The 119,580-nt window shown below is 42.1% G+C and overlaps 7 protein-coding genes and 1 long non-coding RNA gene across 17 annotated transcripts; 6 read left to right on the forward strand and 2 right to left on the reverse strand.

Annotated features, from left to right (window-relative positions):
• Positions 1-4,222: 4,222 nt before the first annotated feature.
• Positions 4,223-5,283, forward strand: LOC111838729 (histone H1-like). The gene has a single exon (XM_023801987.2). It carries the CDS (start codon positions 4,380-4,382, stop codon positions 5,004-5,006), a length of 627 nt encoding a protein of 208 aa, XP_023657755.1. The 5' UTR covers positions 4,223-4,379; the 3' UTR covers positions 5,007-5,283.
• A 162-nt stretch (positions 5,284-5,445) lies between these two features.
• Positions 5,446-6,231, forward strand: LOC111838710 (histone H2A-like). The gene has a single exon (XM_023801946.2). It carries the CDS (start codon positions 5,781-5,783, stop codon positions 6,165-6,167), a length of 387 nt encoding a protein of 128 aa, XP_023657714.1. The 5' UTR covers positions 5,446-5,780; the 3' UTR covers positions 6,168-6,231.
• Positions 6,232-6,825: 594 nt separating this feature from the next.
• LOC111838709 (histone H3) lies at positions 6,826-7,552 on the forward strand. Its single transcript, XM_023801945.2, has one exon. It carries the CDS (start codon positions 6,889-6,891, stop codon positions 7,297-7,299), a length of 411 nt encoding a protein of 136 aa, XP_023657713.1. The 5' UTR covers positions 6,826-6,888; the 3' UTR covers positions 7,300-7,552.
• Positions 7,553-11,922: 4,370 nt separating this feature from the next.
• Positions 11,923-54,958, forward strand: ppfibp1b (PPFIA binding protein 1b). 9 transcript variants are annotated; one of them, XM_023801976.2, is made up of 29 exons: positions 11,923-12,158; positions 28,817-28,901; positions 31,348-31,553; positions 36,154-36,240; positions 36,374-36,487; positions 37,101-37,232; positions 38,239-38,331; positions 38,625-38,717; positions 39,346-39,457; positions 40,779-40,823; positions 42,132-42,193; positions 42,308-42,392; positions 42,533-42,666; positions 44,400-44,491; positions 44,801-44,851; positions 44,994-45,048; positions 46,368-46,530; positions 46,943-46,975; positions 48,670-48,811; positions 49,970-50,101; positions 50,237-50,387; positions 50,665-50,776; positions 51,144-51,232; positions 51,827-51,949; positions 52,072-52,197; positions 52,487-52,675; positions 53,126-53,284; positions 53,502-53,567; positions 53,770-54,958. In XM_023801976.2, the coding sequence occupies exons 2-29, from the start codon at positions 28,838-28,840 to the stop codon at positions 53,848-53,850; spliced, it is 2,991 nt and encodes a 996-aa protein (XP_023657744.1). In that variant the 5' UTR covers positions 11,923-12,158; positions 28,817-28,837; the 3' UTR covers positions 53,851-54,958. The 9 variants fall into 9 exon arrangements, with proteins under 9 accessions (XP_023657744.1, XP_023657748.1, XP_023657747.1 ...); XM_023801977.2 differs by lacking the exon at positions 11,923-12,158 and adding an exon at positions 12,187-13,982; XM_023801980.2 differs by lacking the exon at positions 40,779-40,823.
• Positions 29,538-30,986, reverse strand: LOC111838727 (uncharacterized). The gene is made up of 2 exons (XR_002836944.2): positions 30,572-30,986; positions 29,538-29,812 (listed from the first exon to the last, which is right to left on the reverse strand). It is a non-coding gene; the product is annotated as an uncharacterized lncRNA (long non-coding RNA).
• Positions 54,959-57,215: 2,257 nt separating the features above from the next.
• Positions 57,216-62,144, reverse strand: cyb5r3 (cytochrome b5 reductase 3). Its single transcript, XM_023801986.2, has 9 exons — positions 61,967-62,144; positions 61,164-61,289; positions 60,439-60,511; positions 60,086-60,192; positions 59,795-59,924; positions 59,308-59,391; positions 58,915-59,000; positions 58,528-58,627; positions 57,216-58,346 (listed from the first exon to the last, which is right to left on the reverse strand). The coding sequence occupies exons 1-9, from the start codon at positions 61,985-61,987 to the stop codon at positions 58,174-58,176; spliced, it is 900 nt and encodes a 299-aa protein (XP_023657754.1). The 5' UTR covers positions 61,988-62,144; the 3' UTR covers positions 57,216-58,173.
• Positions 62,145-62,179: 35 nt separating this feature from the next.
• On the forward strand, positions 62,180-67,954 carry LOC111838725 (uridylate-specific endoribonuclease C-like). Its single transcript, XM_023801985.2, has 8 exons — positions 62,180-62,329; positions 63,114-63,182; positions 63,682-63,781; positions 64,542-64,653; positions 65,380-65,501; positions 66,618-66,730; positions 66,871-67,021; positions 67,335-67,954. Exons 1-8 carry the CDS (start codon positions 62,319-62,321, stop codon positions 67,587-67,589), a joined length of 933 nt encoding a protein of 310 aa, XP_023657753.1. The 5' UTR covers positions 62,180-62,318; the 3' UTR covers positions 67,590-67,954.
• A 23,152-nt stretch (positions 67,955-91,106) lies between these two features.
• Positions 91,107-115,501, forward strand: rfx4 (regulatory factor X, 4). Of its 2 annotated transcripts, none has more exons than XM_023801963.2 (18): positions 91,107-91,323; positions 94,325-94,411; positions 95,026-95,086; positions 98,752-98,875; positions 101,409-101,470; positions 101,776-101,989; positions 102,521-102,598; positions 103,080-103,243; positions 104,079-104,179; positions 104,369-104,427; positions 105,109-105,253; positions 107,219-107,313; positions 107,936-108,053; positions 109,214-109,333; positions 110,130-110,288; positions 110,725-110,887; positions 111,155-111,293; positions 113,993-115,501. In XM_023801963.2, the coding sequence occupies exons 1-18, from the start codon at positions 91,281-91,283 to the stop codon at positions 114,263-114,265; spliced, it is 2,205 nt and encodes a 734-aa protein (XP_023657731.1). In that variant the 5' UTR covers positions 91,107-91,280; the 3' UTR covers positions 114,266-115,501. The 2 variants fall into 2 exon arrangements, with proteins under 2 accessions (XP_023657731.1, XP_023657732.1); XM_023801964.2 differs by having other exon boundaries at positions 110,764-110,887.
• Positions 115,502-119,580: the final 4,079 nt, after the last annotated feature.

Raw genomic sequence — 119,580 nt, forward strand, 5'->3', positions numbered from 1 at the left:
GACCTTAAAGTAAGAGACTAGTTATAAGAGATAGAAGAATAATAAAAAAAGAGATTAGTAATAGGAAATAAATATGAAAAAGAAAATAGAAAGTAAATTTGACTAAGAGAGAATAAAATATCTGTACAAATACATAAGAAATATATAAGAAAAATATTTTTTAAATCTTTGTTGGAATGAAGTGAATATAAATAGAACATAGAAATGTCTAGGGTGTGTGCAAATATGCCTGAAAGTGCAAGAAGCATATGTGTGGATGTGCAAAATGGATCAGTACTGTGTGGTGTACTGATTTAGAGACCGTATCGCCTGCGGGAAGAAGCTCCTCCTCAGTCTTTCTGTATTGGTCTTCAGGGAGCGGAATCGCTTTCCAGACCTCAACAGAGAGAACAGTCCATTGCTGGGGTGGCTGAGGTCCTTCACGATCTTCCTGGCCCTGGTCCAGCACCGCTTGCTGTAAATTGAGTGCAGGTCAGGGAGCTCGGTGCGGATGAGGCGCTCAGCTGATCGCACCACCGTCTGTAGAGCTCGTCTGTCCTGCATGGTGCTGTTTCCGAACCAGGTTGTGATGTTTCCGGTCAGGATGCTCTCTATGGTGCAGGAGTAGAAATTCCTGAGCACAGTCTGAAGTCTCTCAAACGTCTGAGGTGGAAGAGACGCTGCCGGGCCTTTTTCACCATGGTGCTGATGTGACAGGACCATGACAGATCCTGCGTGATGTGGACACCGAGGTATCTGAAGCTGTCCACTCTCTCCACTGGGCTCTTGTTGATGACGGGGGTTTGGTAGTTCCTCTCCTGCTTGGTACTAAAGTCCACTATCAATTCCTTTGTCTTGCTGACGTTTAGAAGGAGATTGTTCCTCTGGCACCAGTTCTCCAGATTTCCAATCTCCTCCAGATAGGCCGTCTCATCGTTGTCAGTGATCAGGCCCACCACGACGGTGTCGTCAGCAAACTTGATGATGGTGGTGGAGTTGGTAGAGGCTACGCAGTGTACAATGAGTGCAGCAGGGGGCTCAGAACACAACCCTGGGGGGCTCCAGTGCTGAGAGTGAGGGGGGCTGAGACATGTCCGCCCATCTTTACTGCCTGTGGTCTGCCAGTTAGGAAGTTGGAGATCCACTGACACATACTGTAGATGAGCTGAGTCCCAGGTGCTCCAACTTGGTGGTGAGTGTGGAGGGAATTTTGGTATTAAATGCTGAACTGTAGTCGATGAAAAGCATTTGAACATAATTCCCCCTTCTAGTGTCCAGGTGAGTGAGAGATGTATGGAGGAGATGAGAGATAGCGTCATCTGTAGAGCGGTTTGAACGGTACAGAATGGAACAGAGTCCAGCCCCTCTCCAGGAGTGGTTCCAGAGTCCGAGTCGTGCGTCGAGGTGAGCCTGTCTATATCTAGTCGGCATCTCTCTGCACCAGCTCAGGCTCCTTTCCCACCAGAGGTTACATTCCATGAGCCTAAAGCCAGTTTTAATAGCCAGTAATCGGTTCGCCGAGGCTGTCACCTTCGACTGCCACCCGATCTCCATTACACCCGACCCCCATGGCTCCCCCTGAAGGTGCTGGGCCCACAAGGGGGCAGACCCATGTTACTTCTTTGGGCTAATATTTGTTAATTCTTTCTAAACTAGAAGGCACTTTGGGCAAACTCCTGTTGTTTTTAAATGTGCTGTATAAATAAATGACTTAACTTGAAATAAACAGCTAGACCTGATGCTAGTTAGCTTTCATCCCCAAGAGAACTATAATTGCATATTAAATGCTACTACTTTAGTAGATGAGCAGGGGTTTATAGAATGAGGGGAGGAAAATGTAATAAACTGCTAAATATAAGGGGTGAAATTATGTGTTTCACAATGGAAAGGGAAGGACAACTGAATAATAATAAATTACATTAATTCCTGTTTTTCTATATAGTGACAATATTTTTTTATAATGTGGCTCATAAGTGTATATATAAGACTAAAGAGTAAAACGCAACAAACGTAAAAAATAGTAAAATTCTGCGGTCATTAGTCAGTTGCCAAACAATTCGACAACTGCGGTTATAATGTGGGATATTTCACACTCTGTATCCAGTCTTAACAGAAGAATACTCACAAATGTTACAGGTAGTACCTTTCACAAGCACCTGCAATAAACTTTATTCATGTCAGTACTATGGTTATAGGTAAACTGACAACAAAACCGAAGGGACTCGACCACCCGGCGAGAAAATGTACTTACGTTTGTATTTCGCCTCTTCCCAGGGCATAGCCCACATATACATGACTGTGCAGAAGCCTTATGCAGCCAAAGAATATTATGTTTAAATGAGCTTCGTGTTGGTTAAAAGCTATGACCGTGTGCCTGTCGATCAAAGTTTAGCCATTTCAACTAATAGAGTTGAACTAAAGTCAACCCATTTATTTGCAGCAACCTCCCGCACACCCATGTATTTTTTGACTCGATCACAGGAACTTTTTAAAACTAATAAAATTAATTAAGTGAGCTGCTGCTGAAATTTAATAAATACATGAAATGGCTGCGATGCCCCTGAGGAGAGGTTTGGGAACTGAAGCTGTCTTCTAGCCATCCAACTAGATATCAGTAACTTTTCGTAGAACAGAAGAAATTCGGTCTTACTATAGTTTTTAATGCGTTACTCTTAATTTGCACATGTTCTAATGCTGAATTGTGTTTTTTTTTCCGAGCAAAAGTGCGCTTACTATCCAGACAAATACCTTTAAGCATTTCTTTTGACTATTGCACAGTATTGTATAAATATAAATAATGATATTAATAATTATACATTTATTTCAGACCCAAGTAGCATGCATATATTTATGGAGGCCGTGCATGTTGTCATTGGGGCACTGCCCCTTCCCCTCAGTTCCGAACCTGGAATATTCCGATTATGAAAGGGCCGGAGGACTTTAACAGCGGTGATATTTCATAAACGTAATCTCCTTCCTATTTAAAACTGAAAATCCCAGCCGTTCTTAGTAAATTGAAATTACAAAGGACAGCTCCCGTGCATCTCTATCCCATGGAAACTCCAACGAAAAACGACAGTGAATCAATGTCAGAATAGAAAGTCAAATAACAAGGATATTCCGACAGGGGAAGCGGACATATTGCCGCTCAGACAGGGTACTGTATTTATCGGTGATTAATCTTAAAGTAGATCTCCCCAAACGACGTATTTTTTCAGAATGCAGTCCAAGAAGTAACCATTATATTCGAAACATCTGTGATTCTTTGTGGAATACGTTGTCTGTCACGTCGTATCTTTAAATTCACCTATTTGACATGCGCCGACATTTTGTTTGTCTGATCGTAAAGCGACAGTGATAACTAGAATGCCTATGAACTGTGTGATAATTTTGTAGAAATGCACGTACAGTACATCATTGAAAAATTCATTGATGTCCATAAATTCCACGTCAACTGAATAGGTTAGGAAGTGAAACTTGTGGCAAGATAAAGTTGTCATAAGGTAACTCTACCGTAACAAATTACACTAAGTTACAAGACATGTTAGTTCTACTGATTTTCTAATTCTATCCTGGTGCGTGAATACGGCATATGTTTTCGAGCGATTTAACCTTCTTCATTATTTCTTTTATAGGTGCTCGGTACACACATGGTCGCGTGTTCGGGTTAGTTGCTATAACGCGAGAGGGGTGTATATCGACCAGCTATAGCAAAATGTCCTATATGGAAATCAAGATTCACAGCAAACGTATACACGTTAAAGGGGTTCTTTTTCCTACGTTATACCAAATGGCAGAGACAATGATTATTTTAAACTAAGGTGGTGAATCGAACACGCGACGTCCTTTTAGATATCGGTGCCCCGGTTCGAGGTGTGTTTTACTGCACTCACAAAAGTTGAAATTTACGATTTCAGCTTTAAAAGTTTGGGATCAGAACAGTATTTTCCGATACACGTGGCCTTTCTGACAATGTCCATCAAGCAGTCACCAGCTAACTATGCTGTTTTATTTTTTAAATATGCGTAATATGGAGAGAGAAGCCCCGTGAGCGGTCTGATCTAACCACCGAAGGGAGCACTTTTGGACGAATCAGAAGAAAACTAAGCGGTGCCTCTCGAAACATATTGCTTGGTTTTTAAGAGGAGGGCCCTGGGCTTCTACTTCGTGGGTTGTTTGCGTCGAAGGCAGCTCCACGGGCGATTATTTTGCAGATTTGTGCGAGGAGAAAACACAAGAGAAAGCGCCTCGGTGAGCTCTGCAAGCGCCGTGCTGGCCGAGTTGAGTCTACACGGTTCTCATCGCGCGTTTAAGGACAACCCACCATGACGCGTCTGCTTCACACACAGCGGAGTTTTCCGACTTAGAGACTGTTTGTAGAGAAGCGTTCGAGCGAGAAAATGTCTGAAGCAGCACCTGCTCCCGCCGCGGCCGCTCCGGCCAAGGCCCCCAAGAAGAAAGCCGCCGCCAAACCCAAGAAAGCGGGTCCCAGCGTCGGAGAGCTGATCGTGAAGGCCGTGTCCGCTTCCAAGGAGAAGAACGGACTCTCTCTGGCTGCCTTGAAGAAAGCTCTGGCGGCGGGCGGCTACGATGTGGAGAAGAACAACTCCCGCGTTAAGTTGGCACTGAAAGGCTTGGTGACCAAAGGCACCCTGCTTCAGACCAAGGGCACCGGCGCCTCTGGCTCCTTCAAGCTGAACAAGAAGCAGGTGGAGGTTACCAAGAAGAAGCCCGTCAAGAAAGCGCCTGTTAAAGCCAAGAAGCCGGCGGCCAAGAAACCTGCCGCGGCTAAGAAGCCCAAGAAGCCAGCGGCCAAGAAACCCGCGGTCGCCAAGAAGTCACCCAAGAAGGCGAAGAAGCCAGCTGCGCCCAAGAAGGCGACTAAGAGCCCCAAGAAGCCTAAAAAGCCAGCGGCGACAGCAGCTAAGAAGGCAACCAAGAGCCCGAAGAAAGCAAAGGCGACTAAGCCCAAAGTTGCCAAGCCTAAGCCCACCAAGGCCAAGAGAGCCGCTCCCAAGAAGAAGTGAGCGTGCAAAGTGAATTTCACTCGACCACAAAGGCTCTTTTAAGAGCCACCCCACCAACATCATAAAGATTGCAAAATTCCTCCACTTTATCTATAGTGAAACAACGGGTGTGTGCGTTCTAATGTGTACTTGATTCGTCTTTTTTTTTATGTGTATGTGGATAGCCAAGTCCATACTTGATTATCAGGGGAAAATTGTAGCCCGTGTGCGGACACATGTTGCACTGACTTGGGTGGTGTGTGGCGCCGTGGCTGTGATGGGCAGGATCCCGATTCGGGTCCCGTGGCTGACAGCGAACACTGTCTCTGACCCGGTTCTCTACTTTACAAGCGTCTGCAATGTTTAATGACATTTAGCAGACGCTTCTGCCCAAGCGGCATACAATTGTAAAGACGTATATTGGAAGCAGTTGGCTTCAGTTCCCCCCCCACAACACAACATGAAAAGGCACATTATTTTTCCTAATGACATGTCTGTCAAGTGTATTGAAATAAGCCTGTATAAGGGGAAATGTGTTTGGTCGAGCTCAGTTAAGGAAAAGGCTGAGAACTTGCTAGAAAATCACACAATGCCTTTTATATTTCCATCGTTATCACTTGCTAAACTAGCAGTTTCGTGACCTATTATTCGTCAACGTTGGGTCGGACTTGTTCTCTGCTTTGATTGGATAGCGTCGCCTCTCTGCACAAGCCAATGAATGCGCTCCGTGCTTCTACAAGAAGGTAGCCTTGGCGCTAGTAGCTCACTCGCGATTTTTCATACGACAAAGATACAATGAGTGGAAGAGGCAAAACCGGCGGAAAGGCTAGAGCCAAGGCAAAGACCCGTTCTTCTAGGGCCGGTCTTCAGTTTCCCGTTGGCCGTGTGCATAGGCTGCTACGCAAGGGTAACTATGCTGAGCGAGTCGGTGCTGGCGCTCCGGTTTACTTGGCTGCTGTGCTCGAGTATCTGACGGCTGAAATTTTGGAGCTGGCTGGTAACGCTGCTCGGGACAACAAGAAGACTCGCATCATCCCGCGACACCTGCAGCTGGCTGTGCGCAACGATGAAGAGTTGAACAAACTGCTCGGTGGCGTTACCATCGCCCAAGGTGGTGTCCTGCCTAACATCCAAGCTGTGCTTCTGCCCAAGAAGACCGAGAAACCAGCTAAGGGCAAATAAGTGTGTGACCCAGGCTGAAATCATCCCAAAGGCTCTTTTAAGAGCCACCTATATTGTTATAAAAGGCACTGTACTCCAAACAGATATTAACGACCACCATTCTTAGTGAGTAACTAAAATATGCTTCACTAACAAGAGGCGATACAAGGAAATATCAGTTTGACTTATGAATACCGAAGAGTCTTCCTATATATTCCTATAATTATAGGCATGTAGTTATGCTTATACATTCGGTTTCTTTTAATTCCGTCTGTAATGTGTGTGTACATTTAGGTGACCATTTAATTCTACCAGCGGATAGCCAGTCACGTTACTAAAATATAAAATCCTCTATCGTTCACAAGCGAAAGCAGGGCAACAAAGTATTTAAGCTATGGGGCAAATAGTATTTGAACTGCTGTGCCATTCATAGATTAGGGAAAATAGATAAATGGTTCATTTTATTTCCAATCATTAAAAGTACAAACATTAATTTTAGTAACATGGGTGGAATACAATGAGGAAACATGGAGAGCAAAAGATCCGCGCCTTAATTTGAATCGCATGCGCCGCCCAAACGATCCAATAAGGAGCAGTGATACGGTACCGTTATTTTGAACGCGCCAATGAGGGCTCGACAAGACTTTCGTCCAATCAGCGCCTTGCCGGTATGCTTTAAAAGTGGGCGCTGAAACGCAGTGGAGCATTACTCTCTTCGCTTAGTTGTAAGTGTTTTGTTAAAATGGCAAGAACCAAGCAGACTGCTCGTAAATCTACTGGTGGCAAAGCCCCCCGGAAGCAGCTGGCTACTAAGGCTGCACGTAAAAGTGCTCCGGCTACCGGTGGCGTGAAGAAGCCTCACCGCTACAGGCCAGGGACTGTGGCTCTGAGAGAAATCCGTCGTTATCAGAAGTCTACCGAGTTGCTGATCCGCAAGCTACCTTTCCAGCGGCTGGTGCGAGAAATCGCTCAGGACTTCAAAACGGATCTGCGCTTCCAGAGCTCTGCCGTTATGGCGCTACAGGAAGCGAGCGAGGCGTATCTGGTTGGGTTGTTCGAGGACACCAATCTGTGCGCCATTCACGCCAAGAGGGTGACCATCATGCCCAAGGACATCCAGCTGGCGCGTCGCATCCGCGGAGAGCGCGCTTAAAGTTGAGCAGGCGGCTATCAAGCTTCGGAAACCCAAAGGCTCTTTTAAGAGCCACTTCATAAGTCCTAGAAAAGCGAAATCTCTAGGTGGTGGTTCATCAGTATATACACGATTATTATTGCGGGTGAGGGGTCTAGCCAAGCTTCCGTAACTGCATGTTTTCCCCTCATGGTTCATATTTCGCAATTATGCGTATGTTCTGTGTGTTCGTATAGCACTCTAAAAACCTGTGGTTGCAAGCGTTACACGTGACGTTGTTCTTGGATGGTTTTGTGCTTTTGTTGCTGTCTGCGTTTGTGAATGTGTTGTATGAGGGAATGCCTGTAACTAGTAGCCGTTAGTTTTAGGGGTGAGTACTGGGACGACGAAGGCAGGGCGGTATACCGGTAAACTTCTTTGGTTTGGGCGTCCAGGGAATGGGAACGAACAGAAGTAATTAATGGGGGACCAAATCTACCACGCTCTGTAAACCGCTCTTTTTTCCCTCAGTTGCAGAGCCGCCTTGTCTTTTTATATATGAAAGAGTATTAAAGGAAAAGGAGGATTTTCCTCCTTATGGCCTAATTGCCCGTCGTGCAGCTGCCGTTTAACTTTAACTGTTTTTGGCCGCCTTGTTTTCCACTAGATGGCGGTGGTTGCACATCTATTGCGTCAGGAGTGAGTAGTTGCAACCGTTCCCTTCAACTTGGTGGCAGGTTTACTATGAAAGTTGTTTTCCAAGTTGGTTTCATCCGAATGTTGCAATCTACCACTTATCGTTGCAATTGGAATGAGTTGAAATTTATGGCCATGTATTCAAAACTCTGCCATATAATAAATGTAGTTTTTCTGGAGAGAGAGATGTAAAATATCCTTGTAGTGGAAAAGGTTAGGACACCCAGAAGCAGTGCTGTACTGTTTTGATTCCAATTGGATGCAGTGTGATATATTGAAGAAATCAGTTCAGCAAAACAGTTTAATGTCCTTCAATTGAATCTGATTGTAGTCTGTTAAGATGCCCTGCTGCATATACTATTCTTCCCATAAATACCTACCCTGATATAAGGGAGAACCTTTTTGTTCTGTAAACCATGCTATTGCATGAAAAAGATTGGTAAGGAGAAAAATTACATGAGTTATGAAGATCTCTAATGTATGGAAGCTGTGATTAGACTGCTGCTTGGTTAGCATATTCAATAAATGCTGACATCAAATGGAATGCTGTATGCAATTTGATTGACAATACATGGTAATTATTCTCAGCCCCACTCATTCCTCCAGTGATCAAAGATTGACCTATATTCAGAAGTAAGACACTTGCTGTTATCCTAATATAGGCTCACTGTCATCTGTCTTAATTTCCAATGAATTAAACATTAACTGTGATGCTAAGAACAGAGACAGAGGAACAGTTATAGCAGTTTTAGCAGTGGAACTTCTCCCATCCCTCTCTCCAGACGGGTGGTAACCTTACAGCCCCTGCTGAGGATATTTATAGTAAAAGAAAAAGCAGGCAGTTACTGAGTCACCCCTGTAGCCTAAATTGGAACCAGTGCCAGCCTGAATCCTTGAATGTCTAGGATGTAATGGTGTGTAGTGGGTGTTATCCATACCCACAGACCTTTATGAAGGCTGTTAACTTAAGTTTTAGGCAGGGTGAAGAAATTTCAAAGACGCCTACTGGGGGCCCCATGCGTCCTTAAAAAGCTGCATGTTTGAGTCCATGAGACATCTGACACTGTGGAAAGGTTTAGAATTCTTAAAACATATTATACAGTATAGAAAAAGTAGCCAATCACTTTAAGACACAATAGTTTTGAAAGTGTCATAAAGTGAGCCACCGATTGATCCATTGACTGGCAATTTTAGCACGGAGACAGAGTGCAGATGGACAGTTAATTGTAAAAATTAAATCAATTAAAAACAGTTATAACTGGAGCATAGGAGACACTGTTATGCCCTTGTAAAAGAAAGCAGATATGTCAGTTCCATGATCGGCATTTGTAATTGCCTAAAAATAACGGAAGCAGATGGGCGATGGCCAAACCGAAGCGGATCTCTGCACTTAATTAATATAAATGAGTCACTCAGATACTCAAATGGAAAAATACACATTTTAACCGTCTATGTAGAAAAACCAATAACATTTATAGTTGTATTAAACAAAAAGATCTGTCTAAAACACAGAAGACATGGCCTATTTCTGCACAGAAAGCATATGATATCTAATGGAATTAGAACACAGAGTTACTTGTATGTCATAGAACAGCGATGGCCTCAAAACCTTTTGTGGTTCTTATTTTCAGGACTCTCAAAGTAGTTTAGAGAGTATGAAAGCGTGAAGGCGAGCACATTTTTTTCATTGAGTAACATTATTGCATGGGACTGTATGTCACTATGCAATCATAGTGTGTAGGGATTAGGGTGACCACCCAATCCATGTCATGACGGACACTATGAGCTATGACAGGATTTGCAAACTACCATTCTAACCATTTCAATTAAAAGTACCTGGAATTAATTTAAGCACCGAGTTCTTGCTGTGTGCTGATTGGTCAGTCTCCAATAATCATGCATGTGTCACTAATGTTAAAGTGAAACAGCTGGATGAGTCTTTCAGTCAAGGAAACAAACAATTTAGCCGAGTAAGGGAGCCTTTCATTAAAGTAGTTTGCCAAACCTGAATTAGCTCATAGTGTCCCTCCTGACATGGATTAGGTGGTGACCCTATTAGGGATACATGCCATGAGCAATCTATGTGACTGTGGGAGCCTGAAGGCTTTTTGTTTATCCTGACATTTTTTTTTCTTACAATAAGAAGGTCTCTCCGTGTTGTGCTCTAGAGCTTTGGTTCTGCTATCTTGATGCCTGCTTTCAAAATGCCCATCAAGCTCTTTTTAGACAGAACACTACAAATGCATGGCCAGCAAGGACATTGATGACAACTACGCACCTGCCTGGGCCTCGAGCGCAGCCGCGTTAAAGCTGACATCCCTCCATGCTGTTTAGCGTTGCTTCTCTCAAAAGTCTGTTTCCAAGTAGGTCTGTATCAATGGCTTTAGCCAAAGGATTATTACTTTATGAATCACAAGTACCTAAATTTCACAAATTAAGTTTCTTTTGTTTTATTAATTTTGCTATGTAATTAAAAAATTTATGCTAGTGTCAGGATTGACTAAATGTTGTTGGAATGTTTATAAACTGGTTTTGCATTATTCTCAATAAGAACATAAAAATGTAGGAAATTTACAAACGAGAGGAAACCATTCAGTCCGTCAAGCTTCAACTAATTAGAGTTCAACTAATAGCTTAAAGTTGTTTAAATGTGAGCTAGATGAGATTTTAAGAACCCCAAGGTTTTAGCTTGCACTACACTAACAGGAAGACTTTTCCATACTCTAACTACACGCTGTGTAAAGAAGTGCTTCTTCAAGTCCAGTTTAAAGTGTTCTTTGGCTAAATTCAACCTATGGCCATGACTTCTTGTATTTGCACTAATACTGAAGTAATTATTTGGTTGAACAACATCCAGACCTGTTAGAATCCTATTTACCTGGATCATGTCTCCCCTTAATCTTCTCTGCTCAAGGCTAAACAGATTCAGCTCAACTAACTTCTCCTCATAAAACATTCCTCTAAGACCAGGAATCATTCTTATAGCTCTGTGCTGAACCCGTTCTAAAGCAGTCCTAAAAATGTCCTTTTTGAGGTAAGGTGACCAAACCTGCACACAATATTCTAGTTGGGGTCTTACCAAGGAATTGAATAATCTTAACATCACCATACCTTATATAGAGCATTAATATATAGAGATTTTATATTTGACGTATTTAGATATTGCAAAAAAGTATGCACAGTACAGTTTAAAAAAACACTTTAAACACGTCTAACAATAACAAAATAAACTATTACCTACGAAAAAAATGGCCCAAACCTATATATTCACCAAGTAAAGAGCATGCCGTATTAAAGGCCGTATTTGCATTTATAACCACGTTAGATATTGCACCAGAAATGTACATGTTAGAGGGAGAGGTGATCCTGTAAGTGTCCTACCACAAGAGGGCACCAACAAGTCTGCCCCACACACGAAAAATGCTAATTGGGAATGAATATTTCTCTAATCTAGTAGTTAATGAAAATATTACCTGCATATTATGGGACAACTTTTAGTTTGAGCCCCTTGAATATCGGATTGTAAATCTGTATAAAATATTCCACAAATACAAAAAGTAATGAAAGATTTCGAAAAATTATTCCACGTGGCAAACTATAAACTGACATCATTGAAAGGCCTGATAATAAGTCTCTAGTAGCTGCGCAATTACAAAACAACGAGACATAGAGAATAATACGATTTTGCATAATATACATATATATTGTATCTAACATATATACATTTATTTCTGAATTAATTTTGTATTTCGATACGTGTGCCTTCCATCAACGAATGTGTAATTAAGATAATAACATTCTGTGGAATATTCCATTAACTTGTGAATATTAGTTTTATACCTATTAAAGTAATATTAGAGCCTTGAGTCATAATACGATACGTAAGGTTGCCGGAAAGTTAAATGTATGAAGATGTATCTACTCCTTCTTTTCGGTCTCTCAGACGAACAGCAGTCCAGAGGAGATTGCCTTCGGCAAGTTAGGAAGCGGGGGCGGGGAGTGTGTCCCTGGTGACGTAGCTGCCTGTGGGGGCCCACTTTCGACATGGCGTAAAGGTGGAAGGACTGGTGACCGCTGGGCTGCTGTCGGAGTTATTCGGGGAAAAGAAACAAAATAGTTAAAAGAGTAATATAAAACAAAGGCGTGACGCGTGGCTGTTGAGGATTAACGCGTCAGAAGTACTTTGAAGTTTCAGCACAGTGTTGGTGAGCGGATACTTTGTAGCTCTGCAGACTTTCAATTCGTATTAACTGTTGCTCCTATCGATTTAAGACTTATAATAAGTTGTCGGTGCTCTTTTTTGCTTTGAAGCAGTATTATGTTATTTTTTTAAATGCCTGGTGGATAACGCTTTTAAGTAAATCTCTGCTGGGTGGGGCCTCTTTCCTTGAAGAATTTGTTATAAATCACAGCGAACGGAGGAAAGGAAAAACGGCGTTTTCTGTCACTGCGTCCTTTTCTCCACACGTTTGTGCTTGTCCTCCTTGATCGGTAGCTTTTAAAACTGTTTAAAATCATAGTTTAAAACGTGTTGTGTTGCATTGGCTTCTTGGTTTAGTTTTAAGTTTTTAAACGGAATTTAAATTACGAATCATTATAACTTTTGATTAATTACGACAGCACCCAAGGTGGGACACCGTTAATCCCGGTGTAATACACTATATTCCATGTATTCCATGGTCAAGATATTCCCCAATATGAAATACTTTTAACTTGCTTAACTGAACTTATGTGGCAGGATGTTTCCGAAATGACAAATGTATAACACTGAGAATTAATGTCTGATAGGTGATTCGTTTTTCTTTGCCAGTTTGATCTTTTTAGCAGCGTAATGCTTTACTTTGTGGATGGGGATGTGCAGGGTGAGCTGGTCTGGTTTAGCAGCAGTCCGCACTTCCCACGTAGCAGATGCTGGTTTGCCTGGGAGCGACGTGACGGGATGGAGCCGCTTTTTCTGAAACCAGTGTTAACCTACGGGAAAGCCTCGTCTTTTGTGGTTTACCTCTAAAAAACAAGACTTGACTTTATGCATCGCACCTGGTGGGTTCCCGCCAGCACAAATTTTATTGTGGTAAATACGTATTGAACATTGTTTTTTCTATATACGGGAAAATGCGGTGTTTTAACTAAAACGGCACACTGCTGTCTTAACTGTACGTGATCGATGACGACTAGGTTTTTTTGTCAAAAAAGGAAGGAAAAGAGGAGATAAAAATACAAATCCATATAAAGGCATGGTTTGACTTTAGCTGTATGTCTGCGAACGTTAGTTTCACTAGTCTAACCTAGCTGTTGGCTCTGCTTTAGAAGATGGAACAAGTTGTGACATTTGAGAGGGTAAATCGGTGTTCAGAAGCACCAGATGCTTTCCAGGCTATTGGCCATAGGCAGTCGGTCATATCTCCTGAGCTGTAACTAAAACAAAGCACCGTGCAACTTGTCCTTCCCTGTGTAAAACATTTTTAGCCACATGAAAATGCAAATTGCATCAGGTTATGACATTGGGCGCGTCGAAATGACGTTGGGTAGTTTGTTTTCCAGTGGAAAAGATTTTTCCTGCTGACTGACCTGCTTTGATTACTGTGTGTGTGTGCGCGCGCCTTTTGCACTCATACATTGCTGCAGCTCCCTCCTCTGTGCCACACAGAGATGTGGATGTGGAGATGTGCTTGATGGTCTGGCAATAATTGTAAGGATGTTGTGCAACCCGCCCCATACGTAAAACTGGGAGTGAGACCCAGATTACATCTCCAGAAAATGAGCAGCCGTACTCCTACTGTGAAATAGTACTGAGGAGCAAAGACTCTTTCAGCTGCATTAAACTCACCCACCCGGCTTTCTGTGGGGGATAGTCATATCTGTATATTTATTTTCCACTGGAAACTTTTCAGCTGCATCAGAAAGTTCCCTATGCATGTTCCGAGGCTTTGTTTAAACAAAGATGTTCAAGACAAGGCTTTTGAGAAGTTCTGTTTTATCTGGTTGGATGTACCCCACTTTCCCCCCTCTATCCTGCTGGAATTTGGAAGGTCAGTCTGAGGGTGTTTTAAATCTGAAAGTCAGTTTGGATTAAATGTTTACATGATTGGGGACCAGTATGTTTCATCGGTGCATTTATTTTATGCATTAACAGTTTACACCAATGTTTAAAAATAGACCCTATTGGAATATAATTGTTAATTGTACTTGTCATTTGTAATTAGACTAAGGAAAAAATCTTGTTACCCATAACCCTTAGTTTTAATAAACCAGACAAATGCTGTAAGTCTGTTTTTCTCTACATCATGTGAACAGATAGAACATATATTCATGTAGCACTAATAACACTGAATGACATCAACAGCACTCTCAATGCAGATATATTGTAATTGTGCCCTGTTTTAATAATCTGTTATGAGTTTTTTTTCTGTGTGGAACATCTTAAATGGCTCAGTCCAGTGATGATGAAAAAGGCACTTAATTTCCAAGTCTACTACTCTTGTTCTTCATTTTTGCTGTGGTGTAATATTTCTCTGTCAGACTTATTAATTCAATGCATGGATCTGATTAAGCATCTTGAGATCTCATTTTCATAATGGTGAATGCAAAGTCAATAAATGCGCTACTTGCTGTAAAGGCTTAAATGTGTTTTGCTCAAAACTACTAACAACGCTAAGTAATCATGCAGTCATTTCATTTGAATGATGTTTTAATGTATTCCCATTTGAAAATAAAGGCACCCTATTGAATTGCATTAGGAAGCTTACATCAGTTGATGAATGCCTTTGAGATATTTATAAATTATTACCTAATTTCCATATCTTATAATTGCACACTTACCTATTTAATAATATGTAAAAATTGAAGGAGTTTGTTTCCACAGTGAGAACGGAGTCTGATATGTGGGATTTATAGTTTTATTGTTTGGCAAGTATAGACTGAAGTGTGTTAAAATGGCAGCTGTTTGTGGAATTGGTTTTGATTGGAAACTTGTTGAGCTTCATCAACCCCCATGTCAGAGCTGCTGTGTCCTACACATTTCAAGCATTCTGTTACAAATGTCCTTCAGTTCATGTTTTTGCTGTGTTACATACATGGATAAATTGGCCTAAGAATGTAGGTGTTTATCAGACGTTTGGGGTGTGGGAGTCCTGATCATCTCACACAGATGCTACCCGAAGAGGCTCTTGTGACCGAGGTTTGCTTTTTCAAGCCCTATCGCCATCAGAAATAGCTGGGGAGGCGAAAGTAGCTGGCTGTTTAGAAGCCCGTCACTGGCTGTCACTGGGTGTGTGTGTGTGTGTGTGTGCGCGCGGTGGGGGGTGGGGGCTGACATCCTGACTCAGACACAACAGCGTGGGACCGGAAAGAACAGCTGAGCGCAGACGCAATACTACGCTGCACCGGGAATGAAGGCCAGATTTTTACTCCAGTGAGAAATTTAAAAATAAATCGAACGTTATAAATCCTTAAACTTCTGTAGTTTTTATGCTGTTGATCAGCTTATTATATGTACTTTACTAAATTAGATGCATTGGTGAACTACGGGATGAACTGTATGAATGCAAACGTTACTCATAGTTTGACGTCAGTGGGTTAATCAACCACCTACTAACTTGCTGGCTCTCAGACTTGCCAACTTCAAGCCCCTTCCTATCATCTATGGCAAGGTTTTATTTTACGGTCATACAAAACACTTAAGAGGAGTTTGTAGTCTGGTTTCAGTTTAAATTTCTTAACATCTCCCTGAAGCCTGTGATTTCTCTTTTGAGACGTGGTGTTTAACCTCACTCTGCCCCCTTGCTAAATTATTTGTGGAATTTGTCGTTGGCCCCTCTAGCATGTGTGTGTGTGTGTGTGTGTGTGTGTGTGTGTGTGCGCGCGCAAGAGAGAGAGTCTGTCTTATTTTTTACACCTCCCTGCTCTGCCAAGGGTATGTTGAGGGTAAGATTCCATGGTGAATTAAGGACGTTGGGTACTTTAATAGCGATGGTTTAGGTAAATATTACGGAGTAACTCTTGATTTCCAAATTCATTTCCGAAGGGGATAAAACGTGATGTTTAAATAAAATGCTTAGGGGTTTCCTACAAAATATTTGGCTGGGGTACAACGCTGACTGTATATTTATGTATAAATAGACTTAAAATGTAACTAGAAACGGCTTTCAGGTGCGTGACATCCAGCGGGGGTAGCCCGCGCCGTAGCTCTGAGCTGGCAGTGTAATTAGCATTCCAGAGTTCCTGAGTGAGTAAAGAAACATGGCCGCCAAGCAGCCTTCCCCTAACTACTGACCCAAAGGCAGACATTCCTTCGGCACGTGCCAGGAAATACTTTGTTGGGGCAGGAGATTGTTGCTGTTTGAATTCTCTCTCGCTTGCTGTCTCGCTCCTCGCTTCAGTGTCGTATTGCGTGGCACTGAGGAGCTCAAGATTTTCCACAATCCACCCCCCCCCCCCCCCAAACTTCCTGATGCGTGACGTTTGTTCTGTGTTTAAATTGGAGAGTCGTTGCCAGAGGGGCAGGTGGGCCAGATGGGAGATCGTACGGATCTCTGAAACACACCCCTGAGCTTTGAGTGCATTTTTGTATTCTCTACCTTTGGGGGGGAGGGGGTACTGTTTTAGGGACAGGCTGACGAGAACGCATTGCTGTCCCGGTCGTTTTGCGGAGGGTAATCCTGCTGCCATAGCTAACGTCAGACACACGCCATATTCACTAAGGGCACATCCGCAGGAATCTGCGGGCCCGCACCTGTGCAGGCTGCATCATGAGCACGATGTTGATGGCGTCATGGGTCATTGCTAAATGGTCACCATGGAAATTATTTATTTGTAGGAAAGGCTGTGTGGGGTTGATCGACGGGTGTGTGTGTTTGTAGCGTTGCTGGGTACCTGCTCTGACGTTAGTGGGAGGTTTCGTCCCCTCAAGGACTCTGGCTGCAGGTCTGGATGAATGTGACTCGTATTCATCTTGGAACGCCCTCTGTGATGTTTCCTGTCAAGACGTGCATTTCTCAATGTAAAATCGACTCGGACCTTTACTGCGTTTTATGATGTTTGTCCATATCAGACTTTTGGTGTAGTCTAAAGTTATACTCCTTCAGAGTAAAATGAAATGGCTTTTTTTTCCCATGGTTGTGTTTTGAATTGGATATGTATTTGGGTGTGTGTCCGGGCAAAATAATGATCAGCAATTATGTTTTGGGACAAGTTCCATTTCATGAACTTTTCTGTTAAAAAGTAATGGGTTAGGGTAGCTCTCATGGTTGTTTTGGTTTTGAAACCCTTTGATTCTATTATTATTGTTGTTGTTTTATTATTATAATAATAATAATAATAATAATAATAATAATAATATAAATAATAATAATTATTATTATTATTATCCATCCATTATCTCCCGCTGAATCCAAGGTCGGGTCGCGGGGGCAGCAGTCTCAGCAGGGAAACCCAGACTTCCCTCTCCCGGGCCACTTCATCCAGCTTCTCTGGGGGAATCCCGAGGCGTTCCCAGGCCAGCCGAGAGGCATAGTCCCTCCAGCGTGTCCTGGGTCTTCCCCGGGGTTTTCTCCCAGTGGGACATGCCCGGAACACCTCACCAGGGAGGCGTCCAGGAGGCATCCTGACCAGATGCCTGAGCCACCTCATCTGGCTCCTCTCGATGCGGAGGAGCAGCAGCTCTACTCTGAGACCCTCCCGAATGACTGAGCTCCTCACCCTATCTCTAAGGGAGAGCCCAGCCACCCTGCAAAGGAATCTCATTTCGGCCGCTTGCACTCGCGATCTCGTTCTTTCGGTCACTACCCACAGCTCGTGACCATAGGTGAGGGTAGGAACGTAGATCGACTGGTAAATCGAGAACTTTGCCTTTTGGCTCAGCTTCTTCTTCACCATGACAGACTGATGCAGCGCACTGAGGACGACACAGAACTGTCCCAGTGAGAGCTGAAGATCAGGGTCCGATGAAGCCAACAGAACCACAACAATCTGCAAAAAGCAGAGACCTAATCCTGAGGTCGCCAAACCAGACACCCTCAACGCCCTGGTTGCACCTAGAAATTCTGTCCATAAAAACTATGAACAGAATCAGTGACAAAGGGCAGCCCTGACGGAGTCCAACCCTCACTGGAAACGAGTCCGACTTATTGCCGGCCATGCGGACCAGGCTCTGGCACTGGTCATACAGGGACCGAACAGCCCTTAAAAGGAAGCCTGGCACCCCATACTCCCGGAGCACCCCCCACAGGACTCCCCGAGGGACATGGTCGAATGCCTTCTCCAAGTCCACAAAACCCATGTAGACTGGTTGGGCAAACTCCCACGCACCCTCCAAAACCCTGCGGAGAGTATAGAGCTGGTCCACTGTTCCACGGCCAGGGCAAAAACCACACTGCTCCTCCTGAATCCGAGGTTCGACAATCCGGCGGACCCTCCTCTCCGGAACCCCCGAATAGACCTTACCAGGGAGGCTGAGGAGTGTGATCCCCTTATAGTTCGAGCACATCCTCTGGTCCCCCTTCTTAAAGAGGGGGACCACCACCCCAGTCTGCCAGTCCAGAGGCACTGCCCCCGATGTCCACGCAATGCTGCAGATGCGTGTCAACCAGGACAGCCCCACAGCATCCAGAACCTTAAGGAACTCCGGGTGGATCTCATCCACCCCCGGGGCTCGGCCACTGAGGAGCTTTTTAACCACCTCAGCGACCTCTGCCCCAGAGATAGGGGAGTCCACACCCAAGTCCCCATACTCTGCTTCCACATTGGAAGGCGTGTCGGTGGGATTGAGGAGGTCTTCGAAGTACTCCCTCCACCGTCCCAAAAAACGTCCCGAGTTGAGGTCAGCAGCACCCCATCCCCACCATAAAGTGTCGATGTTGCACCGCTTTCCTACCCGGAGCCGCCAGATGGAGGACCAGAATCGCCTCGAAGCCGTCCGGAGGTCGTTTTCCATGGCCTCACCAAACTCCTCCCAAACCCGAGTTTGTGCCTCAGCGACCGCTCAAGCCGCATCCCGCTTGGCCTGCCGGTACCTGTCAGCTGCCTCTGGAGTCCCACATGCTAAAAAGGCCCGATAGGACTCCTCCTTCAGCTTGACGGCATCCCTCACCACTGGTATCCATCAGCGGGTTCAGGGAATAGCCGCCGCAACAGGCACCGACCACCTTACGGCTAGGGGTGCACCGATTGCAGTTTTCTGGCCGATCAACGATCACCGATCCTTAGACAACCTTACCTGCCGATCTCGATTTTTTTTTTTTTGCCGATCTTGTTTCTTTCATAACTAAAAGACAATTACTTCAATGTTTCCATTTTTATTGAGTAAATGGATATGAATACTCATATAGTCCGCTTTGTGGTTGTTTCTTAAATGCCGAATAAGGTTTGTAGTATTGAACGCTTTGTTAGTTACCCCTCCACGGCTTATTTCCGCTTGACATGAATTGCAAATTGCGAATCTTTGCTCATTCTCTTTTATGGTATAAAATTTCCAAACTGAGGACATGTTGCCTTGAACTCCCCCTCCTCCTTTTTCTTCTTCTTCCTCCTGCACGGCAGCACAGGTGTGACGTATTGGGCGGGCGGGAGGGAGGCAGCCTGCACTGCACCTCTCTCGGGAATGGGAGAAAAGGCTGATTTAAAAGCATATAACTAAGATCGGTGGATCTCATGGGAATATGGTCGATTTCTGATCCCCTCAAATTAACGTGATCGAGGCCGATAGATCGGTGCACCCCTACTTACGGCCGCAGCTCCGGTCAGCCGCCACCACAATGGAGGCACGGAACATGGCCCATTCGGACTCAATGTCCCCCGCCTCCCCCGGGACATGGGAGAAGTTCTGCCAGAGGTAGGAGTTGAAACTCCTCCTGACAGGGGATTCCGCCAAACGTTCCCAGCAGACCCTCACTTGGGCCTGCCAGGTCTGGCCGGCTTCCTCCCCCACCAGCGGAGCCAACCCACCACCAGGTAGTGATCAGTTGACAGCTCCACCCCTCTCTTCACCCGAGTGTCCAAGACATGCGGCCGCAAGTCTGATGACACGACTACAAAATCGATCATCGAACTGCGGCCTAGGGTGTCCTGGTGCCAAGTGCACATATGGACACCCTTATGCCTGAACATGGTGTTCATTATGGACAATCCGTGACGAGCACAGAAGTCCAACAACAAAGCACCGCTCGGTTTCAGATCGGGGGGGCCGATCCTCCCAATCACGCCACTCCAGGTCTCACTGTCATTGCCGACATGAGCATTGAAGTCCCCCAGCAGAACAAGAGAGTCCCCAGGAGGAGCGTTCTCCAACACCCCTTCCAAGGACTCCAAAAAGGGTGGGTAATCTGGACTGCCGCTTGGCACATAAGCGCAAACAACAGTCAGAACCCGTCTCCCCACCCGAAGGCGAAGGGAGGCTACCCTCTCATCCACTGCGGTAAACCCCGATGTACAGGCACCCAGCCAGGGGGCAATAAGTATGCCCACCCCCGCTCGGCGCCTCTCCCCGCGGGCAACTCCAGAGTGGAAGAGGGTCCAACCCCCCTCAAGGAGACTGGTTCCAGAGTCCAGGCTATGCGTCGAGGTGAGCCCGACTATGTCTAGCCGGAACTTCACAACCTTGCGCACCAGCTCAGGCTCCTTCCCCACCAGAGAGGTGACATTCCATGTCCCTAGAGGTAGCTTCTGTAGCTGAGGATCGGACCGCCAAGGTCCCCGCCTTTGGCCACTGCCCAGCTCACAACGCACCCGACCCCTATGGCCCCTCCTACAGGTGGTGAGCCCATTGGAGGGGGGACCCACGTGCCTTGTTCGGGCTGTGCCCGACCAGGTCCCATGAGTACAGGCCTGGCCACCAGGCGCTCGCCATCGAGCTCCCCCACCAGGCCTGGATATAATTATTATTATTATTATTATTTTATTTATTATTTTATTTATTATTATTATTATTTACAATACAATTGGTAGCACAGTTTAGCCTCCTGGGACTTCTTAATGTTCTGTGGAGAATTATGGAAAAGATGATGAAGATCATGGATTACACTGTCTTTCAAAAGATATCTGTCCCATTCCCTGCATGTTAAATATAATTACATAGATGTGTCAGATTCCCTGCATGTTTATGTATATCCTGATAGACTGGCATCCCGTCCAGAGTGGTCTTCTACCTCGGGATAGGCTTCCCCCCGTGGTCCTGTAATGGACAGGTGGTTAGAAAATGAGCCCCCAAAGCAACATGTACCACATCTTAGCCTAAATTTACAAATGGCTTGTGAGGCTAAAGCGTAAACCCCGAGGGCTTCTCTGCAGTGAACAAGGCCCTTTCCCTTGGGTGAGTTCCACCTCTTCTCTGTGCACGTTTGTGTGTCTTTCTGTGTGCCAGCAAACTGAGGGGAAAAATCAACAAACGGTTTGATATTTATATGCTCCTTAAAACTTGCTAGTTTAAGCAAAACAATTTTTTTCCAGGGTGGGAAACAGCTGTTCAGCACAGCGTTTCATCCCTGCAGTGCACAAATCCAAGTCATCAATAGCATTGCGGGAAACGATTTTTAGATGTCAAAATGAAGTTAAATCATCTGGTTTTTGTGCCTAGGCCTGTGTGACATAATTCTAGAATTCCTACAGTAATTTTCAGTAATGTTGGACATTGGATTTAACAGCTTACTACAATCATGTTTTTGCTCAGTCACTAAATTGCAATTGTTAGTTGTACAGAGGAATCAAAGTCTATACAAATATTAGGTCTGAATTCCAGTTGGTCTTGGGGCATTGAAAGTTCACTGGGAATTTTCAACCCGACAGGACAGCGCAACAGTAATGTCCGTATAGTTTTTTTTTTTTTTTTTGTCATTTATGTCCTATCTCGATATAACACTCATTGGAAATGACCCATGTCACACTGAGTGCATTTCAGGGCGCTTTTCCTCCGTACCAGGTCCCTTACTTTTGGTACTCGAACGATGTGCAATATTAATACCAACACCGCATGTTACGCACATGCAATTCTTACATTGCTAATCAGGCTTTTTCTTACTTTATGTTCTGTACAGATATTATAGCGCAGAGAGTTTTACTAAATCATTTTTACTTTATCATAGAAAAAAAAAACTGAATTTTTTTAGTTATTGTTCTTTTCATAGATCTATATATATATCTAATACATGTTTAAAAATCAGTTTAAAGCTTGCCTCTGCTGCTTTTGCATGAGAGCTGCATGTGTAGACAACCATAATCATTTTTGTCCTTGCTGTCTAAATCACTCCTAGACAGGTTTGTGAGAAATTTATGAATTCCTTGTTGCTTTTTATCCCAATTTTGTACAACAAAATTACATTGCTATATACATGCTGTCCTAGTATATTAGACAGAATACTTTTTACATTTCTTGTCATGCCATCTTTTTTTTATATCTGTTCTTCTGAGTAGATCAGTTATTTTTTCTTTGTCATTATCGTTGTGAGTTCATAACTTTTTGGTTTTTTGCCAGGTTTGGTGCTTTTGGTACTGGTCCTTGACCGGAAGTCAATGGAAAAGGGGAAGTACCAAAAGTACGGTATTTGGTGCGGTGGAAAAATGGCCTTAGAGATCACGAAAGGGGGAATGTGGTCATCCAAAATGAAAATGCATCTTGGTCCCAAATAGTGTTTTGTGTGATGTGAGCTGCACTGGAGGTCGCTTATGACTGTGTCTTGATCCCAGACGGGAAATACAGAGCTATTTCAGTCAACCATTTAAGCCAAAGATGCCCTAATTTTAATTTGAGGGTTTAGCAGTGTTTACAGCTGCTTTTGTGACTTAACAGCAGCTTGCTAGCTTTTATTCTTTTACATTTTCCCATTACTGATAAATGGTAAATGGTAAATGGACTGCATTTATAGAGCGCTTTTCTACTCTTACGAGTACCAAAGCGCTTTACAATTTATGCCTCACATTCACCATCCACACTCACATCCACACGCCGGTGGTGGAGGCTGCCATGCAAGGTGCCAACCTGCACACTAACTTCAGTTCTAGTTACTGTAGCTATCCACTGTACTACACTGTCCACTGTATTACTGCAGCTGACAAGTGCTAACATGTTTTTCATTAGTAATTGTATACTAAGTATCCAGTGTCATTCTTTAAATATTCTGGTTTTAATTACACATTAGTTTTTCCCGTTTGTGGTGGGTCCACTATGGAGATTACATGTGTGTGTGTGTGTGTGTGTGTGTGTGTGTGTGTGTGTGTTGCCCCACACTGGAACCTATTGGTTCTGTATATTTGTAATCAGTGCTGGGCTCCAGTTTGCAAAAATGGTGTAGAGAGATTCTCTGTTGTTTGTTACTTCTGTCTAAGGTTGCCATTTGTTTACTCAGCAGTTTAAGAATACTCACTGCAATGTCATCCCACAGATGATCATGGCGCTTAAGTCCTGTAGATAGGGCAACATGCCATTAAACATGTATATTTCTCAAGACCTCATCCTACTAGCAGTAGCAGTGGGGTGAAAGCTTGTGGCTCAGTGACTTTTCTCCTTCAGGCATATGTGTGCTCTCTTCAGACCTGTTCATTTGGAACACATTTTGTTCATTCTGCATGCTTGGGTCCATCTTCACTGGGCCAGACGGCACATTTTTTTTTCAGTTCTAAAGAGGGCCAGGCTCCATGGTAGAGGGGCACCCTGTAGGGTTTCACAGGGTGTCGCACTGAACGTCAAGGATTGCCAAACCTTCCTCTGACTGTATGGACTGATGACTGTAACCACATCCTGGTGGTGATGAGCAGAGGCCGTACCAAGGAGCAGTGTAACAGTGGGCGGGCCTTTACGAGATCATAGGTTGTAGCTTTTTTAGTTGTAGCCAATTGGCACTGTGTGTCTGATAGCTGGCAAGGTTAGAAATAGCTTAACAGCAGTTTGGGTGGATGAAATAAAACACCTTAAAAATACTAATATTGGGAACAGGATAAATTTTTGCCTTCAGAACAGCTTCGGTCCATCTTGGAATGCTGTGATGTTAGTGCTAAATTGTGTGCAGTGGGATATTGGAATATTCCTTGAAAAGAAAACCCTTCAGTTATTTCAGGAGTGATGGAGGTAGAAATGTACTCCACACTCTACATTCCAGAACTTCTTGCAGAGGTTAAGTGTTCATGAAACTACTCTTGTATCTCTTTAGCTGTGTAAATCAGGAAGGGCCAATGTTTGCACCAGGTCCCGTGGAATGACCCCATATTTCTCTGCTGTTTTGTGACCATGCAGAGCAATCATTGGATCTCAATTCCCAGATGGCTACCCATATCAACAGAGACAGAGGGCTGAAGGCAAATCCCTAAATTATGACTCATGATACTATCACATTTTCCATTTCTTTTGGGGGGCAGGTATTATGCTCTTTATACCAGTCTGAATCTTTGTGCTGTGGCCTTGGATATAAGCAGTATCCAAATGGCATCCCTGCTGAATCCTGCACCAGCTTTGTGAAGTTTACAGCATGCTGTCGGGGTATAAATATGCACTGATGCATCATGATGAATCAATTTATTAAGGTGCTGATTCAATGCATCAATCTGTAAAGTCAGAATGAGTTTGTGGGGGTAAAGTTAAAGGTACTCCTACGTCTGGGTTGTGCCCTCTCACATTCACGTGCCCCAGGCAGGCGTACAAGGTAGCAGTACTGCCACACGAGTTTCCGAGACGTAGGGGGGCAGGGGAAGGTTCAATAATATTTATAAAGGAAGCACTACTGGATGATCTTCGACCGACGATTCTTTTGGGAAGCGCATGCAAGTGCAAGTCCTTTTTTTGCAAGCTATGGTAGCAATGGTCAAAGAGGCAGCTAACTAGCTAGGTAAGACAAGTGTCATCTTAGCTTTATAGATGCACAAAATGCTGGTTAACATGTCAATGCGGGCTGATGCTCAGTGTTCAAGATATCACCCCCCCCCTCCCCCCCATCAAGTGGTTCTTCCTTCTTTCCTGCTTTCCTTTTTTCTTCCTCCTTTTTCACTCAGTAGTTGGCATTTTGACGTTTTTATACTGGCCTTTTCTCTCTGTTTTAATAGCAACAGTAAATAGTCGGCAGCCATATCACCTGCAGTTCAGACTAGGCAATCTGTCTGAAGCTGAGCCAGTTTGGGTCTGGCCAGTACTTGGATTGGAGACCAACTAGGAAAGCTGACTCACTGCTGGAAGAAGTGTTGCGGTGACCAACTGGTCACCCTGTCTTTTGTTCTATGTGGATGCCAATGCCCCAGTGCAGTGAAAGGGACACTGTTCTGTAGAAATGGTGCCTTCCTTTGGATGTGACATGAAACCAATGTCCTCACACACTGAGGTCATAAAAGATCTCTGGGTAACTTTTGAAAGAATATCGGTCGTACCCCGATGTCCTGGCTAAAATTGCCCACTGTGGCCCTTTCAAATCTGTCGTCCTATTTTCCCCCTTGCTTGCCCAGCATTGCCCACCATTAGACCTTCCAGGTGCGTGCTACACAGTTCGTGGTGGTTGAAGTGGCTCCCCATTGTATCTGTAAAGCGCTTTTTTTTGTTTTGAAAATTGCTATAAACAGTCAAACCTTGGATTGTGAGTAACTTGGTTTGCGAGTGTTTTGCAAGACGAGCAAATTTTTTTAAATGAATTTTAACTTGATAAATGAGCAAGGTCTTTCAATACGATTATTAAGTATACGCTTTGTCTGCCGAGCGTCACATGATCACAACTAAGCTGATGGTTCTTCTCTTTCTCTCTCTCCCGCTGCGGGATTGTGGGTAATCGTCTCCCATGCTTGGTCTCAGTCCGTGTGCCTCACTCGTATAGTCAAAATATAGTAGAAAAGCACCACCTGAATAAGGGTGTAGCAGTGTGAGCGATGCATCTGTTTAAAGACAATGTAATGTCCACATTTCTGCAAAATCGAAAAGGAGGCAAAAGCGGCTGTCATTGGATAGGTTCTATGTTATAGTCGCACAAAAAGCAAAAGATTCCAGTGAGCCAACAGAGCAGTGATTCCGTTAGATATAGTGAAAGTCATCCTCCTCTCCTCCCTCTTGTCTCCCCCACACCATCCACGATTCTTTTCAAAGGTAAAGTGCAGGTTCATATGTTTTATGTATTTTTACTTTATATTTTGTATTAATCATTTTTATATGAATATTTTTGGGTTGTGGAACGAATCATTTGAGTTTCCATTATTTCTAATGGGAAAATTCGCTTTGATATACGAGTGTTTTGGATTGCGAGCACGTTTCCGGAACGAATTATGCTCACAATCCGTGGTTTTACTGTATATGCTTCCTTTATTCATAATGTTCTGAGATTGTCCTTCATTTGGATTGCATCAGGAGTATGTAATTAACTTGCCAAGGTAATATTTGTGAAATGATTTCCTGAAGTTAATTTATTGTATCAACATTGATACATTGAATTCTGATAGAAATTTCAAGATTTCTGATACATTGAATTGTTCACTGAATAATCTGAATTGAATCAAATTGCCTTGTGGCCAACGATTTACATCCCACAGCATGCAGTTTTTGTAGAGGAGCTGATTTAGTTCTGTGGTATTTGGTATGTTTTTTAGGCCCAACTTCTGTGGTGTTAACAACTATCCTTGTTGACTATTTTTTTTAGACCACGTTTCCTCTTTCCTGATGCAATTTACAGGTGTTTGGCAGATGTCTTGATTTTCCGTTGAAATATTAAAGCATGTTGTAGTTTTTGTGACCAATGCACCTGCAATTCAGGCACCGGCTCATTGTCCTTCTTGGGACAAAGTTACTGCAAAGTCAATGTGCTGCTTCGGTTTTGTTTAGTTCACATATCTTAGGTCAGTAAAGCTTCACTTTAAATTTTAATGTTAAGTTGATGTGTATCAGGTTATAAAAAGGAGGCTGTTCCTGTAGCTGAAGTGCCCCCCCCCTCCCCCTGTTGCTTAGCAAAATCTTCCAGCATGGAGATAAGGGCAAAAGGTTGATGGATTGGGTGATTCAATAAGATGGGCTGCTTAGCTTATCTGGTGTGATTATGGTGGCATTGAGGGTTCATGTTCCTAAGCTTCCCAAATTATTCTCAAACTTACTTGCTGTACATATCTGTAAAATACTGGGGTTCTGTATGCCGACACATTTTTAATGGTGCTTAAAGGTGACTAGGAGTGCAGTATACCTAGCATACATGACATTTTACAACCATTCACTCAAACACCTAGAAAATCTGTTAGCATGGTTAACGTGAAGTCAGCTTGCTGTCGTGCCCCATAGCTGGTTGACTTCTTGTACAAAATTTAACACAAGTGCGACTTGTCCAAATATGTAGATGAGTTTCTGTCAGCATTGCATTGGACGGCAGAGTATAAAAGAGGTTCAGTCATTGGCTGAGGTCCTTCCGTTGCTTCTGCAGCAGCCTCTTGTCTCGAATGTTTTATGCAGTAAACTAGCACAACGGCTCTATTGTTGGCTTAGACACCAACCCCAAAGCAAATGGGACTTTATTACGGAGGAACTGAAATAGGTCTCGTCAAATGTAATTGAACATAATATATACTTAGAAGCTGGATCCCTCTGCAGAATTTTAGTGTAGAGCTGTTGTTGCCTGGAGAGTAACTGCTACCTGTGCCCTATGAGCTCATATTCCTGGATGTTAGGATGGACAAACAGAGCTTGAAACTGATCTTGTCCGTCTCAACTAGAGATGCACCGATCCAATATTCAGATCGGTATTGGAACCGATCCAGACCTGTTAGATAGATCGGGTATCGGCTGTATATGACTGATCCACATCCGATACTTTCCACTAAAAAGAACTGCTATTTCTTGATTAATTGATTTGTACAATCAATTCCACGATGGCTCTTTCCCATTTTAGATTAGTTTTTGTGGCTGAATACTAACGCTGCCTCAGTCTTTTTGCCACTCAGTGGGTGTGAGTGCAGGGACTTCGCCTGCTGTGATGTCATGCGCATACCCTTTGCCGTATGAGGAGCACATCAGATATGGGGGCGACAATCTGAAAGTTTTTTTACACTTTTAACAACAACTAGTAGCACAGCAATTTTCAGTCTTTGTAGAAACAGTTTTGAGAGGTGGAAGCAGCATTTAGTGGAAAATCTCACTGAACGAAGTGCACTCAATTGCGTGAGACAAAGTGCGTAATATTTAAAAAGCAATGGATGATTTGGGAGTCGCTAGCCTGGGCTGTTTTGCACCCTTGCTGCAGCTTTTAAGGGGCTGCTATCACAACAAAGTGCAAATGATGCTGTTGCCAGTGGGAGAAAAATTGTGGGTCGTTTTAAGCATTCGGCACTTGCGTATCCTCGCTTTTTCAGATTGAACTGCAGATGCCTCGAACACACTTAAAACAAGACATACAAAGTGGAACAGTGCATTATGTATGCTACCAATAGCCTAATTAAAGCTCTTTTGGAATACATTTGTTGTTTTGTATTTACTAGCTTTAAAAACATTAATTATATATAAAGTATAAATATATACATTTATTATATTTAATATATTAAGTAAAAAGAACTCTTGTATTGGAATCTCCAGATGTATATTAGAATCGGATCGAAACTGAAATATGGATCAGCCCATCCCTAATTTCAATTGTACAATTTATGCTCATATTTTTTTAAGTATAATTTAGCCTCAATGGACTTTTTAAAATGGGTTTTAATTTTTGTATCTAGCAGGTACATTTATCAAAAGCTGTGCACATTCGAGAAAGGGCTTCGCTCAGGGGCGCAACAGCAAAATTGCTCTTCTGATCAGGGGATTTGAACTGATGACCTTCCAATTGTATGTGAAAGTCCTAACCTGCTGAGCCAAGCCGCCCTTTGACAGTCTTCCTCAGCTGACTTTGCTCAAAGCTTTACATGTTATTAGAAGGTAATTTTAACTTTTCTTTTTCAGGAGTCACTGTAGGTTCTGAGGATGATGTCTGATGCCAGTGATATGTTGGCAGCAGCCTTGGAGCAGATGGATGGGATCATTGCAGGTAACACTAAGACATCCAGAGAGCTGGATTGCTATGGGGGCACCCTCGGGTGACCGAGTCAGCACTCATTAAGACACACGGTGCAGAAATGCCTGCATTTCAGCAAAAAGTCTGTCTCCTCTTCCCATTCCCTAATGTGGGAAAGGGGGTTAAGATTAGTTTCCTGACAGATATTTTTATCTGACTCTCTCTAATCATGCATGTAAAAGTATTTAAATAAACTTTGAGGGCGTGCTCTGTTATTGATGTGCAAAACAATGTGGAGAAGGATCCTCCCTTCATTTTTCAGTTAATTATAGAGCTGACATTTTCATTGGAAATGTGGCGCCGGGTCACATGACATCCTGTGGCTTGAGTTACGCACGTAACTGCGGCCGTTATGCTGTGGGGTGACTGGTGCTGCGTCCCCTAGTGATACCTCAAACAAAACATCTGTTTGTGAATCCTGGATCTTAATCCCCTCTGAACTAGAGGTCAACCGATATGGGTTTTTTAATAGCCGATGCCGATATTTAGGACTCAGGGTCAGCCGATGGCAGATATATGCTGCCGATATTTTTTGGCCGAAAATTGGACGTTTTCCCCTCTATTTCCATGATAAAATATCACACTAATAAAAACAAATGATACACAAAATTTCTCAACTTAGCATTTATTGAATACTGACTTGTGTAAATATAAATATAAACTTAACAAAAACACAATACAACTTGTAAACAACTTAAACTTATAAACAATAAAAATAGCAGCATCAGAATCTCTTTTAGTGCACAATATAGCAGCAAACTCCTTCTTCAGCTCCCAAGCTCACCAGTCTGCTGCAGATATTGCACCTGGCTTTTCCTGGTGTTGGCTTGGTGAAATGCTGCCATACAGGATTAGATTTTTGTTCATCCATCAGACAGCAATTACTGAAACAGAAGAAAAAATCTTCAATTCATTCTACAATTCCAGTATTCCATGCACATTAAAACAATTACACTCTAATACTCCAATTTTGAAAGAAAAAAACAATATTAACTAAGTGCATCATGGTATGTGTACAAGGCCCAAAACCTTTCACTAACATGTTTATGTTATTAGCAGACAGACAGTTTACAAGCCAAATTCACAATCAGAATCTAGCGATCGCGGAAAATAAAATACGACTTTGTCGTATTACACAGCCTTGTATGCAAGGACAACATAAGCCCCTAGTGATTGTGACATTGTCGACAGATAAGCCCGTATAAAGGATAGACATGTTTAATGAGGAAATTAACTGCTCAAAGTTGTGCACTTTTTATCTAGACGTCTGACAAATTGTTCGAATCTCCGCTCTCAAATGAAAAAAAGAGTGAAACTCTCCGACACAAGAAAAAAAAAACAACTGATAACATCGGGCTGATATGGTAATAATTAAAATGTTAACAATTAAAATGATTTTTAACAATAAAAAAAACCATCTGTGAGCCCACCAATAAGCGCACAAAACTAACTCTGTCAGAATCAATGATCCTTAACGTTACCTGTAAGCTACAGTTGGTTGAAGGCTCATTATCATTGCCCCAGTTCCCGACAGCGTAATTCACGTTCTCTTTCAAAAGCGCTCGCGTTTTCTTTTAAAGCAACATTTCATAGCAAACCAGTTAAATAAATAGGTCTTTTAAAGATCAGAATTTATGCCTTACCGTTTTCTCCCAGGACTCTTCCAAAACTTCTGGCTGGGGTCCTGTACAAGGCAGCATAGGTCACGTATTCCACTGCAACAATAACACTGGGCTGCCCGCAGACGTGCCTGTCTGTAAATCGGCGTAGTGCACTCGGATATCGGCCGATGCCGATACATTAAAAAATGCTAAATATCAGTCCAATATATCGGCCAGCCGATATATCGGTCGACCTCTACTCTGAACTATACAGATCAGTTGCCATTAAACTAATTATTCAACAATCCAGAAGTGTTTTTGGGTCCATAGGAGTCTGGTCTGAGCCAGATTTCTGGACTTGGCAACATGAGATGAAACCTTTTTGCTGTCCTTTGATTGCTGCTCTGCCTCCTGTTTGATTCCCTCTCCGTGTTGTTGCTGTTTTTCTTCCTCTGTGTCTTCGAGCTTCAATAAACGAACATCCCCAACTACTAAAATAGTGATGCAATGCAGGTAAAGGCTCCTTTGCCTTGATGAATGTCCTTTGAATGAAATGCTCAAGATCATCTTTGTAAATACTTGCTGAGGATTTGAGTGCTTGTTTCCACAAGTCCTCTGCTTCATCAATTTTGTACTTCTGCTTTCTATTCAGTTGGATTTCAAGTAAAGGTATGACTTGCTTTTAGCTCTGAGCTAAACTGAGCTAACAGTTGAGTGAGAAGGGTCATAAGAGGTCTTTAGCTTAAGCACAAATGGGTTAACCCTACAAACGTTTGTTCGGTGCTAGAGTTTTTAGTGAAAGAAATTGTTTTTCCTAGGCTCCAAGGCGCTGGATTACACCAATGGCATCTTCGACTGCCAATCGCCAACGTCTCCTTACATGGGCAGCTTGCGTGCGCTACACCTGGCAGAGGACCTGCGGGCATCGCTGGAGATCATGGGCACCGAGGAGCGAGAGAGCCTGCGCTGTCAAATCCCCAACTCCACCTCTGAGTACCTGATGGAGTGGCTGCAGGGACCCCTGGTAAGCTCCGGCCTATGCTAACAGTGTCCGTAACCATTAGCATGCTAACGCTATACCAGATAAGGCACTTCAGCGTTAACCATCGCATGCTAGCTATGTGTGCCAGGATACCTTTTCAGTTGTTCCTGCTTCTTTGTTTACTGTTGTGAACTATAAAATATCTGCAGTGTAAATATAGTGTCAAACTATTTTATCTAGTGCACGTCACTTGCTGCAGCAGTTTTGGTTTGTTTATAAACTTATAGATTGTATTAGTCTTAGTTCGCTCTAGCTAAAATACTGCTGTAATCATAACTTCTTCTGTTCTAAATGAGTGGTGCTGAAGGGAAAATGCTGCTTTTACATACTGATTTGAGTAATGTCTATTAATCGCAGCAGAATATTTGAACTGAATGAAGGTGAAGATGAAAGAAGGGCTATTTTGATTGAACTGGTCTTAGCTTTATGGATTTATGTCCTTATGTCCTCCTGCCTTGCAGGATAGCAAGTGATCCTTTTTATTTCACCTTCTGAGTTGTTTGAGCTGGTTTATGTACCAGTGATTAATAATAAGTGATGATTTTCCTAAAAGTGGTGATACTTAAATGGAAGACCTCAGTGATTCTCGATTGTGTGGATTAGTACTGTGCGGTATAAACGATATACGATATAAATTTGCCCAACGGGAGAGATTTTGATTATACCGCCGTACCGCAGAATTTCCCCTCCTCGCTCGCAAAAATTACGTAATCAAGTCATGTCAAATAATAAATAATTTATTTATATGATTTATATAAAAATTATTTATATGATTATTGCTGCACCTGGCAGCAGAGTCCTGCATGGGTCTGATTTTGACAAACCGCCAAAATTAAAATAGCCAAAATTAAAGACAAAAGTTTATTGACACAACAAACGACAAGGCATAGCCAAATGTAAATGTTGCTTAATAACAGCCTAATAATAAGCAAAACAAACAGTAATAGCCTACCTCCAAACTCAATGTTTGATATTGCCATGCCCACAAATAGCCTTACCAGCTTACAATCAAATGTGTTGTTAAAACTATTATATAAAATGTACATTAGGCTACCCTGCACAGTATTGGGTTTTATAGGCTACCTACGTGCACTGTCCATTACCCGATTGGAATTCCTACGCGAAGGCGAAGGCGAAGACTAGTGTTTGGTGCGGTGCTCTGTGTAGTTAAAAAAAAAAAAAACGATATCGTCCACAGTTGATGGCCTCAGCTGACTCCTTCGCTCCTGGATGACATTTCCGGCGCATGAGAAATCTTGGTCACTTGCGGTGCTGGATGCCGGGGTGGCGAGAGTAGATCTCCAAATATGAGCAATATGGGGAAACAAACGCTCATGCTCTCTCCACCAAGACAAGACGTCAAAAGAGTTGTTTTCGTTATCTGAGATCTCCGAAATTCTCCCACACTTGATTTTAGTGGAGTTATTGGCCACAACTTTAAACTCTACACTTGCTAGTTTTCTTTTCAACTCCTCAGCATCCATTTCGAACAGCTGCAGGAGATCGCATGCTCTTTTTGAAAATGAAAGTGGGAGAGATTTCCGGGAATGCATGCATAAACTGATATGGATTTTACGTTTTATCATCTTGAATGCCGGGATTTTTTATGTGTCACTAAAATATAGCCCTATGGTATTTTTTGTTGGCACATGATGTTTTGAAAACCGCAATTTAGACCCGTGCTCTCCTGAGTCCGACCCGACCCGAACCCGTATCCGACACAGTAGAATATTTTTCATCAAAATTTGCGGGTCACCCGTCGGGTACCCGAACCCTTGCAGGTTCTGTGTCTTGTTTTCTGCTTACCTACAGTTTACAAAACAAACCTGTGTTTTTAATATAAGATAAACCCAGGGAAGTTACTTGAAATCTTTTCATATTTTTTCTATAATTGCAAATTTGCACAATAAATATTCTACGTTCACGACTACTTTGAAATGTGTTAACAGTTTATTATACAACTTCCTGCTGCAATTCCTTTGCTATGGACTTATGTTACCCTTTCAAAAACAGTTATATTGAAATTTACAGATCAAATCATATACCCCAATATATACCGTCTACCTTCTATGGTTCAAATTATACCGCAATATGAATTTTATGCTATATTGCACAGCCCTAATGTGGATTTTGCTTTTGTTTTAAAGGGGCAGTTCACCCCAAAACTGAAAAAAAGATGTTTTAGAGGGGATTTAGTGCTATCTCTCCATCTAGGTTGTTGTTCTGGGATTTGCCTAGTTTTGTAGATATCTGCTACAGTAATGTCAGGCTTTCCTCTAATATAATGAGATTGAGTGGCGTTCTTTCTGTAGTGATTAAAGCACCAAAAAAATACATTAGAACAATTCAACGACAACATCTCTTGCCAGAAATCATGGCCTAGTTGCTCATATCACTGTGCAGAAGATACCCTTGGAGTGCTTGTGCTTGTATCTTCTGTGCGGTGTATGGAATTCAGTAGAAGAAAATAGTTTGCAAAGACCGGGTCATGATTTCTGGGTAGAGACATTGCTGTTAGATACATTTGAAAAATTAATTCTTCTGGCACTTCTTCACTCCCATTATATTCGAGAGAAACCCAGCGAATATTTTTAAAACTAAGCAACTCCCAGCAGAACAACCTAGATGGATAGATAGCACTGAAGCTCCTCTAAAATGCATCTTTTTCAGTTTTGGTGAACTGCCCCTTTAAGGCTGGTAAGCTTTGTCCCCGTTTCACGGCAGCTAGGCTGCACCCGGTGAACCATCCCTGGTATGTGTCCTAAACGCAGTAGCCTGTCCCTGGAAGCAGCAAGCAGCGCCGTAAGGGGGCCCCTCCGTGTCGTCTGGGTTACATCAGACCTGGTGATGTAACCGTGCTCATCTGAAAGCTTTAAATGTAGTGGAACAAAGTGGTCCTGGAGTCAGGCGTCAGGATAGGGCTGAATGCAGTGCTGTGTGTGTTTGGAAGGAGAGCCCGTAAATATTTTTTTTAAAAAAAAGAAAAAAAAGCACTCTGTCCTCCACTTTATTATAGGCCTGATTTTCAATCGTCTGCTTCGCTGTCTGCCTCTTTCTCTCTCACTGTGGTTGAGGATGGATTGATGTCTACCAAAGAGAAGGCTGTAGAACATATTTGCAGCTTTAGAGCTGATGTGGTCTGCAGGGACCTTCCCAAATTGGCCCCTTTTGAGCCCCTTTCCGTATCAGTTTTCCCCCCAAACACCTAACGGGCTTGGCGGTTTTACCTCATTCACATAGAAATAAAACCAATCTTGGGGTTTCCGTCACATGGCTGCCTCTAGGGGCCCTTAAAGCGAAACATGCATGACGGAGTGTTTGAGGTGGCCAGATGTGGGATGAAAACATTTTTCTCTAAATTCAAGCCATTCTCGTTGTATTGATTCAATGTGGGTAAATTTAATACTGGTGAAATCATCAGGAAATGTTAAAAAGATCATAATTTCCTGCCAGAAACTGTATACCTGAACTTTTTCGAAACGCCTCTAAATATGTAACTGCCAAATATGCAGCCAGTTAGGATGCAGTTGAATGCAGTGTGTCACCCCAGACCCTATGGCCCAGTTTGGCTTAGCAGGAATGATGTTCCTTGTTTTTCAGTGCATGTTTACCTCCCTGTCTCCAAGTACTTGGTAAACACATCAGTTTGACCTTAGCAGGACCCTCTGAATGGTTTTGGAGACAGGAATATGTATTCTGTGACTGTTTAATTTTGTATTAGCATTTCTGTGTGTGTGTGTGTGTGTTTGTGTGTGTGTGTGTGTGTGTGTGTGTGTGTGTGTGTGTGTGTGTGTGTGTGTGTGTGTGTGTGTGTGTGTGTGTGTGTGTGTCCTTTAACTGTAACACTTATAATTGTAGTTGCTTTGCTGTGGTGTGCAAGTGGGTGCTGGTCTTGCCCTGCAGCTCCCGGCCTGTACATTCATATCCGGCTCTGCTATGCAGCTGTGTCACACTGTCATGGTCTCCCCCATCCTCATGGGTTTCCCCCGGGACTCGGTTTTCCTCCTGCAACACCGGCATCGCAGAGGGACTGATAAACAAACATGCCCAGCGATTGCCTGCCATGAGCCCTGTGCTTCCTGTGATTTGCTGTTTGTTACTGTAATGCTATATTAGACTGATGGATGAAGGGAATAGATAGGAAGCTACTGCTGTTTTGAACACACAACACTCATTCGTGTGTGATTTGGTTCACAGCTACCAATGTTGAAATGTGAATGGGTTTATGAAATCTCTTTTTATGGCACAATCCCTCAATGATGTTCTTTCAACTTGCCATCTTCAATGAGTTTAAGATACTAGGTCTGTAATACGGATGATCTTTTCTCATGGATATGGAACTAACAATCATATATGGGTTTTTTGCACACCTCTTCTACAGAGTCCAAAGCATGGAAATCAGAAGGGGTTGGAGATCTGATTCTAAACTGGGTAGTTTATCACCTTAGTCATGTGTCATATTTCAGGCACATTTAAAGACTGGCTCAATTGCTAATTTGTACTGTGTTTTTATAAAAACAAAGGCTAAAAGACATAAATATGTCAAATTAAAATAGTCTGTCATTCTTATTTCCTTATTTAGACAAACGGACACATTTCTCTCGGGGGTGATGTCTACCAGGAGAGACTTGGACGATTGGAGAGTGACAAAGAGTCGCTGATCTTGCAGGTAAGCTGCAAAATGCTGCCTTTCCATCCCTAAGTTAAGAGTCTGATGTCATGTGGTGTGAAGCATCTTGAGATTAGCAAATGCAGATGAAGAGCTGAGCATACAGTTGTGATATGCATGTGTGGCTCTGCAGGTGAGTGTGTTGACAGACCAGGTGGAAGCGCAGGGAGAAAAGATCCGGGACTTGGACCTGTGCCTTGAGGAACACCGGGAAAAGCTGAATGCAACAGAGGAAATGCTGCAACAGGTGACCCTCCTACTCAGTCATTTTTGATCATGTCTGCCTCAGTAAACCTGGTTAGCTTTAAGTGGGCCAATTAGCTTAAGTTAATTAATAAAATGCTCTTCCTTGTTGTACTCTAGTCAGAGTCTGAAATGATAATCTATTTGTATTATTTCAACCATGTTGCTTTCGACACATGCTCTGTCCTTGTGCTAATTGTGGGCATTATAATAGTTTATCAACCAAATTTCTTTCATTAAACATTATAAATTGTCTGATGCATTACTCCAGTCTAACAGGCAAGTATATGTTAAGCAAGATGTACGGTTCAATTCAGTGGGAATATGTGAAACTCTATATTACTAAAATAGTACTTTGCTGAAACTGTTTCAGTGTTTTCCCACTTCAGATGAACCTGATGACTGGACCAGTTACTTGTAATGTAACTAGCATTTCTTCAGTTACTGTGGATGAAACTAACCATAAGCAACTTTCCATTCTGGTTTTTGTTCAATTCCAGGTCTGCTTGCTGGTGGCAAAATGGGTTAAATACAAAACTAACAAAAGAGTAATTGTCCATGTGATAATCATGTGTTGTTAGACCTGGGTATTATGCTGTGGCTTTTGTTACCTTCAGGAGCTGTTGAGCAGAACCTCTCTGGAGACGCAGAAGTTGGCCCTGATGGCCGAGGTCTCCAACCTGAACATGAAGCTCACCACTATGGGGAAGGACCCGCTGGAATTTGATGATGGGTTCAGGGACAGTGAGGTAAGGGCTGGTGGTCATACCTTCCAAACTTCCAAAGGTGTGTCATACTTTCTCACCATAGAGTCAATCTTGAGTGAGAGCCTGAGCATTTGATGAACATAATGGCCTGAAGTATGTGCAGGTTTACAGTTGATATCACTGACCTTACTTGGGTGGAAGACTAAATGCTCCTAAACCATCCACCCATCTTGCTTAACTGCTTACTTATCACTGTAACAAGGGGCACTCTGTTTGAGGTGCCTGTCCTTTGCACGGAAATCAGTGACACTCCTAAAACCAGGGACATGTTTGACTCCAGTCAAGCTGAACTGCATGTTTTTGGGCTGCAGGAGGATATTGCTGGACCTGCAGGATCTACTGGTGTTAAAAATTGACTTTCCTTTTATAGTCCACTCAAGTGCTTGGTTCGGATGTGGGTCACCAGAACCAGTCATATGAACCATTTTAGCTAAAGTTTTATGGCAAAAGCTATTTTTTAAAACTATCCTAACGGTCAGGAATGTATAAGTGTCAAAGCTGCTCTTTTTCATTGCTGTGCCTTGGGCAGATATCTGGTGAAGGGCAAATATCAAATTTTCCAGGGAGAGCTCAAAAATGTTGTATAGATGACTTGTTTCTTGAGAGTGGGTGGCTGTACCCAAGAGGGGGCATTTTCCAAAAATTGTTGTAGCAGTGCTAAGCATTGATTAGTCCATTGCACGCTTAAAGTGCTCCTGAAAGGCTTGACTTTTTTAACCTTGATCAGAGACATCTTTCTTCCTCTGTGCCTCAGTTTCCTGTGTGTTTTCTGTTTTTTTTTCTACATTGACTTACAGCTGTGTAGGAATGAAATCACTGGTTGTTTGGAGCTGGCTTTGCTTCAACTGGAACCAGGAGTGATGAACGCGTGCTTCCATGTGCTAAGTGCTGTGTGTTAGCTCGCGATTAATTCAATAATAGTTTGGCCCCTAGGTTTGTAAGTAACTCTCTCTGGTCATGTTCCTGAAGTGGATTTCTGTCTCCCCAGGGATTGATCCAGGAAATCAGTGAGCTGAGGTACAGAGTGAAAGAAATTGAGGACGAACGACTGCAATATGAGAAAAAACTGAAATCCACCAAGGTCAGGTTTTCCCTGTGCTCAGTGGATTTGCGTTACTGTGTGCTTATGTGCAGTCATGCGCCATGAGTGATTGTTCTTAAACTGCGCACTGCTATGTCACTCTTCTCTCTTTCTTGAGATTTCTTTACAAATATGACAATTAAAATAGGGAACTGGGACTTAAACCAATCTAATTCTTGAAGGTATTTTTTCATAGCTCTTAATTTCTTTTCTGCACTTGTTTGTTCTTCCTATCGCTGTCATTATTAATTTTACCTTTCCGTTTCTCCCTTTGCTAACTGCTCTGCTGCTAGTCTCTAATGGCTAAACTCTCTAGCCTGAAAATCAAAGTTGGGCAGATACAATATGAGAAACAGAGGAAGGACCTCAAAATCCAAGCCCTGAAGGTGTGGTTGTCGCTGGCCTCTCGTGTTCCTGACCTGCCCGTGTGTGTTGACTTCCTGCATGATCCGGTTTTATTACCGTGAAATTGCACGGGAGCGGGCCAGTGTGACTGCAGCTGGGATGGTTGAAGTTCCAGTTCTGCTAGGAATTGGCCCAAGCAGTGCTCTCTGGATTTCTATCTGAACCAAGGAACATTTCCAGAAAGTCTCCAAACTGGACATGGCATGAGATGGCACTGGTTACTGTCAAAGTTCTGTCAAAGCAAGATTAAGCTCTCAAAAGGTGCATTTTAAACACTTTCAGTCAGGTAAAGATGAGTAGGGTCATTGATTTTAAATGGCTTTGAACTGGAAGTTGAAGCCCAATTTGAAGAGCTTGTGGTGATAGATATGTAGGGATCCCTGAAGGGATCATTGTCCTCGGTGGATGACAGATTACTCTACTCTTTGATGGAGCCCCTAGAGAGGCAGACTAAAGCCTGCAGTTGAGGGCTTCTTTAGGTGCACATTTGAGGCGACTCAAGTGCAGTTGGTACCTTTGCATGCTTTTCGCCCGCTATCAGAAGTGATTGGTTGCTGCCGGGGGCTTCTGGGTGGGCACAGAACTCTAATGCTGTCCTGTGTCGGACAGGATGACTTGGGAACACTGAAGAGGCAGCTGGAAAACCGAGACGTAGAGCTGGAGAGACTGCAGGGCGAGGCGCACTTCCAATCGACGGAAAGCAGGGAAGGAGCGGAGAAAGGTGAGAGCGTGCTCCGATACACGCCGGCGCAATTCCCGGCTCTACACAACAAGCATGTGAAATTCTCTCCAAAAATGTGCACCTACCCATACATGCACAAGCCCAAAGTACTTTGATCTCATTGGCAGATGTGAAGTAGTAAACGGCGGCATATAAGCCCTTTATACTGCTTTACTGGATATTAATTCTAAAAAAAATTAACGGAATTTTAAATGTCAATCTGGATGAAGGCTTCCTAATGAATCAACCTGTATCTCAAATAATGGTTTTGGTTTTCATTACGCTTGTTGTTATAACTTGTTTTCTTTGTGCAAACAGTTTGAGACATGGCAGAATGAACAGATCAGGGTTTCCTAATCCTGTTCCTGAGGACCCCATGTAAATCTTGAGTTCTCCTTAACTCCGTAATAAGGCTTAGGGAGCCACTGGTGGAGGTGTCACATCTAGCAAAAGCTGCAAGGCCCATCCATTGTGTTTAGAGCTAGATTTGTGCAAAAAAAAATGTCTGTCCATTGAGCAGACAACGGAGGTACAGCCTGAATAGGATGCCAGTCTACCACAGAACATGTATGCACACTATGGGAAATTTAAGCCTGGAACATACCAAGCGGATTTTTGGGCTGTCCGGCTGTCAATGAAAGGTGGTGATTGCTTATCGTGCCAGTGTGTGCGGCCGGCCGGACCAAGTCTGTCCCCGTCAGGGCTGTTTTGGCAGATTTTTAGCATATTGAATTGGTATCGAAGTTCTGATTGGACTGTACGTCAGTCATCACCTCTAGTCATGCTGGTATGTGCCGGAGCAAATTTTGACAATGGCGATCGCTTGTCGGCCACGGTGCTAGTGTTTTGCCATCGACTTGTGTCTACCTAGCTTGAGGGACACCATTCCGTTTAATCGTGAGCCTTTATACTGGGAGAACCTGCACACCTCTAGGGGTGGCAGTGTGAGGCAGGCGTTCATCACTGTGCTACCCTAGTCAAGTGTTTAATGTTTGGCTTATCTAGTCTCTCCAGCCCAATCCAGAACATGTTTTTATTCAATAGGAATAACATTTCACACATGTAACAACACTGCTGCTGGAAAAATGCAACTGAAGCTGGGAAATGCAAAAATTGCAAAGGGAGGTATCGAGGGGGCCATTGAGAATTCAGTCAACAGCTTAATTAGGACTGCAGCCAAAAGACCAGGATACCTATGGGGTCCTTAGGGTCAGTGTTAAGAAACTCTAAGTTGTGTTTGTATCTGTACAGATCTGTAGATTTTGTTAAATGAGCATTTTGCACAAAGCGAATCATTTTAACCAATCTGTGTCTTGCTCAGTCTCCCCCACAGATGAGTCTTATAAAAAGAAGCTGAAAGAAAAACGTAAGGGAGAGGGAGCAGGGTGGGGGTGGGGGTCTTTCGGTTATCTCTCCATGTCTCTGTCTGCTGTCTTCATAGTTTGCATGTACAGGCAAAGCCTGACCTGCTGGTGTGCTGTTCGCAGCTTATGGGCGAGGTCACCCACCTCTGTGTTCTGAGGAACATTTGAACCGTTTCAGAGACCCTTACGTACCACTGCCAACTGCGTCTGAATCAGTCGGTCGCTTCGTGAAAAACAGGCAGGATGTTTGCTATTTGTAGCAAAATAGTGGCTTTATCGTTAAGTGTTGGCTTGTGTGTGTGGGAGGGGGGTATTCCAGCACTGGATAACATCTGGAGGCACTGGAATGTTATTTTTACACATTTCGCCGAGCGATAGGACCAAGGGATGGTCAGGGGTGTGGCGTAGCCGGGCAGCTACAGGGTTGTGGATTCAAACCTTGTGTCTGACCGACGTATTTTCTCCCCAAATCTACAGGCATGTGCTTCTGCTGTTTTGTTGTACCTAAAAATTGCAGGTTCTTGAGAGAAGGTTTGATATTGTGTGTGTTTCTAGTCTAGGTGGTAATGAAATTTTTTTTTGCATGATGCAGCCCTTTGCCCTGTATTGTGGATATCCGCATGTGTGGGAGGGCTTCCTTTACTGGGGGAAATGCATCATAAGTAAATAAAGAAACTTCCATCCACATGTCTGACTTGCGTTTGTAAGTCAGGAAGTGCCTCTAGGATACAGAAAATACCTTAGGATGTAAAGACAGGCATTTGTGTATGATGTACACATTCTGGAATCCCGCATGTATCTCTGTTAGTGTTAGAGGAGAGTGGCTAGTGATCCTTCCAGCATGATTTTAAATAATGAAGGAAAGCTCACTCTAGGTAGGATGAATTTAAATAGACTGGGTCAATCCTCCAGGAATTCGGGGAGTAGCGTCTGTCACTGTGTACGCGCTCCGTGGATATGCTCCTCAGCCACACTTAGCTGCCTCTGTCCTTCCTGCTCTTGTGGCTGCCCCCCCCACCCCCACCCCAATCTGTCCAGTCCCACCCTTGTGCCCTACCCTGCCCCCTACTGGCACGCGCAGCTAACACGTTTCCTTCGCGGCGCCACCATCACATGCTGTCACCAGGCTCTGCCGTAAACTCCTCTAGGCATGTGCTCTGTGTTAAACACTATCCGCCCCATCCAAAGATCTGGGCTTGTCCCGTATCATTGTTTGTCTGGACCTGTGTGTCCCACGTCTCGAGATTCTGAGCTAGATCCCGGCTCCTTTTACGCTTAATATTAAATTTACTTTAATCCCTCCCCCTCAGACTTCGAAGTACAGAAAATGAAGAAGGCTGTGGAGTCACTGATGGCGGCGAACGAGGAGAAGGTTGGTTGATTTCTGTACCCTGACGCCGTTTCTGTGCCGACGGTGTTGCCTAGGTTACGTCATCTCCCAGGTAACGTTCTGATTTTACTCCCGCTGTTCTACGCCTGTCCCTAGGATCGCAAGATCGAGGAGCTACGACAGTCGCTAAATCGCTATAAGAAGGTCCAAGACATGGTGATGTCTGTACAGGGAAAAAAAGGTGTGGGGAAAAAACCAACACCAGGGGGCGTTAGTCACTATAAACTTTCTAATTAAAGTAAAGGGAATTCCATTTACTTTAGTAGGAATTCCCTTTAATAGTTTTTCCCAGTCTCCTGACATGTGATAAATCACTTTTAGACAAGCTGAAAGATGGGGACAGTGATGAGACCTACAGTGACGCCTCTGCATCTCTGATGGCTTCTGTGGCTGCTGAGCTGGAGAAGCCGTCCTCCCCAATTTTTGAGGACATGATCAGAAAAAGCCCAGATGAGGTATCTCCTCCAGCATCCAAATGGTTCCACAAGCTGAGTGTCTGGTGCTCAAATCTTAAGGATGGCTTCTTAATGTGGCTGAAGACCATGATAGCTCTACTAGTTTATTGATTACATTTTTTTTTTCCTCACTCAAAGCAGCTTTTTAGTCAAGCAAATTAGCACACAGTTCATATTTATGGCTGCTTGCTAAGTACCGCACAGTTATGTAAGGGCGCTTTTCCACCGCACAAAGTACGGTACTTTCGGTACGGTACTTTCGGTACTTTCGCTTTTCCATTGACTTCCGGTCGAGCACCAGTACCGAAATCTCGAGTACCAAAAGTGCCAAACCAGTTGGGGTACTCCTTTGGTACTTCGGTACTTTGGGGTGGGACTTGCAGACGTATTTGCTGTCGATTGGTTATGCAAATAGCATGTCGCTGAAACACAAAATACAACCGCCATCTTTTGAAACACACAGCGAACAGAGCGATCACAGCGAGAAACAAAATAAAAAGCAGTAGAAACAAAAATATAAAAAAGTAAAATGGAAGGATGGACAAACGAGGAAACGCAGGCTTTAATCGCCATATGGTCGGATGAACCGATCCAGTGGGATTTGGATGGCACGACTCGAAATAAAAGTTTTTGCCGTTGCTGGCAATTCAGTTTCCCTATATGTTTCCCCTGTCGCGCGCTGATTTGTACAATTTAGCTGTTGTTTTCATGTCTTTTTACGAAGCTCTTGAGGTAAACAGGCCATATATTAATTTTAAAACATCACATCCCTTTTCTATGTTTTTTGTTTTTACAGATAATAAATGAAATTACTTAATTCTGTGGATAGAGATATTTCTTGATGAAAACGGTATAGTAGGCCTATTGCTTATAAGACTATATTATGCGTGACGATCTACTGTATTCATATGTAATAATGTACCTGAGTGATTTTCAGACATTTCACATACCTCTTTGCTTTAATATTAGGGGAAACATTATTTCCTGATAGACAGGAGAAACATAGGGAAACTGAATTGCCCGGAACACCGTAATACCAAGCCGCTTGGAAGAAATGGGGCACACGCGAAACACCGAACAATGCCGCTTGAAAATCAAAAAACAAAATTAAATAATTTGTTTGCTTTCAAAAGACTGAATTAGCAGTAAGTTAATTCTTACTGCTTTGATCAGCTTAGCCAAAGTAAGTGTACCTACGTAAATGTAATTGATGGCAGCATGATTAGGATTTTACTAAATCTTATACTGTGATAGAAGCTGTCAGAACAATAAACCGCATTTTCCAGCCTCAACTGTTAGTTTTAATTTTGGGCTGTCAGTCAGGGGCGGTCACTGATGATGTCATTTGGCACCGGTACCATTTTTTACGCCAGTGGAAAACCGACATGAAAGAAGTACCAAACTTTCGGCACTTCATGGAAGTACCTAAAGTACCAAAAGTACGGTACCTGGTGCGGTGGAAAAACGCCCTAAAAGGTTCTGCTGACCGGAACTTATCAAAAAGTGAGGTACACATTGTGTCTCGTGGTAGGAAGAGTCAGACTGAGCTAATAACAGGTCAGTGCCTCACCTGCTAGGATGTTTCTTAATGTCATGAAAGTAAATAACTTCTGGCATTTTCTTGGCAAATTTGGAGATGTTGATGGCCCTGAAATGAACCCTCTCTCTCTCTCTCTCTCTCTACCCCTACCCTACTCTTTCTCCACTTTCTCTCCTTATTGTTCTATATGAAGCGAGCACCATGCCCCGACCTCCTCCATGGATCTCCAACCGTGTACAAGGCCTCCTCTGAGACGAACGTAGACAAGGTCCCTGGAGTCGACAGGTGAGCTTTACTGTAACCCATTTGTATGTTCTTGTGTCCTGTTCTGTCAGGAACTCTCTGTTCACCTCTGCCATCTTCAGATTTGTCACCTCCCAGTGTCAGCAATCTATCGCATAATAGTATGAATATAATACATAATACCATGATGTTTTCTCTTGGATAATTTCATACCATGATTGTCTAAGATAAAAAATCAGATTAATGCAGACCCTTTGAAGATGGAGAACAGGATTCACAATAACATTCCTACCTAGCTGTTCCAGTCCCATCCACGTTAACTGCTCAACACCTCTGTTTCCGTTCCTGCAGTACCTTGGCAGTGTCAATTACCCAGGAATCTGCACTGTGCGACAGTCTGCAGTGAGTGCGCTCTTAAGGCATTGCATTTTCTATCTTGAGGCTTTCTTCCGTGGTTTTGCTCTGGGCTGAAGGCCACTGTTCTGTCACTCCTGTATGAAGATATGCCTGTTACTTCTGACCACTCTGGGATTTCACTTTGCAGGTCAGAAGGTATTGCCAAGGCAGGCAGTGTGGACAACCTGGACAGCACTGAGAAGGTTAGAGGGATCTCGCCCGATTCTACACAGCTGACAGAGTGAATGTTACTAGGGTTGTTTTAATGAGTGAGCAACATGTCAACAAAGTTGACTGTACTAATCAGAATCTGAAATCCAAAATGTCTATTCTAATGGCAGAAAGTACAGATTCAGCAGAAAATGTGAAGTGTATGTGCGCCTAAGAGGAATGTGCACACGTGGGGGAGGTTTTGGTTTCCGTGCTCATGTTTCACCACGTGTGCACGTGTGCCAAAGGCGTGTCTCTGACCACAAGGGGAGCCTGTTCAAGGAGACTGCGCCCTTTAGCAAAGCTCACGCTGAAGCCCCAGATGGAGCAGAACAGCCTGCTGTGAACACCTGGAACCAGTCACCTCTGTTTAGTCTGTTTATAAGCAGTCCTCCAAAATAGAGAAAAGCACTAAAATACCAGTTCTTATTTAATGATTATTTAATACTTTGTTGTCAAATATTAATAGAGAGATTTTTTAATTTCGCTAGGTTTTTAAACCACAGCTGTTATGTAAAATGTCTGGTAAAATCATCTTTCAGTTGCATTTTCGTCACTTTATTCCTCAGCCTTACTCAACCTGATCTTCCCTAATAATAATAATGTTTAAATAAAAAAATCAGCTTTCAAAATAACTTGAGGCCCACATACAATACTCAACCAACTGATAAATGGTGACTATTTCCTCTGTTTTATGAATGAATGGGCATCTACTGACATGGACATGAATGGGCATCTACTGACATTAGTCATAGGAAGTTGTGTGTGGACACAAGGTCCCTTAGCACCCCCTGCAGGGATTATGATGCATTGCTGCACATCCTTGCTGTGCTGGACATCTAGTGACAAGTTGTTTTAGGATTATTTTGGAGGTGTGTTTTTAGTGCAGATGGGCTCTGTGCAAAAGCCTTGTCACGTTATTTTTTTAAAATGTATTTAGCCTGACAATGTTTCTGTCAATGGAAATAAAAAAAAATATGGTGCAAAATTAATTAAATTTAAGATTAATATGTGCCATCTCCCATAATGCCCTGGTCATTTACAGTGACACCCATCCTAGGTATTATTCAACTGCTTATCCGGTACAGGCTCAGGAAGGGGGGGTGGGGCACACAACAATGGGCCTGCACAATTTAGAGACACCTTTAGACATTCATATGACAGAGGGAGTGCATTCAGACCATCAACCCTGCAAGTGTGAGACAACAGTGGTGATTCAGTATCTGCAAATGTACAATGTTTTGTGTAGTATTAATGGCATGCCATTATTCTTGCTTTACCTGGCATGAAACATGATACCTCCATCCCGCAGAGCAAAAGCAGCGACGCGGCCGACACGATCGTCAGCTTGCCGCCCAAGTCTCCCACCCCCACCGAAGACGAAAGCTTCGGCTCCAGGAAAGCTCGCTCGTCGTTCGGTCGTGGCTTCTTCAAGATCAAGGGGGGCAAAAGGACGGCCAGTGCACCAAATCTGGGTGAGGGCCACCCGCCCACGGCGCAGTTCCCTCCCCCTCAGTTTGCGCTCTCGCCTTGGGTGACTCACGTCGCGTCTGAAGCAGTGTAAGATTTTCTTACAACAAAAAGATGACTCGTGGCCAGACTCGCTGTTGGTGCCTCAGCTGCAGTGGAGCAAGCTGCAGGGTAATATGCAGGAAATTGCCTGGTTTGCTTCTTGTTCCCACTTGGCTGTCCAGTGTATCAGTAGTGTGGAAACAAGCCTAACTTTGTACTGTTGGGCGTTTTGTGTTTGGCGTTTCCTCACTCCCGTTTTTGTGGTGACAGTGTCTCTCTCCCTAAATGACCTCCCCGTCCCCACTACCCTCTGTGTCCTTGTCACCCTGTAACCTGTGTCCTCTGCCTTGTCCTCTGCTGTGTCCTGTCCTGAAGACCGTGGCCGGAGCGCGAGCGTGCCGACGTTAGGTACAGTACGGACTCCCGCCGCTGAAGGCCCTGCAGTATGGCCCAGCTGGGTACAAGCAAACAACTGGATGCCCCCCCTCCTGTGATCTCTGGAATAATGTGAAAGCATTTAGCTTTACTGTTATGCTGGCTAAGCACACAAACAGTATAAGCTGGGCTGAGTAGAATTATATGGGCAGGGTGGACTTTCCGTTCTATATACAGTACCAGTCAAAAGTTTAAACACACAAAGTTGCATACAAAGGAGAGTGATGGTGTCATGTCACATGACTTGGCCACCTGACCAAAACACAGCAGAAATGGTTTGAGAGGAGTTTGACCAGTGAGTGAAGAGAAAGTGGCCAGTGAATTCTCGACATATATGCTGGTCCTCCTTCAGGACGGCTGGAAAAGCTTCCCAGGAGGCCACCTCATGAAACTGGTGTAGAGGAGACAGTACCGTCAGCCAGTCCCTGGAGCAGTTGGGGTTAAGGGCCTTGCTGAAGGGCCCAATGGTGGGATCACTCTGCGGACCCAAGGATTTGAACCAGCAACCTGCTGAGTCCCAACCCACACAGCCACCCCCTCAAACACATTTTCTTTTTGTTTAATACTTTTCTGGTCAGTGCATAGTTTCATGTGTGTTATTTTTATAGTTTTGATGGCTTTGTGATTAGCCAAAAATGTTAATAATAGTACAAATAAACCCTTCTATGGGAAGAAGGTGTGTCCAAATCCTACTGGTACTGTGTATATATAGTATATGGCAGTGTCAGCATTAATGTCTGCATTGCAGGAGATTGGAGGTCTGTGCTCAGTGGGCAGTGTATTAGGGATGGCACCTTGGAGCCTATTCCACCAAACAGCGAATCACATGAGAATGGCTAAGACGCATGAAGATGCGATTTTAAACTCTTGCTATGACTGTCATATATCCAAAACACAGCCATGTCATTCGGTCTCTGTCATTCAGCTTCACTGGTTAGGGGTTGGTGGTGATCTTACAAGTACAGTCAGCCTAGATAAGTTCTCTGAGATCGTAAAAAGCTAGCTTTGTCACCGCCTTCTTAAATGTGTGATTATTTTTTTTTTTTTGCTGTATGCTTTACTGCCTTCATGATACTTCCCTCCCTTTAAAAAATATCCAGTTGTTCTTTATCCACAATTGGACGTCATCTGCAATTATGCCACCTAAGTGAAGTAGTGTAAAGAACTGGCTTCTCTCTGAAGATGGGGTTCAGTCTTGGGTTTTTTTCCATCCCATAATTCCATCCTGTGTGTGTCTTCTCACCACCCACGGTTACTCTGGCATTCCTGGGGGCTTCCGTGTGCACTGTATCCGCACTCAGTACTGGTTTTTTCTATCCAAATGATGTCGTTTACTGAGCCATTGCTATATTTCCAGAAATTGGCTGTAATATGTATTTTTTTGCCTGCTTAAATTTTCCTAAAAATTTGTTGATACATATTTGTCAAACTGAAGCTTTCTCTGTAGAAGCTAAATTTCTGTTCAATTTCAGTGAAAAAAATTATATATAATTTTATTTTTTTATTACAGTGAAACCAGCACTGAGTATTGTCTTCTGTTTAGATGCCTGGGTGGTGCTCTCGTGCCTTATGGGAAACGTAGTTTACTGATTAGCGTTGTAGTCATTTAGTGAAAATTGTGGGAATTGTAGTTTCACCCAGTGTTAACCCTTTATGTGCAATTGCAGCAGAAACAGAGCGGGAGGGCACCGAGCACCTGGACCTTGCAGGAATACCTCGCCGGACAAGTGACAGCGACAGCACAAACACCCTGCCTTCCTCGCCGGAGGGCAAGAAGAAATCCAAGGGGATCAAGAAGTTCTTCGGAAAGTGAGTTGGTTTAGAAAATGGTCTCTTCCACCAGCTGGTTTTCGTTACAGGCAGCTCGTTAAGTGACTGTTAAACGGAAAGGTATGACTGCTGTTTGATCTTAAGGTGTAATTTCCTGAAATTTGAAGTACATTTCTGAAGTAACATGCATAAGACCTCCCAGATTTTAAAAGCAGTTTAAGCTGAAGTTCTCTGTACTGTAGTTCCTAATGACCGTATTCTGTTACATACTTTGTTGTCGTATAACTCTATTTTGGTTCAGCTCCTCCCTGACCATTTATGATTAAGTGAAATATGTTTCAGATGATTGTGTTCGGGGAAAAAGCACAGTAATTTTATCCTAAGGGTGATGACTAAGCACATCTCCCAGCTTGCACTTGGTTAAAAGCATGTAGCCTGGGGCCAGTCAGAGATGGTGCAAAGAACAAGACTTGTTTTTAAAGTTCACATCAGAACCTACATCCTAAAGCAGTGTTTCTCAACCCCAGTCCTTGAGGATCCCCAGTCAGTCTGTATTTTTGCGGGCCATCCTCTTGCGCCCCTTGATCTTGGGGAAGCCACAACTGAAGGACGAGCGAGTTTTCCTGGAGCCAAAGCATGCGTCTTTGGTGGGGGTGGGAGATTTGAGCGGCAATGTGGACCATCTGGCAGGGAGTTGGCAGGGAGCAAAAACCTGCACTGTCTGGCAGGGAGCTGGGAGGGAGCAAAAACAGGGAGCATCTGGGGGTCCTGGAGGAAAAACCCTGAGGACACACTGTCTTAGATGATGCATAAATGTTAAGTATTTCACCTGGAATGAAAATGTCCAGTATGAATTTATCTGGACAGGACAAAGCCCATGAAATGCAATATTCAAAATGGATTGGTGTGTAGGACTAAATTCCAGCCCTACTGGTTATCGCGCTAGATTTTTTTATTTCTGAGAATCAAAAGATTATCTATTTATTATGAATGATCATCAAACTACAAAAAGTTATAGATTGTAAAAAACAAAAATTTCTACAGTAGGATATTTTGAATATTCCATCTTCCATGACTACTTATCCAGTACTGGGTCACAGTGAGGCTTGAACCTTTTTTAGAATATTTATGAGGGCAGTAATAAATCATGATTAATTATGACTACAATGTACTCGATGCAAATAATTGCTTCTGTAGGCTAAAGAGAAGTCAATCCACGACCTTCAACCCCGACGACGACATGTCCGAGACGGAGTTTAAGCGGGGTGGCGTGAGGTCCACCGCCGGACCCAGGCTTGGCTGGTCACGTGACCTGCAGAACACCAGAAAGTGAGTGGTGAAAAGGACAGTCGTGTCCTGTGACTGCAAGCTCCTGCCATGTGGAATAGCTGTAAATGGGGTGTTATTGCGGCAAGATGGCTATTTCTGTGGCTGAGATGAGGGCATCCCTCTCCTCTGTCGCAGCGAGTTGGACACGCCCTTTGCCAGGTGGACGAAAGAGCAGGTGTGCAGCTGGCTGCAGGAGCAGGGCCTGGGCATGTACGTTCCTCAGGCCAGGCACTGGGTGCTCTCCGGGCAGACTCTACTGCAGGCGTCCCAGCAGGACCTGGAGAAGGTGGGCTTTGCTCACTAGCAGTTTGACAAGTTCAAGCTCGTGTGTGATTTTACAAATGTCTGTATCATATGCTGCAAGCATAATATATAAAGCAGGGGTAGTAGGTGGCGTAATGGTTAAAGAACTTCGACCCTTTATAGCTCTTATATTGTATAGTTATATAAGAGCAGATCGATTGCCTTGAATTAAATATGGCATTTAATGCTGCTTATTTTTCCTGAGTAGAATGTAAGTGTTGACCTGGTCTCTAACTGGCTGCCCACCTCCCACTGCATAGGAGATGGGCATCAAGCACCCCCTCCACAGAAAGAAGCTCCAGCTGGCCCTGCAGTCGCTGGGCTCTGAGGAGGATGATAACAAGGGCAAGCTGGACTACACCTGGGTGGCCAGTGAGTGACCTCAGCAGTACTGCTGCCCCTGGGGCGCCTCGGTGTATAAAGGTGGTTCTCCCAAGGACGGGTTAATACTGTAGCCAGTGTTTCCCCATCTGGTTCTTGGGAACCCATAGCTGGTCCATGTTTTTGCTCCCTCTGAGTCTCCTGTCAGACTTCACATTTTTGCTCCCTCCCAGCTCCCTGTAGGAGCAAAAATGTGAACAGTCTGTGGTCCCCAAAGAGCAAATTGGGCAGCACTGCTATAGCAACTGGACACAGCTATCATAAGTGCAGGGATTCTGAGGGATTCCAAGTCTCTGTTCTTAATTCTGACTGCGCAGTGGCAGACTGCCTTCAGCAGGCCTACGTGCTTCTCTTGCAGTGTGGCTGGATGACATCGGCCTGCCGCAGTACAAGACCCAGTTCGACGAGGGCAGGGTGGATGGACGCATGCTGCACTACATGACTGTGGTAACTACACGGTTCACCTCGGGAGCAGGTTGAACTGAGGCGCCCAGCTGGTGTGGTCAGACTGCATCTCGGCATTTTCTTGGGGAGGAATGTGTTCGACGTCTCACACAGCTGAGGGTCTTCAAGTTTGGCCGACGGTTACTAGTCTGCGTTGTATCTGCTACTAGATGAAGTCCATTCTGAAGCAGCAAATATTAATTTATACGAGTCAGGCAATGTAAAAATTAGGGTTGGGGGGGGGGGGATTTTATACAAAGGGAAAAAGAACAAAAAGATTTAAAATTAGTTTTTTTTACAGATGGAAAATATGGTGCTTGATATTTTGGTTCTGTTTATAGGGACAGTATGTCAAGCCCCCTCCCTTGCTAGCGATGGGCAGCCTACAGTCTAGCCATGTTTCCTGTGACCTCTGTCTCACCCTTTACTTCCTGTTTACCCGGTATAACTCCTTCAATTTACAATGTATCCCTGACCACGTTCTCCTCATCCCCTGTAATTTCGTGTCACCCGTATTGCGATCGGCTGGACGCCTGTATTTAGTGACCTTTGTGTAATTGCATGCTCGTAAGAAACTATCATACTGCGTATCCTCAGGATGACCTCCTGTCTCTGAAAGTGGGTAGCGTCCTCCATCATCTGAGCATCAAACGGGCCATCCAGGTGCTGCGCCTGAACCACTTTGAGCCGAACTGCCTGCGTCGGCGGCCCTCGGATGAGGTGTGGGACCTGGCTCATTGGATGAGGTTTGGGTGGGGGTGGGGGTTTTGGTGCTGTCCGTCTGGCCATATGAAGGCTTGGTAGGAGGTTTTTTCCACTCATCGTCCCCCATCCTGCCCCAGAACAATGTGACTCCAGCGGAGATTTCTCAGTGGACCAATCACCGGGTGATGGAGTGGCTGCGCTCTGTGGACCTGGCAGAGTATGCGCCCAACCTGCGGGGGAGTGGCGTCCACGGGGGGCTGATGGTAAGGCGGGGGGGGACCATGACGGACCCTGTGAAATTTAGCTGTGCTTAATTACTCTGTTTAAAAGAATGGATTAAATGACCAGAGGTGGAAATTGAGAAGAAATGCTGTCAGAATGTAAGGATGGAGAAGCAAGGGGTGAAATGGAAGAATGTGGTATGAGGAAGGTGACTAATGACAGTTAAGGGTCTTGCATGCTTTTGTAAATATCTGCACCTCTCAAGGAATCTGAGTTCACTCTAGGTAGCTGGACGCTTGTGATTTTGCAGCCTCGGTCTCGAACCTGCAGGTCTTAGAGCCCCGGTTCAATGTGGAGACCCTGGCTCTGCTGCTCAACATTCCGCCAAACAAGACCTTGCTGCGGCGTCACCTGGCCACGCACTTCAACCTGCTGATAGGCCGTGAAGCCCAGCAGGCTAAGCAGGAGTGCCTGGAGGGACCTGACTATGTGCTGCTCACTGCGACTGCCAAAGTGAAGGTAGGACCACTCCCTCCCATAGTATGGTTGTCTCCACCCATAGGCTGCTCCTTCCCGCCCACAGTAATAATGGTCTTTGTTTGCCCTTGAACTGCTCCATCCCTCCTTGTATTGTAAGCCCCGCTAATATACTCTTTATCTGCTAAGATCAGTGAATTTGGTGGTCAAAGTGGTCTTTGTCCCAATAATCAAGCAAAGAAACAAATTTATATCACACATATAATGTACACAATTTTTCAAATTAGCAAGTAAATACCAGATTGTATGTGCATTGTGAGTTTATCCAGCTCTGCTGAAGTTTATCTTCTGAAGTTAGTCAAATCTGTACTGGCATCTTGCATAGACTATAATTGGTATCTGGGGGTGCTTTTGAAATACATGAAATTCCTGTAGGGGAGGCTTACATGCCAGAGTGCTTATAGTTCAAATATTACACACCATTCTCTACAGCCCAGGAAGCTGACCTTCGGGACCTTCGGCAGGCTACGGAGCAAGAGGCACGAGGAGAGCGAGGAGTACATCTGCCCCATGGACATGGAGATGCCCAAGGGTAGCAGCTTTCTGAGAGGACACCGGATCTATGACGATGAGCTGGACCGGCTAGAGCAGGTAGGGCAGGACCCCATCACAAAAGGGGGCAGCCTGCTCATCTCGGTCAAACGGTCCACATCACCTTGACTTTGGAGTAGTGCTAATGCTAGGAATTGAATTTGAGACTAACTAGTCAGTATGAGTTCTTCCCAATGAATTGGTAAGCATTTATTTAAACACTTGACTTTTTAAGTATTTTTTCCTGGGTCTATCTGAGTTTCCTTTGGTTTTGCAGATGGAAGATTCAGAAGGAACTGTGAGGCAAATTGGTGCCTTCTCTGAGGGTATTAATAACCTGACAGTAAGTGAAATTTCACCTCCAAATCAGACTTTACGGTTAATGTTTGTTCTTTCAACTATTTCACTTTCTACACAGAATGCCATTTGTCCTTCACGAAATTCCCAAAATGACTCGCTTGACTGACATTTTAAGTTTGATATTTCACCATATTGGAGTAACCGTTTTAATTGGCCAGGACTCTCACTCACATACTGTATTCTAGAGCATGCTAAAGGACGATGAGCTCTTTAAGGAGCTGTCAGCGTGCTCACCTGGCTCCAGCATGATGGGTGAGGACTTGTGAGGGCATCGCTGTCCCGACGCCGGCAGAGCGCTGTGAACAGGACGGACTGAACCCGCCTGAGCATGAAAACGTGCCCTTCTACTTTGAGCCGCGGCCTTGCGATGGCTGTACATCCCGGAATTGTTATCGTTGAGCACAATAGCTATAATTTAAAATCAAACCATTCACGTGTCCGGTCCTCGAGTATCCTTACGCTGTCTGCATTTGTTTTTTTGATGACACTTTGTGGAAAGTCTTAATTTTTCCCTCCTTTTTTCTAAAAGGCTTAGTTTTTCAGTTACCCTCTCCACCTACTGTTTCTCCTAAAACTGTTTCAGACAAGACACTTTTTTCTTAAACTGCCTACCAGCTGGTTACTGGAGACTTGTAATGTGAGGTGTGCTTTTGTTTTTGCTTATTTAACGAAGTGACATTTATAACTTTTGTAAGATGGTTTTTAGCTCTAAATTCTAGAAGACACTAGGAAAAACATTGTGAAAATTCACCATTGTGTGAAGAGCCATCAAGTCTGTAGTGCGTGGAAGGTGCCAATGGACATGTAATATTTTAACAAATGTCGATCTCCGACCTCCTAACGTGCCAAGGGAATCTCTGCTTCAGAGCTGAGTGAAGGGTTTGCTTTGTACGTTGTAACACAGCATTAGCCTTAAGTCACTACCGAAGCACACAATGGAAAGCGACGTTAACATCGTACACTAGCTGGGGAATAGCCAGTCTTCTCAAGCCTCTTGCTCTCAGTGCTGTGCTTGTCCCCTGTGCTTGCTTTTTAGTTGCCTTGAGTGGTTACACGTTAAGTTTGTCACTCTAGCGGTTTTCCCACTATGCAAAAACAGGAACTCAGTTTTGAGTTGTTGCTGTTAATTATTATTGAAGTCTGTATTTTAATATTAATATTATTAGGGTAGTTGTGGTCCATGTATATGTAATGTTATTTTAATGCATAATGTGCATTATTTAGCATGTTTTAAAAGAAAGCAATAAGATGCTACCCAGCAATACTTCTATGCAGATCCCATTAACCGTCTATGTAAGAACCCATTTCTACCATATACTGTGAGGTTTTTATGCATTTTTAAAAAGTCAATAAAATTAACAAGTGTGTACAGTGCTTTATTTGCGGGACATTTTTTGTTCAGTATAAAATGAACAGATTCCAAGTGTACTTGAATCTTTAATCTCATTTTCCACACAGTTATTCTTGTTAGTCAATATCAGGTTACCATGGTGATGATGGGTCTGTCAGGCATTAACTATATTGGTTTGGGAGTGTCACCGAAGTCCATCATTTTAGGCTCTAGCTCACTCATTTAGCCTGAAACCATCACTAAAAAGCCCAGCAGGACATCACTCATCCCTCCCGTTACATACATCAATCTCAAGAATATGTATAAAATGTGTGGCTAATTCAAGGTGTGCAAAATGGTACAATTAGCTTAAGCACACAATTTGGACATGTCAGCTATCACTAAAACTAAATGGACTTGGTCCAAGGCTACTGTGTACAAAGCTAAATTTTGTGCAGAACAGACAAGAAGCCTTTGGGGAAGTTTTGGAAAACCTAGACCAGGGGTGGCCAATCTTATCTGCAAAGGGCCGGTGTGTATGCAGGAGTCAGGGATAACCTTTAGGTCAGCTGATCAAACCCAGGTGTGAGGACTCAACCAAACACTCCTCTAATTAGTAATCTAATTAAGGAGTTGCAGTGAGAAACCCCACATGCACAGCAGCCCTTTATGGATAAATAAGACTGGCCACCCCTGACCTAGACCTTTGTTACACCATGGATATCGATGAAAATTTCCATAAAACATACAACCTGTATGGTGAATGTTTTAACACCCCTGGTGGCCATGGATCCCAAAATGGAACAGAGGTTCAGAATGAATACTTATGCTTCTCATTATACTGCCACAAAAATGTCCATGACATTTTGTGCCAGTTGGACATCGCATCCAGGGTTTACAGTTTAAACCAAAGAATTAGCTACACAGACCATTTATTGTCTTTCCCTAGCCTCATAAATCTATTGCCAGTTGGACCTAAAAGATCTCATATGACTAACAACTTCAATATGGCAAAAACAAGTGGGAGAAAGTGGAATCTTCTAAGAGACCACAGAACCAATAGAGCCTCTTAGGATTTTCTGATTTCACTCAAGTGCTCTTGACCACTCAAATATAAACATCAGAAAGGACAAATGCAGAAAAAACCCTTGACAGACTTTTCACCACTAGAAGTCCCACATTAACATTTATAGTGATAAATGGTTGGTATTTTGGCAAATGCAGAAACTTGAGTGACACTTTCCTGTTCAATAAAATATACATGAATGTTGCAGCCTTACATTAAACTATACCCTATATTTCCAATTCAAATGCTGATTCCTGGAGCTGTACTCAATTCTAATACAAATTCAATGTCAACTCCCCATCTTACAATACAGAAAATCACACATCTTATGTTAACCTTCAAAATGAAAAAAAGCAAGAGTTACAGATCTATGCCAGCAGTATCTGATATAGGGTTGTGCGGTATGATGATATATATCGGATGACGAAATAACTACATATTATGCTCTATCGTTTATTCTGTGGTGATGCAAAATACACTGATGGAAAAAATGTTGCCATGAACATTCGGATGACAGTTTTGCAAGGGTACACGCCACTGCATTGGACTTCACTGTTCATTGCAGATTTCTATCCAATTCCTACCATAGCTGATCTGTATAAAAAAAAATCCATAAATATGCAGTGCTGATAAGATATATATCATTATCAGGATATGAGATTTTGGTCATATCGCACAGCCCAAATCTGACCAACTGAGTTGTGACCTGAAGTCACAGCAGATTTTGGACGTAAAAACATTTAATTACGAAGCATTTCTTGGTCCTTATGATTTCATTAAATTTACATTTTTATTTATTTAGCAGATGCTTTTACCAAAGGCAACATACAACCGAGGAAGCAGAGTCAGTCAGTCCCTGGAGCAAATCAGGTTAGGGGCCTTGCTCTATGGCCAGCAGTGACATCACTCTGCTGACCACTGGATTTGAACCGGCAGCTGTCTCAACACGAGTACAGAGTCATGAACCATGGAGCCACAAATCACCCCTTTAAAAGCTCTGCACTGCTGTTACCTAATTTCAGGTTCATGTTATGCTTGGCTGAGTATGATGTAGTTTCAGCAGCCCTATTAACTTGTAAGGTCCTCATCTTTGGCATTTGTGTCCCTCTCGCTCCTGGGCTGTCACCAAATCAAATAATAATAATGTTTCTGTACCATGATAATAATGCATATTGTGTCCTTCCTTTCAGTGTCCTCTGCCTGTAAACGTACTCCTTATACAAAATCATATCATATTATAAATCAAGTGCATTTTTATTCATCATCAATGTCAACATGCAAGTAAGACAGCACTGGCTTCATAATGAGTTGCATGAGATACTCCATGGTGAATACATTAGCATGTTTTTAATCGATCACTTTCCTTCTAAGCCAATAAGCATAGCCCGTGTCCGACAGCAATGGCTTGATACTCGTAGGGCAACGCTCAGACAAAAGCGTTTCTACCAATGACTGCCACTGGGTTTCCGTAAGCAATGCTGAACGTGTAACACACATGACACCTCAAACGTAACTGCATAAGACTCAGGTAACAAACACTGAACTGGATATAACTATGGATGAACTGTGACCCCCATTTCCACCAAGAATCCATCATATTAGCAGTGTCTGCAGACAGGCTTTTATATGGATTTTCACAGACTTCAACCGGTACATTAGAGCTGTCAAAGCAACAGCAGACAGTAGCAGCTCCAAATTAATAAAGAAAGTTAAATCTTTAATTATCCTGCAGAACACGCGTGTAAGGAATTAAAATTCAACAATACAGACAGGATAGGGAACTTCATACCATAATTGTTTTCACGGGACGTCCTTGACTCAGTTACATGTAGCTCTCCCTGTAGATTAGGCAGGTGGACAAGTATTGCAATACAGTAGCATGTCAACCCGTCAAATTTCAACAGCTTTGCAGCCGGAAACCTGGTACATGATGCGGTTTCTTGGCTACACAAAGTATTTGCATGTTCCTTTGTTGTTAGAGATCAGCAAGCGCCCTGTGACCACTAGCATCAGAGGAATGTAATTTCTTAGAATTTGTTAGCCCAGAAGCTAAGGCGATTTGATACGTCTTTGTGAATTGTATTTTTTCCAGCAGCCTTTAACCTTAACTACAAGGCATTTACAGAAAATTTGGAAAATAACTGGAAACACCAAGCTGACTGCCTCACCCAGTTAGGCAGCTGTTGGCACCACTTAGAAGGTGAACCTCCTACTGCTGGGGTGTCCGACTTTATCGAGGTTGGGGTTGCAAGCGAACTGGATCATGGGAGGGGGGCCGCACATCAGGATGAGCGTGTCCCCGCCTGGCGGGGGTAGGTGCTTACGCACCATTTCTTCATTGATGAAACCCTGACTGTAGGTCCAGCCTAGGAAAGGTAGATTGTGTCACTGATCCTGCAGGGACAGCCACTGTACACTGATGAATAAGACTCCAGGAATATCTGACAAATGACCAGCTGCAGCTCGGATATAACTAACTCAACACTGACAACATTGCTGGATGCTGCAGGCCATGTAACTTGGCTGTGAACTGGGGCGTGGATTTACCTTCGGGGGCCTTATCCACAGTGTACCACAGCTTGAAGCGGGATGAGTGCTGGGTCTCTATCTCCTCCAGATCAGTGCGCAGCAAAATGTCCCTTTCGGTCTAGGGTGGACAGGGAGGGTAGATTGTAAGGATCATTTTGTTTCCAAACATCACCAAGGCTGAAGATGCGCTGTACAGCTCTTTGCTGGGCATATGCGTATAACTCATGAATGTAAGATAGATCTTTTCACTAAATGTAAAAGTCAAGCCTCTATTGAACTGCATATGAAGTTCTCATAGTGTAATTGTTGCATGCCAGGAATGTATATCTTCTAAAAGCATTTAGGGTTAAAAAATAAGGTCTGGAATAGAGGGGTGGAATCTCCCATACATGCAACCCGCCTCACCTGATTAGCGAAGAGCAGGTAACACACAGTCATATCTGCCGGATCCTTCAATATTGCCCGGATGATCTGCAGCATGGGCGTTATTCCTGTGTGGAAGAGAAGCAGCTACTCACATGCCTGGAGGAAAGCCAAGGTGGTTGCACACCCCATGACGCACAGAGAGCCTGTACTCGATCCAGCTGACAGCTGACTGGATCTGGCAAGTTAGCAGTACTACTCACTCACAATGTGGCACTCAGAATTCTCAACACTTGGTACGGTCTAAATAAATCGCTTGCATCAGGCTCAGGAATCAAGGACAAAGAACTGGAAACCGTGAGCTGGTTGAACCTTTAGATTTAGGGTTCCCTGCACCCTTTAAAACCATATAAAAGCTGGAGAAGGACAGCATACCAGTTCCCCCTGCAATCATGCCAACGTGCTTGGCCATCTTCAGCTCTGGCTCTGACTTCTTATCGGGCTTTATGGCAAACACCCCTGTGTTGAAAGTTCAATCTGGTTAGCTCACCAGTGCTGCAACACATAACCTTTCCTCAGATTGAACTTTACTCAGAAGCAGACTCCAACAGTGATTCATGCTTATTCTACTTGTGAAATGTTGTATATTAAATAGCGTACTTGAAATTCATTAAGAAATCAACTGTTTATTTGAGAAACTAATGTAGAAGGTAGTTGTACAGAATTAAACAAACATATACACCCTTTGCACACTTTTTATAACAGTTGAAAGTGTTTGTTTCACAACATTACAAAACAGTGTTAGTAATCATTTTCAAGACATCTGATTTCTGAGTTTAGTGTTTGTAGCACATAATGAATTTTAATTTTGTTTATTGATATGTGATGATGTATAAAATGTAGATTCTACTGGATGCCCTACCTTTTCCTTTGTATATCAGCAGTCCATTTGGACCACGGAAGTCAATGGTGTCACCAATCCGAAGGCTCTCCAGGTACTGGGACATCTTCCCGCCTTCAGGGAACTTTGGGTTGACGTTTTTGTAATAAATCTCAAAAAGCAAGAAATAATAAATAAGTTACTGTGGTATACAATACCATAATCACATATCAATTTTTAACTGCATTTTATAAAGCAGTCAGATATTTAAGTATACTGGTTGATTACCCCTCCCATATATAATAGGTCTCAGGTTTTCTTTTTATAATTTACCTTGACCACCAGGTCCACAGAACCCTTGTCATCGTCGCTGGACACAGGAGTATATGGACGGACCACTAGGTTCCCATCCACCTTGGCTGACAGATATATGTGCTGGCCTGTAATGATATTCCAGGGTAATGTCACCAGAACAAGGGAGCCTCAAACAGATATACTGTTTGGGGGGTGGGGTTCCCACGATAAACTTTGTCGGCCCACATACCCGTCGCCCCTCTAAGAAAATGCCCAGTATGGCAAACAGCCAGTCCAGTCCTAATCCCACATGACACAAGAACATACACATACACAAAAACAGGGCTCGAACCGGCCACCCACTGAGCCTCTGTTATTGTGAGAATGCTTACCGATGGGCAGGCCAAGGACATGGTCAGCAGTGGGCAATGCGAAGCGAAACTTCCTGGTGTCATGGCTGATTATCTGCACACATCCCAGAATGCACCATGTTACACGAAACATCCACAAAGCACTATGTGGCTGTTTCACATTGGATACATATTTGTACAGATACTGAATACAAGTAAGCCAAAATTTAACTCCATGACTTATTTTTCATTTACATTTTATATTATTATGAGGGCTTAGAATTAGACTTTATTGACCTCCTTGGAGGGGAAATTCATTGGACAATTCTAGTGTTATGAAAGTGACATTTAGACTCAAACGAAATGCCTAAGAGAGCAGACAGGCTTAATATCAATGAGTCAATTTACATATATTTAACCCCTTGGGTTGAACATAAGCAAATCCCCAAAACTCATTTATTCATTTACATGTGAGAAATACATTGCATTTTATCAGTGTTATGTGTGACATCAAACAAACCTTTGCATGGAATTGCAAACCTGATCTCATCCTGAAGAATGTTTATATTTTATAGTAAACTGCCACAGTAAGATACTGGAAAGTGTCAAGTCTGTATGTACTCAAACACAACATCATAAATAAGTCAATGTATGTCAGATTTTTTTGTTTGTTTGTTTTCAGCCAAAACACTATTCACCAAGAAAGTGACAGCTTTTGAGTATATAAATCATCTGAAATTCTTTGTAATTAAAAGTCACACACTTACCTCCTTGTCTATGAGCCGTAAAGCATACTTGATGTTGGGGTCTTCAAGAGTTATTGCAGGTCTCTTCCCTATACCAAGCAGCCTGAGAATTACACGGATAATGCTGCTGCAACAACTCTGGATAAACTGCAACGAGACAGGAGCACTGGGATTACCTTCCTAGGTGTTATACTGCATTATTATAGTAAAATGCCAGGGTTACAATTTAATCTACCAAAATCTGGAGTTAATAAAAATACACACATTAAGACCGTCTGTTAAGTTGTGAAGGAATATGTACAGAATGAATCAAACGGAAAACGTAGATCAAAATCTAAAAGCAAGCGGACAGATGCCCAAAGAAAGTCTACTGTTAATGTACACGGTGAGTATCGTCTTCGAGGAAACTTCACTGGCCCTTAAAATGCAGAAATTTAATCGGGCACTATTGTGTAGTAAATGTAAAACGCAGTCTAAAATAATAGAAAAAGTAGCAGAATTAACCTAAAAATAACTAGGAATTAACGGTATATGGCAAAAGATTTTATTGCATTCTTGCTAATTCACACCTAACTGCCTTTACTGACCCGCCTACACTTCTTTCGTATGAGGTCAGGCAGGAAGTTAACTGACTTCGACAGTAAAGGGCTACTTATGTACAATAAGGTTGCTTAACCTGAACAGACTACATTTCTGCACATGCAATAATGCTAGCAATAATAACATTCAGCAACAACGCATATGGATAAACATAGAGCTCTGCTGCAGCAGTAAACACTATCTACAGTTTGTTATCTAAACTCCAAAACAAACACCATACTTACATTATAAATAGCGCCCAGCATTGTATAATTTTGTCTTTGACAAAACTGTAGGCTAGGATATTACTTTTTTAATTCTTTATAAAGGTCCGTCTGCAAAAGGATCTGATCACTTCTACCTATAGTTGATCACTTTCGTTTTTCACTCCGACTCTCCCCACTTTGGCATGTCACTGACGTCACCACGTATCCTCGCAGCGCAGCCAATAAGCGAGCTCGTAGCAGGTTATCATCGTAGTATGAGTTTTCTCCGCCGTTACGATTGGACAGCGTTTAGGCGTGCCGCTGGACCGTGATAGCGGCCCTGCTCGCAGCGTTTGACACGCCATTCGACTTGGAAGCTTGCAGATGCGCAATGGCTCGGGGGTAAAGTGTTTCTTGTTTGTTTTCTTGCATAAAATATTTTTATGCCATAGTCTATGATGTGCAGCTATGAGTTATTTTTGTTATGAATCGTGTACCACGTGAAGGTACATCTCGTTCTTGCAGCATATTGCAAGAAAACAATTCTGTTTACAAAATTGCAAACTTTTTATTAGTATGGTACAGAAGAACGGGCTTTACTCCTAGTACTATAATACAATTGTCAGAGTGCTGGACCGCAATAAGAGAATAAATCGAGTTAAACAAAAGAAGCTGTATTTTGCTTCTGTATCATTTTATTTTAAGTCTGCACACAACACATCGACGCGTTTCGGCGTTATGCCTTCCATAGTGTGCAGCAAGTAGAGAAGGCGGGATCAAGGCATCTGATTGGTTGGGCCCGCATCTTCTAGTTGCTGTGACCCACCTCCTCTACAATTTGATTGGTGATCTATTTGAACCAATCATTTTTCATTCTGTCCTCAACATTTTTATGTAAGTGTAAAACTCCCATGAGCTCACGTGGATCACCAGAAATTGAATTTATCTCTTGTCTGTTATAATTGGTACATGACTTATAATTTTGATTTGAGTAGCTTTAAATAAAACGCTTTTGTGACACAACATGAACCGCGTTTCATTGTGACTCTTCCTCACTCCGCCTTTTCAACCACGCCTATACCCCTAATTAATCCAGAGAATGCTCGTCCTTGTATTTTTTTGTACTACTTCTCAGCGTGTTTCGACTTGTTCACTTTTAATTGCATTGTTATTGTAACGTTTCCAGATGTATCAGTCAAGACTTTGCGCCGCTGCTCTTATTCCTTGCTGTTATTTTCCCACACCTTGATGCCAGGTATGTAAAATGGTAAAGAAGTATGACAGGCATTTTAATAGAAAGCAACCCCATAAAACCCATAAAGGTAAAAATGATGAAACAATCTTAAACATATGCATTGCAACATATTGATACAAACTCTGGACATAAAATGATATTAATTGATTTTCTATGCCATATATGACAGTGATTATAATATGTCATAATTATAGAATAAAAATGATTGTGATTTTTTTTTTAGGATTGATCTTCCTTTTGTTTTCCAGTGGAGCTCTTCTTAAATAGGCTTAATCAGTATGTTGATTGTAACCGGCTAGACTGCAGCTGTCCAACAATGGAGTGACAAATCTTAGTCTTGGTATAAGCCTCTTTTTAAACACTGTTTAAAATGCTTACTTGCTTTGCAGTAATAAACAAGTGCCTTTTATTTTTCCCAATAATTGGCCTTCTGTAAAGGGGAGCATCTGGGATAGTATAATTTTCATGGATGATTTCTCTATGCACTGTCTTGCCGTAGTCAAGCGGTGGACCAGGGACTTTCTGACATTCTCAATGAGTTGTGGAAGTTGGATAAGAACCGATTGAAGCCTGGAACGGATTATACCATTTCTCTGCAGGTATGGGGGTGAATGTCGGTGTTCCTGTTGCTATGTGGCTCCTGTGACTAAGCGTAACCGCCCTGCCATGTCATTTCTAGCAACAGTTGTCAAAACATCCAAACTGTGCTGTTGCTTATAGTCCTGTAAGTAATTGGGAGGGAGTTGACTGGAGTTTTTGTGCTGATTAGTTAGACCTGTCCATCATTTCAAAATGAGCAAAAATAGAATAGGCTGCATCTCCAGGATAAGCAGATGGAGGGATGGATGGATGGGGGGAGGGAGGGAGTGTCATGATTTTACCCCTGGTTTTCTGCAATTTCTTTGGTTCCCTGACTTCCCTACTTCAGTTAGTAGTCATTGTTCTTTATCCCCATGTAATAATACAGCTATTTTCATGCTTTCTGATATGTCTTTTGGCTGGTGTTCTCATCTTTGTCCCACCCCAGTCCCTAACAAATTCTGATACTCTATCCCCATGCGACAGATTTTCACAACATTGTTACTATTAAAAAACTAAAAAGTATTAGGCCCCTTTAAGTGTTATTTTGTCAGTATTAAAGGTTGAGTCCTTAAAATTGAAATATTTCTTTACATATTAATGTTGACGCTGACCTAAATTTTGTGACAAGATCTCTGCCTTAGTTTGTCCTGTTAATGAAATTGTGGAGCACTATAGATAGAATATGAATTGCCAGGAATAAAAGTGCAGATTATCAGAAGAGTGGCTTTGTTTTTTTTTCCCCTTTTTTGAAAAAACATAACTTTATTTTGTTTGAAGGGGAGAGCCGGCTATGTTAGGGTGGGCAATAATGAGGCCAGGGATCACGCCTCCGCCCCCTTGTTCTCCTACGTTAATGAGGCGAAACTCAAGAACATCAAGACCTTCTCTTGTAAGTGTCCCGACTGGCCGTAACCCCCGGGAGTAGGTCTGTGCACGACACATGGGGTCCTCACTCACTACAGCGGTATTCCCTCAAATCACACGATGCTGTGAAGGCAACACGGCCAGAGTTTTTTCTCTGTTACTAAATATCCCTTCAATCTTGTCAAAGCATTAGAAAGTAACAAGAGGTGGACATCGTAACTTCTTTGTCCAGAGGTCACTTGCAACACACTTTGCAGCAGTGGAATCTAGAATTTGATTGATGAAGCAGATTTGGACCAACTTTTGAGATGCAACATTGTTGTTAGGCTGCTTGTATTCCTCTGGTATGTTTGTACAGAAGAGAATGGATGTAGATGTGTGATTTCTCATAGGCCCCCGTGACATTGGCTGTTTTATTTTACACAGAAGCAGATAGTCCAGTTTCATGTTCTTTTATGATTCCCCAAAGAAGGAGGCCCAGACAGTCTAATTTTGATTAACTTTGACATATTTATCCTTTTGTGTGAGAGAAAAGAACGTTTATGACTCAACAGATGTTTCCTAAAACCCCCTCTGTTGTTTGTCTGAACACAACGCAATGAAATAGCTCAATTACTGAAACACAATATAACAGTTAGAAGTCATTTAAAGCGTTATTTATTTATTTCCCCCCCCCCCACAAAAACCTTTATTATGAATAAATAGAACACTGAACCATTGACTTAGTCAACAATATGAATTCTCCCTGCAGATCTCATGAATCTTTTGGACAACTATGAACCATCCACTGGTGTGGCGGAGAAGGTCACTGCAGAGGAGATCGCAGAAAACAATCTCTTCTTGAATGCCGTGTTGGAGACAGATGTCATGAAGGTATTGACCCCCACCCCCCACACCAGCCAGGCACTTCAGCTTTTCCTTTCTGAAATTATGCCTGGTGGTTTATCTCTTTATAGCTTCCCACCTTCAAATAAGGATATAATTTGTTGAGTTAGGTTTATTAAAAATACTTCAAATGTAACATAAGTGAATCCAGATTTCTTTGGTACACAGATCACATTGTGTGATTATTAAGCAACAGTTGGCTTTGGTCAGAGAACCTTTGCTCAGCCTTGCCTGCATATTTTAGGAGATTCAAAGTCATAATCATGTAGGCCGAAGGAGACATTTCTCCACACTCAAGTAAAACAGGATTTTAGTACCATAACATCGCTACACTGTTTTGATCATTACTTACATCTTTTGGCTCTCACAACATCGCATTCGTCTGGTGTTGTGGTACTGTTGCCTGTGTCAGTCTTGGCTCTGTACTTGGAAAGATCGATGCTAACAAAACATGACAATGAAAAACAGATGTTTAATAAAACAAAAGGCCAAATTCAGAAACCAGCAAACATATTGCTGGCTTTGGGATGTTGATATTTTTTTTTTCCCCTTTTAGAAGATTTGACTCTTTGATAGAGAAAACATAAAAACAGAACCCAATACTCAAAAGTTTTTGCATACCCCAAACAGAGGCAGTCGTACATAACATTGTAACATTACTTTAGCAAAACATTAAAATAGATGTTCTTGTGTTTTTATTTATTTTTTTTTTTTTAAACAGTCTCAGAATCAGCCAACGTCCGAGAAATCCTCGAGTTTAATTTGATTTTTTTTTTTTAGGTATTGCCTTGGTTGTGGATGTGAGGAGTTTAACGTGGATGTTGTGTTAAATGTCACCTAGCAGCATTAAGACAAGTTTGGTAGTTCTGGTTGACATAGAGATCAGTGGCCTGTACTACGAAGCGGGGTTACTGGCTTATCGGGGTAACTTGTTGGATTTAAGGTAGTCTGGGCAAAATGTAAGTGAGCGAATATGAAGTCCATTTAAACTGTGGTACCTTAAATCCGACAAGTTACCCCGATAAGCCAGTAACCCCGCTTCGTAGTACAGGCCACAGCTTTCTGGGGATGCTTGTGATTTACTGGGTGTGGTTGGTTTGACAGAGAACTCATAAGTACCTGGTCAGCAAGGGTCACTCGCAGTCAGACCTGAATCAGTTCCGGCAGCAACTATATAACATCTGGTTTCACCTGTACCACCGAGACAGACGAGGAAGGTAACCATACTAACCGTTGGTTTCATTTGGTAGGACACTAGAAAGTACCATTGCGAGATTATATTGGACTGTTATTGAACTATAAAACTATATCAACTATAAAAAAATTTACTCCTTGTTTTTGCCTGACTGCCCTACAGCGAGGACTCATGCGGGTTCGAGCACGTCTTCGTTGGTGAGACTAAGTCCGGGACCGAGGTCATGGGCTTGCACAACTGGGTCCAGTTCTACTTGCTGGAGAAGCAGCGTCTTGTGGACTACAAGGGCTACAAAGCGAGGGACAGAGACATGGTACTGAGACCCAAAATCACCTCCTTCACTGTTCACGTGTCTCACTCGGTTACCGAACTATGAGCTCACATTGTTACAAAAAGTGAAAATGGTTGTTGGATTTGATGGAGTAAAATGTATTAAACTTAGAGGCTTATTGTGGACGTTGACAATACCAGAAAAAGATTGGAGGATCCCAGAGGCATTTCACGCACTTAACAAAAGGAATTATACTTGGGACACATAGAAAGTGTAATGTTATGGCATATATGGCCTCAGCCAGTATAAGGAATGTTTTACTACAGTAATCATGTATATGGTTTGTTCTCTCCAGCCAAACAAAGACGACCACATCTTGAACATCCAGTTCAGCTGGAATGGCCTGGTGAAGCCGGTGGGGAGCGCCTTCATTGGCGTCAGCCCCGAATTCGAAGTAGCCGCCTTCACCATTCTCTTCTTGGCCTCCAACGAGAAGGCAACCAGAGCTGTGGTGAACATGGACAAGTACCAGGTGGAGCTGGTGGTGACCCGGCATGGCCGCTACATCGGGACCGCCTACCCCCACCTCCTGAGCACCCGGCGTCCGTAGAGTCAGGTGCCTCCACGCTGTACTTCATCGAATGGTGTTTAGAAAGGCGTGGACCGCTTGACTTGCTGGTGACAAAGGGATAATCTCCTACTTTCTTTTTCTTGTTTATTAGGAAATTTTTATAGCAGATCTTGTACTCACAAGCTAAGAAAATTGGGGGGAGGGGGGTTTTTGATATACCACTGTTTTTATTATATATGGAAAGCGGATTTTACTTATGATCTTTTATTTTGTCCAGAGTAGTTTTAATCAAATTGGAAAAAACATCTCTTTGTGGTAGTTTTAATGTCTCTTTTTAAATATCTATACATATACTTTGTACTAGTATTACTAGTGGTTTGTTTAATAAAACATTTTTTACAGCACATATTTTAAACAGTGGTTTATGTTTGAATATCTGACCCACACCACTGAATATTTTTCCAGAAACCATTAACCATGTCAGTTATATGGGGGGGGGGGGGGGTCACCTTTCACCACTAGCCGAAACAAGCCTTTGACCAGAGGACAGGGAAATGTTTACCAAATTCTAAACGTGCGTCAGCTTTAAACAATAATTCATGTGTAATATATGCACATACCTACAAACTCAGACTTCTGGAGCAACAGCGATCATTCTAAACATCCCACTGACACGAAAACACTTCCTTCATTATAAATCACAGAAAGTTGCTTGTTCCTTAACATTGTAGTTTCTACGTATAGAAAAGATCAGGGTCTTTATCTGGGGCTTGACTTTTTGTTCTTCTGAACGAAGAATGGCATGGGTAAAACACTCGGAGTTATAGCCCCGAGTGATCGGACCTCACGACACCCGTGTTCTATATATAGTGTATTTTGACGATGCACAAAAAATATTTCATTTTAGGAAGAAAATTTATTGCCATTTTATTTACATTATCCAGTGTTTTCACTTATTTTTAAAATCTTTATTATTCAATTATTTTAAAATGAATACTGTAGACTGTTGTGGGCTGTAATGATCTAAAGTGTCACTAAATGACCACTAGATGGCATTAATGTGGCATGAAACTGTCGTTGGATAAGATTTGACTTAAGTCTTTATATGGGCACACATACACATTTTAAACAATAATTACAATATAAATAGATTAAGATTTATGGTTATATATCTTTTTTACTACTTTTAAAATGCCATGTTTTGCTGTCTCTGAAAATCTTTAAATGACCCCTTTAGAGCTGATCAACATGATATTTAAAATAGTTTGACATCATGAGATCTATCAAATCTTTGAGATGAAATTTATTTGACATTACTGTCTCTTCTCTTCAAGGTGTCGTTGTATTATTATGTCTCATACTGCCACCTCCTGGTCAGATTTAGAATGGGCCAGAAATAACTGCAGTTACTCATACTGATGGGAGAAATGAGGCTTGGAAACACACAGTGGGTTCAGGGGCCAACAATCATGAGCCACATTTCATTGGTGAGATTGACAGTACACTGCAATCCTAGTCACCGTGGGTTAGAAAACTGCATTTCTCACATTACTGGTCACTAGTGCAGTATAATCTGGTGAAAATACTACTACTACTACTACTAATAATAATAATAATAATAATAATAATGCAAACCTGTCTATTGTGCAGAATAAAAGTCACTCAAGTCAGTTTCCTATTCAAACAAATTTCAAAATCAGAGATTGGCTCTGCTATATTTTCCATATAGATGATTAGTTTTATTGTAGCTTATCATTGACAACACTGGCAATATTTTGAATTGAATCTGTGAGTATCTTCTCAGCATAAATTCAGGTCACTTTCTTGTCATTACTGATATGATGTGATACTGAAAATAATAGTTATAATAGTTATAATCAGAATACATAACAAACAACCACAATTATTGTTGTTGTTTTGTCAATATTATTATTATTAGCTTTTACGGAAGAACTGTAAAAATTAGGAATTTATTGTGCTATATTTGCCATGACATTCTAGCAGTATGCTAAAGATCTCCTATCCAGACTTTAATGAATTGCTCTTCCAGTTGGTCCCCAACTAAATCTAAACATATCCTCAAGTTTTTCAATGTGATGCTGTGGTTTTATAACTATAGAAAAGAAGTAATGTCTCCCATGGGTAATGAGAGCAGACAAGGCTTTATTGGATATTCAATGTCCTGTGTAAAAGAATAAAAATCAGACCAGTACAATGGGAAAGAGTACACTGTCTAGATAAGCAGCCGGCTGGATTCCTGTCTGGAATGCTTTATTCATGCTGCTACTAATTAATTTAAGAATGATTGACGGTGTTTAATTCTAACAGATTAAAAAGGACATGAAGGTTATTTTAAATGCGATGTAGACTGGCCTTACAGTGGAGGTTTTCCACTAGGGGGCAGAATGAGAGGTTCGTCACTCCTCATCTAGTCACCTTATACATAGAAATGGTGCCCCCTACTGGACTGAGAGCTTAAGAACCACCTGTTATAAAATGATCACCCCAGAACTGGTCCACTGTCATGTAGAATTTGGTTAGATCTGAGCCCATCTGTATGTTAGCCACTGCTGTCACTGATGCCAGCACCCAGTTTCTGTTTGCAGTGGACCCCTTTTTCAGGATCATGCACACATGCATGGGCGCACACACACGCATGGGCGCACACACGGTACTTCAGGCCCAATCTGTAGCTTGCACCAGCCAATGCGGACGTCAAGCCCACATCACCCAGCCTTAATCTCTCACCTGCTCCCCCCCCCCCTCTTTTTTATTAATGCATTCATTATTTCTCCCGCTCTTTGTTTTCCTGTTTTGTTTACACCCCTCATCAACCCCCCAACCCCAACCATATCAACGCACATACACCACACAACTTTTTCCCACCCGGCTGCTTTTGTCGCGGGAGAGATATGGAACGGCACCAAAATCCCTGGCCCCGGCTCGCAGAGGGATTTTATGGCGTGACAAAAGAACGGGGCTCTGACTCAAGCGATTGCCTAATCCCCGCCCAGCTCTGATAATGTAATTACCGGTGCCTTAAGTCTTTTAATTTCCCCACAACCTGCTCTCGGGTGAGGAGGGGGCTGCCCGGCCCCTACAATAGGCTTAAACACTGAACACTGCCAATCCCCTCGGCTCCCTAATTACGATTCCCTGACATTCAACTAATTGGTCTGACTGTACGGTGGAACCCTAATTTCTTTATTAATTTTTACCGCAGCTGGTTTTGATGTATGTAAATGCTTTTGATGGGGTGGGGGGGTGTTGTCAAAGGAATGCCGCTTTGCGGAGGGACTGCCTTTGTGCTTCGGAGCGGTCCCCGAGGGAATAACCGGGGGGGACAAATGTTATCACATTCAGTCCCCGTACCTGTTTGTTTGATCCGGTGCCTCTGAAACCAAGCGGGAGCAGCAAGGGAAGCAGGCCGGGCCGCGGTTACAGGGTGGCTGGACGCGTCGGTGGGCAAAGGGGAAGAATGGGTCCAGGTGAAGCCTTTGTTGGCCGTTTCTGGGAGATCGTCGCTAAGACGTGGCGCTTTCCACACATCACTAAGGCCCCAGTCGTGCAGATTTATTATATTCAGGATTAAAAGTGAACAATGTCTATTGGGTTGAACAAACTGAAAATATGACAGGCTTTGTTGTTGGGGTTTTTTAAACACAAGAACTAAAAACTGCCACACAATGAGAATGTTCTCTTCTATGGTGGTGATGTAAGTTTTTTCCTTGGAGGAAAAGTCCCCGAAATGGGACTGAACTGGAGGAGCTCGCCTAAGAGATGGCTGTGATCTTGAAGAGCCTCTTAAGTAGTGCAGATTAGCTGTGTTTTGATAATTAGGAGCCCTGGAATAAGGACTTGAAGGGTTTGGGTTTGAATCCCAGGTGAGGCGACGCTAGATATACAGATATTCTCTGCTTTTGTCTGAAGGTGAAGAAAGCACTGGAATGGATGACAAAAGTACAAAATGCAACCTCTGACCCTGACGCCACCCACAAGCTATGGCCTGCTGTATTTATTCAGTAATGTGTCTAACTGACAGCGCTTATAAAGAACAGCTCCGCACCGGCATGACTGGTGTAATCTCAAAATGGCTCACAGAGCCCATCTATTTCCTGACCATTTATTCCGGTCTAATCAGGGGGGGGGGGGGCTGACGTCACAACAGGGTTTAAGCAGTCCGTCAAAGGGCAGACACATGCAGTCACACACTATAACTAACTCAGAGACTCCAAGTAGCTCGACTGCTTGTCCTGTCAATGTAGTCTTAGAAGGAAACTCAGGGTGAGAACATGCAAACACACACAGAGTAGAGGCAACATTCAAAGCTCCAGTCCGGGATGTGTGAGACAACAGCGCTACATGTCAATCCACTGTGCCACCCCTTCCTCACCCCTCCTTACTTTGTTATTACTTGTCAAAATGTCTTTTCAAAAACAACAGAAAGGCTGGTCATCTCCCTCTCTCTTCTAGGACTCTCTCCTGCAATTGCTAATGATGATCAGGTGTTCCTCTTATCCTGTTGTCTGCCCTGTCCATCATACACACTGGTCTCATTGGTGCTTTCCTTCATGAGGCAAATTCACTTTTCTCCCTAAACCGCAAACCTTTTTTCGTTTTGTTTTTCGTTTCAGTTTCTGTTGCAGTTTTGGTTTCAGTTTCAGTGCAAGCTTTGAATGATTGATCCCTGAGTGATTCATGACTCATGGGATTGCAGAAGGGGTGGTAGACATGGGAATTATTTTTTTTAATGAGCACTGACTTCAGCTTCATCCATCCATCCATCCAGACATCCATCCTCAAACCGCTTATCCTGGTCAGGGTAATAAGAAATGAATCTTTAATTTTCCCTTTTCACCCATGTATAAATATTAAAAACTAAATATTCTGATGAGAAAAAGATGGGTTGCAGACTCGAGCAAACAAGGGCACAGGTGGAGCCCCCTGCTCTGATCAAGTAGGGAGGTGTAATTGGATTATGTAATACAGCTTCTGCTTACCGTGGAGACCATCCCTCTACCCCTGTACAGACTGTGATGAACACCATGGCCCCCGTGGAAGAACAAGCATCACAGGTCCACAGAAACAGGGAGCCCCACCTAGGAGTCGATGGGCCCCTTCACATGGAGGATCAGGAGGCTATGGATGAATTAGTTTAAATTACCAAAGCAGGATACATTGTGTTATGAACAGCCAGAAACTAAACAATGCGTATACACCCTTTACCTGCCCGTCAAATCTGTCTTGCTCAGAGTGTCCAATTTTAACATTTTCTTTTTTATGACAAGATTATATATTGTATAGCCTGTAATATATCAGCAGGTCATATTGCATGCTTTAGGGATATTTCTCACAGTTAAATGTAGCAATTAACCATTAAGGCTTTGTTGGTCATTTTTTGTATGTCTGATTTTGGCTTTACATAAAACCATTAAAAATGCTTACCATAGAAGTGTCTAATTATTCAGCACAACCTCACCAATATGGCCTGCATATTAATTAACTACTTTGTCAACACCATGGACCCAAAAAAAAACACAAACACAAAAACTTAAAATCCGATTTGGAAAAAAATCTTTTTTTTTTTTTCCTTTTCTAAATCAAAACCACAAACATTCATATTGACATTCATTTCAAGGGCTAGAAAAATCATTGTGGATCCGGGCTGTTCATTCCTGGTCCTGTACCCCCTTGCTGAGCGTAGGCGCTAGCATAACTTAACACACCTGATACAGAAAATCAGGTTCTTCAGTAGTATTTCAGTATTAGAGCCAGCTATGTAAACATAAAAGCATGTGTGGGCAGGTGTCCTATTGTTTTCTTACCTGTAGAACGTGGCTGGTGTCATCTCCACCACAAATGGCTCATCACAAGATGACTTTTCCATAGTGCCCGTCCATCCGCTGGTCATTTATTCCCGGCCTTTTACCATGCCTGAACGCCACTGTCTCTCAATCCAAAATCAAACAAACGAACGAATGAACAAATGAATGAATAAATGAACAAATGAACAAACAAGTGAATGAATAAATGAACAATTAAACAAACAAATGAACAAACTAATGAATGAATGAATAAATGAACAAATGAATGAATGAATAAATGAACAATTGAACAAACAAATGAACAAACGAATGAATGAATGCATATAAATTAACTTGCCCTGGGCCCATTATAAGAAGCTTATGCCAGTGAGAACAAGGTGACAGCTTGGCCAGGAACTTCAAGGTAGACACCTTGGAACAGATACGTCAATCAGCACTCAGCAGAAGGTGAGAGGTGGCAGAGATGGGAAGTAACATTGCCTACAAGTTTGCTTCCTAATTTTTTTCGTGGACATTGTTCAGGTGTATCGCTGAAGTGGCTAAGAGAGGCCATCTGTAATTAACAGAACCTCTTGTGAAGATGAAAGCAAGTCGTCGTCCTGTAGCCCCCGGAATTACCCATGTGTGCACCCCTTTCCTCAAGCATAAGGGCCCTCCATAGAAAGGAGGGGGGGGGGGGGGCAGTCATCCTTTTGTTCACCTGTGTGGCCACTCACACTTACCCGCACTCTGCCCCCTTGTGGCACAATTCTGAAAAGTGGAACGTAACCGGCCGTTGTGATATGATTGAAACAGGAAATGTGCCTTGCATCTTTCCCAGGACCAGATACTTTAGTTGTAAATGAGGCCAGACTAATTTTACATAACTGGATACTTTGAAGTAATATACATGAACAGTCTCATATTTTGTTTGGTTATTTAAAGTCAAGGTTAGGGCTGGGTAGGGGTTAAATCATATTGTGATTAGCATTTTCCCCATAGAAATGAATGGAGAGTCCCCACAAAGATATAATTACAAACCTGTGTGTGTGTATGTTTATTATATTGCTTATGGTAAGCTAGATAAGATTTTAACAACTATGAGCTATTTCTTGCTGTTTGTCCTGTTTTGTCACATTACAAGCTGGAATTAAAATGTTTTTTTTTGGGGGGGGGGAGGGGGGTTAGCATCATTTGATTTACACAACATGCCTACCACTTTAAAGGTGCAAAATATTTTTATTGTGACACAAACAATAATTAAGATGAAAAAAACGAAATCTGCCGTGTGCATAAGTATTCAACCCCCAAATCCAATCCTTTCTGTCATTGCAGCTGCACGTCTCTTGGGGCATGTTTCTATTAGCTATTAACCTATCCCCCAAGGCAAAACTGCCCCGACCCCTTCAAGCTAGATGGGTTGTGTTGGTGTACAGCAATCTTCAAGTCATGCCACAGATTCTCAACTGGATTGAGGCCTAGGCTTTGGCTAAGTCATTCCAAGACATTTAAAGGTTTCCCTTTAAACCACTCTAGTGTTGCTTTAGCTCCTCCAAGGCACCGTAATGACAATAAAAACTTTTTTGAACTTTTGATTCTTTTGGACCTACCCAAATCTGTACTATTTAGAAGGAATCTAACAAAAAACCCTTCTAGATTTCAGGAGTAAGATAACGTCATGTGTCCTGTTTCGCTGGGATTGTTTGGTAAACAATACAAGCTTTATTCTCTTGGTATTGATATTGGCATATGCTTCAGATTAATTCAGATCCCTGCCAGTCCATAGTGACTATTCATGCATTTGTTTATTTTTGGAAATTTTTAAACAACAGAGTTAACATCAAAGTGAGAAAAAAATCAGTGTAACTTAAGCACTACCTGTAGGAGGCGCTGTTAGCAGCTGCGCTCTGTAACGTCCTAAATGCCCACCAGGGGGACACCAGCACCCTTTTGTGCAGCAGGGGGCTTCCAGGGAGGTCAGTTTTCAGGGCTGATTAGAGTTGCGTTTCATTTGTCCCAGGATACCTATAAACTGGTGCTTTTCCACCCCCAGTAAACTGGAACCCAGCCTGAGGCCACCCTGAGAGCCAGCAGGCAGCTGATCTCCATTAGCTTAGTCTCCTCTGCCCCTGACACACTAACAGAGTAAGATCCGATGGGCCTGAGCAGGACCCAAAGAGCCTGGATCACTGGACAGGGATCCTAGTGGTAATTCAGGCTGTGAAAAATTTTGAGAATTTGGGAGGGGGCACAGTTTACATAATACACACCAGGAACCCCATATAAATTATATAAATGCACCTCTACTGTCAAAGCCATCAGGCATCTTTTTTTTTTCTTTTGGGGGGGGGGGGCACACTTCTTATGCAACGCATGTATCATTGCCAAAACTTGAAAAGCACTTCCAGACCGAACATATTGAAACTGTTGTTGCCCCAAATTTATTTAGACAACACAAATTCAGAAAAAAACAACTGCCAGCGATGACTATAATTATAATTAGATGCACTGTAACTCATGACATTGTGTGAAATAAGCTGGAAAAAAATATAGAACTTCGATCTATGAGAAGTGTCACTGCACTTTTTTGCGAAAAGGGCACAGATTCCTCGCCGTCCAGGAGCCTGGACCTTACTGGGCTTTCAGCAGGGACTGAGCCATTTGTCCTCTGTCATAACCAGGGCCTACCAGCTCATTACAAGCAGACAAGCCCGTGGATCTCCTTTTAGATGAGGCGTGACCTCCTTGATCTTGTCCTCTGCTTGGAGAACGCGTTTACTTAGGAAATAGATGCAAAAAAGAAGATCCAGCCATCCGTCTTCAAGTAGCCTGAAGTGTTATGGTAATGGCGCTTGTCATATTCATGGGCTGGCTGTTTGTCACCACACACACTGGAGCCCTGCGTAGATGTGTGTGTGTGTATGTGTGTGTGTGTATATGTGTGTGGGTGTTTGTCCTCGGTGTGTGCCGAGACCCTCTCCCCCCCCTCCCTGACTGCCATTAGCCCTGTTTTGTATGTGCTTTTACGGAATCAGTGTGCTCAGCTGTTTGTGTTGAACCCTTGGACACCAAGCTAAAAGTCACCCCTAGTGTTCACAAGTGACCTCCCTTCCCCATCCTCCTCACTCTCCGCCTTCATACAACCACCCCCACCCCCCCGCCCATGTGCCTACATTTTTACAAATTCAGAGAGGACCAGAACTTTGCAGTCCTAATATCCCTGCCCCCACCGGAGAAGGCGGTCCATACATGTGCAAATCCCCCCAGCTGCTTGTGGCCCCTGCCACTGTTGCTGCACTGGTTTTGTAACCTGATTGTGAAATAATCAGCTGGCAAATGTCATGGTCTTGGGGGTATTGAAGCCATTAGTCCACAACGACACAATGTCCCAGCATTGTTGCCTATGTAGCCATTTGCTGTGTTTGACAAACCCCAGAACATCGTTATCTGAGCATTCTTATTATGCTACATATTGTCAACGTCACATTTGAATCCTGCATGACAAATGAGATGCCTTGTTTCATGCATTTAAAAAAATACAATTAAAAACCACTATTTTCAAATTTGCTTTTCACCGATGTGCAGCAGGTTTAATGTAAGTGATGACTGTGCCTAAACCTGCAACATATCTTTTAATTATATTGCTTGAATACGGTCAGTAATCAATTGTACCCCACTCTGAAATGTGACTCAAAATAAGCTGAGTTCTCATTTACTAATACCAATTTAGTAATTACATCATCAATATATAAATCTTCCGTACCACTGGCCAACAAAGATTTTGTCATAGAAAAGCTTTTGTATGTAAGACTTTGCAGATGGGATGTGGAAAACTGGAAGTCTGCTTTGACAGAGTTTTCAGACTCTAACATGTTTGGACATATTGTGACAGGATCCTGCTCTCTTTCTGATACAGAAAAACGATATAAAGGCAAGTGAAGCTCCAGTTTGTTTGCTGACTTATGCTGGACCCTTAAGAGGGACATTCCTGAGGTACAGCAGAAAATCATACCTTTTAAATGAGACACTTCCATCATGCACATATAAATATACATGTATCATAAAGTTTTATTGTTTGTCACTCAGAATACGTGCATGATAGGAAAGTTTGATTTGATATTAGAATTTGATTCATGTGACAAAAAGAAACAAAAGATTGTGGACCATTGATATCTGTTATATTTCGAGGTCAGTGTGGGTATGATTCGTTATATGGATTGTGAGAGGATGCTGTACTGACGAATGAAAAAAAAAACACATGTGAAGACACAAAACAGCAAAACATGGTACTTCTTCCGTGATCTCATCACCAGTACTCTCCACTGTAAAAAAAAAATACCCAACAGATTATATAAGCGCTTACAAAGCTTACAGCAATTTCTTCTGCTTTCTTCCATTTATCTGCTCAGTAAACAAACTTACCATGCATCGCGTTATGTCTGATTATCGAACTGCTTAAAACACATTGTAACTTATTGACCTGTAGGTACAGATGCTCGATTGATGATGTTAACATAGCCTGTTTGCTGTATTATAAGATCCCTCACATAAATCACTGACTTGAAGATTGGGAGATCATATTTAATCTTACATTTTAGTACTCATACAGAATGATGGATGCAATTCTGACATGGGGTATAATTGAATTTTGGCAGTGATTTAGACATATTGAATCCATGGGTCTGATTCCATGGTTGGTGATATATAGCATTACCGATGTATGTAGTAGTGTAATCCGTATCGGCACTAAAGTATTGTATTGTGGAACAGTTTTCAAAAATGGAGCAGCACGGTACCTTTTCAGTACCAGTGTCCTATGCAACACTAATCTGCACAAACTCTTGAGATATTTGGTAAAAATGTGGGACTACTTTTTTATTGGTGCAGCACCAATCAATCGCTGCGTTGCACTTGTAATGAATCTGTGTGTCCAAATAAGCCACAAAATAAGGACATTAATCATTAATTGCTTTCTGCAGTGCGACAGCACTTCGCGTCCTACGTTTTCTTCAACACAAAAAAGTTGCAGGGCGATGGTGAGAGCGTGCTTGAGCTGGGATTGTGCAATGTGAGCACATACCAGCAGGGGAGTGTGTGGTGGGGTGGTAATTGTACTCGGGCACAGTACAAGGCAACTGGGCCAAGTGTGAGTATCTAAATGAGTCGCATTCGGCAGTTCGATCCTCTCTGTCTAGTTTCCTCTATCCACCACCCTTCGGAGACTCATTATGGGAATGGTGTCCACATGTCCACTAAAATGTTACCTAGCAGCAGGAAAAGTCCACCTGTTCTGAATAATTGTCTCTTCACTGCAGGAGGATCTGTTTTCTGTGAATTAGGGATAATGAGTAAGATGTCGGAGGCTAATCGAGCTCTTGCGCCATCGCCCTTGTTTTTGGATGTCTAATTAGCCATTTCTGAGGACACTTCATACACTCTCAACTGTACCTGTTACATAGTCACTTTTGGGGTCAGTGCTTGTATCCCTGGCTGGGCTTGTACTCTCCACAGCTAACTGGAGGAGGGCTTCACAGTGGATTTATATAACGGCAGATAAATGAAGAAGCAGTGATGTGGGCCTTGCCACTGACTTTGTAGGGGCTGCTTCACGCTTCATCCACGTAGTGTTATTTTTCTGCTTTTTATTGACTATGCAGTGAGTGACAATAATAATAATTAGCAATGATTTCTCATACATTTTTTTCTTTACATTTTCTAAATTATTTTTATTAGTTTTACAGGACAGAAATTCAAGCTTTATTACCATTATTCCGAGTACAGTACATGGTCCAAGAAAGGTTGGCACACCCCAGAGGTTTTCTGCATGCCAGTCCTTTCCTCTTCTGCTGGCGTGTGTCTACAGTACTGACAGGACTTGGACCGCTGAAAGTGAGGAACCCTGCTGAGAGGGCTAAGGAGGACTTGCTCACAGTAGTTATGACTAATGACATAGATGGGTTAAAGCAGAAATCATTGAGCAAACCGAAATTCAAGGGAATCATATAACAAATCCTAACCAGAGAACTGAGAGAAGAGACACAGAGCCGGAAGGTCAGAGAGTCAGAGAGCCGAACTGAGATGCAGCCAACACAGAATCAGCAGGTAGAACCAGACCGAACCAAGACATTAGCCAGAAGGAACCTGAACAGTACAGGTGTGCATGAGGAACCTGCAACTGTGGCCGATAAACTACCGATCAGGATTCTACACCAGATATGACAATGATATTGTAAAATGTGTCTCTGTTTCAGCTAATAGGAGTCATACGAGCAGAGTCTGTATGAGTACCGTTCATACGAGCAGAGTCTGTATGAGTACCGTTCATACGAGCAGAGTCTGTATGAGTACCGTTCATACGAATAGAGCCTCTGTGAGTACAGCCTATATGAATAGAGCCTTTGTGAGTATAGGGAACAGAGTCTATATGAATTCAGTTCATATGAAGAAGGAGAACGTGAGTACAACCTATACAGAAAGACTGTATCCATGTACAGGTCATATAAACAGAATCTGTATGCGTACAGGTCGCAGACAGACTGATTGATTGATTGATTGATTGATTGACTTTATTAATCTCAAAGGGGAAATTAAGGAAAATAATCATTTTCCAGATGCTGGTAATGAAATGCATAATTCATATCGTCTCCAAATTTTCTTACTTTCATTTACTTTATATGTAATGAATTAGTTGCATCATATTTATTCTCAGTGTTAGAGTATATTTCATAAATACACCTATATGTAACTCCTATTTTCTCAGATAAACACCCTCTTAGCATCTCTGTCTCTTCTGTACAACACCAGGGGGATTTACTAAGGTCTCAGAACTTCTGGAGTTTTTCCCAAGCTCTCACACTGAAATCATGGTTGTTAAAACATCAGAACTAAACAAATCATTTCAGGCTCATTCAGATTCAGGCTTCTGTCAGATCTGAACAATAGCCAACCATCTTAAGAGAGTGATATTTAATAAACATAACTAAAACAAATTCATTGACTACGTGTGTTTCAAAGTAAATTGCTGAAACTGTTTTTTGAAAAATGAAATGCTTTATTTGCCATTTGTACTAGTTCAGTTGAGTTATAGTGCATTGCTGAATCCATAAAACAAAAACACAGAATCCAAGAAACAGGAAAATATCGTATTCAACTCAGAAAGACGCCCACACAAGAACAGCTGTGATTCTAATCTGTGAAAAACCCACACAATCTACACAACTGGTATGCAGGCCGTATGGACCTTAAACACTTCATTTATAGTTAGCAGGTGGTTCAAAATAATGGGTTAATCTCTGGCCACGGCGGCGTTTCTAATCCATTTCACTGCATGGGTGAATATAGACTGTATATGTCATCCTGCGGGGTAATTGCTGAAAATGGTTTTCGCTCCGTGAGGTTTTTTTCACGCAGCCTGACACTGGCCTCACACCCCCAGAGGGTATGGCTAACTGGCCCAGCCTGAGGATGGACGTCTGCCCGTCACGGGGCTCTGCCCCCCAGCCAACGCACTGCAAGGCTACCCCTTACTCGCCCTGACAAATGGAGCGGCTATCCTTAACTGCAGCAGGTAGCATGTGGGGGGAGACACAGACTACCCAGTAGGGTGTTGGATCTCGTTCCATGAAAGTCTGTGCTGAGCTGCTTTGGGCGAAGGTGTCACTTACTCTTCATAATAATAATAATAATAGTGTCAGTCTGTCCTTGGTCAGAGACCCAGTCTTAAGTACAGATGATATAAGCATGTAGCTGATTGGTTAATATTGTGCCTAGAAATGGGGGGATGCTTAATTAGGATAATCATGGTGAATTGACACCAACACAGCCATTACAGGATTGTTTAATTCATGTTACACGAGTGGCCTTGATCTTTGGCCTCTAGGGGGGGATGATGAGCAGTCATCGTCCTGGCGACACGCCGGCATACACAGTTTCTGTACTTATCTCAGTATCAGATCAGGTCACCATCAGAAGAAAATTGGGAAGAAATGCACTTATTGGAGCAACTCAATATTTACACCAGCTCTGGAAAGCAGAATCCGCTTATGAATACTAAGCTTGTTGCTACCATAGAGGGAAAGTATGTGAAGTTTTATTTAATTCAACCACACATTCACCTCAGGAGAGTCAAGTGACATACATGCCATTGTTTAATTTAACCAGATGCCGAAGTCCATCCCATCTGAGATTAATACATGGTAATTATTAATTAATAAATGACACTTTATCACATTGTGATTGATGTGGCTCTTCTTGGATTTTGTGTCCCTCTTTGCATTGAACCAGCCCCAAGCTTGCCTAGTCCCTGTAAATTGTAAAAATGTAAACCTCCCCATCCCAAAAAAATGCTATCTCCCCTCCCCATTCCACACACTTGTTTGCCCTGCTTACCAGAGTGAGTCTCAGAAAAAAATTAAATATTCATGTATGATCTTTAACTGTACATTCAAATGTTGAACAAAAACATTTTTTTAAACATTTTTCTTACTCACCCACTTTTTTATTTTTGCTAAATACCACCACTCCCTCAACATATGTTTCACTATTTGATTTTTTAACTATTATATTAAAGAATATACATCACAAAATAATACCCTTTATTATACTAAAACCAGTGCTCACAAAATTACATGGGAGCAGCTGGAAGATAATGCCCCCCTCATTCTGTCACACCCCTGCAGTTAAATAAACATTTGTTCTTAAAAACAGGTGCAGCTGTGATTTTGGCCATTCAGAACAACTACAAGATTAAAATAAAAAAAACATAATTGATACTAAACTACTGTTATGGCAAGCTGTGAATGACTAATGAATTTCAGGGTCAATTACAGGCATAAATTCATGACACAGTTCATGGCGCATTATTAAATCAAAACTCATCGGTTAGGCCTTATTAAAATGCATTTTTTCACGTGAACAGTAATCCTTCACAGTCTTGTTGTGAACGACTGAGCCACAGGTTGCATGCAAATTTAGCTATTCAAATTCACATTGTTCATGTGACTATGGGATGAATCCATGTACAACCGAGCACAAAAACACACACATTAAACACTAATTAAATTAAAATATTGAGCCCCCAAGCATTCTGTAGCCATACACGTGGAAGTTCAGAATGGTTGAATGAATTTCAAAATGTAAAAATGCAATCTGTGACACTTCAGTTAAATATATGTATGAAGCCTTTTACAAAATGACGAGGCACAGAAAATGTGACACGATATAATGTAACAGACAAATAAAGCACTCAAATGAGTGTTTTATTCAGCATTCATTAAATATTCCAACTAAAATGAAAAGACTTGTTAAATAAAATGAAGCATAAAAATGAACATATTTCCCTGGCTCAGAAAACAAGTGAGCAAATTTAATCAAGCCTCTCAAACTTTTCCACATATATTTAAACACAAAACAGATATTCTATTTTAAAATTGCTGTCAACCAAAGCAATAGCCATAATAGGCTTTTTTTTTGACCAGCACAAACCCGAACACATACTAGAGCCTTTAGAGAATTGTGCCGTGTGCGTTTAGTCAAGTCTCAGTGTCCACTGTTCCAGAAACTCCCCTCTCCAGCATTTAAGGACTGTTTTTCAATTAATCAGCTCTTTGTGCCGTGCCAGACTATGCAAATTTATTACACCGAAGCAGTATTCCCCAGATCCTGGGAAAAGTGTTTACAACCCTTATTATCTTCCTACTGCCCCCTCCCCCAGTGGAAAAAAAATCCTGATGATGTTTTAATCAAAAAGCTCACTAGAGTCACACATATAAATGTGCAGCTGACCCTGCAAGGCCAGCAAAGGAATGGGCGTTAGTCACCACACACACACGATTTCTTTTTCTTGTTACTTATTTATTTTTTCCTGGAAATTATAATGCTAAGCCCGTCTAATTCCTACCTTCCTGCAACAGTAACATAAGTTGGCTGTAAAGTAAGGATCGCTAATTTTACATGTGTGTCCTAGTTACTGTTAATAAGGTGTATGCTCCTAAGCCCTGTCATCCACACCCCCCCCCCCCCAACCACGACCAACCAACAGGAAAACAAAACTACAGACTTCAGACACACACATTACAGTGTCATTACAGTGTCATTACAGTGTCATTCTTGAGACCATACCTTTGGTGGTGCTGCACAAGGGTCAGGCCGAACTGTCTGGTCTGTAAGAGTCGCTGCCTCTTTACTATAAACCATATCCTCTCTTTAACATGCAGATGACATTGATGGTTGGCTGTCGAGCTTAACAAGGCGCCCTGCAAAAAGTGGAGGGCGTAACCCTAAGCTTTGCACGGGAGACTGTCTGGAAAAATAGTGGAAGTGCAACGGAACTGAATTGGAACATTCTGAGATCAGGGACAATGCATGTGACAACATGGAATGTCTCAGCAAATCAGTCATGTGCTATTAAAAATACATTTAAAACATTCTTATTGTTATTTCTGTTTGGAGAAACAGAAAAAACCTTTCCAGAAGCTTCTCTCAGTAAGTTAAAACTGTCTCTACTGGTTTGAAAACTTCTGGCACAAATTTTAAAGCAATTAGAAATTCATAAGCTCTTCGGTGTTTATATGGCTGTGATTTTTCGCATTACTAATTTTGAAATAAAAATGGGGAGGATAAGAGCAAATAAGTGGTGTTTGTGCCTGTCAGGTTAGGTTAATTCTACAGGTTTTTGTGCGACTCTTATTAAATTCCCCCAGCGTTGACTGCTCTCATAAGACCAATCAACAGAGCAGAATAAGTTAATTATTTACTGGTGCCCCCCTCCCTCCCCAGTCTGGGGGAGCTCACAGCTGTGTTAGATGTGAAAGGTCATGGGGGGTGAGGGGGGCCGTGAGGGAAGGGGGGGGGAGGCGGGGGGCATTGTCTGTGCCGCCAGAGCAAAGCTGAACGGGGCGTGATGGAGGGTTCGGGGTCCCTACTGTTATTCAGCCTTTCCCCCCCGATTTCATGCCTCTTTTATCATTCACTTTCACACAAAACAAACAACACAGAGGATGTCTGCCATGGAAACTCATCTCCCCTTCCTCTCTCTCTCCTCCTCTCTCCCTCTCTCACTCACCCTCTCAAAAATATCTGCAGATTTCTGCGAGTCTAGCAGAGTTTGAGAGCAGAGTTTGGGAATAAGAAAGTTCATTTTCTTAAATTGATAAAGTAGATAAAAATAGATCTTTATTTGGGGCAGTGCCTCTGTGCCCAATGTGTGATTCACCTCATACACCTTGAGAGTCTACCTTTATCTCTCTATCTCTATCCCTTTGCTCGTTCTTAAAACTGACTATAAACTACAATGTCTTTTCGCTAAGTGATCCAGTGAATGCATTCCCCTCTCACATCTGTCCAGTGCTGTCTCCTCTGCTCCCTCTCTCACTTTTAATCTTTCTCTGTGGTTTACAGTGAAAGGTTCCTCAGATCCAAAAGTTGCCGTTTTTTCAACTTCGGAGATCTAAGGGAATCTGGCATTGTGGCATCAGCTGGGAGCTGATGATCCTCATTAACTTTAATTGTGGCACCTTTGTAGCGGCTGTCCTATTGTTGGTTGTGTTTTCCATGCATATAAAATGGGATCATATGGATTATCCCACCAGGACTGATCCCACAGATCGCTTCAGCCTCAGCGCAAAGTGGGAGCATCGTTTTCGAGCAGAGGGGACAGAGAAGTATATGCCTTTGTTTTATCAAGATTTCTGGAATGTTCTTCAAAGTGTCAAGAAAACAAGAAAACTCTCCAAACCGTTAAAAACGGCTGGTAACTGGGAATATAATTCTTCCTCTTTCCCATGTTAGGGTCTCCCAAGCTCATGTGTTCTTAGTGGCAAACAGGGAGCTATGGAGGCATAATCCCACTTGCCATCCCTTTAAACAAATCCATCCGCTTCCTGCTCTGCTGTTTTCACTTGCAAATTTCCCTAATGTGTTTGCTCAGGCCCAAGCGGAGTCGATTGCTCTCTCCTCAAATGTTTCCCCTGGTGCTTGTAGCACCCAGCTCCCAGAGCTCGCACTTGGACTCACGTGAGTCAGACCTGCAATCCCCACACCATTTCTGCAGCATCGTTTTGAGCACTTGACGTGGAGGATGAAATGGAATACATGAAGTTCCCCTGACCCTAGGAGGTGTTACTGCACTCTAGCGGCGCTGAGCCACGTCAAACAGGCTGTTTTCTTTCGGTTTCGGAAATGGTTTGGCTGGAGAATCTCCCCCATTAACTGTGGATTTGGAATGATGTCATTTAAGAGGCTTTCCCTCTGAAGCATTAATCCCTGACATCATCACAGACACCCATCAGACACTCATCTGCATACCTGGCAGTGCCTCCTTCTGTATAATTACATATAACTGGAGACTTATTGTGGACTTATATGGTGTTATTTTCTGCTGGGAAATCCTTAAATTTCCTGAAAACCCAAAGAATATTTATCTAAGTGCTAAGTTTGTTAGCTACTCTCTGCTGTCATCTGAGGTAGCATGATAATCCTGATCTGGAAACCTCAGCAGAAGATGCAGTACTTCGCAAAATTCTTAGGCAGCAAAAAAAATGAATAAAAAAAATGTTTATGTTATCTTCATGCTGGTATAAAACTATTCAAAATGTGTGAGCTTAGCCATTTCAAAACTTCTAAAATCACCCCAGTATTTGGCACAACCATCTGATACATCCATGTACTTTTTGACTTGACCACTAGCTCATCGACTCTTTAGCTGGAGTGACTGGGGTGCCCCTGATGAGAGGTTTGGGAACTGAAGCGGTGTTCATATTGCCATCCAATTAGATATCAGTAACTTTGTTGAGAACAGAAGAAATTCTTATGAGTTTTTATCATATTACTAATAATTTGCTAATTTTCTTGTAAAATTTCTAAATTGTTTTATTTTGTTCTGAGCAACTTTGCACTTACTTCCCACATAAATTGCATTTAAACATGTCTTTTGACTGCCTAAAACTTTTGCAGAGTATGTAGTATTCTTTTGTGCGTTGATATAAAAATATATATATATTTTTTTTTATTGCTCTGAATGTCTCATAAGGTGGAGGTTTGGTGTGTACATCCTTCACTGGGCTCCCTGTGAGAATGCAATGACAGCATCTATGTTGTCAGCTGTGCCGGGCAGAATGGCACCAGCTTTTGAAGAGAGTTTGGCGGTATATTGCCTGCCATACACTCCACGGCAAGTTGTCTCCCCTCCGACACACACTGTCCGGCCAATGGCGCATTGCCGGAGTGGTTCCTACGGTAACCGCCACCATCTAACAGGCTGAACATGAGTCCTGCCCCAGTGTGGGGAGTAGGCACGAGAGGGACAGCTGTGAATGGCGGGGGTCAAAGGACAACAGGCACTTCCTGCTCATGACCTGGCTTTGGCAGACAGCGTGGATCGAGCAGCACACGGCCACCAGGAAGTAGCCAAAGTTTGAGTCACTGCAAGAAGATTGCTGCGATACATCTGAAATTATTCTAATAATAGCTATGGACCACTCCTGTTTTATGCTTGTTTTCTGTTCCAGCAGTGACTTAATTTGATCAGGTGAGTTCTGGGTCCCAATAAAAGTCCATAGCCCCAGCATACCTCATTTCACGCAAACATTAAAATCTGAACCACTTCAGAATACTGCTGACCTGCACATTACAAAAACAGGTATTCTGTGTTAAGGAATTTATAGATAGAGCCAAGGGCAATCCTAGGATTTGACTTAAAGGGGCTCAAACCCCTGAAGGAATATGGGATGCCCCCCCCGACTGCCCCAGGACTCTCACAATTAAATTTGCCAAGTGAGAGGGTCGCCCACAATAAAAATTGCCTTTAAGAAATTCAAAGAATTGTCTTAATATTGTGCACTCTTCTTCAATCTACATGACAACGTGAGCATTTTACTGCTGTCTGGTGTCTGTCTGCTATGAGAGCCGACGTGTGAATAGTAACCGCTCTGTCCTCGAGGAGGATGTGATTCTGAATAGCTGCTCCATTATATATTTATATCGCTCACTTTTCTCCCATCACAGATCACAATGTCCAGTCAGCTACTGAGCAAATACCGATCTACGCTGAAGGCTTGATTATTAAAGGGCGTGCTGGGGTATGTTGGGGAAGCTCTCTGCTCCACCGGCTCTCTGAAAAGAGCCAGCAGAAACAGGAAATGCAGTTTTTGACCGGTAAGCATTTCCATTCGAGGGCTTCAGGGGGCCCATCTCACTTTGCATCGCTTGTCACAAAGAGCAAAGACATTTGCAGTTGTCATCCACTTGGATTTCTCACACGCCAGAGTCAGCACTTATTGTAGCATTTTTCTTAGAGTTTTTGTTCTGAAGCTATATTGATCACTTAATAATATTTATTTGCTACATTTACAGAGTGTTCTGTCAAAGGAACTAGTAAATTGCAATACTTTACAAATGAATCATTAATTATTCCTGGAACATTGTATTATAACATCTAATTTCTGTCACCAGGAACAGCAGTAAATTACACACACATTCCACATACATATCAATAACTCAATGCTGACTGAACTGTGCTGCATAATGAGTAGAATACATATTAATATAGTTTTAATGTGACTTTTGTTGACCTCCCTATAAGAAATGTCATGATAAACAACTAACTAGCAAAATTTTAAACAATTTGATTGGCAAACAGGAAAGAATTCCACCGAAAATGCTAATTAATGTACACAGTGACAAGAGAACCACTGTAATCCACACACACACACACACACACACACACACACACACACACACAGTCTCTGTAAGTCTCTGAAAACATTGGTGGGAATATCTGAGAAAGAAATAATGTGAATACACTGCCAAAAATGGTCTCTGTTAAGCACAATACCAAAGTACTCATTTGAGTAATCTTTGATATAGTGAAGTTAATTCCATTAATACCTTGTTTAATATTATTTTTATCTATCTATCTATCTATCTATCTATCTATCTATCTATCTATCTATCTATCTATCTATCTATCTATCTATTATAGTCTTTCAGAAATTGATCTAAAATTGGACATTTTTATGCATTTAATTGCAATTCTAGTTCTAATTTTGTTACAGATATATCTAAATATTTGAAGTCTTATTATGTACTATATATATGATTATTTATTATTATAAAACTGCAAACATGACTATACAGTTATCAGATGTACAGTTCTGTTAATATCCCGTAAATAAGGAGTTTCTATCTGACATGCAGCTTCTTTCCAGTTTCCTGATGAGAGTCATTCCTCCCACACACTGGAAACAAGGATTTCTACCTGGATCATGACTCAGGCATTTACCGTCCTCCTTCTGTGTGTCATTGGTCTAGTTATAAGCATCTAATTGTTTCATTGGAGGAGATGATGTTGAAATTTGAATGGTCTCCCTGGATCCACACCATGTGATCCTAGGTGCTTGGATGCCCGCCTGTAACTGTAAGCGTACCCTTGCTGTGTCTTGGACTCGCTGTCGCCTCTGGCACTTAGCTGTGAGTAATTGATGGGCATGAAGGGATGAGAGGCTGGATCCAGGAAGAAAACAGGGACTTGGCAAAGAGTGGTGTTCAACAGCCACTGTTCAAAACACAAGCCTTCGAGGGAACAGACGGGAACTGAATCACCTGAAGGGTAGCCAACGGTGGAAAAAGTACTGTACAGTACTGTGTTCTTTAGCTGTAGTGAACAGGCAGAATCCTAACAAGTTTTTCCTTAGCAAACTCCTCTTTTCACTGTTTGTCAACAAAGAGAACTTTCTTCCCAAATTTGATCCTTGACCCCATTCTCTTTCCTGTTGCATTCAGTTCTTCCTGTAAATGCCTCTAAAACATCCCACAGAATAGTGCTGTTCCATTAACACTTTAATTATTAGTATATTTACTGTTAAGAATCAAAAACGCCTTAAGATTCTCCAAAACTTTCTGCTGTTTACTTGGGATGAAGATGCAGATAATGACATCAGTGTTGCAACCTAACTTTCCAATGCTTGTTACCAATGGGGGGCACTACTTAATAATGTAAATACAAAGGTCTTTATCGGGGGATGAATGAATCTAAATTAAATATCGGGGGGTACATGTTTCACCCAAGTTCTACGCCCCTGCTTGTTACTTCCCATTTACTTACGGTCATGTTACTTTTATTTCTCTTTATTGTGACACCAGAGCACAATTTTTTTTTCCAATTTTACAGATGACTTCTTCATAAAGACATTGTAAATATAAGAGAGAAAAAAATCTAGTATCTATATCTGGCCCTGTATTTGTCCCAGTTACATATTATAAAACATTGATATATATATATATATATATATATATATATATATATATATATATCAATAAAAAGAATATTATTGATGTATTTTTGACATTTAAGCAATTTTGTAAATGTTTATCTGCACCCAATTGCGCATGAACAGTGTGACAAATTAAGAAGTTTTAAAACCATAATCTACTTCATCAAACAGTGTGTCTTAGCAGTAATGTGATTACGAAAGTGTGAGTTTCTCTATTGGGCCTGATGATTGGTGGTCAGGGGAGGAGCTAACCGTCCAATGGCGGCTGGCCCAGAGGCGCACGGAGGCCCTGGAGCTGATCCTCAGATCCCTCAATGCCAAAAAACGCACGTCGGGAGATATTTTGCGTGAGAGCTGGATCGCTGTCCACATGCAGCTCTGAGTGCATGCGCATCCCCTGCGACGGGCTTCTCCTGGTGCTCATCCCACTCCTCTGACCCCCTCTCCGCCCGAGCCAAGGAGGCGCTCTCGAACCCGCACGCATTCCCGAGGACGATGGCCGAGTAGCATTCCCGTTTGCGCCGTTCCTCCCGCGGGAGGCGGGTCAGAGCTGCCGCTGCTGCCGCCTTCCACACTTGGAGTGATTCAGCCATAATCCCCCTTTCTCCCTCTCCCCTGCTGCTCCATTCATATGCTAATCACAGCTTTCCCTTCACCAGGGAGCTGGGCCGCCTCTCCGCTGGCTGCCTTTGCACTTCTGCTTCCCCTTTTGTGGCTGGCGCTCCTCTGCGCGTCTCTGCGAAATAAGGCTGCTTGAACGTGAGGAGACACCTTTGGCCTACTCGGGGCTCGGGAAGGGAACGGCCGGCAAGCAAGGCATGTTTGGGGGCTGACCGAGGCCTGGCTTTGATTACATCTGTCTTGAGTCCCCAGACCAGACGATACTCCTTCTTTGCGCACTGGGGAGGGGTTGCCATCAGGAATGGCAGGGCTTCCCCTGCCTCCCCCAGAAGGCGTCCGCCGTTCTCGGATCTGGCAGCAGAGCGTTTGTGAGAGCAGCCCGAAAAAGTGGAGCCCATAACTGTCTCAGAGGTTTCGGGGGTGTGGGCAAATGGGGCCAGTGCTCTGGGACTTTAAATAACATGCTGGGGGGGGGGGGATGTTGGGAGAAAGTGTGGGGGTTGGGGGGCAAGTGGGGGTTGGGGGGTTGTATAAAAACGTATTAAATGCTATAATGGAAGACGGGGAGGCCACAGTGCCTGGATTGCGTAGATCTAAGCCTCTTTTTTTCTGGGGAGGGAGCTTTTCTTATTCAAAACAGGCCCACAATGGGCTTCCAGTCAGCGCTGCCACATCCCCATCTGACTCGTAGTCATTCATTAGCCTGCCCAGCCTATCAATGACATGTCCCTCATCAGGGCTCCTATAAAATCAGCCCCTTTCCCATGAAACATCAGCAAACATTTTGACGGGTCTTGCTAACCCCCCCCCCCCCCTCACCACCACACCCCCCCCACCACCAGCCACCCCATCCCAACCCACCCCCTTTTTTGGACTTCTGGAGTCTCCCCCCTCGGCGAGACCTCAGATCCCGCACATCCCCAACAAACAGGCAGCGGTCGCGGAGCTGCAGCAGCGACAGAAGGGGGGACGCGCGCAGAAGGGGGAATACGGAGCCGCTTTTCTCCAGGGACCTGCGTGCCGTTGATGGGAAGAGAATGCATTGTGGGTTGCTGGAGGAGCCGGACATGGATTCCACAGGTTGGTCCAACGTTGCTGTGACCGTGCAGGATGCTTGGGGTGCCGGGCTGATAGAGAGAGCCACAGTGGGCCCACAGAAGCCTTCACTGTTCTGCCTCTCACTACGTTTTCTTTCCTCCCCTTCTAATCTATGTCATGTTGGTTTCTAACCATGATTGGAGAGGTTCTGGGAAGCGTATTGCAGTGTGTTGGCAGTCCAGTTCTGTTGAATTCTGTTTCCTGAAGACGTATGAAGTTATGAAGTGAACCTTGATGTTCTGTGAAATGTTGCTCCCCTCTCCGATGTTGTAGATAACGATTCATTTTCTGCTTGGAGTGAAAACTGACCTCTGCTTGAGATATTATTATTGTCTTAAAAGTTTTTATGTTTCTGAGAAAGCTTAGTGGGATTTAAAGTTTTTTTGGTCAAATGCATTTTTAGTTAGAAATTTTTAACTGTAAAGGCAAAAGGAAATCCATTGGTGCTTTTATTTATTGTGCACCTGCCGGTAAACAACTTAGCTACGCACCAGCTACTGTTGCCCGGACAGTGATGGCACTTTGCCGGAAAGTTTTAACAATGGAATAAGTCGTCTTCTTTTTTAAAAATGAGCCTTAACTGCTTCGGAGCAAAACTATATATACTTGCATGTATGCTACTTGGTAGTAAGTTTTTTTTCCTTCCTGAAGTAGAAACACGCAATGCAAAACTCTTTCTCGTTGTCTTTAGAGTACATTTGTGGCGTTTAATTTTTTTTTTTATAAATATAGCAATGGGGAAAACACGGGGAATTGATTACTTTTAAACTGATTGTCAACAGGCAGTTTTACTAAACAGTTAGTTGCGCAAGACATTTACTCATCCCTGTGTCGGCAAGGTGCCAAAAATAGTTTTTACTTGTCTAATTTATATTTGGTAATTATTTTAAATTAACTCAAGTAAGTTTTAATATGGAACCTTAATTCAATTCCACCATTAAATTGAACTTAATCCAATTATTTTGAGCTCTGCTTTAACTCCATGCTTGCCGTCTTTCAGTTAGGCTACGGAAACCCGACGGTTCACAGCCCCAACAGAAATCCATTTTAGCCTTATTTCTGCAGAGCATTTACCTGTCAGTAGTATTAAGAAACAACCTGCAGCAAAATACGTTCATGAAGATTTGTGAATATTGTTTATGTACAAAAATAACTATTACAATGTGATTTATTTATTAATGAATGCAACAAGTACGCATATATGTAAATCAAATATGCACTATATATAGCTTACATTATCCATATAAAGGCAAAGTATTTTTGCAAGAATAAAAATAATAGGAGAAATGTTGTTAATGGTGATGCAACTCAATTTTTTAAGTATGCGTTATTTATCAAAAACAAAATCGCAACAGAATGATCAACGCCAGTGAAACTAGCAATAGCATCAAAAGTAAAAGTAACGGAACTTTGCGTTCAATTATTGATTAAATGAGGTTAAGAGGGTTGTCAGTTAATATATGAACATATGAGAATATATAAGTGAGATGGTTAGAAAATTAATATAATCACCATTACGCGTGCTTATTTTGCTTCTTATATTTTACACCATATTTTACACTCCGTCCTAATGGCCATTCATATAAGGACAGGTGCCTATTCATCTTTTCTCATAATAATACTTTGGAGACGATCAAATAGTGGACTACTGAATTAATAAATATAACCAGAAATTCGCATAAAAAAGTCGACGAAATTTTATTTAGAGTCTCTAGCATGAGCATATTTAACGTGAAAGAATTTCAAATGTTAGAATTCGCAGATCTTAACTTTATTCAGTTTTGAGGGACAGTGTAGCGTTTAAAGTACTTTTTCAAAGTAAAGTCATCTTACAAAAAGATGAGCTTTTCTTTGCAAAACCCACACAATATACCAGTATACGTGAATTATGTTTATATACTGAAGTAAACTTTACTAAAAGTTTTGTTCACAACTCCCCCTTCTGATGTAACGGGACCTGTTGCCGTGCCAACAGCCATTCGTGACGACAGCTGCCATGGCGATTGTTGTCATGGTCAGTAGGAGCAACACGATCTAGAAGGACAAGCAAAATATTATATGTTAGTGTTTCTGCTCCTCGAAAGGACACCAGTGGGGGCAATTCTTACTCGAAATTAGAAAGTAACAAAAGGGGCTCTGTCATAAAGCTGGTTTGGGTTGCGCACTAGCCCAACTGAGCATGTCCCTCCAAGAACAATAAAGGATTCCTGCGGCTCTAGGTGAAAACATTTCAAACAGAAGCCCGGCTGGTCAGAAGACCATACAATCACTTATTGTCACATTTATGATCCGAATGAAAGAATATAGAAGTGTTAATTGCAGTGTTGCAAACTTGCTGTTGAACATTTTTCTTTAAAACTAAAAATAGTGCCAACATAACAATTAGCACTTGTTGCATTAGGCTATTACAAAATGGCAATCACTGAGAATTTCTGCAGTTGTGTATCTGAATATAAGAAAAAATCAAATTAAAACGAAATTTTTAAATAGACGGATAGAATACTTGCATATAATTTAGCATATAATTTAGCATGGTTTTTAAATTATCATTGTGTTATATTAGTTAGTCCAGGACCCTGATATCCTTCCAAATCATTTTTTTCAAGTTGCTATTCTCTGTAATTACCCATATTATTATTTCACTATTTTATTGGTTATACTATGTGTATGTGAGTGTGTGGGTGTGTGTGTGTGTGCGTGTGTGTGTGTGTGTGTGTGTGTATATATATATATATATATATATATATATATATATATATAACTTGATGACCTTAATAATTCTAATAGTCCATTACGTAACTGGAATGCAGTGGATAGGGTATGTTAATGTATAATTTGTCTATTTGTCTCGCTTGATCCTTGTGCCAAGATCATGAATTTACTCACGTCGCACACAGAGCTACTGCACTGACAAAACAGCACACAGTAGTTACCCTGTCGTCGACTACGACATCTGTCATTCTCAAATCTTGTCTTTTCGCAGAGAGCTGGATTGAAAGATGTCTCATCGAAAGCGAAAGTAAACGGTACTCCAGCCACAATTCCCTGGGGAACATGACAAATGATGAAAGTAAGGAGGGATAATTGCTTTTGAAAGCATCGTCTTATATACAAAGATAAATACATACACATTTGGACTAAAACATTTCATGCTGGCGAATTTAACCTATCGATGCTGAGAATATGGTATATTTATATTTATAAGACAATATTTTTAATAGATTAATAAGAGAACAAAGTAGAGCCTGTTTCGTCTTAGACGTCTATTGTAAACCCAAGAAAACTTCCTTCCTTAACATCTTTTGATATTATAGCCTACTTTTTGTGATTAGAATACATTATCTGCAATTAAAATTATAACACTTAGTAATAATTTTCTGACTGAATTCTAAAAAATAAATACCACCCATCTTCGAACGCTTACGCAATACAAGATCGCGTAGAGAAACAATATATAAACACGTATAAGTTTGTATTAAATCACTATAATTACGATTACTTGCAGTGTGTCTGGAGTGTGTACCAAACTTTTACACTGGGTGTATTTAGTAGGCCTAAATATATATATATATATATATATATATATATATATATATAGCAAATACACGGATAACATAGAAAGTACTCATAAAATATAAACAGAGTAAATTGCTAATGTGTCTTTTCATCTCTGTGTTTAAACAGACGAAGAAAAAGAAAATAACAGAGCATCCAAGTCCCACTCAACACCAGCTACTTTACAATGGTAAGTTCCTAGTTTACTAAACCTTCAGTGCTAATTTTGCTTGCAAAAAGGAAGTGTTTCCATATGACTATATAATGTCAATATCTATTCCCATTTCCTGCTGCGATTAATAGCAGCAAAACGACCGAACGGTCCATTTTACGAATTATTAATGCAGTTCGCCACAGCGCTTCTGGCTGTGTGATCAAGACATCAACACAAATCAAACATGTTGGCTTGTGGGATTGTACAAGACATTTTAAAGCAAGTGCTCATCATACAGACGTTACATGAGCATTCCCTGCGCAACATCTATGTTGGACGAGGCGACTAATGACTGGGGCGGCCTCTTGGGAATCGGGGAGTGGCAAGAGAGCCGATCTCTGAACCTGAACGTTGTGGGTTTGAATCTCAGACTTTACATGAAATCACTTAAAACGTCAATCACATAAAGGTTGTTACAATATGTAAGGGGGCAGTCATGTTTTAAGAAAGAGACATCAATGTTTTGTTTATTTTTCCTTATTTCTGATTTATCTGATTGTTTTTATGTGTACAATTGACTTTTATAAAATTATAAAATAGACATGCATATTAACAGGAAACCTGGCACGGCTGTTCTTATAATTTCAGTCATTAATAATTATTTTAAAGTAATTTTCTCACAGTAGAAAAGATAAAACAGCTAAATTAGATTCAACAATAAGGTTTAAAAATAGGTTGTTTATACATATGACCATAAAAACTGGATGTGTTAATAATAATCGCGTGTAAATTCTTATTTTATATAGGCCTACAGACAACTATATAGGCATTTCTTTTACGACATACCAAACGATATAACACTGCAGAAGACATAAAACACATGAGAATCTGATAACTTCTGCGAATATAACGCAAGGATGTTTTTCATAGCATCACCACGAGGATGTGTTACAATAATAATCTACTTGCGTGGATTTGTGGTGGGGTTAGGGAGTTAATGTTAGTCAAAGTACCCTTCAGTTCCGAACAAGAAAAATGAATTAGTGTCGAATTTCAAAAATAAAACCAAAAATAAGAAGTCATGGGTCATTTTTTCCCCAACAGATTTGAATTTATCGATAAACAGTAAACTGCGTGTTTACGTCTGCAAGTAACCGTGACCTTCATGGAAAGACCAAATCACTTTTCCAAATCTTTATGTTATAAAAGTATCAATTATTATTATTAATGTAATAAGCAAGGCGTATGTACAGCTAACAAAATCCTTAATTAATTCGGGAAAAATATTTAAATCACTAACCTCCAAACACTTTATCAATGTTGAATTCAACAATGTGATGAAGTAGGCTACATTATGGTGTGGGAAATTTTTTGCACTTTAAAAGTGACCTTTTTATTTTTCTTCATTGGTGTGTGTGTGTGTGTGTGTGTGCGTATATATATATACATATACGCACGTATACATACGTATAAATCGAGCAACAGAAGCAGTTGTTTGCGAATTTAGAAGTCAGTAGGATTTTTTTCCTGATCACAGTTATCGCTTAACTAGGTTTCTAATAGCGCATTAGGTGCGCATGGAAGCACATAAACGCGTGTAAAATCAAAACAGCGACCCAAGGCCTCCTCTTCCTATAAGTTAGCTTGCAATAGGCCAACGGCGAACAGTTAACTCGCCGGCAATTTCGTATAACTTCCAAACAGTCGTTTTGCAAATTAATTGAACATCTTCAAGGATTGTCTCTGACAATGAGAACTACGTTTTAAATGTCAATACAATTAATTGGTTTAACGCGTCAAAAGAATTGACGATTAGGCTACCTTTTTGTACTGTATAATAACATCATTGTCACGGCATAAATAGGGGGAATAATTGTACAATTTTTTTATATATAGGCCTATATATATATATAATTGTAATTTACACATTTAAGTGTTTAACAGTGTATAACGCAACAACAAAATATTTCAACGAAAATATTGAAATAATAAGACTTTTAATGTTTATTGCAATTCCATTAAGTTTCACGTGGCAGTTTCACCGAGGAATTTTGGTGGCGTCTGAGATTGCCCAGTCGATGAAGGAAAATCTTACACGTATACCAGTCTGCACGAGATTTGTCTAATTCGGGAATGTTGTTTTCACAGTTCCTCGATTGTGTCAACTGCACAGCATAGCAGCGAGATGAACATTTAGCACACTTGCAGCGAATCACCAGGAAATGTTGTATTCTGCTTTAATGTCTTAAAATTTACTACAGTACGTTAAAAATTAGGACGTCCTCGTTTTACAGCAGCTGAAAAAGCAATACTCTGAACACATTAATATATTTAAGGAAACATCCGCTTTTTGTGTTTATCTCACTTTAGAAACCATCTTTCTGCTTTCACTGAAGATCTTTTTTATAAAGTAAGTGCACGTGTGTACAGGAGTTTCTTAATTCGGTAGGCTGCTGTACAAGAATAGTAATGGAACAGTCTGTGCATAACGGACATATAATTCATATTATAGCGTTTAAAAGTAATATAATTGTCTGCAAATTTTACTAATTTGCGTAAAAATGTTACAACGAAGGATAAAAGACGTTCTTTTCATCCAAGGACGGAAGAACAGTGTCCTTTCTGTAAGGAGGGCACCTTTAATTTTTGTCAGTGCACTTTAAGAAATAGGTTTATGCTATCGAGTAGCCTATATTAATTATGAAAAATCTTTTCCTTTTTTTGTCTGTATGTTGCTGGTGTCTTCAGTTATGAGTTTGGGCAACGTTATGATATTTCAGTAGCTCCACCAGTTCCAGCTGTTAGCACCGTGATTACTAGGTGTTAACAAGTTAATGTCAGTAATTTAAAATCAACGGTTTCACGCTGCGAATGTATACAAGGTGTCGTGACAGCGTGCATTTTTTTTAACATTTCCACGCCACGGAGATAAACGTTTATTCAATAAAGAACGAATTACATAAAATCAATTATAACACATATTAACTTAAATGAATGTCCCATTGCTAATACAGTGAAATAAAACGCACTCTTCAGAATCTGGCATTTTGAATGTGATTTTTGCGATCTCTGGATTAATAGTTTTTTTTGTAGTCATTTACATTGTGGTAATATGAATATTACAGAATCATTTTCATGTATACCTTTAATGAAATATCTGTAGGTCATATGTCTGTCATATGAGCGACTGCAAAATTAAATGGCCACATCAGTCTGTATCATTCGCACCATAATTGTGGAAAAATGCTCAATTAAACAATTATGTTGTCCATTTTTTTCTGCTGCTGCTTGATATTCAGTAACTATGTGATTTTGTGCTGGATGATTTTTGAGCTCTTAAATGATGGAGATCGGTGAATATTACAGATCAGTTAACAATACATTTAACAAATCATACTCAGAGTCTGAGAACCTTATGCATAATATCTTTCTGTATTTATCTAGAAATTACTTGCTTTCCCCATTTTTGTGATGTTTTTTCAAGCATTTACTATTTAAGAGTAACCCTAATCATAAGACCCTAAACACTGGGTATCTATATCCGTTAATCAGATTAAAAATGGATTAATAATGGTCTATGTTACTTGTGTTTATTTCCATTTGATCTGGGGGCTGTGAATAGAAGACAGGAATGGGCATCCATTCCTGCTGTTCTGAGTGGATGATGTCAACCTGGACTGATGAGCTGATGTCCTTCACAGGTTGGAGGAAAACTACGAGATGGCGGAGGGGGTGTGCATCCCCCGTAGTGCACTGTACATGCACTACCTGGACTTCAGCGAGAAGCACGACACACAGCCGGTGAACGCCGCCAGCTTTGGGAAGGTGAGGCGCATGCAGAGTGGGCACAGGAGCGACCTCCAGAGAAAGAGAGGAAAAAGGAAACTTCACGGTGTTTCTGTCACCTCCATACCTGCTGCTCATTGGCTCTTAATTGTACATTGAAACTCTTATTTGAGTGCTTTCTGTAGACCACAGTGCAAAATCAATAGAACATGAATAGTACAGCAGGCAATTCAGAATAACAACAAAAAAGTCCACCGGAGTGATGCAAACACTTAACATGTACAGGAGATGCACTGGAATTATTATTATTACTACCACTGTTTAATTATTTAACTTGCTGGTTTTGGGAAACTGGTTCATTGTGGCTAATGCAGCAATTGTCTCTGTATTAAAAACACTTAATGGCGTCGCATGGAGAATTTGTAGTGAACGGTAACATCAAGTTTATAATAAATAATTTGACTACCACATTGATATAACACCATTAGGATGCACCTGCTTGATTGTTTTTTTAATATATGTAATTTTTATATATGCATAAATTTGTCTTTGACAGTGTACTCTGGTCCATTGAGGATAAATACTCTATTAATCGAAAGCATTTTTAAAAATAAAACTGAGACGGATATGTTGTATATGGATCTTATTCTGGGTGCTATTAACTGGAGATCCACAATTAGAGCCATTTCAATAGCCAGTATAATGAAATGTACATTTCCTGTGTGCTTGACAGGCCTTAATAAGTAATGCTGATGTCAGTTCTTTGAATAAATGAGATCAAACCTATGAACGCTTAAGATTCTGGACTGGGTCGTGCTAGAGACCAAACAGCAGACATGGTGTTTAAATAAGAACAAGAGGTCGCCGTCCTCGGGGGAACACGCCATACTTTATTTAGCCTTTTGCCCTGAAGCCCATCCGATTGAGATCAGCCTCTGGCATGCGTGGCTTTACATAACAGCGAGAATTATTCTTGTTTTTCAGCAGTATTGTTAGAGCTAGTCAGAATTTTGATGTAGGAGTTGCAACCAGAATGAAATAGACTTTACAATGTGTAATACCCCTGTGAGCCTTCTCCTAAGGAATTGTTTGGAAGGTGCATGTTTTGATGCATAAGACAATATTTTAGATGACTTTCATTTCAGTTAATGTCGCATGACTGAAGCCTAGAACGTGTATAGATTAATAAAAACTCTGGGCAACATTAAGTATTGATAATCGTCTGTGGAAGATAACAGATATTCATATGTAATATAGAGATTTCACTGCTTTTCAAATCTGATTGCATAGTTGGACTTTTTATACCATCCAAAACATGAAATGAAGGTATTACCAGCCTAGTGCTGGACCTTGAACGAGGGCTCCAGGCTACCTGTGGAAGCCTGTAGAGATGTTCCTGCCTAAAGACATCAGACAGGCCATATAACCTTTGAGTACGGTTCGCTTCTGTTCCCACCACTCTGAAGGGACCCCGGTCCACCCTCTACCCCAGCGTACCCTTCCCCCCACCGAGCTCCTGTCGGAGGATATTGAAAAAGAGAGGGGCCTGGATTAATGTGTAATTAAAGGGAATTTGGAAGGGCTAGATGTTGCGGAATGTTAGATCAGTGGCTGGAGCAGCATGGGGCGTCCTTTAGGAAAGCTTCATTGATTTGGGACAAAAAGAGCCAAGGTTGCCTCCCTGTCTGCTCATTTATCAAGCAGCCGGACAGAAACTTCACAGCTCGCCCCTTTTTTCATCCGGCACAAAGGAGAGCTTGACTGTTTGCTAAAGTTTTGCACCAGGAACCGAAGCTCAGAGAATCTCAGCCAACATCATGAAATGAGAGAGAGAGTGAGAGAGAGGGAGGGAGAGAGAGAGAGAGAGAGAGAGGGAGGGAGGGAGGGAAGAAGAGATGCCAACATTTTTATAAAGAAAACGGGGGGGGAGGAAAATTATATTTCCAAAGCTTAAAAAAAAAAAAAACGCATGCCTCACAGTGGCTTTTTGACTCTCTTTGACTCATGTCAAGCACAGTGCTGTGACACAGCTTTCACCGGCCTCTTGATCCAGGGCACACACTCTTACCCTTATTTCCCAAGGCACACGCACTCCAGAAGCTGCTAGCAAATCCTCGTTGTAGAACACTGGTCACAACAGTGACCTTTGCTACATGTGATTAAGCAGTAGGCCAGAAGGGGCATGGTGTAACTGCATGACAAGTGTGTAAGACAGACATTATCATCAACAAGCTGTGTGAGTGTTTGTGCATATATATATATATATATATATATATATATATACACACACACGCACAAACACTCACATGATTATAATTCTTTGTGTGAGAGTTGCTAAGCTCTTTATAAATAATATGTTATGTGTTATGTAAAGAAAAAACATTTATGAAGACTTTGATTCTGATTTATACTCTAAAGAACTCTGTGTAAGAAGAAGTTGGAGGTGACATGCAAATCATAGGCTTTTGCCTATGTGACCCACCCGGTTTTAAAGGAATGTTACGCTCTGTCATGTTACCAATGTGAGCAACCCAAGGAGCATTACTGATCTCTTCGCCTCTGATTTGCACAGATAATACGGCAACAGTTTCCTAATTTAACGACAAGGAGGCTGGGGACCAGGGGCCAGTCGAAGTAAGTGTGTGACTTATCGTATTCTGCATCTTGTCATAAATACAGGGAAATTAAGAATTTTAGCTATTGAAATTAATTCTGTTAGCTGGAGGGGGAGAATTTTATGAATGTACCCTAAAAACTGTACTCATCATTACATTTTCTCCTCCCACAATGCATTACTTCTGATTATCTGCACACTATTACTCCGCTAGAATTTTTTAAAATCACGTATGTCACATCTATGGCTGTTAACAATGAAACGATAACCGGCGTACCCAGATTGCTCAACCCTAGTGCTACGTTCTGCTGACCAAACCAATCAGATACCACTACTACGGCATCGCGGTGAAGGAGAGCTCCCAGTACTACGACGTGATGTACTCCAAGAAAGGGGCGGCCTGGGTGAACGAGACGGGCAAGAAGGAGGTCACCAAGCAGACAGTGGCGTATTCACCGCGCTCCAAACTGGGGACACTCCTGCCAGACTTCCCAAATGTCAAAGACCTAAATCTGCCCACCAGCCTGCCAGAGGAGAAGGTAAACAGACCTCTAAAAGTCCATCTGCCCCCCCCACTCCCTTCTCTCCCGCGCCCCTTATTATCTGCCCCGGAATCCCAGTGGCTTTTGGACCGAAAGCCGGACCTTTGGGATTTATGTGTCGGTGCCAGCCCACTCCTTTCAATCCGTTCTGGATAATAAAATCTAGTGCACAAAGCCCATGGTTAGGGTGTCTGTTGGAAAGTGGGAAGGATGGTATAACCTGCATACCCTAGAAGGATGTCCTTCTGTCCTGCCTACATTACAGATATATTAATAATCACATTTATACTATATGCATGTAGGATTCTCATGTATATTTATAAATACAGTTGCATTGCATGATCTAGTTGCATGTTTCTCATTGTCCAAGCAAGTGTTTATGCAATTCTGGCAAGAAGCTTTATTTGAGAACCAGAGCCTCAAGTGGCATCATAAACCTCTTTAGAGAAATGCATGGAAAAAATGCATTTCTCCACCTTTTCTGTTCTGCTGTTTTAGAAACATTAATCCTGTGCTCATTTTCTGTAGGTTTCTACATTTATTATGATGTACAGGACTCACTGTCAGAGAATCCTGGACACAGTTATACGAGCAAACTTTGATGAGGTGGGTGTAGTTTTAAATGCCCATTGTGTACCCAAGACAAATGTTGCCCACATTTGACTTTAGCGGTTCTTGAGTTTATTATTGTCAAGCTTGAACCTAAAAGAATCATGGAAAAGCCTAGATGCTAAAATGAAAATTTATTGCCCTAGACTGGGCTATGACAGCATAGAAGACACTAGCAATTGTCAGCAGTGATAGTATGTTGTGAGTACCTAGATATAGAAAAGAGCTGAAGTTAGAGATCAAGCAAGGGATTAAAGTTGGGTATGGATTATAGGGACTTGTCCCTGGCAGTATTGTGGGAGTGCCTTGTTGTTTAGAAGGACGCCAACGCCCTTGAGATCAAGCCATAATTATGTTGAGTATCAGAAACATCTCTGTATCCTTGGACTTCATGCTCCATGACCGTTTGTATGTATCACAGAGGACTTTAAAGGGTTGAGTCACATGACCCCTCCCAATGCCTCCCATGGTTGTGCAGGTGCAGAGCTTCCTCCTGCATTTCTGGCAGGGCATGCCCCCCCACATGCTCCCTGTTCTGGGCACCTCCACCGTAGTCAACATTGTGGGTGTTTGCGACTGTATCCTCTACAAGGCCATCTCTGGGGTGCTGATGCCCACCGTCCTGCAAGCCCTACCTGACAGGTAGGTCAGACCAGTGTTCTTCAACCACAACACTACTTATGTCAGCCCTTAAAATTATATTTTGGTTAAATTAAGTGTAGCCTCATACCACCAGGCCTGTTAGTTCAGATCCTACCTCTACTTCATTGTGTGGAGCTGAGATCTTCTCTCAGTATCTCCTCCCACACATTCGAGAACCATATGGTCAGGGTAATTGGCGTATCTAAATTGCCCGCTGTGTGTATGTGTGTGAGTGCCCGGTAATGGGAAAGAATCCTGGCCAGGGTGATTGTTGCCCTGTGCCTCCCGGGACAAGCTCTAGGCGACTGTGCTGGATAAGTGATTATTGAACATGGATTGATGAGAATGTAGTATTTCATTTTCACCTTGTCTTGTTTTGCGGTTGCATCTAAATGTATGGCACTACTAACGTCCGGATTATGCGCTGTATGTACTTTTTACACCAAATCACAATAGCTCAAAAAGTCATGTAAATGATTTTATTCAAAACTGCAACATTTTAAGAGCTTTTCCTTGGAAATTAATCCCTGGGCCAGGTCTTCATTAAATGCGCAAGCTGAAAAGTTGAAATCTAGGAAGCTAGAAGATCCAAATGGTTGTCTCCATCAATGTCCATTCACATCTTTTTCAATATGAGTATACTCATATAAAGAAAAGCTGAGAGAGAAGGAACATCATTACATTTTTTTAGAAAACTTGCCAGATTGTACAAAATATACACAAATACAGCTGTTTGTGTTACTCTTGTAGGGTAACCCATCTGATTTTTTTCATAGACTTTAAATGGTTTTGCTTGCACAAAAAAGAAAAATTAAATGACCTTTCTTCTCTTTAGCTTGACGCAAGTGATTCGCAAGTTTGCAAAACAGCTTGACGAATGGCTGAAAGTGGCACTTCATGACCTGCCGGAGAACTTGAGGAATATCAAGTTTGAGTGTAGGTACCTGTCAGTCAATGAGCTGGTCCTAAATCCATTTGACTGCCTTACCATGAATGCAAAAAATATTATACAGCAGGGCTCTGCAAAAAAAACTTTTTCAAAGAAAAGTAAAAGCTATAAAGTATTTAGGAAAAATATTTAAAAACACCAGCAAATGAATAAAGTTTTTTTTGTTCTCTTCAAAGTATCTAGAAGATTTTCACAAATTCTGAGACGACAGACATCATTAAACCACCTTTGTCAGGTAGGATTTTTTGACTTTTCTGCAAGTGTTAAAGATTTCAGTTATGTGGTAACTTTTAATAGGAGTATGTTTTTAATGTTTTAATCACATACTTGAAACAGCGTATTCTTAACTTTGACATAATTTGTATTGTCAATCACAACAAACCAATTCTTTAAGAAAACAACATCATAACATGTCTGTTGATTGGATCTATAATCCCACTCTCAGTTAGCAGCTTCCTCAGCTAGTAACCATTTGCAAATATGATGGCAATAAAAAATTAATTTCTGACCACATTTCGCATGTCTGACAAGGTCGCATGCTGAGTGAGAAAAATCTGCGTCATATGTACATGAAGGATAATAGAAACTGAGTATGGAACTACAATGTAAAGCCATAAGTTCGACATGATCACGCCTAATTGACCATTTCGCTTAACGACCTGGTTGTTGGAACAGAACTTGGTCGCTAAATTAGGAATAGTTGTCTATTATACAGGATCATACAGAACATGGTTGAACTTATGCCACAGGGAGAATTTACTCCATATTTGGCAGAGTGTTGACACATGAATGATGCAAAGTGGATACCATGATATTAATCACTGTTTAATGCGGCAAACTGTATTTTTTGCTCTGCTACCATGTGCATATGTGCAAAGTTGAACCCCTAAATGGTTATTCTATTTTGTTTACCAAGGCCTCCCGAACTGTAATCCACAGTGCGGACATCACTTTCCAAATGCTGGAGGACTGGAGGAACGTGGACCTGAGCAGCATCACCAAACAGACGCTGTACACGATGGAGGACTCACGGGAGGAGCACCGCAAGCTCATTGTACAGTGTGAGTAGCTACCCCATAAAGTCCTACAGCAACATCGCATTACATTGCTCAGTTGTTCTGTCATTGAGTAACATTTCTATGCTTCATTCCAAATCTGCCCGCACTAGAGCTCCTGCATGTATGTACATCAGGTCTACATCCTTTTATCATAAATCTTTGTAATAATGATATTATTAGAGGTTCATGTCACAACCATTTTCCATTTTCCAGTTGATGCTTCTGTTTCACTCCAGGTCCTTCATTCTGATTCTAATATTTGCTGAGGGTTTGATTTGGATTGAATAATCAATATTGCACACCGTTGAGCCCTATAATATACTGCAGCCATTTTTCAAATTCAGCACAAAATACCCCGCCTTCAGTTGTGATGTCATTCAACGCCGGTACTAGTTTTTATACCAGTGGAAAACCAACACCTTGAAGTACCGTACTTTTGGCACCTGGTGCGATGGAAAAGCACCCTAACAGGCCAGTAACAAGGAAATAATATACCTAAGGTCTAAAAGTGCAACAGAGATCTGAGTCATTCGTAGTAAAACATTAATGATACTTGAGTACATGGCAGATACTGTTAGATTAGAGGCTTTAATGATGATTGAACAGATGAACTGGCAGGAGCAGAATTTCTGCTTTAGACCAGTGTTTCTGAATCTGATCCTTGGGGACCCGCAGACAGTCCATGTTTTTGCTCCCTCCCAGCTCCCGGTGAGGACCAAAAAAATGTGGACTATCTGGCAGGGAACTGGGAGGGAGCAAAAACGTGACCCATCTGTGGGTCCCCAAGGACCGGAGTGGGAAACACTGTTTTAGAGGATCAACGGTTGTGTTGAGAGGGCAGGAAATGGAAGTGCAAATGTTTTGCTGTTGCTTTTATGCTAATTATGTCCTTGCTTTCTTGTTGTTAGCATGCTAATCTCATTGTGATGGAGATGTCGTGGTTTTGAGAGATCCGTTAGGTCTGATTTATAGTGGGGCCAGTGGTTCTTTTATAACTCAGGCCAGGAGCCTGTCTCCTTGGGCTGGAAGGTCTCCAGCTTTAACACCAGGCAGGGAACGTGCTATGAGTATTATCCTGAGCTGTCTTATGTTGTAATTTGTAATGTGGAACCTAGGAGCCTTGGTAGCTGTTATAGCACCAGAAAGTGGTCTGAGATCAGATCAGCACCTATGACAAGAATATACTGCCCGGTAAAACAACATAAATCCAGACAGCCTGCTGTGCTGAACCACATGGTTAAGGCTGCAAGGATTTTTGTTTATCTTCCATGCACCCTCACTTCAGACGAATGACTAAGTACTGATGCCCCTTTCTGGATCTAAGTAGAACAGTTGTTCTATGCTTCATTCCAAGTTGATTATTTGTGATAGTTTATGGATCCCCCCCCCCCGCCCCCCCGACACTAATGTAGAAGAAGAATCTCGATCCGTCTTCACGCCCCCCAGAATAAATTCTGTTGGCGTCAGCCATTGTGCGGAGATTCCCACGACCAAGAAAATCAAGCCTTAGTGCATGTGACTGAAAGGTTAAGCAAATTTATGCTGCTTTCCGACACCCTAGAGAGCATCTCAGACTCACTTCAGCACACGCCCACTGGCATGATTGATGGGGTCAAAGTTCAAAAATTCAAAAATGTTTTTTGTTGTTAAAACAGTTTTGTCCTCTGATATTAATGCAGTGTTGCGTTGATAAAAAGCATTTAGCAAATGTTGTGAGCCACAAGAGACATGTTACCTTCATAAAGTGATTCCGTTATTCGTTATTATTTTTAAGTTAAGGAAAATAAGGTTAAATTTTATGTATTACGTTTTTCTGTTGTTATATTATTTCGTGAAACATTATGTTGCAAGAAACAGAGAATCTCACTCGTCACAAAATAGTACACATGAAAGGAATGATTTGAGGTGTCCTGCAGTGACCACAGCCAGACGATTAAGCTTTCCCCTGCTTTTTCTCCTGCTTCCCAGTGTACCAGGAGTTTGACCGCCTCCTGGAGGAGCAGTCGCCCATCGAGTCATACATCGAGTGGCTGGACTCCATGGTGGATCGCTGTGTGGTGAAGGTCAGATCATCTTACCTAAGAATTCAGGAAGAAACAGGCTGGGCTTTCATCGATGGTATCTGGGATATACATATATTAGCCGTTGCAATGATTCCTTCTTTTAATTATACAAATGACTTGTTTATAAGTATTTGCAAAAATAATATTAAATATTCCAAATATGACTCAAAATATTACATAAATCGAATCAATAATGTTTTTTTTTTTTTATTTGAACTTGAATATAACTTCGACAAAAATTGCAATTTACTCTAAAAAGTCACCACCAATAAAACAAGAATTGAATGTTATAAGATTACATATTTATCGAATATAAAAATAATATGTAAAATTAATACAGTATATTGGTGCGGATGTATTGTTGCCCTTGTTGTAAATGATGTCTTTATAAACCCCATTCTCTTTCACCATCCACCAGATATGGACTTGTAAAACTCGGTCACTATGGAAACCAGCCTGACTTAGCACACAATAGATCAATAGGAGGGTGGTTCCCTGAGGGCAAATTAAATAGTTGACTTGTTGATATGTTTCGTCCTGAAGCTTAAACCCCCCACCCGGACTTCCAAGGGGTTAATGTTTTTTTTCCCTCTCCCTTTTCTTATGGAAATGATCTGTTTAGATGGCGGGGAAGAGGTCTGGATGCTTGAAAAAAGTGGCACAGCAGTTCCTGCTCATGTGGTCCTGTTTCGGGACTAGAGTTATCCGGGACATGACTCTTCACAGCGCCCCCAGTTTCGGTAACTCATCTTATTTTCATCTGTAGTGTATAATTCCTACATTTAAAAAAAATGGTTCATGCCATGTCCTGCCCTGTGCACTGGCTACAATCTTTAATTTAGGAGGTTTATGAAAACAAACCCACTTCCTTTGCATATCCATCACAGTTCTTTTATTCACTGGTCCTTTGATGCCGTGACACGTAGGATGCTGGGTGTGAGTGGATGGATGTTCTTGGGGGTTCAGGATATCCTCCTGAGAAATGGATGGATGGATAGATGTCCGGTCAGAAGGATAGATAGATAGAAGTATTTATTTCACAGGAAATTCCAATGATCTACAGCAGCAGAAAGACACACTGTACAACATAGATACATAAGTATAAAATACTAGCGATAACAGCAGAGGTGTGAAAATACTGTGCTATTAACTGCTCTTGTAATATGTGTCATCCTGCCCTCGTCCCGGGTGTCAGTCCGGGTTTGGACCTGCAACAGACAGCAGGCCCAGCAGAGAGGTGACAGCCAGGCCCGGTCATGGGTGTCGTCTCGCGGCCATGCATGACAGACTAAATGAAAGAAACTGAGCCATACAAAAGAACCCCCCCCCCTTCCCGACTGGCCCGCGACTATAAAAGACACAGCTGGTCGTACTGTTTTGATAGAGCGGCTCCCGATACCCGAAACGGCTAATTAACAAAGTCCTTTCCTTCCTCCCTCAAACGATCCATGCTTCTTTCGCATTTTACAACCATGCGGCCGTCTGAATGGTCGCCCTTGTTTATGATGGACGTGTGCAGCGGAGTGACAGTTACAATATCGGCATTGTATCACGCCCCTCTTTTTCCCCACACTGCTTCTTTCACATGCTCTTCTGTGCCGGCGCAAAATGTGGTGCATCCTATTTTTAGAGACAGAGTGGAAAGGGAAAATCCGTTCTTTTGAGTACGTTCAGCAACTTTGGATGAGTCATCACGGAATCTGCCCTGCGGTCTATAAACATGATTAAAACTAAATGGACGATGATGATTTTATTTAAGGAATGGACATGACAATCACCTTCAGCGGTTTGGCCAGAAACTTCCGTACTGAGTAATGTGTATTGTATTATCCCAAAAGCCCCAGGAATTGTGACCAGTCAGGAAAACCGGAAGCTCACAGCTCCTCCCTCCTCTGTGCAGGGTCCTTCCACCTGATCCACCTCATGTTTGATGACTATGTCCTATACCTGCTGGAGTGCCTACACTGCCAGGAGAGGGCCAATGAGCTGATGAGGGCCATGAAAGGGGAGGGAAGCACAGGTAATACTTGGCCTTCATCTGTGATTGACACCTATGAGAGCCACTGTTGTAGAACCATTCATGGATAAAAGGCTGGTAAGCTTTATTCATAAAAACCCAGTCTCAGTTTTTTATTAAGATTATACAGAGGGAAGATCCATCTCCTTTAATACCAGTAGTCACCTGATTTTTTTTATTTTTCTTATAATGACCAGTACAATACAGTGGGCAGAAAAAAATGCTCTTGAAAAATGTGAGGTAGGGTATGCACAGATAGATCCAGTAACAATTCCTTGCCTGAAAGATTCTATTTTACAAGATTACTAATATAAAAAACTGTTTCAAAATATCATTGTGGAAAGAATTACATATATCCCAGTATTCAAATTTTGTCTTAAATCCTTTCTGTTCTCTCAAGGTTTCTCGATCCCTCTAGTTATGTGTGTGTTTCTCTTGCTTTTATTGCTATCATCTTGGCCTTTGAAAAGCACTATATAAATCAAATGCATTATCATAATGATTATTATTATTAATATTAATAATAATAATAATAATAATAATAATAGTAGTAGTAATAGTGCTATTAGTATTATATTCAGGTATGATATTATTCAATTTTCAAGAACTGGGTGAAAATACTGGCTTTTAAATTTTTTTTTTAAAGATCTCAGTTAGCAAAATATGTTCCAAAAGAATATGAAAATACAATAGATATTCTCACAGCATATGACATGCATAAAACAGGAAATGGATTTGGGAAGCCCACATGAAGGACTTACTCACAGGGTGATAGCTAAAGCTGCGCTTTATTCCGCAGACCGGGGAGACCATGTGATGCCACCGGTAGCCACGCCCCCTTCCGTGTCCCCGAGGTCCTTCTCTCCCTCGAAGTCTGTGGTTGCCGTCAGGGTGCCAGCCGCCCACTCCCCAGGGACCCCTCAGTCCCTCGAGTACCCCAGTATCCCAGCAAGCACAGGTGAGAATTGGGATGGGCTTCCCCAGCTGGCTTGATGAGGTTCCAAAATCCCTTATTACCCCAGTGTGTTAGTCAGTGCTCGCCTGAACGAACCCAACCTTAGGGGAGTATCACTCTACTGAACACAACCCAATAAACATATGTAATATATATATTACATATGGGAAATTCATTAATTGAGGATATACTTTTTTAAGCAAATTATATTGTGCTAATTATGATTAAAACTGTTCTGATATTTTATTCTTTAAGGCACATCATGATATTTAAAAATTTTCCACATTTGTTGTGTAAGAACTGTGGAAAAAAGGTAGTTGATGTGAACAACTTTCACATGCCGTTCACTATACAAATATTCCAGAAAGGCCGTTGTTATTGTTGATGTCTGGCTCTACAATCATCCCCCTGTGTTTCTCTGCGTATGTGTGCCTGGTAGGAGCGATCCAGTCATATACCTGGTCCCTTACATACACAGTGACCACCTCCGATAACGCCCCCCCAGAGGGAAGCCAGCAGCTGGCTTGCATGCGCAGTGGCACTGTGCCCCCACCCTCAACCCCCCACCGGATGCCCGTCTACCCCCACCGGGATGAGCATGGGTAAGTGCCTCTCTTTCTTGTCCTTCATTGGCTTAGGCCTGAGATCACCTCTCTCCTGTCTCCCTTTAACATTGAGTCTATGTATCCTCATCAATACACCTTCCTTCTTCTATTCTACTTAAATTAAACAGATGATTTTCTTATATTAATATAACTGCCTCTTGTCGTTCACTTCAGTTACTGACTTACCCAGTTTCTATTACAACCGTCCAAAGGCTTCCTATAATAGGCTTTGCGTCTCACCTCTTCCATTTTTCCACCCTTCAGATACACAGGTAGCTACAACTATGGCAGCTACCCCAACCAGCACCACCATCCCATCCAGAACCAGTACCCTGCCTTGCCCCACGAGCCTGGAATCACCACATCCCTTCACTACCCTGCCTACCACCGCACCAGCTCACAGGTGAGTCCCACACCAGGCCCCCTGGAGGGGTGGACATGTACGACTTATACACACATCATAGCTGGTGTTTTGTTATCTATCGTTTCTACAGGCAGTGTAATTTAACTGCAGGGTTATTGATGTAGTTGAGCTTGGACTGATAAGAGGTGTTTCTCCCAGCAGCCTCTATTGTCACCAGACTGCAGTGTCATTGGTGCAATTTGAGATTTCAGTCAGTGCTTATTAAGAACAAAGAGGGATAGTTAGGTTTTGTATTCTGCTGTTTATTACTATTATTGTTTTGTCGGTCCCCCTTCGGCCACATAGTTCTACGTGTTCATGCGAGACTTTACACTTTTTTGCAGAAAGCAGTAGTAAGCAGGTATGTCAGAGAGGGATTTGGGTTATAGTCAGATAATGTATTCTCTTATGTACTTCTCTGAACTGTCAGTTGTGTTCAAATAATGACATATATATTATATACATTATGTTGTAAATACATATATATGTGTGTATACGTATACATGTGTGTATAAAAATAGTACTTGAAAGAATGACATATAAATAGAGAAAACTAATCTTCATAATCTTTATCATTGCAGTGGAGGTAGTTCTCCTTTATTTGGTATTACACTACAGAAAAAAGAAACATTAAACTAATATTAAGCTAATTCTTAAAGAGACGACTTCATATTTAAATGAAACAGAGTAGCCACAAATAGACAGTAAATGTAAATGAGTTAAAAGAAAGCAACATGGATCCAAACTCCAAGAACATGGAGTACCACATTACAGCTTGTTTACCCAATTGTTTTTGCGATTTGTTCTTCATGTGCAGAAGGCGCCCTGATATCTTTGGGCGCCAAGCGCGGCTCCAGTGAAAGGACGGCACGGCTTGCTATTCACAGCTTGTTTGTGGCGCAGTGTAAATTCCATACTTGCTTTTGAGGGCTGAATTTTACACTGGGCAGTAAATCGAGGAGGAATGTTAATACGGAAGTTAACCAAAGCTAGGCCTCATTAGCATGCAAATGGTGCCTCGGGTGTGAACAATGTGGAGGGCCTGCTGCTGCGGGGCCTTTGTGCCAGGCCCCGGGCCCTGCGGCGGGGCAGCGCCGACCTTCCTGCTGCCAGCATTTGGAGGGGTACCTGTTCGCGGCCGTCCGTGACAGTAACATGCCGCCGAGTCTCCAGCCCAAATATAGAGTCTGTCGGTCGAGCTACAGCTTCGGATCGATTGGCGGGATATTGCGAGTGTGTTTCAATGTCGATTGAGCTGTAGCTTTAAGAAACGGCACTGAGTGTGTTAGTAATCAGGAAACAAAGCAGTTACAGCACTGGGCCCGCTCGGGTTTGGGCACGGATGCCAGATGTTGTGCTGTTGTTGTGATGTTAAATAGCTGTAATGCATCAGAACATAAGACAGCAGAATGAATAGCGATGAATGAGGGAGAGCTGGGGAGGGGGAGAGTGAGGGAATGGAAAAAGGGTGGAAAAAAAAAAACCGATAAAGTGGGTAAGAGTGAGTGTGAGTTGACCCCAATAGTGGTAATTTTCAGTCGAGAGCTCTCCAAAAAACATTGCCTTTGTGCCCAGAGTGGATCTGTGGGCCCCAGTGTTTGGGAGTCACCCTCCTGAGGGAGCGGATGTGGCCTCCGAAAGGTGACTGGGCCTCATCCAGAAAGTCCTGCACTGTGCCTCCTGTCCTCCATGCTCAGCAGCTGCTCCATGCCACCAAACCCGCCGCCCCGGAACAGGCCGAGGGGTGACGGCTAAAACAGACCCACTGAATGGTCCCTTCTCTGCTCTGGAACAAGAGGCCCCTGAGCCACCGAACTGATCTCTGACCCAAATGGCCCTTTTCCGATCCCTTATAAGAGCACAAACTGTCATCTGTATAAATTTAGAATCTTAAGATAGCCTTTAACTTCCACTTTTTCTCCACAGTAAACTTAAACGGCGTGACAAAGGCCCTATTTTTTATTTTTTTTATCAGAGTGAATCTTTCAACAGGAAGATAGGAAGATGACACACAGGGAATGGTACACTCCGTTAATGTTTTTTAAGCTGCAGTTCTGGCCGGTCATGTCTCAGGACTGTTATTTATCTGTCGCCCATGGCAACATAAATTCTACTGACGGGTCACTTCATCAGTTTTCTGTATGCTGAAAAGGAAGCGAGAATTCCTTCACCAAATTATGGATAGACAAACTATGATGTCATTTATTAATTGCATGCAAAGCTTCCATTGCTTCAGCACATGTGCTGCCGTTCCACTATGATCGAGTGAATCTTATTAATCAATTTGCAGATAGTCTGAACGTGGTGTGGCCATATTCTTTATGGCTGATTCTCAATGGACAAGACTTTTGTGATGTTTTGACCAATGCCCAATTACGCGATAACCATTTCATAGTGTTACACCTTACTGCTTTGTAATCTACACCACTATGGGTTAAACTTGTCACTACCCACATTCAGACCCAGAGATAATCATTCAAGGGATTAAGCATGTTACACAGAGTAATGTGCTAACAGTCTCATATTCAGTCATTTCATCCATGGTTGTACTGCTCGTTCTGCTGTTTGTGTTATCTGTGGGCGCTAGTGCAGTAGAAACTGTACACGAGAGCCTTGTTAAATGCAACGTCAAGACCTTATTGTATCTGCCTCTAACGAGAGTGGCCATTAATGAATGAACGTACCTGCCCTTTCCGCAGTACTCGCTCAACAGCCAGATGTCCCGGATGGAGCCTTGCCTCATGACCAGTACACCGCGGCTGCACCCCACCCCGGTGGCCCCCAGGTGGCCGGATGTCACACCAACCAACAGCTGTTATTCCAGCTCCTCCATGCACTCCTCACGCTACAGCCACTCTGGGGACGTGTACTCCTCGCTGGTGCCACGCAGGAACTCCGAGTACGAGCACATGCAACACTTCCCGGGCTTCGCCTACATCAACGGCGAGGCCACCACGGGGTGGGCCAAGTAGGCCTCGTGTTGACTGGGGGCTTCCCACAGCTCTGCTGGAGGACGCAAGGCCCGTCTTTCCCTCCTCCTCCGACACGGGAGTAACATCGAGGGGATGAGGGAGGGCCCAGATATGAGCGTTTTTCGGAGTATGCCTGACTTTGACGTCTGGAGCTGAGAAGGATGCTCTGGGCGCTCTGGAGAAGGGAGAGGCACGGAGCCATGGAGCACAAAAGGACAACCGCGATTTCCATGCTGTGCCTTTTTAGTTTTTGCCATCCTCAAGAGAAGATCCCGCGCAGGAACTGACAGCAGGGCCCTACCCCGGTGCTACCCCGGACCGCCATCTCTTCTACTCACTGCCAAGGGGCAATGTGTGCACAAGAGCGTATGAAAGGACGTCCTTTACCTTTAGCTCTCTGGTGGACCTCATTTTGCTGCGGAAACGTTGGTTGTATTTGCCAGGTGCCGTTGGTGCCGGGGGGCACCTCGCAGGGTATCACTACACGTCAGGCTATATGAGGCCCAACGCCTCACTAGAACAGCTTGATAACTTCACCAATATGGCTGCCATTTGATAAAAAGCTCGAACAAAAAACAATTCTATGGCTGGAACAAATACTTAACAAAAGGGAGTTAGCCGACCATGTTTTTTGATTGATATTTTGTGTTTTTACGAACAGGTCGCAGAAACAAAGCTGTCCTTTTTGAACGTGTGTTGTGTTCAGCATCACAGGTCTCTGTTGCTGTATTTACTGTAGAGACACGTTTTCAGTCACTTTGTGCTGTGCTGTTTTTTTCTTTTGGTTTTTTTTTCTTTTGTTTTGTTCTCTGTGTTTCCTTGCTGTTATATATTTTAAAAGTGTTAGGAATTTTAAGATTAACTTAGATTTGTGTGTCATAAAATGCACTCAAAGCTCCTCTGGACTTATTACCCTATGGGTAAGAATAAAAAGGAAAATAAATCAATATGTAACATTAAGAACTCTAGTCACTTTTTTCTGTAAATAAAAGCACTCTGGACAACTTCAGTGGTAAAAGGCGGTCATTGTTTATACTGATATATATTGGTATATTTGTTTCCACATAAAGGACTTAAAAACAAAATTAAAATGTCTATTGTATTCATTTCTTGTTTTAATATCTAAAGCTTAGAAAAAAACTGTTACAATCAAATTATACAGCTTTTCTATGCATCTTCAAATAAATTATTTGTCACATTCTCTGATACAATAAAACAATAGTTTTAACATTTCAATGACTGTTCTCCAGTGTTCTGACTTAACTAGAAACTTCACTAATTCAGGACTGCACTGCACCAAATAAAACTTGATTGACTGAGTGGTGTTTAACTTGTTAATAGACTCGGTGGTAACATCAAAATTACATTTTAAATTGCTTGAAGAACAGTGTTATTTTTCTTTGTGATTTGAACTCTATTACAAGTCATTGTTATCTTGGAGGCCTCAATATTCTTGTTTATATTCATTTGTACAACATATAAACTATCTTATTAGACTTTTTATTATGCAAGTCATTATAATATAAACTGCATAAACTGCATAGTGGATGGTGATACTTACAAAGCTCTTCCTATGCAGCAGAATAGATTTTGATAACTCAATGCATTACTGTCAAATGTTTGCTGTAGGATGTCAGGTTTTCCTGCGTTCCACTTTCAGTTTGATGTTTAAAAAGAAGCCGAAATCTTTTCAAATCCTTGGAGCTGAATTAAGATGGGGGGGATAGAAACTTTTTTTTCAATTAGCTGAGAGTAGAGCAGGCACAGTGGGGGCTGGAAGGAGTTGAGAGAGGCACACCACGGAAAGAATTACATTTCAAAGGAGAGATCCACCCGCTGGGTGGGGTCGTTGCCCCTCTGCGCTGTGAACTTTGACCTTTCGCCCCCAAGTTTTGTTTGGTGGCCGATCCCCTGCTCTGCAACCCACCCAAGCTCCAATAAAACTTCAGCATCGAGGCCTACTCATAGGAAGCTGTCAGAGACAAAGGTTTTGAACATGGGAAAAGCACACAGCCTTCAGTCCATGTTTTACCTCCCTGTGGGCCTGATTGTACCCTCCGCCATTGAGTTAGTAGGCCATGTGCCCATGTCCATGTTTAGCTTGTTGTCATTTCAGACCTCTCCTTGATCAAAGTAAATCAGGTACATCTGCTCACATAGGATACTTAGGCCCCTGCCCTTTCAGTGATTGCTGTAGGGATGTGTAACTTTCTGTTGATCCAAAATCATTCACATTATACAATAATTTCATTGCATTTCTCGAACTGGCACCATTTTCTAAAGAAGTGATTCTCAACACATGGGTAGATCATGGCAAGTTCTGAAAGGGTCGCGAGGCAGAGCTGGAAACCAGCAAGCTCCTTTGCTGATCCACGATCAAATTTCCCAGCCCCCGAATTAACACATATAAATGGGTCTTGGGTCTGCAATTGCTTAGCGCAAAATTAGTGAACACTCAACCAATCCAAGAAACCAAACCACAGATGCTTAATTTAAAATTCACAGGCACATCCAATCAGATTTGTGCGATAGGCATTGATTGGTGTATATGGATCATATCATTAATTTAAACCTATACTTGATATAGAGTTGCGACTGAGCTGGTAAGGTAAAAATTGAGTCGCGGTGCAAAAACGATTGAGAACCACTGAGCTAGAGGTTATTCACCTTGTCTATGAAATTTACAATTGTGGAATTTTTAAAGTAAGGAAGCAAACTCGTTATAGCTTGGGCTTTGAGGTGCTAATAGTTGAATGGTTGATGCAGCTAATGCCAGTATGAGAGACCACAGCATGTAGTAACCTCACTAGTAAACTCTAGTTCATTGATTTAGATGTATGTTCCTGGTTTCATAAAAAATGATCAAAGCACTATAAAGCTCTACTGAATATATGGAGTTTGCTAATTCAGAAACTACGCAATATTTTTGCATGCATCCATCGTCCATAACTGCACATGCAGTATAGGATCAGGGTGATCATATAGAAAAAACACACCCCAGAAAGTACACCCAGGACAAAGGGCCAATTCACACAGTGCACAAACACTAAGGGCAGTTAAACTAAACATGCATTTTTGGATAACAGAGAACCAAGAGGAAACCCCAGAAAACATGGGGAGAAAATGCAAACGCACACGCAAAGCAGGGGTGGGATTGGCCAGTTAATGCAATCTTTGCGTTTTTATATATGACATTCCTCATTACCAGGACCTTCATGCCCTCCAAATAGGACAGTCTTAAGCTACCAAATAAACAAATAACACATATCCTGACCCTCTCCTCCAACCCCATCCCCCCTCCATGCTAAAACAGAGACAGTAAGCTGACATTGAAAAAAGACTTGCAGTGTAAAAAACCCACACTGGAAAAAAAATGGACTATCATTGAAAAACCACATCAAAACAAAAGCATAAACAGTAAAATTACAAATGTTATGGTAAAAAAGGATCAAGTGTGTTACATTTCTTATTTTAGTCCGGTGGAACAGTTTTCAGTGGCCAAAGTTACTTCCAGTACTAGGGTTTCAATGCCAGTGTTATATATTTCAGTGTTTTTTTTTTTTAATCAATGCCGATTTTGTTTTTTCTCTGTCAGACTTAAAATTTCTAATTTAGCCCAATATGTCACTTACCGTCACACCTCCCTCCTCTCCACTGGCTGAAAATTGCAGCTTATAACAGGTTTCTGGCCTACTAATGATCAGCTTATGGACTACTTCTAATCAGCTTTCACCAGTTCCTACCTTTCAGTGGGCAGCTCTTTCAATACTTCCCTCTCCCCCAGGCCCCACAAGGCTGGGTAACGCTTCCAAAAACAATTGTTTGTTGACTGTTTCCATTTACTGGCTAATAATTCACCTCTTTAGGTTGTAACATGGTTCCTACAACTTGGTCACAAAAAATAGACAGGATGCACCATAGAAAAAATGGCAGCCCAGGGCAGAGCATCCACACACAGGCACACAGCAAAGGACGATTTCCTTGAGCTGCACTTTTTGGGCTGTGAGAATAAAGCATGCAGAGTATGCTGAGTAGACAGAGCTTTAGAGCTGGAGACACCATAGTACAGAGAGGCGATAAAATGTAACATGCTTGGTCCTGCTGAAGTTCCAGAAAATAGAAACTTAATTTAAAATCCATCCATCCATCCATCCATTTTCTAATTTAAAGTAAATTCAATGTTCAAGCAGGTATAGCATCTGGATAGATGGATGGATGGATGGATGGATGGAAGCTGAATTCAATTTCAGTAAAATTAGAAAATATATGAGTGCTATATATTTTTGATCATAAATCTCTAAAATCAGATGTCAATCAGTAACTGTAATAATCTGACTCCAGGAATTAATCGCAGACTGCATGTACATTAGGGTATTTCAACTCTTTTTTTTCGACCAGGCAGAGAATGTTATTGTAGTAACTGGTGGAAAGATGAATGAAGATTTTACCTTTTTTGGATGTAAAACATTAAAAAACAAAGATATTGCATGGCCCCCTTTGCTAGAAATAATTACTCCATAGAATTTATGCACCAGCCGATAAAGAAACACAACATGAGATGACCTGATAAGAGAAACTAACACTGAGTGTGAAGGTAGAATGAACCTGTGACAGTTCTGTGCACACTGTTCAGTTATCTGGTGAAAATGTTTACCCACAAGACATTCAAAACTATGGACCTTCAGTACTAATGATTCAAAGGATTTAGCAGCAAAAGCACTAATTGGCGATAAAGGGAATCAGAGGGAAGAGATAAACCAATTTTTACTTCATATGCAAATATAGGAATTAGACTAAGAGTTTTGAATGACTGACGATACTGAAAAAAACCAAACAAAACACCTTATTAGCACAATAATGGGCAGCAAATAGGCACCAGCAGGATGAACATGGAGCAGAGAGACAGAGGAGGCAAAGACAAAACAATACAGTGAACAGCTAGAGGTGCTGGGCAGACAGACCCTATAGCCCACAGACAATCTCATATAAAAGAAACGCACAACTGTAACGAATTCCTACTAAATAAACACAGACACACCTGAGTATGTATTCCTAAGCAGCTGAGTATTTAATGTCAAACTAATTCAAGCCCATCAAATTATTTTCTACCATGGTTAGTTATGTTAGCCTTTAGTAATAGCTAGGTTATTTGATTCTGTCCAACTTAATAGATACACTTTAAATAAATATTGAATATAATAAATATAAAACCTAAAATATAATGTAAGTGAACAATGGGTTCTTAGTTATTTTAAAAGTACAGATTTTTAGATTTAAATAAACTTTCATGAAATGTACTAGGACCAAATAATGGC

This window comes from Paramormyrops kingsleyae, chromosome 3, assembly GCF_048594095.1.
Source record: "Paramormyrops kingsleyae isolate MSU_618 chromosome 3, PKINGS_0.4, whole genome shotgun sequence".
NCBI classification, from domain to species: domain Eukaryota; kingdom Metazoa; phylum Chordata; class Actinopteri; order Osteoglossiformes; family Mormyridae; genus Paramormyrops; species Paramormyrops kingsleyae.

Bases quoted from the DNA above. Each gene is read 5' to 3' on its own strand.
- LOC111838729 (XM_023801987.2), top strand. From the start codon at position 4,380: ATGTCTGAAGCAGCACCTGCTCCCGCCGCGGCCGCTCCGGCCAAGGCC.
- LOC111838710 (XM_023801946.2), top strand. From the start codon at position 5,781: ATGAGTGGAAGAGGCAAAACCGGCGGAAAGGCTAGAGCCAAGGCAAAG.
- LOC111838709 (XM_023801945.2), top strand. From the start codon at position 6,889: ATGGCAAGAACCAAGCAGACTGCTCGTAAATCTACTGGTGGCAAAGCC.
- ppfibp1b (XM_023801976.2), top strand. From the start codon at position 28,838: ATGATGTCTGATGCCAGTGATATGTTGGCAGCAGCCTTGGAGCAGATG. The intron at 36,241-36,373 runs GTAAGCTGCAAA...GTGGCTCTGCAG, and splicing joins AAGAGTCGCTGATCTTGCAG to GTGAGTGTGTTGACAGACCA. The intron at 48,812-49,969 runs GTGAGTTGGTTT...TTGCTTCTGTAG, and splicing joins ATCAAGAAGTTCTTCGGAAA to GCTAAAGAGAAGTCAATCCA.
- cyb5r3 (XM_023801986.2), bottom strand. From the start codon at position 61,987: ATGCTGGGCGCTATTTATAAT. The intron at 60,193-60,438 runs GTAAGCATTCTC...ATATCATTACAG, and splicing joins TGTCCTTGGCCTGCCCATCG to GCCAGCACATATATCTGTCA. The intron at 59,001-59,307 runs GTATGCTGTCCT...TCTTCCACACAG, and splicing joins CATGATTGCAGGGGGAACTG to GAATAACGCCCATGCTGCAG.
- LOC111838725 (XM_023801985.2), top strand. The intron at 63,183-63,681 runs GTATGTAAAATG...GTCTTGCCGTAG, and splicing joins TTCCCACACCTTGATGCCAG to TCAAGCGGTGGACCAGGGAC. The intron at 65,502-66,617 runs GTATTGACCCCC...TTGGTTTGACAG, and splicing joins TGGAGACAGATGTCATGAAG to AGAACTCATAAGTACCTGGT.
- rfx4 (XM_023801963.2), top strand. From the start codon at position 91,281: ATGCATTGTGGGTTGCTGGAGGAGCCGGACATGGATTCCACAG. The intron at 101,471-101,775 runs GTAAGTGTGTGA...CAAACCAATCAG, and splicing joins GGGACCAGGGGCCAGTCGAA to ATACCACTACTACGGCATCG. The intron at 110,888-111,154 runs GTAAGTGCCTCT...TCCACCCTTCAG, and splicing joins CCCCACCGGGATGAGCATGG to ATACACAGGTAGCTACAACT.